The 144,179-nt window shown below is 44.2% G+C and overlaps 2 protein-coding genes and 1 long non-coding RNA gene across 3 annotated transcripts in view; 2 read left to right on the forward strand and 1 right to left on the reverse strand.

The window, feature by feature from the left end:
• Positions 1-7,412: 7,412 nt before the first annotated feature.
• LOC311101016 (semaphorin-4G-like) lies at positions 7,413-66,170 on the forward strand (the record flags this gene model as incomplete). Its single annotated transcript, XM_084142023.1, has 14 exons — positions 7,413-7,539; positions 21,059-21,207; positions 21,652-21,714; positions 27,627-27,725; positions 33,472-33,565; positions 33,696-33,809; positions 35,260-35,414; positions 50,531-50,706; positions 62,934-63,072; positions 63,461-63,683; positions 63,941-64,056; positions 64,157-64,311; positions 64,622-64,683; positions 65,167-66,170. The coding sequence occupies 14 exons, from the start codon at positions 7,413-7,415 to the stop codon at positions 66,168-66,170; spliced, it is 2,676 nt and encodes an 891-aa protein (XP_083998149.1).
• A 15,609-nt stretch (positions 66,171-81,779) lies between these two features.
• LOC311101119 lies at positions 81,780-82,804 on the reverse strand. The gene is made up of 3 exons (XR_014609881.1): positions 82,590-82,804; positions 82,312-82,418; positions 81,780-81,956 (listed from the first exon to the last, which is right to left on the reverse strand). It is a non-coding gene; the product is annotated as an uncharacterized lncRNA (long non-coding RNA).
• A 49,646-nt stretch (positions 82,805-132,450) lies between these two features.
• The window catches only part of LOC311100631 (leucine zipper putative tumor suppressor 2 homolog), a 12,596-nt gene continuing 867 nt past the window's right edge, over positions 132,451-144,179 (forward strand). Inside the window, exons 1-5 of the mRNA XM_084141556.1 lie at positions 132,451-132,576; positions 139,847-140,434; positions 140,605-141,192; positions 141,468-141,737; positions 142,762-144,179. The exon at positions 142,762-144,179 is cut by the window's right edge and continues 867 nt beyond it. Coding sequence (XP_083997682.1) covers positions 139,880-140,434; positions 140,605-141,192; positions 141,468-141,737; positions 142,762-143,499 — 2,151 coding nt within the window. The 5' untranslated portion in view covers positions 132,451-132,576; positions 139,847-139,879 and the 3' untranslated portion in view covers positions 143,500-144,179. The remainder of the gene's footprint in view (positions 132,577-139,846; positions 140,435-140,604; positions 141,193-141,467; positions 141,738-142,761) is intronic.

Below are 144,179 nucleotides of genomic sequence, written 5' to 3' on the forward strand. Positions count from 1 at the left end.
AGGTTCAGCTTGAGGTGGTGATCCGTCATCCACACTGATATGTCTGCCAGACACGCAGAGATGCGATTCGCCACCTGGTTATCAGAAGGGGGAAAGGAGAAGATTAGTTGTGTGTCGTCTGCGTAGCAATGATAGGAGAGGCCATGTGAGGATATGACAGAGCCAAGTGACTTGGTGTATAGCGAGAATAGGAGAGGGCCTAGAACTGAACCCTGGGGGACACCAGTGGTGAGAGCACGTGGTGCGGAGACAGATTCTCGCCACGCCACTTGGTAGGAGCGACCTGTCAGGTAGGACGCAATCCAAGAGTGAGCCGCGCCGGAGATGCCCAACTCGGAGAGGGTGGAGAGGAGGATCTGATGGTTCACAGTATCAAAGGCAGCAGACAGGTCTAGAAGGACAAGAGCAGAGGAGAGATAGTTAGCTTTAGCAGTGCGGAGAGCCTCCGTGACACAGAGAAGAGCAGTCTCAGTTGAATGACCAGTCTTGAAACCTGACTGATCATTATGATCGATAATGTCAAAAGCTGCACTGAAGTCTAACAAAACAGCTCTCACAAGCTTCTTATTAGCATCATATATGCTGCTGCTACTCTGCCTAGTCACCTTACCCCTATACATATCTACCTCTATCACTCCTGTATCCCTGCACATTGTAAATATGGAATTGGAAAGGAAGCTGCATATAGCTTACTTACTTTCTTGTGTTCTTCTTATTTCGTATTTTTATTTCTCTTGTTTTTATTTATTCTACCCTACATGATTACAGCATTGTTGGGTTTGGAGCTTGTAAGAAAGGCATTTCACTTTACGTGTGCATGTGACATTAAAACTAGAATGTCAGATTATTTTAGACACAATCCCAATTTCATGCTACTTTGCCTTGGTCCATTTGAAGTTTGCTTTCTCCGGATGGATATGGCCTCTATGTTTAGAACAGGGTGATTTCATTCATCCGTTCTCATTCATTGGATAAATATCTTCTGTTACGGTTATTTCATACTTGATAAACAAGTGTCCAACAGCAGCAATAGCAGAACTCTTTTCCCTCTGCTATGTGGGTCACAAAATGTAGGTCTTAACCCAATCACTTGAGAGAATAGATTAATAAAAACTATCGTAAAACTAAACAGCTCAAGTGGGAACAAGACTAGAGACACAGATATAACTGTGCCTTTGATCAAGTCTAATCACAATCCCTTGTGTCAGTCGGCCACAATTACAGAGCAGCCAATCGGGAGACAGGAACACTTAACAGAACAATTAACAAAAGTGCATACAACTGACAGATGTGGCAATTAGTGCTGGTATGATAGTATAGCCAGAGATTGTGGATATAATGAAGAGATTTTTGTGTCTCCGCCCTAACAATGGGAGTCGTTGTTCACAAAGGCGGAAGGCAGGCGGGGGGAGGCGAGATCAGGTGGGAACATTCTAGCCAATGAGAGGGCAGATACGTGTGTGAACAACAGACACAACTATTTTTCTAAAAGTTGCCCGGATGACACTTGCATCCACTTATGTCAGTACACTTATAACAATCTAAGCGTTACAAAACTTCAATGCGATCAAATAAGCCTCACGTAGCAATTTAGAAGTTACATTTTCTGTTGACCAAATTTGACACTCGTTGACCTCTTTTCTTGGACAGGTTTGGGGCGGAGTAAACCCTCTCGCTTCAACTCTTCCTCTCTGGTATAGCTATCTACAAGGTTCATACACGTTTTGACAGATGTTTTCTCATTACTTTTCCATGACTTCTCCCTGACATCTAAGCTGACATATGGAATTGTTTTAAAATGGTCATACCATGGATCATTTACATATTTGATTTTAGGACTCCTTTAGGTATAATTTCTTTCATAAAAAATGTATTTGATAAAATATTGAATTTTGCATATAATAACTACTATAGCCCATAGAAACGCATTGAATAACACATTAATAAATGGCAAAAAAGACAGTAAAAAAATGTATCATAAGGAATAAGGTTTTGAAGTGTTGGTCCTTTATGAGATATAAGAAAGCTCAGGAAAAAAAAAAAAAATATATATATATATATATATACATATATATATATAGTACCAGTCAAAAGTTTGGACCCACCTACTCATTCAAGGGTTTTTCTTTATTTTTACTATTTTCTACATTGTAGAATAATAGTGAAGACATCAAAACTATGAAACAACACATATGGAATCATGTAGTAACCAAAAAAGTGTTAAACAAATCAAAATATATTTTATATTTGAGATTCTTCAAATAGCCACCCTTTGCCTTGATGACAGCTTTGTACACTCTTGGCATTCTCTCAACCAGCTTCACCTGGAATGCTTTTCCAACAGTCTTGAAGGAGTTCCCACATATGCTGAGCACTTGTTGGCTGCTTTTCCTTCACTCTGCGATCCGACTCATCCCAAACTATCTCAATTGGGTTGAGGTCGGAGGATTCTGGAGCCCAGGTCATCTGATGCAGCACTCCATCACTCTCCTTCTTGGTAAAATAGCCCTTACACAGCCTGGAGGTGTGTTGGGTCATTGTCCTGTTGAAAAACAAATGATAGTCCCGCTAAGCCCAAACCAGATGCGATGGCGTATCGCTGCAGAATGCTGTGGTAGCCATGCTGGATACGTGTGCCTTGAATTCTAAATAAATCACAGACTGTGTCACCAGCAAAGCACCCCCACACCATAATACCTCCTCCTCCATGCTTTACGGTGGGAAATACACATGCAGAGATCATCCGTTCACCCACAAAGACACGGCAGTTGGAACCAAAAATCTCCAATTTGGACTCCAGACCAAAGGACAAATTTCCACCAGTCTGATGTCCATTGCTCGTGTTTCTTGGACCAAGCAGGTCTCTTCTTCTTATTGGTGTCCTTCAGTAGTGGTTTCTTTGCAGCAATTCGACCATGAAAGTTCTTGAAATGTTCCGTATTGACTGACCTTCATGTCTTAAATGAATGATGGACTGTTGTTTCTCTTTGCTTATTTGAGCTGTTCCTGCTATAATATGGACTTGGTCTTTTACCAGAAAGGGATATCTTCTGTATACCCCCCTACCTTGTCACAACACAACTGATTGGCTCAAACGCATTAAGAAGGAAAGAAATTCCACAAATTAACTTTTAAGAAGGCACACCTGTTAATTGAAATGCATTCCAGGTGACTACCTCATGAAGCTGGTTGAGAGAATGCCAAGAGTGTGTAAAGCTGTCATCAAGGCGAAGGGTGGCTATTTGAAGAATCTCAAATATAAAATATATTTGGATTTGTTTAACACTTTTTTGGTTACTAAATGATTCCATATGTGTTATTTCATAGTTTTGATGTCTTCACTATTATTTTACAATGTAAAAAATAGTAAAAGTAAAGAAGAACCTTGAATAAGAAGGTGTGTCCAAACTTTTGTCTTGTAGTGTATATATATTTTTAAATAATAATATGCCATTTAGCAGATGCTTTTATCCAAAGCGACTTACAGTCATGTGTGCATACATTTTTACGTATGGGTGGTCCCGGGGATCGAACCCACTACCCTGGCGTTACAAGCGCCATGCTCTACCAATTGAGCTACAGAGGACCACCCATACACATATTTAACCCCTTTTTTTGGGTAGGCACAAACCTACCTCCATACTTCCATAAAATGTTTTAGCCGGTACCGGTTACTTTCAGATGAGTCCCATGACACTTGTAGGGGTCGTAGAGCAAAATGGAGTACATCCACAGTTGGGTCACATTAGTTTGTAGCCCAAATGGTTTGGATGCTACAAACAGAAGTTGGCACATCGACAGTACCGATTTCACACGAGTCCTTTGGAGCTTGTGGGGGTCGTAGAGCAAAACGTGTTCGTGAGAGTCTCATCTTTCCATAGAGTGGTCAAACCGTTTGGACGCTACAGATGTTTTCATGAGAATACCTATTTTCAGGATGTCTGATAAACACCACTGTAGCTCGCTATGTGCGTCAATAGACTCTAGGGGGTTAATATTTCAGTTTGAAGAAACTCTAGGGCTATATTAGGGCTATAGTAGAGAAAATGCTTATTTGCTGGGTTTGTTAAGCTTTTAGTATTATGGTGATATTATCTTCTCAAATCAAATCAAATCAAATTTTATTGGCCACATGCGCCGAATACAACAGGTGCAGACATTACAGTGAAATGCTTACTTACAGCCCTTAACCAACAGTGCATTTATTTTTTAACAAAAAAGTAAAAATAAAACAACAACAAAAAAAGTGTTGAGAAAAAAAGAGCAGAAGTAAAATAAAAATAACAGTAGGGAGCCTATATATACAGGGGGGTACCGGTGCATAGTTAATGTGCGGGGGCACCGGCTAGTTGAGGTAGTTGAAGTAATATGTACATGTGGGCAGAGTTAAAGTGACTATGCATAAATAATTAACAGAGTAGCAGCAGCGTAAAAGGATGGGGTGGGGGGGGCAGTGCAAATAGTCCGGGTAGCCATGATTAGCTGTTCAGGAGTCTTATGGCTTGGGGGTAGAAGCTGTTGAGAAGTCTTTTGGACCTAGACTTGGCACTCTGGTACCGCTTGCCGTGCGGTAGCAGAGAGAACAGTCTATGACTAGGGTGGCTGGAGTCTTTGACAATTTTGAGGTCTTTCCTCTGACACCGCCTGGTATAGAGGTCCTGGATGGCAGGAAGCTTGGCCCCAGTGATGTACTGGGCCGTACGCACTACCCTCTGTAGTGCCTTGCGGTCGGAGGCCAAGCAGTTGCCATACCAGGCGGTGATGCAACCAGTCAGGATGCTCTCGATGGTGCAGCTGTAGAATATTTTGAGGATCTGAGGACCCATGCCAAATCTTTTCAGTCTCCTGAGGGGGAATAGGCTTTGTCGTGCCCTCTTCACGACTGTCTTGGTGTGTTTGGACCATGATAGTTCGTTGGTGATGTGGACACCAAGGAACTTGAAGCTCTCAACCTGTTCCACTACAGCCCCGTCAATGAGAATGGGGGCGTGCTCAGTCCTCTTTTTTTTCCTGTAGTCCACAATCATCTCCTTTGTCTTGGTCACGTTGATGGAGAGGTTGTTGTCCTGGCACCACACGGCCAGGTCTCTGACCTCCTCCCTATAGGCTGTCTCATCGTTGTCGGTGATCAGGCCTACCACTGTTGTGTCGTCGGCAAACTTAATGATGGTGTTGGAGTCGTGCCTGGCCATGCAGTCATGGGTGAACAGGGAGTACAGGAGGGGACTGAGCACGCACCCCTGAGGGGCCCCCGTGTTGAGGATCAGTGTGGCAGATGTGTTGTTACCTACCCTTACCACTTGGGGGCGGCCCGTCAGGAAGTCCAGGATCCAGTTGCAGAGGGAGGTGTTTAGTCCTAGGATCCTTAGCTTAGTGATGAGCTTTGAGGGCACTATGGTGTTGAATGCTGAGCTGTAGTCAATGAATAGCATTCTCACGTAGGTGTTCCTCTTGTCCAGGTGGGAAAGGGCAGTGTGGAGTGCAATAGAGATTGCATCATCTGTGGATCTGTTGGGGCGGTATGCAAATTGGAGTGGGTCTAGGGTTTCTGGGATAATGGTGTTGATGTGAGCCATGACCAGCCTTTCAAAGCACTTCATGGCTACAGACGTCAGTGCTACGGGTCGGTAGTCATTTAGGCAGGTTATCTTAGAGTCCTTGGGCACAGGTACTATGGTGGTCTGCTTGAAACATGTTGGTATTACAGACTCAGTCAGGGACATGTTGAAAATGTCAGTGAAGACACTTGCCAGTTGGTCAGCACATGCTCGGAGTACACGTCCTGGTAATCCGTCTGGCCCTGCGGCCTTGTGAATGTTGACCTGCTTAAAAGTCTTACTCACATCGGCTACGGAGAGCGTGATCACATAGTCATCCGGAACAGCTGGTGCTCTCATGCATGCTTCAGTGTTGCTTGCCTCGAAGCGAGCATAGAAGTGGTTTAGCTCGTCTGGAAGTCTTGTGTCACTGGGCAGCTCGCGGCTGTGCTTCCCTTTGTAGTCTGTAATAGTTATCAAGCCCTGCCACATCCGATGAGCGTCAGAGCCAGTAAAGCTATAGCTCAGTTGGTAGAGCATGGTGCTTGCAGCGCCAGGGTTGTGGGTTCGATTCCCATGGGGGCCCAGTATGAAAAATGTATGCACTCACTAACTGTAAGTTGCTCTGGATAAGAGGGTCTGCTAAATGACTAAAATGTAAAGCAAGGAAAAGATGAGACACTTGGGTAATTGGAGTGTATTCCTTGGCCATCTGTAGAAATGTCAGGCTGGATAATATCTTTCATATCATTATGTCTTGCCTGACAGATGGCCATATCCAGAGAGACTATAACTCCATTTTATATCTTTGCACATTCTGTAGGGCCATCAATCAATATAACTGCGCTTTCTGAACAGGGAAGCAACTGAGGTAAATTTGTCAGAAACTGGTCAGTGCAGTGCAGTGCTGAAAAAGTAATATCCAACCGAGTAGATAAAACCCTTAAAAAATATTTTCAGTTCATGTCAACAGTTATTCAACAATATATTGAATATGTTTGAGCAAACAATTAATGTGAAAATATGTTTTGGTCAGATTTGAGCGATTTTCCAAAGCGTTTCAGAGGACATCCTGCTCATGCTGTTTTGTTTCGACCCTTTCTAATTGTTCATGCGTCTTACGATCCAGGCGTGACACGGCTCAGGCAGATGGGTTTACCTTTCCATGTGCAGTATCCATGTTGTCGTCACGGTGATGACAGATAAGCGGTCATCGCCCAGGCCACGTTCCACAGGCGACACCATCAACGCAATATAGTGGCAGATGGGTGAGATGCTGGTGTGTTTACACTGTAGGTTGTGGAGGAGAACAGGATTCACGGCAGAGGCCTTTGATCAGTGACAGAGCGCAAGAGTGTGGCCAACCAGGCGGAGACTGATCTGATGGCATCGGGCCTAATCACTAGATAGCCTACCCTGCCTAGCCTCCCAACACACACTGCTAATTAGTAAGTGGAGAAGTGGAGCATGTTCCAGAATAATAGAGAAAACAACAATACTTTTTCATCATCAACTTTTGTATGTACTTATTGGGACTAAGTTAATGTGGGTGACGTATGCTGGAAGCAGTGTGATTATGCACAAATTCAACCAGGCCCAGGAAATCAGTACACACACACGCACGCACACGTGTGCACGCACGCACTCACACACACACTCTCATCTAAACAATGGCATCTATAGTTAACAGTGTGGGATAATATCTGTTTTTCTTCTTTGTCTTCTGTGCAGAGTGAGCCTACATACAGACAGAGGATGACCTAGAAGCCACCACTGCTGAGCCCAACAGAGGATAATATCACTCTTGTGTGTGTAAGCAACAAGGTGTGTGACAGCAAACAGGGCTCCACCTGCACCCGGGTCAGCCTGGCAAACATGGGGGGCCACGTCACACTGCTGCTCCCCTTCCTACAGCTGCTCCTCTGTAGCTTGTCAGGGGTGTGGGGGTTCCCCTTCGGCCCCGTCCTTGACGTCACCCCCAGGACCACAGTGCTCTACCAAGGTAAGGCCAGACCAAGGCTCCAGGTTGCTGTATACTAGGAGGTTGTCCTGGCAACATGACTACACCTGACCTAAGGAAAACTCTGGGACAGAGTAATAGGCTGTGGCCTAGGAGTTTTTTCTGGTCAGTTCACATGGCCTGGAAAAACTCCTGGCTGTACTTAGGATATAGGATATCTACGGGATACTAATGTCACACTCGGTGTGTGGATTCAATACGGCTGCTCCAACTCCCTCCTGTTCACTTTAAACAAGTGGCACAGTTTTGTAAGTTGGCCCCGAAGACAGCCAGCCCCTACTTCCAGGGAGTTATTAATCGTCTCTCTCAAGTCCTGTCCTAGTTCACTTAGTTCACCATGCAGCCCTAATGAAACAATAGAGAATAGACAGAAGCTCTCATCGCCCATAAAAGAGGACCCCTCTACAGTGCATCCCTGACCAGTGCCTGTGTAGAAAATGAAATAGTGCTGAATAGGTGATTTTACGAAGAAGGGTTAAGGTACATAATTTACACACATCAGCATCCCCCCCCCCGCCCCCCTCCCCCAACCCCCCATAACAGCTCAGCCTCTCTTTCTCTATCTACTGCAGCAGAAGCTACTGCAGAGGGATCACCCAGCCCTGGCAGGCTCTTCAGACGACTATACTGTCCCTGGCTGCTGTCAGCTCTCCACACCTCTCCACTCCTGTCTTGAGAGGAGGAATATTATGAACAGATTATTAACAGAGTGAAGAGAGCCGGGTGCATCGCCTGCCTGCACTATGGTGCAGTCACAAAACCAGACTATTGCAGTGGAAAGAGACGGTTAGAGATAAGCGATAGACAGGACTTTTAGTGGGTTTAAATGGGAATTTCACTCAAAAATCTTTGTTAGCTATGTTGCTCCTCACCTGAGGTAGTATTAATAATATTATGTGTATTTCACATGCAATGCTTGAGCGTGCACAACAGAAAAAGGATATAAATCCACCCAAAAGAATGATGTCACTGGGTTTCCCATTCAGGGAAATGGATTCCAGATAATGTGATGCATAAGTATTAGTGAGTTCCTATCAGAATCATGTTAATGTCATGATCATTTTTGTTCAAAAAGCCTCTACTGCTAATTTGGTACACTCTTTTATTGTAGACGTGTGTGGTACAGTCGGTCTTATTTTTCTCCTTGTCCTTGTAGAAGGAAGTCATTGACCTACATTCAGACTCCCATGGGTTGTGTGTGTGTGTGTGTGTGTGTGTGTGTGTGTGTGTGTGTGTGTGTGTGTGTGTGCATGCGGGCGTGCACATGCATGCATGTATGATCTCTACTTACATCTAAAATCTGCACATGCATGCACCCCCTGTCACTTTCCCTTAGGAGAAACATGCCCAAGTGCAGAAATGGAGAGTGCAGAAAGTAGCACCTCCTAGAGGAAAATGGGCGCCGGGCACTTGACTGTACTGTGTATGGAAATAAGGGCTATGTGGGTGGTGATGGTGGTGGTACTATATTAGGAGCATAAATGTATGTATCTCTCTGGGTGGATTTATAATATGTTTCACAGTTAGTGTGAGAGGACGATCATTAATTTGCATTATGTTTTACAGTTGGTCTGTAGGAGTGGGTGTACAGTAACTCGCAATAAAACAGAGAAAGGATTTATAACCACGCTAAAAAGGGCATATCTGACATACTGTAATTTTAAAAATAATTGTGTTCTTGTGTGTGTGTGTGCACGTGCTCATCTATGTGTTTGTGCGTGCATTTGTTTGTGTGTGTGTGTGTGTGTGTGTGTCCCTCTCTGTCGTTAGATGAATACCTGACTCTGGTCTGAACTAGGGCTGTAGGCTTGTTCAATTAGCAGACAAGATACAGTATGCTTAAAAGGACTGTACCATTATTTTATATCAAAAATAATATAATTGAACTTAGCTGAAGAAAACAGAAAGGATATTTTTCCCATTCTGAAGCAGGTGCGCATAAGAAGTAGCTATGTTGAGTGTAAAAGTGATCGTTTGAAACAGGTCCTATACGCTAGATTTAGAGTTATTTGGCAACTTTAGTTGTGAATGATCCAAACCTTAGAACGTCTTAGAAATCAAAACATATGGGCTGCATGATGCGAATATAGGCTATTGATGATTTGAGAAAGTCGCAAAAAAAGCTTGCTTGTTCCTTGTTCTCTCATCAAGTGATCATATTTTCACCCATCAGACTATTCTCAATTTAAACTTGTCTTTACTAATACAGTATGTAAAATTAGTTTTGATTTAGAATGGCCCTTTATCAAATGGGCAGGAACAGGGGCAGGGGAAAACTACTTCGATTTTATAGCGGAGCATGTGCTTAATATGAGCAGCTGAGAATTAAATATAAGAACACTTATTTCACTCCTCGCATCAATCATTGTTTGAGGAGCATGCTCTCGCTGCGCGACAGGTGATATTCTGCCCAAACTCTGTATGCCATGGGCTCTCCAACCTGTTCCAGTGCTTAATTTGGGAAACCAAGTGAAATCTGTTCGGGAACATCGATAGTAACATGTTTTCGCAACAAAACATATTTCACTAAACTGTTGACAGCCCCTCTGCGCGCTCTAGAAAGGAATAAAGGAGAGAAAGGAGGAGATGGAAGAGCATTGTTGGGGAGATATTCTGTATAGCTAAAGGTAATGTGTCACACAATTAAATATAAAAAATGCCCTATTACTAGGCTATTCAAAATCAAATACAAATTCACTATAATTGTAGGCTAACTCTGTAAGCCGCCCTGCACAATCAATGAACCAACAGCATCGCCAAGGCCTATACGTTCTCTCCCAGCCTCATGGATAGACATTTTGGACCATAGCATAAAGTAACCAGTCCATCCTGTATGAATAATAATACAGTCCACACTCAAAGGCGATTACTTGAATTTGTTTAATTTTGGAGTATAGGCTAGACCAATTATTTACCAAAGACATCTTAAATCAGTTTTGCGTAATATGCGTTAGGCTATGGATTGTATAATGGCACAATCATAATTTTAATTGAGGTTTTCTTTTTTTATTGGGCTCATAACTCTATGCGTATGCATAAGCTCTAATATGCATATAGTGTTTTGAATTAATCATCGCCTTAGAAAGCGCTGTCCATTTCGTTTTGTTAGGCTTTGAAACAACATCCACAACGACCATGTTTTCCACTCAGTTTCAACCTGTTGTTGAACGTCTTTCTTCAAACTGATCATCACAGTGAGGTGAGTTTTAAAAGCAAGATACTGTTTTGATGATAAGTGTTTGATGTGATTTTCAATCGCATTTGCTTTGATATCAGAGTGGTTAGAGGGACAATAGAGCCCTGAGTACCAGGCCATTAGGACCTGATGGTCATTAGCAAGTTGGGTACTACCAAAGCATGTTCAGAGTGCATAAGAGGAGATTACTGTGACTCATCAGTCACATGGAATTTTACTGCGGTCATGACTCATGACTGCCGGTGTGGCGGTAATACAGTCACCGCAACAGCCCTAGTCTGAACTCAAGGATGTACTTAGGGGGTTGTCTCCCATGTCCTGCTCTCTCTGCTGGTACCAACCAGACTTGAAGTAATGGAACCATGCAATATTGATGCATGTGTAAGATCTGTCTACTGTTGCTACGAGGAGAGGGCAGCGGAGGGCTTGATAGTAGTGGATTTCTGTGTATTATTTAGACATGGTGTAGAATAGTTTTTTCATCTCTAAGAAATATCAGTTGAAAAGGGGAGATTTTATGTAGTCTATGGAGATTTTATGTAGACTAGCATACCCATCCTGAGGCATGAACCTATGCGATAGTATGGTTAATAAATGGCAAAGTTGGCCTGTAATTCACATGTATTTAGTCAAGTCAGTTGTTGTGTCTAGGTGAACAGACAAAACATCTCAAAATTTGTACAGAATAAAGGACAAGTTACTCACTAAAATAATAATGAGTTGACATAGGCTCAATTTGAAAACAAAATGTTTTGTCTCTCTCTGCCTTTCGTTCTTGTTGTTGTATACAGCATCTCACAATTTGTTCTCACCAGTCAGTGTTTGCAGAAAATGGCTTCTTTTAATGTGAAATTCCTCTGGTGACAATAGAGAGGAATTGGAGTTATCCTGGGATGCTTTGATCTATCTCTTTCTCTGATGTTCCCTGGGCTTGGTTTTGACAGGATCTGAGCAGCGACAGACTCTGCGTAGATACAGTACCTGAAATAGCACCAGGATAGGAGTAGTATACTGTATGCACTAACTGTGGGAGGTTTTGCCTGATCTACCACTATGAGATAAAGATCTCTGCTTTCTGTTATTGCTGTGCGTGCACTGATTTCATTGTAATATCATAATTCGAAACAGTAATGGTAAAAGTTTTCATTCGAAATGCACAGTCACGCTGATACAGGCAACCACGAGCACTGCATGAGGTGAAAACCACAGTACTGCCAAAGATCACAAGCATGATGGTAAATACTACAGACTTCACTCGTGATAGGGGCTACAGGCCCTGTGTAGCTCAGTTGGTAGAGCATGGCGCTTGCAACGCCAGGGTTGTGGGTTCGTTTCCCACGGGGGTCCAGTATGAAAAAATGTATGCACTCACTAACTGTAAGTCGCTCTGGATAAGAGCGTCTGCTAAAATGACTAAAATGTAAAAATAGAGAGAACAGTTTTGTTTATGCTGACTGTGTGTGAACTGTTCCCAAAGGGATGATTCATTTAAGGAATTGAAGCCACTGCGGATGAGGCAGCTATGCCAATCCTTTGGTCCAAATAATCTATTTTGAGAAATCTTCAGACATTTTGGAGGTTTTTGAAAATAGGAAACAGGAAATGTTGGTCCTCTGTAGCTCATTTGGTAGAGCATGGTGCTTGCAACACCAGGATATAGGCTTATATAACATTGATCAACTGAGCAACAGCTGACAGTATTCACCAGTGTCTACAGTGGTTAAGTCATGTGACAATAAAACTTGAAAATGACTGAAACTGTTGTCCCCCCAGCACATGTAGGGGAGAGTGGGGTAAGTTGAGACATTTTTTATATTCAGCATCACTCCATCAAGGGAAATATAGTATTCTTTCTAACAAAGATGTCTACATATGGGGGATACAACCATCCCAGCTCTGCAGATTTTGCTGCGAAGAGACAGAATCATTAGATAATTTGTTTTGGTACTGTCCGTATATAGCTTGTTTTTGGTCCAGGTTCAGGAATGGCTTAAGAATTGCAACATTTACCTGGAGCTAACTCTGCAAATAGCACTGCTGGGTGATTTAAAAAGTCATAGTCAATCAATCAATAATATAATAATACTCATAGCAAAAATGTTTATCTTTAATTTACAATATGTAGAATCTATGAGAATAGTAAAAAAATATATGGCAAATAGAAATCAAAACTGGATGGTGTTCAGAGATAGATGGGAGGGGTTGAGTGGAGCTGAATGATGGAACTAAAAACAAACAAAAGATAACTATTGTAAAATATACTGTGTCTGTAAAATGTGTGTATAAGCTGGAAGTAGAAGCCTAAGTGTTGTTGTCCATTAGTTTACTGTAATTAGGGGAGAGATGGTAGGGTTAGGTGAAAATAATATAGGAAAATATAGGAAAATATATAGTATACATTTAAAAAATATATATACTGTATATGGGGGATTGGAAATGATGCAGACAATTACGTTGATGGAAGCCACAATCTATCTGCAATATTAAAGCTGATCTACCCCCCAAAAAAATATATATATAATAAAAAAGGATATTGTGTATCCCTGGAAATAATCAGAATTCATGTAAACATTACATTTTTCAAAACATAGTTTGTCCAAAAAAAAGTGGTCTGTTGGCACAAGGGACAGGGCAAGTTAAGCCGCCTACAAATGTCTGTACTGAATGAAATATTACCACTACCTTTTTAAAACCATGTCTATCTTTATTTCCTAAACACACTTCAACACAATCACAATCACTTTTTGTCTTTTAATAATTTTAAGCATCTTCTAACACAGGTTTAACACCTAATAAACATTTTGTACTTAAAAAAAAAACACTTTTAGCATGAGCTAGGCCCTGTTGTTACCTCATATCCCAGTGATAATGCCTTGCATTACACCTAGGAAGAAAACACTTACATTTGCTCAATTTACCATTGGCTCAACCACTGGCTCAACTTACCCCATGGCCATTGGCTCAATTTACCCCAAGGCGCGCACACACACACACACACACACACACACACACACACACACACACACACACACACAGACAGCCTGATGCTGAAAGAGCTGTGAATCAGATGAAATGGCATAGGTGCAAAGCGTGTATGTTCAGTATACACACTGGGTGCATTCGACAATGGTAAAAAGAAACCGCCCTGTCGGCTCAGATTCAGCTGGCATGCTCCGTCACTTTGTGGACTCTCCTCATCGATTAACAGAGCACAAGGTGCAGCTTGTGCTACGGGTTTAGAACAGGAACTGCAAGCCATTCTCTCTCTCTCTCTCTCTCTCTCTCTCTCTCTCTCTCTCTCTCTCTCTCTCTCTCTCTCTCTCTCTCTCTCTCTCTCTCTCTCTCTCTCTCTCTCTCTCTCTCTCTCTCTCTCTCTCTTCCCGTCTCTCTTTCTTGGTCTCTGTCTATCCTGTACTCTCTGTCTCCGTCTGTCTCTCTCTCCCTTTCTCTCTCTATCTCTCTCCTTCTCCAACCCTCTCTCTCTCCCTGTCACTCTCTCTTGGTCTCTGCCTATCATGTACTCTCCCTCTCTCTCTCTCTCTCTCTCTCTCTCTCTCTCTCTCTCTCTCTCTCTCTCTCTCTCTCTCTCTCTCTCTCTCTCTCTCTCTCTCTCTCTCTCTCTCTTCTCTCTCTCTCTCTCTCTCTCTCTCTCTCTCTCTCTCTCTCTCTCCTTATTTCTCTCCTTCTCTCTCTCTCTACATCAGAAGTAAACAACTCAGGTCCTCAAGCTTCCCAGTCCTGCTGGTTTGTCCCTGGTACGGGTACATGATGTTTGGAAAGTGCACATATTGTAGCTGTTTCCCATGTGTAAGTCAGTTGCTAGTTAATGTAAAAGTCATAGATGAAATCAGCAGGACTGTGGCCCTCGAGGACTGGAGCAATGCTTACAGTTTTCTCGATTGCTAAGACACATTTCTTGAAAGCTGCTCTCCTTTTCTCTTAACTGTGAACACAAAACCCAATTTTCAAGCTACATTCACAAAACCTCAGACTCTTCTTGCAAAACCAAACTTTCACCTCAAAACAGTTCAATCTGTGCTCAAAACTGAACTATGTTGTCAAATCGTGCCCCGAGTCAATCAAAATAAAAAACACTACTGAACAGTCACTAAACACTACGTAGAAAAATAGAAAACACAATGCTCAGGACATGAAGCTGGAGAAATAAATGTTTATTGTTCACTGTAGGCTAAATGCATGTTGCAAAACAAAAAAAAACTGTGCATTTAGCACTTGTACAAAAACACAAAACAGAAATCTTGTGCATTTACATGTAGCACTTGTAAAAACAAACAGAAATCTTATGCGTTTGCCACTTGTGTACAGTAAGCCCATGTAAAAATAAAGTACAGAAATATACAAATAAGTGCATTACTCAGCCACAGCATCATGTCTCCGTACTGGGCCAGGCCACAGGACTTCATCCACATCACAGGCCACATTTTGTCTGGCCAGGCAACGGGGGAAAAAAACCCTGGCATGCCGTATCCAGGCTTGGCATGCCTCCACACCTATGTCACCACAGGCAAGTCCCATGGCTTGCAGGAGATTTACCCTGGTGTAAGGTTGGCGTTCATATACCTTCCACCGCCATGAGGAGAAGAATTCCTCCATGGGGTTTAGGTAAGGGGAGTACGGTGGAAGGCAAAGATTGATAAAACCTTGGTTCATATTGTACCACTCTCTAACCTGGAGGGCTCTGTGAAAACTCACATTGTCCCAAACAACAACATAGATGGGATGCTCATCCTGCTGCCCTAACAAAGCATCTCGCATGTGATTGAGGAAAATGAGGAGCTGGTGAGTGTTGTAGGGCCCCAGGTTGGCATGATGGTGGACAACCCCATGATTGCTGATGGCAGCACATAATGTGACATTGCCACCACGCTGCCCAGGAACACCAACAATGGCCCGATGGCCAATCACATTACGGCCTCTCCTTCTCCTTTTGGTGAGATTAAACCCAGCTTCATCCATGTAGATGTATTGATGGGGTCTTTCCATTGCATCCAGTTGAAAAACCCTCTGTAGAAATAGATATAGTTTTGTAAGTGATACGGAAAAAGTGATTTAGGCCACTACAGTAAATCACTACTTAGAGTAATCAACATTGAATGTGGGAATCTTTGCTCTTTGACTCTGTCTGAGTTGCGATCAAAGGGCACTCTGTATAGCTGTTTCATGCGCAGTCTGTTGCGCTTGAGGACACGATCAACAGTAGAGAGGCTGACACTGTTGATACCCTCAAAATGTAAATGGTCCTCAATGATCTTCTGCTGAATTTCGCTCAGTTTAATGGCATTTTTCTTACGGACCATATCAACAATTAGGGTCTCTTGGTGTGGGGAGAACATACCTGTCCTCCCACCCCCATGTGGCAGTCTTTCAATTCTACAAAAAGAGAACATGGAGTTACAAAAAATATACATGGAATACTAGGCCTACAAACAGTTAGACCAACCCTCCATTACAATACTACAGTACATTGGTACAGTGATGTACTGAAACATATATTCACTTACAGTATACTGTGGTACAGTATATAGTATGTCATACAGTAATTGCTGTCAACATTTACATACTGTACTATAATGTCAAAAAAAGGTAATTACCTGTTCTCTTCTCTAAATCTTCGGATTATGGTGGACACAGTGAATCTACTGATGTTTGGTTGTACCCTTTGTCCAGCCTCCCTCATGCTCATACCATGGACAAGAACATGGTCAATCACAGTAGCTCTGATTTCATCAGATATTACTGTTCTTTGTCTTCGCTGACCACCTCGACCACCTCGACCTCCTCTCACACGAACTCTTCCTCTCAGATTTCTATCCATTGTAGGGCCTCACAAACCAGTGCTCTCTAAACTGGCTTACTGTATATGTTCCCTCACATCATTAGCCACAAGTGTGATCAATTTTGAGTTGTTGTGTTCAAGTGGTGATACCTGTGCTCTAATTGTGTTTGACTTTTGTCACATGTGCTCACCATTATGCAGCACGGGTGCATCACAATGAAAATGTGTTGGCAAGTTGTGTCTAAACAGGTGAAAAGTGCTTATGGTTTTGCCAAAAGAGTGATTGATTCAATCAGTGGGTTCAGGCAACTGAGCATTTGGTTCAGACAATAGGGTTTAGTGTTTTAGCAATTGTCCTAATACGTGTGTGTAGGGCTGGCACAATTAATGTATAATCGTGTAACCGACCATAACCGTGAACAAATGTTTTTTCTTGTCATAATCATTTTAATACATTCATTGTAGGAGGGGGGATTCAACTTTATTTTCAAGTAGATTTAACCAATAAACGTTTGTAATTTTTTACGCGCAGAAAGGCAGAGGAGGAACTTCAATTCCAAAAGTTCCAAGCTGTCAAAACCATTTGTTTTTGAGACGCCAATTACGGCAATTACCATGGTCATTTGTATGACAACTAATTCTTACCCAAAATCCATAATTGTCACAGCTTGTTGTTGTGCTTGTTTGGCCTTAGAACGTTGCCTTCGGAGTAGCTCATAGGTCAGGCTTCTGACAGACATCAAGGAATCTTGATGTCTTGGGTGGCGGCCACTCCACAAATGTCTTGTTTACAAACTATAGTTTTGGCAAGCCGGTTAGGACATCTACTTTGTACATGACACAAGTAATTTTTCCAACAATTGTTTACAGACAGATTATTTCACGTATAATTCACTGTATCACAATTCCAGTGGGTCAGAAGTTTACATACACTAAGTTGACTGCGCATTTAAACAGCTTGGAAAATTCCAGAAAATGATGTCATGGCTTTAGAAGCTTCTGATAGGCTAATTGACATAATTTGAGTCAATTGGAGGTGTACCTGTGATGTATTTCAAGGTCTACCTTCAAACTCAGTGCCTCTTTGCTTGACATCATGGGAAAATCAAAAGAAATCAGCCAAGACCTCAGAAAAAAAATGCAGACCTCCACAAGTCTGGTTCATCCTTGGGATATTACGCAAGTATAAACACCATGGGACCACGCAGCTGTCATATCGATCAGGAAGGAGACGCGTTCTGTCTCTTAGAGATGAACGTACTTTGGTGCGAAAAGTGCAAATCAATCCCAGAACAACAGCAAAGGAGCCTGTGAAGATGCTGGAGGAAACAGGTACAAAAGTATCTATATCCACAGTAAAACGAGTCCTATATCGACATAACCTGAAAGGCCGTTCAGCAAGGAAGAAGCCACTGCTCCAAAATCGCCATAAAAAAGACAGACTATCGTTATGTTTGGAGGAAAAAGGTGGTGCTTGCAAGCCGAAGATCACCATCCCAACCGTGAAGCACGGGGGTGGCAGCATCATGCTAAGGGGGTGCTTTGCTGCAGGAGGGACTGGTGCACTTCACAAAATAGATGGCATCATGAGGAAGGAATATTATATGGATATATTGAAGCAACATCTCAAGACATCAGTCAGGAAGTTAAAGCTTGGTCACAAATGGACAATGACCCCAAGCATACTTCCAAAGTTGTGGCAAAATGGCTTAAGGACAACAAAGTCAAGGTATTGGAGTGGCCATCACAAAGCCCTGACCTCAATCCTTTAGAAAATGTATAGGGCAGAACTGAAAAAGCGTGTTCGAGCAAGGAGGCCTACAAACCGGACTTAGTTACACCAGCTCTGTCAGGAGGAATAGGCCAAAATTCACCCAACTTATTGTGGGAAGCTTGTGGAAGGCTACCCGAAACGTTTGACCCAAGTTAAACAATTTAAAGGCAACGCTACCAAATACTAATTGAGTGTATGTAAACTTCTGACCCACTGGGAATGTGATGAAATCATTCTCTCTACTATTATTCTGACATTTCACATTCTTGAAATAAAGTGGTGATCCTAACTGACCTAAGACAGGGAAGTTTTACTAGGATTAAATGTCAGGAATTGTGCAAAACTGAGTTTAAATGTATTTGGCTAAGGTGTATGTAAACTTCCGACTTCAACTGTATGTGTCTGTCTGTCTGTCTGTCTTCCTGTGCCTGTGTGTGTGTGTGTGTCTGTGTGCACGCATGTCTGTTGTTCTGTTTGTGTTTGTGTGTCCTGCTGTGTATGGAGGGTTACTGGCTGATAATCATGGGTGCTACTCATAGTATCACCATTGTATCCCTGAGAGACTATTTAGACTGTTTGTGTGGGGAGGGGTCTTCAAACAGGTTTGACAGCAAATCGAAGTGACTTTACCAGTGACAACAACATGTAGTATTTGTTGTAGTAACTGGCACTCCCAAATTCATTTTAGCCATTGCAGTATGCGAGGGTGGATGAGTTATTTGTAATTGTGTACCTGTCCACAGAGATATTTTGACTTTTTTTCCCCAAAACTTCAGTAAAGCATTTAATGACATTATTAAAGGGATTCTCCGAGACATTTGTGTACTTTTTAGCCAGTAGTTCTGAAAGTAGCATTCACGAGCCAAAAGTGGTTCACGAAAATGGCGTACTATGTCACATATGTGCAGATATGTGCACCACGTCATTGCTCTCTCTCTCTTGCTCTGCTGTGGGTGCATCATGTGTATCTTGCTATCTGTCACTCATATGGCGAGGGGCTGAAGCTCATAGGTTGAACTGGAATTGCTAAGGGGCTGACCCACATGGGGGAAAATGTAAGGAAAATAGTGCAGCACAGCTTCCAGAAAAACAGTTGCTTTCAAACTAGGGATTTCGTGGCTAATTGAGGTAAGACAATAATTCTGCATAAGAATTCTGCATGTATGAACTACACATTGACACATCCAGCCCAAAGCGGGAGGTTTAAAAAATACTTTGTAGTCGCCAAAGTACCAAAGCATGTCTTTAACCCTATTAAAATAACCTAATCAATCTGACTTGTGTTACTGTGTGTATAATAAGCCTTGGCCTTCAGTCTATCTTTCCAAGTGTCTGGATGTGCTATTGTAACACTATTTTGACCCTTAGAAAGACTCAAAACATTGTTTCAATTAACCACATGGGAGCATCAATCGATGAGTCTTTTCTTTTTGCTGAATATGCACTTTGATTTTCAGCACCTGCTCAAAACCATTGCATGTTTCTATGGGTTGTGTTTGAGATGGGGTATTGGGGGGAGGGAATTTTAAGAGCATTCAGTGGGAGATGTGCCCCAGTACTGCCAAATCATATCAGTGTGTGTGTGTGTTATTAGGGGAGGGGGTTCACAAGTAAGGTTGATTAGGACATATTGTACAGCATCTGAGCTTCATATCCCTTGAACAAATACAGCAGACAAACAACACAGTGTTACACATTCATTCCTTTGTGTTTTGCCCTTAATTCATGGAAACGGATCAAACAAAGTATTTTATCAGCAGTCTAGAACCTCTAAAATGGGGGCAAGCTGCCCTGCTGCTATGAGATGTGAAAAGAGGTCACTGTTTTCTTCTAGGTTGCTGTAATAATAAGATGTGGTCTTATTTAGTGATAAGATAGACGATAGTCATTTGATATAGGAGCGCTGAAAGTTCATTGATGGAGTTTGAAGATCAAGATTTAAAAGTGAGGGATAGGGGACAGAAAGAGAGATTAAGAAGGTGATGGAGGCTGACAGAGATAGCGTGAATAAGTGAGAGATGGAGAGGGATGGACAGAAGGAGGGAGGAACAATGAATATGAGTCAGCATGGTGCAGATGGGTATAATAATACATCCTACCCTCCTCTCTTTTATCCTCTCCTCCTCCCCTTGTCCTCCTCTTCTTCCTTCCTCTATCCTCTTTCTCCTCCTTTGTTCCTCTCCTGGGAGTGTGTCCCAGGCTGCTCGCAGTAATAAGGGAAGTTATGTTCATCTCATCCCGCCCATTGATTTACTGGGGATGGATGAACGCTTGTTTCAGTCAATCTGTTACACTCCTTCACTTCTGATAGAGAGACTATACTGCAGCTGTGTGTGGAGCATAGGGCCAGAGTTCAGCTATCGGAAAAGAGGAATAATTGGTAGAAAACACAACACGCTATAGGGTCAGAGAGACCATTGGAAAGAGAAAGCATGTGCATAGTATTCCAACTATATTACTTCAAGTAAAACTTTAAGTACAGCCAGTTTCATTCTATGAGGCAAGACGTATACCCTAACACAGGAATAACACCAGACCCAACATAGTGTTTTCTTATTCTGAAAAGTGGAAGCATGTACCTGTGCTTGGCAGTAGTAATAGTAATTATAGGGTTTTTCAGTGCCAAAACCATTCTGTGACTTTATTTGACCATTGGAAAACGGTGCAAATACAACAATGCAGGTTCAGTTAAATTGACCCCAAAGTCTCAGTAAGTTTGTGTGTTTGTTTTCAGGCCTGTTGGGTTGCCAGCGGTTCAGCAGCCCATCTCAGAACTACAGCACACTTCTACTGGAGGAGGACAATGGGGTGCTGTATGTAGGGGCCAGGGGGGCTCTCTACGCACTGGACACCACCAACATCTCTACACCTGGCAACCTCACGGTGAGTATTTTTACTGTACCAGCCAGGATGCTAACTTTCCGTTTCAAAAAAGTTGTATTGTATTGTAACTGGTTAACTGGTACAGCACAACATATCACATAACCGTTATGTTGCAATTGCAAAACGAACCGTCTTTCACAAATATTTTTCTCCTTCACAAATCTTTTTCTCTTTCACAAATTTTAAACAGGACAGGCTAATAATAGCCTTAAGGAGATTCAGTAAATCCTATTGTACGTTCATTTTTTGCAGTGTGAGTATTGGATTAACTGTATGGGGCAAGTTTACTCACAGGCCAACAGAATATATTAAAACTCAATGATGTAGTTGATGGGAGTAACTGGAGTATTAAAATTGAGTATTCACTGGAGTATTGAAATGTTGGCATGGTACACTGTCCCATTCTCCCACTGAGTGGTCATTATTGTCCCCCTATGTTTGCAGATTGATTGGGAAGCTTCGGCAGAGCAGAAGAAGCAGTGTCTCAACAAAGGAAAAGACAATCAGGTACAACCAATGGCGTGTAGCACCCACCGCTCAATGCACAAACTCTCTCTCTCTCTCTCTCTCTCTCTCTCTCTCTCTCTCTCTCTCTCTCTCTCTCTCTCTCTCTCTCTCTCTCTCTCTCTCTCTCTCTCTCTCTCTCTCTCTCTCTCTCTCTCTCTCTCTCTCTCTCTCTCTCTCTCTCTCTCTCTCTCAGTTTCTCTCTCTCCTTATTAGACGGCCCAATCTAGTATAACAATGATGTGGTGTTGTTATTATAATGTAATAATGTAGTCAAATCAAATCGAATTTAATTTGTCACATGCGCTGAATACAACAGGTGTAGTAGACCTTACCGTGAAATGCTTACTTACAAGCCCCTTAACTCACAATGTAGTTTTAAGAAAATAGAGTTAAGAAAATATTTGCTAAATAAACTAAAGTAATACATTTAAATAATGTAAAAATTAACACAATAAAATAACAATAATGAGGCTATATATAAGGTGTACCGGTACCAAGTCAATGTACGAGGGTACAGGTTAGTCAAGGTAATTTGTACATGTAGGTAGGGGTAAAGTGACTATGCATAGATAATAAACAGCAAGTAGGAGCAGTGTAAAAACAAAGGGGGGGGGGGTCAATGCAAATAGTATGGGAGGCCATTTGATTAATTGTTCAGTAGTCTTATGGCTTGGGGGTAGAAGCGGTTAAGGAGCCTTTTGGACTAGACTTGGCGCTCCGATACCGCTTGCCATGCGGTAGCAGAGAGAACAGTCTATGAGTTGGGTGACTGGAGTCTTTGAAAACAATTTGGCCCTTCCTCTGACACTGCCTAGTACAGTGGGGAAAAAAAGTATTTAGTCAGCCACCAATTGTGCAAGTTCTCCCACTTAAAAAGATGAGAGAGGCCTGTAATTTTCATCATAGGTACACGTCAACTATGACAGACAAATTGAGAAAAAAAAATCCAGAAAATCACATTATAGGATTTTTTATGAATTTATTTGCAAATTATGGTGGAAAATAAGTATTTGGTCACCTACAAACAAGCAAGATTTCTGGCTCTCACAGACCTGTAACTTCTTCTTTAAGAGGCTCCTCTGTCCTCCACTCGTTACCTGTATTAATGGCACCTGTTTGAACTTGTTATCAGTATAAAAGACACCTGTCCACAACCTCAAACAGTCACTCTCCAAACTCCACTATGGCCAAGACCAAACAGCTGTCAAAGGACACCAGAAACAAAATTGTAGACCTGCACCAGGCTGGGAAGACTGAATCTGCAATAGGTAAGCAGCTTGGTTTGAAGAAATCAACTGTGGGAGCAATTATTAGGAAATGGAAGACATACAAGACCACTGATAATCTCCCTCGATCTGGGGCTCCACGCAAGATCTCACCCCTTGGGGTCAAAATGATCACAAGAATGGTGAGCAAAAATCCCAGAACCACACGGGGGGACCTAGTGAATGACCTGCAGAGAGCTGGGACCAAAGTGACAAAGCCTACCATCAGTAACACACTACGCCGCCAGGGACACAAATCCTGCAGTGCCAGACGTGTCCCCCTGCTTAAGCCAGTACATGTCCAGGCCCGTCTGAAGTTTGCTAGAGTGCATTTGGATGATCCAGAAGAGGATTGGGAGAATGTCAGATGGTCAGATGAAACCAAAATATAACTTTTTGGTAAAAACTCAACTCGTCGTGTTTGGAGGACAAAGAATGCTGAGTTGCATCCAAAGAACACCATACCTACTGTGAAGCATGGGGGTGGAAACATCATGCTTTGGGGCTGTTTTTCTGCAAAGGGACCAGGACGACTGATCCGTGTAAAGGAAAGAATGAATGGGGCCATGTATCGTGAGATTTTGAGTGAAAACCTCCTTCCATCAGCAAGGGCATTGAAGATGAAACGTGGCTGGGTCTTTCAGCATGACAATGATCCCAAACACACCGCCCGGGCAACGAAGGAGTGACTTCGTAAGAAGCATTTCAAGGTCCTGGAGTGGCCTAGCCAGTCTCCAGATCTCAACCCCATAGAAAATCTTTGGAGGGAGTTGAAAGTCCATGTTGCCCAGCGACAGCCCCAAAACATCACTGCTCTAGAGGAGATCTGCATGGAGGAATGGGCCAAAATACCAGCAACAGTGTGTGAAAACCTTGTGAAGACTTACAGAAAACGTTTGACATGTGTCATTGCCAACAAAGGGTATATAACAAAGTATTGACAAAACTTTTTTTATTGACCAAATACTTATTTTCCACCATAATTTGCAAATAAATTCATTAAAAATCCTATAATGTGATTTTCTGGATTTTTTTTTCTCATTTTGTCTTTCATAGTTGACGTGTACCTATGATGAAAATTACAGGCCTCTCTCATCTTTTTAAGTGGGAGAACTTGCACAATTGGTGGCTGACTAAATACTTTTTTGCCCCACTGTATATAGGTCCTGGATGCCAGGAAGCTTGGCCCCAGGGATGTACTGGGCTGTACGCACTACCCTCTGTAGCGCCTTACGGTCGGATGCCGAGCAGTTGCCATACCAGTCGGTGATGCAACCGGTCAGGATGCTCTTGATAGTGCAGCTGTATAACTTTTTGAGGATCTGGGTACCCATGCCAAATCTTTTCAGTCTCCTGAGGGGGAAAAGGCATTGTCATGCCCTCTTCACGACTTTCTTGGTGTGTTTGGACCATGATAGTTCGTTGGTGACGACCCGCTCCACTACAGCCCAATTGTTGTGAATGGGGGCGTGTTTGGCCCTCCTTTTCCTGTAGTCCACGATCATCTCCTTTGTCTTGCTCACGTTGAGGGAGAGGTTGTTGTCCTGACACCAAACTGCCAGGTCTCTGACCTCCTCCCTATAGGCTGTCTCATCGTTGTCGGTGATCAGGCCTACCACTGTTGTGTCGTCAGCAAACTTAATGATGGTGTTGGAGTCGTGCTTGGCCACGCAGTCGTGGGTGAACAGGGAGTACAGGAGGGGACTGAGCACGCACCCCTGATGGGCCCCCGTGTTGAGGATCAGCGTGGCAGATGTGTTGTTGCCTACCCTTACCACCTGGAGGCGGCCCGTCAGGAAGTCCAGGATCCAGTTGCAGAGGGAGGTGTTTAGTCCCAGGGTCCTTAGCTTAGTGATGAGCTTTGTGGGAACTATGGTGTTGAATGCTGAGCTGTAGTCAATGAACAGCATTCTCACATAGGTGTTCCTTTTGTCCCGGTGGGAAAGGGCAGTGTGGAGTGCGATTGAGATTGCGTCATCTGTGGATCTGTTGGGCCGTTATGTGAACTGGAGTGGGTCTAGGGTTTCCGGGATGATGGTGTTGATGTGAGCCTTTCAAAGCACTTCATGGCTACCGGCGTGAGGGCTACGGGATGGTAGTCATTTAGGCAGGTTACCTTCGCTTTCTTGGGCATAGGGACTATGGTGGTCTGCTTGAAACTTGTACACCACCGTTCAAAGGTTTGGGGTCACTTAGAAATGTCCTTGTTTTCGAAAGAAAAGCAATTTTATTTTACGCCTCACAGGTCCTCAACTGGCAGCTTCATTAAATAGTACCCGCAAAATACCAGTCTCAACGTCAACAGTGAAGAGGTGGCTCCGGGATGCTGACCTTCTAGGCAGAGTTGCAAAGAAAAAGCCATATCTCAGACTGCCCATCTTAATCTTAAATTTGTATTGCCCAGTCTGAGATATGGCTTTTTCTTTGCAACTCTGCCTAGAAAGTCAGCATCCCGGAGTCGCCTCTTCACTGTTGACGTTGAGACTGGTGTTTTGCGGATATTATTTAATGAAGCTGCCAGTTGAGGACCTGTGAGGCGTCTGTTTCTCAAACTAAACACTCTAATGTATTTATCCTCTTGCTCAGTTGTGCAACGGGGCCTCCCACTCCTCTTTCTATTCTGGTTAGAGCCAGTTTGCGCTGTTCTGTGAAGGGAGTAGTACACAGCGTTGTATGAGATCTTCAGTTTCTTGGTAATTTCTCGCATGGAATAGCTGATCATTTCTCAGAACAAGAATAGGCTGACGAGTTTCAGAAGAAAGTTATTTGTTTCTGGTCATTTTGAGCCTGTAATCGAACCCACAATTGCTGATGCTCCAGATACTCAACTAGTCTCAAGAAGGCCAGTTTTATTGCTTCTTTAATCAGCACAACAGTTTTCAGCTGTGCTAACATAATTGCAAAAGGGTTTTCACATTTTTTAAAATGATAAACTTGGATTAGCAAACACAATGTGCCATTGGAACACAGGACTGATGGTTGCTGATAATGGGCCTCTGTACGCCTATGTAGATATTCCATAAAAAATCAGCCGTTTCCAGCTACAATAGCCATTTACAACATTACCAATGTCTACACTGTATTTCTGATCAATTTGATGTTATTTTAATGGACAAAAAAAATGCTTTTCTTTTGAAAAGAAGGAAGTTTCTCAGTGACCCCAAACTTTTGAACGGTAGTGTAGGTATTACAGACTCGGTCAGGGAGAGGTTGAAAATGTCAGTGAAGACACTTGCCAGGTAGTCCGCGCATGCTCTGAGTAAACGTCCCGGTAATCCGTCTGTCCCCGCGGCCTTGTGAATGCTGACCTGTTTAAAGGTCTTGGTCACATCGGCTACGGAGAGCGTGATCACACAGTCGTCCGGAACAGTTGGTGCTCTCATGCATGCTTCAGTGTTGCTTGCCTCGAAGCGAGCATAAAAGGCATTTAGCCCGTCTGGTAGGCTCGTGTCACTGGGCAGCTCACGGCTGGGTTTCCTTATGTAGTCCATAATAGTTTGCAAGCCCTGCCACATCTGACGAGCGTCAGAGCCGGTGTAGTAGGATTCAATCTTAGTCCTGTATTGACGCTTTGCCTGTTTGATAGTCCTTCCATATTGAGCGAGTCACTGGTACTTGCTTTTAAGCAGGAATCAGGAGCTTTTTTATGTGTCTCTGTGTGTGGAGTGAAGGTGGTCTAGAGTTTTTTTTCCTCTGGTTGCACATGTAAAACGGATTTAAGTTTTCCTGCATTAAAGTCCCCAGCCACTAGGAGCGCCGCTTCTGGATGAGCATTTTTTTGTTTGCTTATGGCCTTATACAGCTCGTTGAGTGCGATCTTAGTGCCAGCATCGGTTTGTGGTGGTAAATAAACGGCTACAAAAAATATAGATGAAAACTGTCTTGGTAGATATTGTGGTCTACAGCTTATCGTGAGGTACTCCATTTCAGGCGAGCAATACCTCGAGACTACCTTAATATTAGACATCGCGCACCAGCTGTTATTGATAAATAGACACACACCCCCACCCCTCGTCTTACCGGACGTAGCTGTTCTGTCCTGCCGATGCACGGAAAATCCAGCCAACTGTATATTATCTGTGTCGTCGTTCAGTCACAACTTGTGAAACATAAGATATTACAGTTTTTTATATTTATTGTCCCGTTGGTAGGATAGTCTCGAACAGAGCGCATCCAGTGTATTCTCCTGTGATTGCACGTTGGGTAATAGAACGGATGGTAGAGGCGGGTTACCCACTCACCAACAAATTCTCACAAGGCACCCTGATCTCCGCCCCCTGTATTTCCTTATTTTCTTCATGCGAATGACGGGGATTTGGGCCTTGTCTAGGAGCAACATTATATCCTACATGTCAGACTCATTAAAGAAAAAATCTTTGTCCAGTTTGAGGTGAGTAATCGCTGTTCTGATATCCAGAAGTTATTTTCGGTCATAAGAGACAGTAGCATCAACATTATGTACAAAATATGTTACAAACAATGCGAAAAAACACACAAAATAGCACAATTGGTTAGGAGCCCGTAAAACGGCAGCCATCCCCTCCGGCACCATGCGTGAAGGAGTCAAGTGAATGTGTTAGCCTATGTCTTCAAGATTAGGTTGATGCTATATAGATGTATAACCATCCTGTTGTGTCTCTCCTACAGACAGATTGTTACAATCACATCCGCTTCCTACAGAGGTACAATGAGACTCACCTGTACGTCTGTGGCACACACGCCTTCAGGCCCCTCTGTGCTTACATAGTAAGAGCTGTCCTTCCTGTTGCTGGGGATTTCCTGGTTTACATGCCGGCTCCCAACAAACTGCCCATAGAGCCCCACAGTGGACACGTCATATTACCCATAAAACCTAGTGGTCAAACACGGAAATGGTTCCAAAAATGTTTTCACCGTCCATTTTTCCCATAGGGGATCTTAGAACCACTTCAAACAAGGTCTGTGTCATGTAGGCTTTCCCTGGCGGGACGTTTTGCTAACCGTGTAAATCTCTCTTTGACAAGGTGTCTTTTATCAATATATTCAGCTCTATTTACTCTCAGATTCAAAAATGCTAATTAGCATCGAAGTAGACATCATGCAACACTACAAATCCCTGCAAGCTCCTGCACGTCATCTCCAGCTGACACCTTTGCTGTCAGCTAGCTGGTTACTAGCTACTTTGATCCAAAATGAAAGATATATTGAACATTTTCATTTACTGTTCCATATTTTAACTAATATTTGTCTTATTTATGCATTTGGTCTTGTGTATTGTACAGAATACTAACCTAGTAGCAGTCAGATATTTACAATGTGCCATGAATACTAGGCTAGAATTTTGAAAATAAGCTAGATAGCTAGCTACCTACCTAGATTAAATTAGCAACATACCCTTATTTTACCAGATCCTCTTCTCCTTCAGCCTGTGGCAGTCTATATTTAATCCCTTATAATGTCTGCCAACTATATGAACGAGGTTAAATCTATTTCAATTAATGATGTCAGAATGCACTGCTGTATTAAAGCAATTCAGAACTAACTTGTTGACATGTTCAGTTGCAGATTCAAAGCCAGATTAACTCATTGCAGAATGTATCCATAATCATGAATAAGCATATTTATTTGACAAGAATGCACCTAGTCACCCATCAATCACGTCAAACACCTGAACTCCAACAATTACATCAATTAAATAAATCAAAATAGTATACAATGCATACATATGCCTTTCATACATAATATAAACATTTGACTTGAAGTAAAAATGTCATTATTTATTCATCAATGCCACAAACCTGGGACATCGAAGAGCACCATATTAACTATTATTACTATCCGAGAGCACACAGATTCTTCTCCTTTCCATTTTAGGAATTAGACCACCACAAATAACACAAAATGTAAAACAGCATATTGTGATTTTTGGTGGGTGAGTTACAAATGGAGAACAACTGGGTGTGTAAGGTATGTTTAATATAAAATACTAGGTCAACTCCAGCAGAATGAGAAACACACTTAACAGACTCAAAACAAGGAAGCCATGCCTAAACGTAGCTATATCAACACCCTTATTGTCATTTTAACAGGTCCATATTGCTGCTGTCAATTGTGAGCAGCACATTTAACACTGCATTCAGTCTGAACCCTAGAATAAGCAGGAGAACAGCATTACACAGGTGAAAAAAAGGTAGCAAAAACAGTACACCACAATACTTTTTAAAATGTTACTGAGTCCAGATGTATTCAAATCAAGAGAAAAAGTGAAGGAAGCAGCATAGGGAAATTGGATGAAGGTAGGGTGGGTTTATAGAGATAAGATGGAGAGTTCCATAGTGTCCGAAGTTGAGGGACCATGGGGCATAAAAGGCATAGTCTGGAATAAGGGGTAGCTAGAGGGATGGTTGGCCATGGAAAAACATAAAATGGGGTGCTGGTGTGCTTCTGCACCCCTTTTAGGTCGTTGTCACAAAAATCCGGCCCATGTCCAGTCATACTCAGGGTCTCAGCTTGTGTCCCTCGTTGTCATTCCGTCTCAGTTGCAGCATTCATATCGTTGTCATCGTGTGTATGTGAATCACAACATTAAAGACGATGAGTGATCACAGCATTTCCACAAATTGAGCCATACACAATACAACTTAAGGCCAGTCACCACATAATGAAATGACATTTTTGCATGTATCTTTCAATTTTGAGATTTGTTGGTATTTTGGTCCATTAATATTAGTATTTTCAAAAAGTAAACATAAAAATGACAAAAACTTCATGAAAATGTATATTTTCTTTAGTTAATCATACTACCGTCATCAAAATTGTATAGAATTTGAACCACTTTAGAAATTGACATATATCAATAATTTCAAATCTCACTAAATTAAATTACACATAATTTAAAAGCCCATTTCATAGAGAGTGTTACAAACTGGACTATATTTAGTAACTTACTTTGAAGAGATGATTATTGGGTCTAAATAGGCGTTTGGCGTTTGGTAATCTAAATTCAGTACTTGTCTTTAACTGCCATTTCCCGAAAGGTAGACTCATCCCACATGCCATCTCATTTTTCTCAGCTTCAGAAGCATCTGAATAGATATATTCTCCAGACCTGCCCAGAGGGAATTGTTGATATGTAGATTTTTTAAAACATTCTAGATAACATTTTCTTTGGAGAAATACATCAAAAATGCATTTTACAAATATGTCCTCAGTATTTTACAGATTGAAAGATGAAAAAGTATTTATCCACAATCTGCTCTGCACAAGTTCGGTCCTGGAGTGTCTTAAAAAAATTAAAACAAAATATTTAGGCTTACTTCATCCAGTGTCCTGAAAAATTGATTTGCACAATATGCAAAAATGTGCATATTTAATGAGTTATCTACATTTAACTGGTAAAAGTTGATTGTGATATGATTAAGGGGAAAAAAGTAGCCTGGCCTTAAGCATTGAGGACAGCATTTTGTTGACAACATGGTGGTTTACACTATGTCTACTGTGTGTGAATGATTGAGGAATCTTACCCCAGCTGTAGGTCCATTTGAGTGTGTGTGGTCACTTAGGCCTGCACATCAACCAGGACTGGGACCATTGGAGACTTGGGATGCTTGCTCTCAAAGTGCTGCTTGAATGTCTTCTGGTCTGCATCTGTAAAGGTCAAGTAAAAATGAAGGAAGTTAACAATCTGTGGCTTAGATTGAATTCAAAGTTGACACAAATGATAAACTAAGTAATACGATGCAACAAACTACTTCACATATGAAAGACTGCACCACAAAGGCCAGTACATTAGCCTACACATGGAGAGGACAGGGCAAGTGTGGACCAGTGATGCCTTGGCTGCAGTCTTCTGGTCTGCAGCTGCTCCCGTCTTCTTAGCAACCGCCGCCTTGGTATCAGTCAACAAGTTCAACTTGAGAGAGGAGCATGCGTTATATATCAATACCCTCTAAATGAATCCGCCCCTGATTACAAAGCATACCTGATTACAAATCATAGCCTATCGCCGTGATTTGTTATGTTGATTATCAGGTGTTAGAGCTGGGTTGGGACAAAACCATTCACACACTCCTGCTCTTCCGGACTTCCTGCAATGACTGAAACATTGCAGGAAGTTGAAACAGCTTACCTAGTTGAGGTGATAAGACTCAGGCTCACCAATTGGTTCTGGAATAATGTTTGCAATTTGGCAACAATAACATGACAGTAATTCTACCTCAAAAACAAATGTGTGAATACCAAATAATTTAAAACCCACCTTAGCAAGTAGGACTAAATAAGGTTACATAACCTTGCCTAGTAGCTATACTAATAATCTGCTGTCCAGAGGGTAACAGCAAACAGATCAATGTCTTCCTGCAGTAAAGTAAGCACACTGTTGACTCAAGACTAGCTAGATTACAGGTATTGTGTAAATTCAAAACTTGCCCGAGACAGTTCACAGAATTGTCAATTGAAACAAATTTAGCCAATTTACTCTTTACTAAATTTAGCTAACATTAGATAGTTAATCCAGAGATTCTTACATTTGCCTCGATTTGGCAATCTCGTCTAGATCATGGTGAGTGACGTGAAGCTTGAGACAGGTGTTTGTAGTTCTGTATGATAGCCACATTAGCAGCTAACTAGCGTTTGATTTTTGGGGGATAAATGCAGGGTTTATATATTGATAAAAGTCACTTTGTCCTATAGAGATTTACACGGTTGTCAAAACGTCACGCCAGGCAGTGGTGCAAAGTACTTACAGTGCCTTGCAAAAGTATTCACCCCCCTTGGTGTTTCAAAAAATTCACGCCAGGCAGTGGTGCACCATTAAATCCATTCTTAAAAAATTGAAAGAATATGGCACCACAACAAACCTGCCAAGAGAGGGCCGCCCACCAAAACTCACGGACCAGGCAAGGAGGGCATTAATCAGAGAGGCAACAAAGAGACCAAAGATAACACTGAAGGAGCTGAAAAGCTCCACAGCGGAGATTGGAGTATCTGTCCATAGGACCACTTTAAGCCGTACACTCCACAGAGCTGGGCTTTGCGGAAGAGTGAACAGAAAAAAGCCATTGCTTAAAGAAAAAAATAAGCAAACACGTTTGGTGTTCGCCAAAAGTCATGTGGGAGACTCCCCAAATATATGGAAGAAGGTACTCTGGTCAGATGAGACTAAAATTGAGCTTTTTGCAAGGAAAACGCTGTCTGGCGCAAACCCAACACCTCTCATCACCCTGAGAACACCATCCCCACAGTGAAGGATGGTGGTGGCAGCATCATGCTGTGGGGATGTTTTTCATCAGCAGGGACTGGTCAGAAATGAAGGAATGATGGATGGTGCTAAATACAGGGAAATTCTTGAGGGATACCTGTTTCAGTCTTCCAGAGATTTGAGACTGGGACGGAAGTTCACCTTCCAGCAGGACAATGACCCTAAGCATACTGCTAAAGTAACACTTGAGTGGTTTAAGGGGAAACATTTAAATGTCTTGGAATGGCCAAGTCAAAGCCCAGACCTCAATCCAATTAAGAATCTGTGGTATGACTTAAAGATTGCTGTACACCAGCGGAACCCATCCAACTTGAAGGAGCTGGAGGAGTTTTGCCTTGAAGAATGGGCAAAAATCCCAGTGGCTAGACATACCCCAAGATACTTGCAGCTGTAATTGCTGCAAAAGGTGGCTCTACAAAGTATTGACTTTTGGGGGGGGGGGGGGGGGGGGGAGTGAATAGTTATGCACGCTCAAGTTTTCTGTGTCTTATTTCTTGTTTGTTTCACAATAAAACATATTTTGCATCTTCAAAGTGGTAGGCATGTTGTGTAAATCAAATGATACAAACCCCCAAAAAATCAATTTTAATTCTAGGTTGTAAGGCAACAAATAGGAAAAATGCCAAGGGGGTGAATACTTTCGCAAGCCACTGTAAGTAGGGGTATCTGTACTTTACTTTACTATTTATACTTTTGACTACTTTTACTTTTACTTCACTACATTCCTAAAGAAAAGTATGTACTTTTTACTCCATACATTTTCCCTACACCCAAAACTACTCATTACATTTTGAATGCTTAGCAGGACAGGAAAATGGTCACACACTTATCAAGAGAACATCCCTGGTCATCCCTACTACCTTGGATCTGGTGGACTCACTAAACACAAATGTTTAGTGTGTAAATGATGTCTAAGTGTTGGAGTGTGCCCCTGGCTATCTGTAAATGAAAAAAAACAAGAAAATTATGCGGTCTGGTTTGCTTTAATCATTTTCTATTAATGGTATCTTCTTTTACTCAAGTATGACTATTGAGTATTTTTTTACCACTAAAGCCAGGGTAAATCTACACAAAACACAGCCGTTATTTAAAGTGTTTGGAACCATTTCCATGTTTGACCGCTATGTTTTATGGGTATTATGACTCATACAGTAGTACTCTATTAGCATGCTGTGTTACCTGCTTTGGTGATGGTTTGATTTATATTCCCATACTGTAGTTATTGATCCTCTCTCTTCTTCTCTTTTCTGTCAGGATGTGGAGCGCTTCAGTTTCTCCTCTGGCTTCGAAGAGGGCAGGGACAGGTGTCCCTACGACCCAGCCAAGGGCTACACCGGCCTCCTTGTGGGTAAGAACCCTAATCTACCCCCTGGGCTGCACTATTTTGCCCTAACCCACTGCTAAGAATGGACTGAGAGACACTCTTCTATCCCCTGTTCTGTGTTCTATCTCTCTGATCCCTCCGGTCCTGATTGCAGACGGTGAGATGTTCTCAGCCTCCCAGTATGAGTTCCGCAGCTCTCCGGATGTCCGTCGGAACTTCCCCTTCCCCAATCTGAGGACAGAGGAGGCCCCCACCAGGTGGCTGCTGGGTAAAGACAGGCTCACCCATCCGTTATCTTATAGACATTGGTTTCATTTTGTGGCTTGATCCCATAGACATTAAAACCAGTAGATAGTGATAGCACTGACGTCATCCGCGTATTCCTATGGAAAACTCCCGATGGCGCATGAAGCCGGAAGCATTTTAATTTGAAACGCGCCATATTGCTGAATGGGGCTGAATGGCACCAAAAAACTCACTAAGGATCATGGTGAAAGTGGCCGTAACTAGCAAAGGATCATGGTCGATATAGTCCTGCCTGATAGAGTTAACCTTAACGTCTATGGAGCCTTCTAGTAGCCTGCTGGCCCGTGATTGGTCTGTGTCAAATGTAGTAGTCAGAATCACTATTTAATTAAATATCTCGATTTGTAGCGAACTTAATTCACCTTGGGGATCGAATTTGATCATAATAAACTCATTTTAGAGGCCAAAACGGGCATCTACATTTTTTTTTCTTCTGCCAATCGGAATTTATATAGGCTTTCTAGGGCAGACTAGGGCTTTTGGCACCAATAGGTTGCTTTGCAGTAGCTGACCAACAGAGCTCTTGACTTGACTTCAGCCAGAAATTCGTTGGTGGGTGGAGAAGTATTTTTGTAATAATAATGTATAATTTTTTTAAATGTTGCTCAATCTGATTGGGTGGGCCTGGCAGGGCCTGGCTCCCCAGTGGGTGGGCATGCCTACGCCCCTGAACCGAACACTGAGGGCCTGCTTGATCCCTACAGCTATGCAATTTTAGAATACCAATGTAAACTGTAATTTTGATGAATTATACTACAACTATATGGTACTAAGCAGACCTGGGTTCAAATACATGCATATTTAAATATTTGTATATGAAATACTTATTTTCTGTGTATTTGAGTATTTTCAAATTTACTGGCAAAATCAACTACTTTTGGGGTCCCCTTGGAATGTCCTATACTCATCTTAATTTTCATGCAAGGCAAACTGGGTGGGGGCTTCTATGGGTACAGTATTAGTATTTGAAAATACACTACTTCAAATAGAGTTAGTTGTAAATACATGACAATACATTCCAATTTCCAAATACATTCCTTTAATATTCAACTACTTGTATTTTCAAATAAACTTTGTCTAAATAATTGTTTTGAAATGTATTTGAAACTAATTAAAATGCAGTAAATATTATCAAATCTAATTATTTGAACCCATGTCTGGTGCTAAGTACTGGCTGAAACATAGGGCTTTTAGTATTCATTCCTTCATAATACAAGATCTGCCTTCACCTTAGCATTCTCAAATGTATATGCTGTGGCCATCCTTGCTTTCAACCTACATTATCTCTGTACCAGTAGGTGGCATGGTAGGAGGGTTACAATAACATTAATCTCTCCATAGTATGTGCTTTTCCAGGAGTTGGACAGAATGTACACAGTGTGATGATCTGTGTTTTGTTATTGTGTGAGCAGAGGCGGACTTTGTGGGCTCGGCGCTGCTGAAGGAGAGCGTCAACAGCTCGGTGGGCGATGACGACAAGATCTACTTCTTCTTCACGGAGAGGAGCCAGGAGCAGATGGCCTACCCCAGCCAGACCAGGGTGGCACGTGTGGCCCGAATCTGCAAGGTAGGCCTGAAGGGGGACATGTGTTATGGCATTAGCGGTTGCCCAACTCAATGGAGAGAGAAAGCGGAGAAAGGGCTCAATGGCTGCAATGGAATGAATGGAACGGTATCAGACACAAGGAAACTCAAGGTTACTTGCGTAACCCAGGTTCTCTGATATTATGAGTGAGATATCTCACATGTGGGATTCACCTCGAAGAACCAATTACACACGTCTGTCGGAGACAAACAGGTCGGTGTGGCAAATGAGGTGAGCCCCTCCCCTCATTATAAGGAGCCACTTGCCCGCCCTCTGGTCATTCCCGAGCATGCCGAACTTCCTCACACTCTTGCGAGTAGGGTGAGATATCTCACTCATAATATCAGAGAACTTGGGTTACGCAAGTAACCTTGAGTTCTCTTTCAATTTTTTGTTTTGATATCTCATGTGGGATATGGCCAACTCCCATATCGCAAACGCTCTCCGAAGCCAGGTAGTCTCAACGAATCAACCCTCAAAGACCCCAACACTGAGGACAGTGTGTGCGCAGTGACGTCAAGCTGGTAGAACCTGATAAAATAGGTTGCCCAACAAGCCGCAACACACATTTCCTGTAAGCAGATGCCCTTGAACAGTGCCCAAGTGTTAACCATACCTCTGGTGAATTGAGCCCACAGGCCCTCCGGAGGCTGTAACCCCTTGCTATTATAGGCCAATAAAATACCTTCCACAATCCAATGTCATAACCATTGGTGAGAAAGGGGCCTCCACTTGCAGGTAGGTGCCCAGGACACAAAGAGTTGGTCGCTCTTGCGCAAAGCTCTCGTTCTTTCCAAGTATATGCGCAAAGCCCGTACTGGACACAAAGGATGCTCTTCTTCCGTAGAAGGGAAGGGTGGCGGGTGGAAAGCTACAAGCTCTAAGGCAAGACAATTGTAATCGCCGCTGACCTTAGGCATAAAGGCAGGGTTGGGTAACAAGGAAACCTTGGAAAAAACCCGGGCAAACGGTAGGCACGAATGGTGAACTGAAAGTGCATGCACCTCATTCACTCACTTTGCGGACGTAAGGGCGAACAGCGGCTCATCGAGGGGCTACCTTCTTCCCTCATTCTGACTAGTGTGGGGAGTATGAGACTTAGAGGAGGAAAAGCGTAAAGCAACACCCTCAGCCATGGGTTTGCCCGCTCCTCCACTTTGGTCGAATGCTCCTATCTATCCACGGATATGGTTTGGGTATGTTCACTGTAGGAACAACATCCTCTATGCACTTCCTGATGAATATACCCACTATGTCTAAAGGTCCTAGCCAGCGATTTCACAATACTGTGATGTCATCAGAGCACAACGCATGCTGAACATGGAATGAGAGAGAGCTCGGTTTGTTGTTTTTGAACGTTTCAGAAAAAGTGTTTTCTTGAATAATTCTATTTTTACTAGCCTACCTGTTTAATTTGGATCCCGCGATGCGGTTATCCTCAGTTGCCGGGTTCACTACAATCTGTCCCGGAATACTGCCAAACCCTAAGGTATGAAGAACTGTCATTGCTTGTCCATATATGTACAGTGGCTAGCGAAAGTATTCAACCCCCTTGGCATTTTTCCTATTTTGTTGCCTTACAACCTGGAATTAAAATGGATTTTTGGGGGGTTTATATCATTTGATTTACACAACATGCCTACCACTTTGAAGATGCAAAAAAAATTTTTGGGTCATACAAACAAGAAATAAGACAGAAAAACTGATAACTTGAGCGTGCATAACTATTCACCCCCCCAAAGTCAATACTTTGTAGAGCCACCTTTTGCAGCAATTCCAGCTGCAAGTCTCTTGGGGTATGTCTATATAAGCTTGGCACATCTAGCCACTGGGATTTTTGCCCATTCTTCAAGGCAAAACTGCTCCAGCTCCTTCAAGTTGGATGGGTTCCGCTGGTGTACAGCAATCTTTAAGTCATACCACAGATTCTCAATTGGATTGAGGTCTGGGCTTTGACTAGGCCATTCCAAGACATTTAAATGTTTCTCCTTAAACCACTTTAGTGTTGCTTTAGCAGCATGCTTAGGGTCATTGTCCTGCTGGAAGGTGAACCTCTGTCCCAGTCTCAAATCTCTGGAAGACTGAAACAGGTTTCCCTCAAGAATTTCCATGTATTTAGCGCCATCCATCATTCCATTAATTCTGACCAGTTTCCCAGTCCCTGCCGATGAAAAACATCCCCACAGCATGATGCTGCCACCACCATGCTTCACTGTGGGGATGGTGTTCTCGGGGTGATGAGAGGTGTTGGGTTTGCGCCAGACATAGCGTTTTCCTTGATGGCCAAAAAGCTCAATTTTAGTCTCATCTGACCAGAGTACCTTCTTCCATATATTTGGGGAGTCCCACATGTGTTTGCTTATTTTTTTCTTTAAGCAATGGCTTTTTTCTGGCCACTCTTCCGTAAAGCCCAGCTTTGTGGAGTGTACGGCTTAAAGTGGTCCTATGGACAGATACTCCAATCTCCGCTGTGGAGCTTTGCAGCTCCTTCAGGGTTATCTTTGGCAGGTTTGTTGTGGTGCCATATTATTTCAAATTGGATATAATGGATTTTAAATGGTGCTCCGTGGGATGTTCAAAGTTTCTGATATTTTTTTATAACCCAACCCTGATCTGTACTTCTCCACAACTTTGTCTCTGACCTGTTTGGAGAGCTCCTTGGTCTTCATGGTGCCGCTTGCTTGGTGGTGCCCCTTGCTTAGTAGTGTTGCAGACTCTGGGGCATTTCAGAACAGGTTGCATATATACTGAGATCATGTGACAGATCATGTGACACTTAGATTGCACAAAGGTGGACTTTATTTAACTAATTATGTGACTTCTGAAGGTAATTGGTTGCACCAGATCTTATTTAAGGGCTTCATAGTAAGGGGGTGAATACATATGCACGCACCACTTTTCCATTATTTATTGTTTAGAACTTTTTGAAACAAGTTATTTTTTTCATTTCACTTTACCAATTTGGACTATTTTGTGTATGTCCATTACATGAAATCCAAATAGAAATCGATTTAAATTACAGGTTGTAATGCAACAAAGTGCCAGGACCATCTCCTAAAGTTGATTCAGCTGCGGGATCGGAGCACCACCAGTAAAGAGCTTGCTCAGGAATGGCAGCAGGCAGGTGTGAGTGCATCTGCACGCACAGTGAGGTGAAGACTTTTGGAGGATGGCCTGGTGTCAAGAAGGGCAGCAAAGAAGCCACTTCTCTCCAGGAAAAACATCAGGGATAGACTGATTCTGCAAAAGGTACAGGGATTGGACTGCTGAGGACTGGGGTAAAGTCATTTTCTCTGATGAATCCTCTTTCCGATTGTTTGGGGCATCCGGAAAACACCTTGTCCTGAGAAGACAAGGTGAGCGTTACCATCAGTCCTGTGTCATGCCAACAGTAAAGCATCCTGAGACCATTCATGTGTGGGGTTGCTTCTCAGCCAAGGGAGTGGGCTCACTCACAATTTTGCCTAAGAACACAGCCATGAATAAAGAATGGTACCAACACTGCAAATATTGACTCTTTGCATAAACTTCATGTAATTGTCAATAAAAGCCTTTGACACTTATGGAATGCTTGTAATTATACTTAAGTATAGCATAGTAACATCTGACAAAAATATATCATAACACTGAAGCAGCGAACTCTGTGAAGACCAATACTACTCATTCTCTAAACTTTTGACCACGACTGTACTTACATTCAGTAATCTTGCTCTGATTTCTCATCCTAAGGGTCCCAGAGATAAAATGTAGCATAGTTTTGTTTGATACAATCCATCTTTATATTCAAATGTAGAAACTGGGTTCTACAGTTTGAACTCCTGCTGTGTCTGGCTCCACACCCACCCCGCCTGGCCATCTAGATGTGTGAAAGTTAGTGTATAAGCTAATGATCCATCATGTATGACATTCCTGAGAGTGTGTAAACTTATATTTTGTATTACCATATCATTTTTGTGTGTTCTCTATATGTACTTGAACATGTACCATTTGACCAATTCGTCACATTTGGGCAAACTTGATACAAAATAGTCCAGTATTGCAATGCTTCACTGGATCAATCTGAAACGTTGCACATACACTGCTGCCATCTAGTGGCCAAAATCTAAATTGTGCCTAAACTGAAATATTATTTTGTAGAACAAAATAATTAATAAAAAACACGTTTTTTTGTTTGTATTATCTTTTACCAGATCTAATGTGTTATATTCTCCTACATTAATTTCATATTTCCACAAACTTCAAAGTGTTTCCTTTCAAATGGTATCAAGAATATGCATATCCTTGCTTCAGGTTCTGAGCTACAGGCAGTTATATTTGGATATGTCATTTTAGGGTCCAAACCTTAAGAGGTTAATATATGTAGCCTTAGAAATAATGTTAATGAAATCAATAATTTACTAACATCAGATAACATTCATATATTAGCCATTTCTGAGACTCACTTAGATAATTATTTGGATGATACAGCAGTAGCAATACAAGGATATAACATCTACAGAAGATACAGGAATGCCTATGGGGGAGGTGTTGCTGGATATATTCAGAACGATATCCCTGTAATGCTTAAAGAAGATATCATGTCAAGTGTTATTGAAGTGTTGTGGTTGCAGGTTCACCTGCCTCATCTAAAGCCTATTCTTTTAGGGTGTTGCTATAGGCCACCAAGTTTTTCAATTGTTTTATTAATCAGTTACCCAATTAAGACAGGGGCCCCCAGTTACCAACGTGTGCCCCAACCTCCTCTCCTCTTCCCATCTGAAATATAGTCCTTTATTTTTATTACAATATTTTTATTTTTTCTTTGCCCCCCACGTGCCTGGGCCCAGGGGCTTCAGCCCCGGTAAGCCCCTGCATTAATCCGGCCCTGAATATGACCCAGGTTATCACTCAACCAACTAGAGTGCATACCAATAGTGTTGGGTCTGGTGACATCCACATGTATTGATCATATCTTCACTAATGCTGCAGAGCTTTGCTACAAAGCAATATCAGTTCCCATTGGCTGTAGTAACCATAACATTGTGGCAATGACAAGGAAAGCCAAAGTGCCAAAGATTGGGCCTAAAGTAATTTATACGAGATCATACAAAATGTTTTCTCAGGACTCTTTTGTTGAAGATGTAAAAAGGAGGAAATGAGGAAGTGAATCCAGATGCAGCACTGGATGTATTTGTAAAATTATGAGCTGTTAAGAAACTGTTAGAGCCCTCTGGATTGATGATTAATTGAAAAATTGTATGGTTCAAATAAATTATGCAAAAGAGGTGGCAAACAAGTCAGGCTGCTCAGCTGATTGGTTGACATACTGTAAATTGAGAAATGTTGTGACTAAACTTAACAAAAATAAGAATTCATGACATTACTAAACCAAGATAAATGACATAAAACACAATGGAAAAATACTTTGGAGTACCTTAAATTATATCATGGGCAGAAAACCCAATTCTCCATTGTTCATTGAAGTTGATGGGCCATTTATAGCAATACCTTTCGATATTGCCAATCAATTCAATTACTATTTCACAAGTGGAAAAACTCAGAAGTGAAATGACAACATTGAACAGTGAACCATCATATTTTGTATAAAATATCTAGTAATTAAAGAGAAGATGGAAAAAGAGATGGAAAAACGATTGTTATGATAAGAGATGGAAAAACGATTGTTATGATAAGCCACCAGGTATAGACAACCTTGATGGGAAACTACTGAGAATGGTAGCAGACTGTATTGCCACCCCTATTTTGGTATATCTTTAACCAAAGCCTGAAGGAATGTATGTGTCCACAGCCGTGGAAGGAAGCTAAAGTAATTCCCCATTGCCTAAAAATAGTAAAGCACCCTTTGCTGGCTCTAACAGCTGCCAAATCAGTTTGATGCCTGTTCTTAGTAAACTGATGGAGAGAATTGTGTTTGACCAAAGTAAATGCTATTTTTCAGCGAACAAGTTACTGCTGACTTTCAGCATGCATATACACTGAGTGTACAAAACATTAGGAACACCTGCTCTTTCCATGACATAGACTGACCAGGTGAATCCAGGTGACAGCTATGATCCCTTATTAATGTCACTTGTTAAATCCACTTCAATCAGTGTAGATGAAGGGGAGGAGACAGGTTTAAGAAGGATTTTTAAGCCTTGATACAATTGAGACATGGATTGTGAATGTGTGCCATTCAGAGGGAGCCAGGCACACCGGTTTGAGTGTGTCAAGAACTGCAACATTGCTGGGTTTTTCACGCTCAACAGTTTCCCATTTCAAGAATGGTCCACCACCCAAAGAACATCCAGCCAACTTGACACAACTGTGGGAAGCATTGGAGTCAACATGGGCTAGCATCCCTATGCAACACTTTCGACACCTTGTAGAGTCCATTCTCCGATGAATTGAGGCTGTTTTGAGGGCAAAAGGAGGTGCAACTCAATAGTAGGAAGGTGTTTCTAATGTTTTGTACACTCAGTGTAGAGAAGGGCACTTCACTTGTACTGCACTGACCCAGATGACAAATTATTGGTAAAAAAAAATGGATAATAAGATGATAGTTGGAGCTATATTGTTAGATTTTAGTGAAGCCTTTGATGTTATTGATCATACACTGTTATTGAAGAAACTCACTTGCTATGATTTTACACCACCTGCCATCACATGGTTGGAGAGTTATTTATCCAATGGAACCCAGAGAGTGTTCTTCAATAAAAGCTTCTGTAACATCAGATATGTACAGTGCGGTGTCCCTCTGGGAAGTTACCTTGGGCCGTTTCTCTTCTCTATTTTTACAAATGATTTGCCACTGGTCATACACAAAGCTAGAATGGCTATGTATATGGATGATTCTAAACTCTACATGTCAGCACCCAAAGCCAGTGAGCTCACTGAAATTCTAAATAAGGAGTTACAGTCAGTATCAGAATGGGTGAATAATAATAAACTGTTCTTAAATACATCTAAAACATTCTCTAAGACCTACTGTAAACCTTGTGTATAAACGGTGTGACCATTGAGCAAGTTGAGGACGCTAAACTCCTAGGTATAACATCGGATGGTCAATTATCATGGTCAAGTCATATTGATAAAGTTGTTGTAAAATGGGGATGGGAATGTCTGTTATAAAAATATGTTCTGCGTTTTTGACACAAAAATCAATTGTAGTAGTTGTTCAGGCTCTGGTTTTGTCCCATACTGTTCGGTAATATGGTCAAGCGCAGCAAAGAAAGACCTAGCAAAGCTGCAGCTGGCTCAAAACAGAGTGCATGCCTTGCCCAGAACTAACATCAACAACATGCTTGCCAGTCTTTCCTGGTTGAGGGTTAACGAGAGATGAACTGCTTCTCTTCTAGTTTTTATTATCATTACTAGTTTTTATGAGTATTACTGTAATGTAAATTCCAGTTTGTCTGCATAATCAAATAACATTCAGCTCAGACACCCATACATACCCCAAAAGACATGCCACCAGGGGTCTCTTCACAGTCCCCAAGTCCAAAAGGTATTCACGGCAACGCACAGTATTATACAGAGCCATGATGGCATGGAACTCCCTTCCATCCCCAATTACTCAAACAAACAGTAAAAGTACCTTAAAAATATATATATTAAACAACATTTCATGGAATGGCAGGAACTGTGAGGGGGGACACAGACACACAGACACACTTTAACACACACATAATTGTTTTAGTTGTACTGTTTGTACTATTTTTATTACTATTTTTAGTTGTATTGTTTGTATATCATTGTATTTTTAATTTCTGACACTCTTCCTGTCTTTCAGTGTGTCAGTGTTTTGTTGCTTGTAATGTTTTGTGTTTTTGTGTGGACCCCAGGAAGAGTAGCTGCTGCTTTGGCCAAAGCTAATGGGGATCCCAATAAACCAAAAAACCCAGAGACAGAGTTAGTGTATTCGTCGATGTTATTCTCAGAGGCGGCCCGGAACATATCCCAGTCCGCGTGATCAAAACAGTCCTGTAGCATGGATTCCGATTGGTCAGACCAGCGTTGAACAGACCTTACCACGGGGTGCTTCCTGATTTAATTTCTGCCTATAGGTGGGGAGGAGCAGAATGGAGCCGTGGTCTGATTTGCAGAAGGAGGGCTTTGTATCCATCTCGGAATGGAGAATAACAATGGTCTAATGTATTTTTCCCGTGAATGGGGCAAAATATGTGTTGGTGGAACGAATGCGGCCTTGGGATATGCTGTTTCCAATTTGTTCAAAGTCCCTTGTTTGCTCAAAGTCCAGAGACTGTACATTAGCAAGTAATATACTAGGAAGCGGAGGATGGTTTTCCCTTTTCCTTAATCGGACTAGAACCCCAGCACACCTTCCCCTTCTTCGGCGGCGTCTTTTTGGAAAAAGGGCTCCCGTGATGAATGGAACTGCTTTGGATCCAGCTCCGTAAAGTCAAATTTGTGGTGAGTAATCTCAGATCTGATGTCCAGAAGTGCCTGCCGGTCATAGGAAATAATACTATAAACTTTCTGAGCAAATAAAGTAAAAAAGAACACTAAAATAAACAAAAGACTGCAAAGTTGGCTGGGAGCTAGCAACAGGGCGACCATCGTCGGTGCCATCTTGTTTACAATTCAGGTGAATCCCAAATGTGAGATATCACAACACATAATTGAAAGAGAACCAGCGTCCTCCGATTTCTCCCTCCACTAGACTTTGCTTGTACAAGGGCTTTCTCCCGGAATAGCTTCCCTTCTCACCAAGACTCCAGGCCAAACCTGGAGGGTTGGCAACCTTATTTTGGATACCTATATTGAGTACTTGTTGTTTTCATTTCTGAGGAGAGGAGTACTGTGCATGTTCTTGGAGTTGGCTGTGTTTTTCATTCAAGTTGTGTTCTCACCCACTGAGTGAACTTCAGGTTGATTATTGTCCTCCTTGCGTCTTGGCTGCTTTCTGAGGGGCTTCTTGGTGTGCCACTGTTGCCAGGCAGAGTAGAAGCACACCCAAGCCTGCTCCAATGGTAGACTCCTTCTTTCTCTTCCCCCTTTCTCTCTCTCTCTTTCTCTCGCTCTCCATCCCACCCCCTTTCTCTATTTTTTTCTCTCTCTCCCTCTCTCTCCTCTCGCTCTCTCCCTCCCCCACTCTCTCCCTCCCCCTCCCCCCTCTCTCACCTAATTTCATTGGAGATCAGTGTCTCTCTATCAGAAACCACTCCTGGAGATACACTAGACAGTTTTTTCACTCCTCCTCCTCTCTCTTTGGCTTAGACATGTCCCCATTATTTCATGCTTGCAGTCCCCCTCTATCACAAATGCAGCTTTCTGGGAATGGGGACATGTCTGCTGCATGTGCCCACTCTGTGGTGATGGTGATGGTGGGGGGAGTAGAATGTGATGGATCCAGCCCTAACTGGGCCACAACAGCGTTCACATTAGTGCAAGCCAGACCAGTGGCACGCCACAACTGGAGGCTTGCCAAAGGTCAGTCTGTTTCTCAGAAAATCCCCAACCTCCTTTCCATTGTCAACCCACATCTACGGTGTACGGTCTACCGCACAGCCATCCAGTTGCCAGATGTGGCGTCCATGCTTCAGGCAGGCCTACTTGGCTAGCAGCCTATAAAGCTATCAGCCCTAGCCCCTGCATGGCTCCCATCATTTTTTTTTTAGACCAGTGCCAAGGGATGCACATTGTTCTCTAGTCCAGCACTAACATTTACATTTACATTTACGTCATTTAGCAGACGCTCTTATCCAGAGCGACTTACAAATTGGTGCATTCACCTTATAGCCAGTGGGATAACCACTTTACAATGTTATTTTTTTTTGGGGGGGGGGGTGGGTTGGGGTAAGGGGGGGGGTAGAAGGATTACTTTATCCTATCCCAGGTATTCCTTAAAGAGGTGGGGTTTCAAATGTCTCCGGAAGGTGGTGAGTGACTCCGCTGTCCTGGTGTCGTGAGGGAGCTTGTTCCACCATTGGGGTGCCAGAGCAGCGAACAGTTTTGACTGGGCTGAGCGGGAACTATGCTTCTGCAGAGGTAGGGGAGCCAGCAGGCCAGAGATGGATGAACGCAATGCCCTCGTTTGGGTGTAGGGACTGATCAGAGCCTGAAGGTACGGAGGTGCCGTTCCCCTCACAGCTCCGTAGGCAAGCACCATGGTCTTGTAGCAGATGCGAGCTTCAACTGGAAGCCAGTGGAGTGTGCGGAGGAGCGGGGTGACGTGAGAGAACTTGGGAAGGTTGAACACCAGACGGGCTGCAGCATTCTGGATGAGTTGTAGGGGTTTAATGGCACAGGCAGGGAGCCCAGCCAACAGCGAGTTGCAGTAATCCAGACGGGAGATGACAAGTGCCTGGATTAGGACCTGTGCCGCTTCCTGTGTAAGGCAGGGTCGTACTCTCCGAATGTTGTAGAGCATGAACCTACAGGATCGGGTCACCGCCTTGATGTTAGCGGAGAACGACAGGGTGTTGTCCAGGGACACACCTGATTCAACTAATCAAGGGCTTAGTTAGTTGGTAAGTTGGGTCAGATGTGCTACTGCTGGGCTAGAACATAAATGTGCATCCCTTGGCACTGGTCTACTTCCTCCAGTTTCCTCCAGTTAATTTTCGCACAGGCAGATCGTTAGGGTGCTATGCTGTGTCAGGATCCTTGTGTCTGTTGATATACAGTGGGGGAAAAAAGTATTTAGTCATCCACCAATTGTGCAAGTTCTCCCACTTAAAAAGATGAGAGAGGCCTGTAATTTTCATCATAGGTACACATCAACTATGACAGACAAAATGAGGAAAAAAAATCCAGAAAATCACATTGTAGGATTTTTAATGATTTTGTTTGCAATTATGGTGGAAAATAAGTATTTGGTCAATAACAAAAGTTTCTCAATACTTTGTTATATACCCTTTGTTGGCAATGACACAGGTCAAACGTTTTCTGTAAGTCTTCACAAGGTTTTCACACACTGTTGCTGGTATTTTGGCCCATTCCTCCATGCAGATCTCCTCTAGAGCAGTGATGTTTTGGGGCTGTCGCTGGGCAACACAGACTTTCAACTCCCTCCAAAGATTTTCTATGGGGTTGAGATCTGGAGACTGGCTAGGCCACTCCAGGACCTTGAAATGCTTCTTACGAAGCCACTCCTTCGTTGCCCGGGCGGTGTGTTTGGGATCATTGTCATGCTGAAAGACCCAGCCACGTTTCATCTTCAATGCCCTTGCTGATGGAAGGAGGTTTTCACTCAAAATCTCACGATACATGGCCCCATTCATTCTTTCCTTTACACGGATCAGTCGTCCTGGTCCCTTTGCAGAAAAACAGCCCCAAAGCATGATGTTTCCACCCCCATGCTTCACAGTTGGTATGGTGTTCTTTGGATGCAACTCAGCATTCTTTGTCCTCCAAACACGACGAGTTGAGTTTTTACCAAAACATTTTATTTTGGTATCATCTGACCATATGACATTCTCCCAATCCTCTTCTGGATCATCCAAATGCACTCTAGCAAACTTCAGACGGGCCTGGACATATATTGGCTTAAGCAGGGGGACACGTCTGGCACTGCAGGATTTGAGTCCCTGGCGGCGTAGTGTGTTACTGATGGTAGGCTTTGTTACTTTGGTCCCAGCTCTCTGCAGGTCATTCACTAGGTCCCCCCGTTTGGTTCTGGGATTTGTGCTCACCGTTCTTGTGATCATTTTGACCCCATGGGGTGAGATCTTGCGTGGAGCCCCAGATCGAGGGAGATTATCAGTGGTCTTGTATGTCTTCCATTTCCTAATAATTGCTCCCACAGTTGATTTCTTCAATCCAAGCTGCTTACCTATTGCAGATTCAGTCTTCCCAGCCTGGTGCAGGTCTACAATTTTGTTTCTAGTGTCCTTTGACAGCTCTTTGGTCTTGGCCATAGTGGAGTTTGGAGTGTGACTGTTTGAGGTTGTGGACAGGTGTCTTTTATACTGACAACAAGTTCAAACAGGTGCCATTAATACAGGTAACGAGTGGAGGACAGAGGAGCCTATTAAAGAAGAAGTTACAGGTCTGTGAGAGCCAGAAATCTTGCTTGTTTGTAGGTGACCAAATACTTATTTTCCACCATAATTTGCAAATAAATTCATAAAAAATCTTACAATGTGATTTTCTGGAAAATATTTTCTCAATTTGTCTGTCATAGTTGACGTGTACATATGATGAAAATTACAGGCCTCTCTCATCTTTTTAAGTGGGAGAACATGCACAATTGGTGGCTGACTAAATACTTTTTTTCCCCACTGTAAATGATTAGCCACAGAGCATGTGTATTACAATCAACCAGAGGGGCTGTTCACAACATCACCACAACCAAAATCTCTTCAGTCTTAGACTGCCATGCTTTTCTATACCGGCTGCTTGTACCTTGTTTTGTCTTCTCTCTTTGTATACTGAACAAAGCTATTGTTTCTTGATGGAACATCACTTTTTATGTACAGTACCTGTCAAAGGTTTGGACACACCTACTCATTCCAGGGTTTTTCTTTATTTGTACTATTTTCTACATTGTAGAATAATAGTGAATACATCAAAACTATGAAATAACACATAAGGAATCATGTAGTAACCAAATAATTGTCACCCTTTGCCTTGATGACAGCTTTGCACACTCTTGGTATTCTCTCAACCAGCTTCATGAGGTAGTCACCTGGAATGCATTTCAATTAACAGGTGTGCCTTCTTAAAAGTTAATTTGTGGAATTTCTTTCCTTCTTAATGCGTTTGAGCCAATCAGTTGTGTTGCGGCAAGGTGGGGTTGGTATACAGAAGATAGCCCTATTTGGGCTCAATTATTTCAAGAACAGCTCAAATAAGCAAAGACAAACGACAGTCCATCATTACTTTAAGACATGAAGGTCAGTCAATCCGGAAAATGTCAAGAACTTTGAAAGTTTCTTCAAGTGCAGTCGCAAAAAACATCAAGCGCTATGATGAAACTGGCTCGCATGAGGACCGCCACAGGAATGGAAGACCCAGAGTTATCTCTGCTGCAGAGGATAAGTTAGAGTTACCAGCCTCAGAAATCGGCAATTAACTGCACCTCAGATTGCAGCCCAAATAAATGCTTCACAGAGTTCAAGTAACAGACACATCTCAACATCAACTGTTCAGAGGAGACTGCGTGAATCAGGCCAACATGGTCGAATTGCTGCAAAGAAACCACTACTAAAGGACACCAATAATAAGAAGAGACTTGCTTGGGCCAAAAACACGAGCAATGGACATTAGACCAGTGGAAATCTGTCCTTTGGTCTGATGAGTCCAAATTTGAGATTTTTGGTTCCAACCGCCATGTCTTTGTGAGATGCAGAGTAGGTGAACGGATGATCTACGCATGTGTGGTTCCCACCGTGAAGCATGGAGGAGGAGGAGGTGTGATGGTGCTTTGCTGGTGACACTGTTGGTGATTTATTTAGAATTCAAGGCACACTTAACCAGCATGGCTACCACAGCATTCTGCAGCGATACACCATCCCATCCAGTTTGCGCTTAGTGGGACTATAATTTGTTTTTCAACAGGACAATGACGCAAAACACACCTCCAGGCTGTGTAAGGGCTATTTGACCAAGAAGGAGAGTGATGGAGTGCTGCATCAGATGACCTGGCCAATTGAGATGGTTTGGGATGAGTTGGAAAAGCAGCCAACAAGTGCTCAGCATATGTGGGAACTCCTTCAAGACTTTTGGAAAAGCATTCCAGGTGACTACCTCATGAAGCTGGTTGAGAGAATGCCAAGAGTGTGCAAAGCTGTCATCAAGGCAAAGGGTGGCTACTTTGAAGAATCTAAAATATAACGTATATTTGATTTGTTTAACACTTTTTTGGTTACTACATATTCCATATGTGTTATTTCACAGTTTTGATGTCTTAACTATTATTCTACAACGTAGAAAATATTTTAAAAATAAAGAAAAACCGTTGAATGAGTAGGTGTGTCCAAACTTTTGACTGGTACTGTATGAGTAATGTGTGCTGTTTTGTGTTTGTTTCGTTTGATTTGTTTACTGTGACTACTATATTTTCTGAAGGATAATGTACTGAGGCTGGGTATAAAGATATTTTTTTAATTAAAGATAGAAATGAAGAGCAACCCACTGGGCACAGACGTCAATTCAATGTCTATTCCACGTTGGTTCAGACAGTATGTGCCCAGTGGTGATGTATTAAAACCCCGCCAAACAAAGAGAGGAGAAGTCTCTGCTCTAAATGAGGTGCACAATCACTCTATTTAGGCTTCTTCTCAATACCATCGCCTGCGAGCGCTTCCTCTGCTGCTGCCCGAAATGCAATTAGAGTAAATATGCACACTGTGAGCCAGAACCGAACACTCTCATTCAGTGGTACTTGGTACTGCTTCTAGTGTATAGTGGGGGTTGTGTGAGTGAGTGTGTGTGTGGGGGAGGGGGGGGGGGGTATACAGTATGAGTGTGTGGTACGCGTATGTACAGTTGAAGTCGGAAGTTTACATACACCTTAGCCAAATACATTTAAACTCCGTTTTTTCACAATTCCTGACATTTAATACTAGTAAAAATTCCCTGTATTAGGTCAGTTAGGAGCACCACTTTATTTTAAGAATGTGAAATGTCAGAATAATAGTAGAGAGAATGATTTATTTAAGCTTTTATTTATTTCATCACATTCCCAGTGGGTCAGAAGTTTACATACACTCAATTAGTATTTGGTAGCATTGCCTTTAAATTGTTTAACTTGGGTCAAACATGTCGGGTAGACTTCCACAAGCTTCCCACAATAAGTTGGGTGAATTTTGGCCCATTCCTCCTGACAGAGCTGGTGTAACTGAGTAAGGTTTGTAGGCCTCCTTGCTCACACAAGCCTTTTCAGTTCTGCCCACACATTTTCTATAGGATTGAGGTCAGGGCTTTGTGATGGCCACTCCAATACCTTGACTGATGTCCTAACCGACTTGCCAAAACTATAGCTTGTTAACAAGAAATGTGTGGAGTGGTTGAAAAACAAGTTTTAATGACTCCAACCTAAGTGTATGTAAACTTCCGACTTCAACTGTATGACCATGAGTAAACCTGTGTTGATGTGCTTGTGTGTGACTCTGATGACCTGTTTATCTCTAACCTCGCTCTCCTCCCTCCAGGGTGACTGGGGGGGCCAGAGGACCTTGCAGAGGAAGTGGACGTCCTTCCTGAAGGCCAGACTGGTGTGCTCCGTCCCTGACTACGAGCTCCACCTCAATGTGCTGCGTAGCGTCTTCGTACTGGAGGGCCCAGACGTACACAGCACCGTCTTCTACGGAGTCTTTGGCCTGGAATGGTAAGACGATGGAGCAATGGGAGTTGTTGTTTACCATCCTGATACTGGCTAATTGTCTACTGCCTTGATACTGTTGTATGGTCATGCACAACTTAGTATGCGGAGATTTGTGGTCTGTTGACTAGTGTAAGTAGATAGTAGTTTGTTGAGAGGCTGCGGTAGGGGCATATGAATGGCAATGTCAAGCGAAGGTATAGAATAGCTGGCAGCAGGGGTGTGTGTGTTTGTGTTTTGTGCTGATATGCAGAGTCATGCTGCATCCAACTGTCCTAAGGGGACTGAGAATCAGATGGAGGGTAAAAACAGCAAAATTTAGCATTCTCTCTCTCACGCTCACTGGCTCTCTTCTCCTCTGTATTAGGACTCTCTCTCTCCCCCTCACTCGTTCTCACACTGTCTCACTCTCTCCCCCTCCCCCATTTATATCAAGCTAAAGTGCGCCTTTGTGAGATAAGCCCTTGGGCAACACTGTATTACTCTGGGCAGATACCAGAAGTCCTATGTCATTTTCTTCACTGGGTTGGTTGTGAGGGGCTAACAATACAATAGGCTTTACAGTGACTCAGACAGGCTTATCATACCTGAAGGCGAGATATTTCACCTGATTCCCACCTACTAGCACAATTTGTTTCCATATACAGGACAAAACAACTCTTTCTTTCCTAGGTACTCCCCAACAGAACTTTATTAATGTCATGTGGCTTAGAGTTTGTGTCCCAAATTACACCCTATTTTGACCAGACTCTATTTGGTTCTAGTGAAAAATAGTGTGTCATTTAGATACAGTCATCCAGTATCAGTCTTTCACCCAAGCATGTTGTCAGAGGTAGTTAGAATTATACCAATACGATTGTGAGCACATGCAGGGCCAGCATTATATATATTGAAATATTGATCATTTATTTGACCGAGGAGCACACTGACTGAAAGACGCATCAATCTCAGATAAAGCATCCGAGCGAGTGAGACAGCGCCCCTCTGTCTCAGTATTTGTAGACCATGTCCCGTGTAGCTCAGTTGGTAGAGCATGGCGTTTGCAACGCCAGGGTTGTGGGTTCGATTCCCACGGGGGGCCAATATGAAAATGTATGCACTCACTAAGTCGCTCTGGATAAGAGCGTCTGCTAAATGACTAAAAAAATGTCATACTATTTCTGGCCAGACAGCATCAGATATATGGGCTACATCTAGTAAAACAGAGGGGTGCTGTTTTGCTTTCTCCGGTGAGAGAGTTTCAGCAGAGAGGAAGAGAGGAAGAGAGTGGGCTCACTCTCACCAAAATCTGTCCAGAATAAGCCCAATGCGTTTCTATGGGCATAATATGCAGATCTAAGCCTTCCCGCCTATGGGACAGCGACTCCCATTGTTAGGGCGGAGACATAAGCCTCTCGTGATTATATACAGATCTCTGGTTTCAGCCTCTTGCGAATTGGAAAGAAAAGTTGGCGGGTGCACTGTTACGATGCTGGTTTCCCCTTTCGGAGTGCTCCGAAAGCAATGAGTATGTATGTGTCTGGTTTCTCTGTCCTGATAACGAAGGTTACGTATGTAACCACGGTTATGTGAGCTATATGGCTCACTACAATATATTGGTATCACTCCGCGGCGGAGGGATACATCCGGGGTGAGGATTTACAGATTTACTCCCGTGTACACCTGTGTCACGGCTGGCGTCCGGCCCTATACAGTTGAAGTCGGAAGTTTACATACACTTAGGTTGGAGTCATTAAAACTCGTTTTTCAACCACTCCACAAATTTCTTGTTAACAAACTATAGTTTTGGCAAGTCGGTTAGGACATCTACTTTGTGCATGACAAGTAATTTTTCCAACAATTGTTTACAGACAGATTATTTCACTTATAATTCACTGTATCATAATTCCAGTGGGTCAGAAGTTTACGTACACTAAGGTGACTGTGCCTTTAAACAGCTTGGAAAATTCCTGAAAATTATGGTTTTAGAAGCTTCTGCTAGGCTAATTGACATCATTTGAGTCAATTGGAGGTGTACCTGTGGATGTATTTCAAGGCCTACCTTCAAACTCAGTGCCTCTTTGCTTGACATCATGGGAAAATCAAAAGAAATCAGCCAAGGTTCATCCTTGGGAGCAATTTCCAAACGCCTGAAGGTACCACGTTCATCTGAGATGTCTCCTAGAGATGAACGTACTTTGGTGCAAATCAATCCCAGAACAACAGCAAAGGACCTTGTGAAGATGCTGGAGGAAACAGGTACAAAAGTATCTATATCCACAGTAAAACGAGTCCTATATCGACATAACCTGAAAGGCCACTCAGCAAGGAAGAAGCCACTGCTCCAAAACCGCCATAAAAAAGCCAGACTACGGTTTGCAACTGCACATGGGTCAAAGATCGTACTTTTTGGAGAAATGTCTACTGGTCTGATGAAACAAAAATAGAACTGTTTGGCCGTAATGACAATCGCTATGTTTGGAGGAAAAAGGGGTGTAGCTTGCAAGCTGAAGAACACCATCCCAACCGTGAAGCACGGTGGTGGCAGTGTCATGCTGTGGGGGTGCTTTGCTGCAGGAGGGACTGGTGCACTTCACAAAATAGATGGCATCATGAGGAAGGAAAATTATGTGGATATATTGAAGCAACATCTCAAGACATCAGTCAGGAAGTTAAAGCTTGGTCTCAAATGGGTCTTCCAAATGGACAATGACCCCAAGCATACTTCCAAAGTTGAGGCAAAATGGCTTTAGGACAACAAAGTCAAGGTATTGGAGTGGCCATCACAAAGCCCTGACCTCTATCCTATAGAACATTTGTGGGCAGAACTGAAAAAGTGTGTGCGAGCAAGGAGGCCTACAAACCTGACTGTCAGGAGGAATGGGCCAAAATTCACCCAACTTATTGTGGGAAGCTTGTGGAAGGCTACCCAAAACGTTTCACCCAAGTTAAACAATTTAAAGGCAACGCTACCTAATATTAATTGAGTGTATGTAAACTTCTGACCCACTGGTAATGTGATGAAATAAATAAAAGCTGAAATAAATCATTCTCTCTACTATTATTCTGACATTTCACATTCTTAAAATAAAATGGTGGTCCTAACTGACCTAAGACAGGGAATTTTTACTAGGATTAAATGTCAGGAATTGTGAAAAACAGAGTTTAAATGTATTTGGCTAATGTGTATGTAAACTTGTGTACAACTGTATATAGACCCCATGGCCGCGAGACACGTTGTCTACATCATTTTTGAGGCGCCTCTAGCACCGTAGAGGATTGGAGTGATCCATATATCTCACATAACCATGTTTACATACGTAACCTTTGTTATGTTTCACTATATTGGATCACTCCAATATATTGGTATACCCGTACCAGATTTAGTCGGTGCTAGAGGGACCTGGCCAGCCAGCTGTGAAGTCCAAGTGCGGAACCGAGACACAGGGGCCGTCAATGTGGATGGGGGGTCCCGGCACAGTCCCCGGAAGGTGAGGCGACGCCCAGGACCGCTGAACCAACCGCAGAGGGAGGTGCCACATTTACCCGATAGTACCTTGCCAAGGTGCAAGAGGAAGCCAAGTCTAGGTCCAAAAGGCTTCTCAACAGCTTCTACCCCAAAGCCATAAGACTCCTGAACAGCTTATCATGGCTACCCGGACTATTTGCACCCCCACCCCATCACACCCAAGGGTGTGTCAGGGGTCCTGCCGGGGCCCGCCTCTCCTCTGGAGCCCCGAGCGCCTAGGTCCCCCAGGCACATCCCTATGGCGGTGACAGTTAACAGGTTGTTGCTTCACCGCACGCTTTGCCCCTCTCCACTGTCGTCCCTCAGCACGAGGTGATGGGGCAGGAGAGGGACCGCCCCCCATCATTCAGGTGCAGGTGGGTGGTGACGGTCCTTCTGCCTTGGACCCGGGGCCCGAGGAGGCGGCATGAACCGTCTCAGGGTCTCCCGGTCCCTATGAACCGTATCGGTCTGCTCTGGAGAGCAGCTGGCAGACGGGATTGGGACAGCCAGAGATGGTGCCAGGAGGTAGCCACCTGTGCCATGGCCCGTCTGTTGGCGCGGGCCACATCCCTCTGGAGCAAGGAAAGCAGGCGAGACACCTCCATCGCTTCCTGGAGAAGCTCATCTGTGCTCTCCTGCAGCTGGGGCAACAGAGTCTGCAGGTAGGCCTGCAGCAGCATGGTCGCATTGGTAAGGCGGCCAAGAGAGCAGAGGGACCCATATGTGGCTTTCAAGTCCACATCAAAGACTCTGGGGGGTCCCGGCTTCAGTCACGGGTTCCGCCCTATAATCTCCCGGTCCAGGAGGACCAAGGCAGCTATCATGGTGTCCATGGTCAGGTACTCCCGGAGGCCGAGTGACTCCGCGCCCGCAACATAACTCCATGGTCAAGTCTCAGCTGTGAGTTGGAAGCGCCCCCTGGCAGAGGCCCAGCTCTCCTCCAAGGCCTCGCAGAACTCAGCAGAGATGGGGACAGATGGAGAGTCATCACTGTCCACCAGTTTAATGTCCAGTACAGTGGCTTCCCAAGTGAGTAGGCTCCTCATAGCCTCTCGAGCCACTGGGGGGCGATTATGCCCCGCTGCCTGCTTCTGATTGCCTGTCAGCCTGGTACAGCCTATCACTGGCCAACAGGGAACAGCTGTCGTCGCCACCGAAGCTATCAACCTCCTGACGCAGGGCATGCGCCCTCCGCTCAAGGTGGTCCCAGCGGTCCGACTCCTGCCCCCGTCCAGACCTGGCAGCAGATGGGCTCTGCCTGCGGTGGCTCCGGCCATGCTTCCTGGGAGGGGTACTGGGCCCAGTAGAGGGACTAACAGCTCGCTGGCGCACCACTCCTGAGGGAAGGAGCTCGTCCCCACCCTGAGCCCGGCCGACCAATTTGTGCATGGCCTCCAATCGCGCCAGGCGCAGGCGTTCTGAGAACACCACACAAAACAGGCATCCAGTAGGGTGCTCCACCACCCTCTCCGCGTGGCTCAAAGCCAGGCAGTGCATACACAAGGAATGTGGATCACCAGGGGGGATGCCACCATCACACCTGTCACAAAGGGAAACCACAAGCTCAGCCAAGCCAACAAGGCCATGGAGCAGGGGTCCGGCGCCCTGGGAGAGCTTATGTCATGACCCGCTTGGAGGAATAGGAACCCGGTGAGGGATATATTACCCAGTACCTCTGCAAAAACCGGGGAAGACCTGTGTGGGAAAAACAGGCAGACAAAAAAACTGCAACCAGGTAATGGATTTGATTTATTTGTTTTTGTTTTAAGCCAACTACAATATTACCTAGCCGGTTTAATATCCAAGCAGCAAATACAGCACCATATGATGGAGTAACTCCGTTAAGGAACTCCAAAGTTAATGTCTCAAAGTAGTGGAAAGCCCACCACGATACTCTTACACTCTGCAGGGGAAGGAACAAGAAAAAACCCTGCAGGGTAATTAGCAGAGAAGGAGCAGCATGTTAAAGCAATTCACAACACACACATAGACCAGTCGGCAAGTTGTGTAAGGTAAATTACAGTTTGTGCAGCAAGAACCACCATACTAATGGATGCACACGCTAACCAAACACAAGTACGACAAACAACTGCCGGAAGATGCAGAGCGCAGTGAGTGGAGCACTCAAGAGGAGGGGCTGGCCATGTGGCCAGCTGCTCCAGGCTGCAAACAGCCAGTGAGTATACTTCCATGCAAGATATTACACTTAACAGTGACTTACCAAGCGAACTTCAGAAAGTTTGTACCTCAAACCATGAAAATGAAGGAGAACGTGTGTCGCGGCCATGGGGTCTATATATAGGGGCGCACCCCAGCCGTGACACAGGTGTACACGGGAGTAAATCTGTAAATCCTCACCTCGGATGTATCCCTCCACCACGAAGTGATACCAATATATTGGAGTGATCAAATATAGTGAAACATCAAATCAAATCACATTTTATTTGCCACATGCGCCGAATACAACAGGTGTAGACCTTAGAGTGAAATGCTTACTTACAAGCCTTAACCAACAATGCAGTTTTAAGAAAGACAAAAAAAGTGTTAAGTAAAAAATAGATAAGTAAAAAATAAAAATAGCAAATAATTAAAGAGCAGCAGTAAAATAAAATAACATTAGGGAGGCTACATACAGGGGGTACCGGTACAGAGTCAATGTGCGGGGGCACAGGTTTACACCTCCTGCGCCTGACTCCGTCCAAATCACCCGCCACAGAATCACACACCCGAACAGCATGGAGTCAGCAGGAGCGGGGAATATGCCTGGAGTCGTTGAGCGGGTCCGGGAGCATTCCAACATGTAAGCCAGCTTGGGCGAAGCGATGGATCGGGTTCTCCAGGCCGTCCAGCGCCTGGAGAGGAGAGTACCAGACCCTGCGGAACCAGCTGAGCGACCGGATCCAGCCACCCACACACCAGCACCCAGAGGTATTCAACTGTCCCGACCGAGGGAATACGATGGGACAGCGGCCCGCTGCCAGGGTTTCCTCCTGCAGCTGGACCTCTATTTCAACACCATCAGCCCTGCTCCTTCGGATCGGGAGAAGGTGTCCGCCCTCGTCTCCTGCCTCTCGGGGTAAGCCCTGGAGTGGGCCAACACGGTCTGGAGTGAAGGAGGAGACGCGTTGGACAACTACAGAGAGTTTGCTCACCTCTTCCGGGCAGTCTTCGATCATCCCCCCGAAGGAAGAGAGGCGGGCGAGCGTCTGGTCCATCTGAGGCAGGGGACGAGGACCACTCAAGACAGCTCCAGTGTCACTCTTGTGGCAAGAGAGGACATTCTGCTGCACGATGTCGTCAGAGTTCTTCTGGTTCTGGAGGCGGCAGGTAGGGCACTCTCGCGTCACCCCAGGTAGCGCAAACCCACACTCGTTCAGAGCCCTCTGCTGTGCATTTCACCATCCACGTCAACTTCCCTGATTACACAGTAGTTCCCCAATGTAAGGCGCTGGTAGATTCAGGCGCAGCTGGGAACTTTATGGACAGGTCTTTAGCTCTTAGTCTATGTATTCCATTGGTTCGCCTGTCTGTTCCATTACCCATCAAAGCACTTGACAATTGACCATTAGGGTCAGGTTTTGTTAGGGAGGTTGTAGCACCAGTCACTATGATTACGCAGGAGACCCATAATGAGCAAATCACGTTTCACATTATTCAGTCCCCTGATTTCCCTGTTGTGATGGGGCTTCCCTGGCTAGCACTACACGACCCCACCTTTTCATGGCCACAGAGGGCTCTCACGGGGTGATCGTGATTGTCAGGGTAGGTGTCTAGCTCTTTCTGTTGGTGCGACCACGGTGGAAAGTCCAGACAATACCTCCACCGTGCGCATTTCCCCCGAATACCTTGATTTGGCGCACGCGTTTTCCAAAACTCAGGCGACCAAATTACCACCCCATCGGGCGGGGGATTGCGCGATAAACCTCCGGTTAGACGCTGTGCCGCCCAGGAGTCATGTATATGCCGTCGCAGGCGGAAACGGAGGCTATGGAAACATATGTCTCCGAGTCCCTGCGTCAGGGGTTCATACGTCCTTCCACTTCACCCGCCTCCTCAAGTTTATTTTTCGTGAAGAAGAAAGACGGGGGTCTGCGCCCTTGCATTGATTACCGTGCACTTAATAAAACGACCATTCGCTATAGTTATCCTCTACCCCTCATTTCCTCTGTGATCGAATCAATGCATGGGGCGCGCTTCTTCACGAAATTAGATCTCGGGAGTGCGTACAACCTGGTGTCCGGGAAGGGGACGAGTGGAAGACAGCATTTAGCACAACCACGGAGCATTATGAATACCTGGTGATGCCGTACAGGTTGATGAATGCTCCAGTCCTTTGTGAACGAGGTGTTTCAGGACATGCTTGGTCGCGGTGTGGTGGTCTACATCGATGACATCCTGGTGTATTCCGCTACTCGCGCCGAGCATGTGTCCCTGGTTCGCAGAATGCTGGGCTGACTGATGGAGCATGACCTGTATGCCAAGGCAGAAAAGTGTCTGTTCTTCCAACAATCCGTCTCATTCCTCGAATACCACATCACCAACTCAGGTGTAGAGATGGTGGGATACCGCATTTCAGCCGTGTGTAATTGGCAGACTTCAACCACGGTAAAGGAGGTGCAGCGCTTCCTTGGCTTTGCCAATTACTATCGGAGGTATATCCGGGGCTTTGGCAAGGTTGCAGCTCCCATCACCTCTCTGTTGAAGGGTGGGCCATCCCGGCTCCGCTGGTCTGCTAAGGCTGACAGGGCTTTCAGTAACCTGAGGGCTCTGTTCACCTTAGCCCCGGTACCTGCCCATCCCGATCCATCATTGCCCTTCATGGTGGAGGTGGATGCGTCCAAGGTAGGGGTAGGCACTGTCCTATCCCAATGCTCGGGCACGCCACCCAAGCCCCGCCCCTGTGCCTTCTTCTCTAAGAAGCTCAGCCCGGCGGAGCAGAACTATGACGTTGGTGATCGGGAGCTGTTGGCTGTTGTCAGAGCCCTGACAGCGTGGAGGCACTGGGTTGAGGGGGCGAAACACCCTTTCCTCGTCTGGACTGACCACCGTAACCTGGAGTACATCCAGGCAGCGAGGAGGCTGAACCCTCGCCAGGCCAGTTGGGCCTTGTTCTTCAGCCGGTTTGATTTCACGCTGTCCTATATACCAGGCACTAAGAAAGTGAAGGCAGACACACTGTCATGGCTGTACGACACAGAGGAGAGGCCCATAGACAACACCCCCATACTCCCGGCCTCCTGCATTGTGGTGCCGGTGGTGTGGGCGGTGGACGCGGACATAGAGCGGGCATTACGCACAGAGCCATCTCCACCTCAGTGCCCAGCTGGGCTGCGGTACATGCCGTCTAGTGTCCGTGATTGTCTTATCTATTGGGCACACACTTCCCCCTCCTCTGGTCACCCAGGCATCGGCCGTACAGTGCGCTGCCTGACCGGGAAGTACTGGTGTCCTACCTTGGCTAAGGACATGAGGGTGTATGTCTCCTCCTGCTCGGTGTGCGCCCAGAGTAAGGCATCTAGGCACCTTCCAGTGGGTAAGTTACATCCCTTACCAGTTCCACAATGGCCATGGTCCCACTTATCGATTGACTTTCTAACTGATCTTCCCCTCTCTCAGGTAACACCACCATCCTGGTCGTTGTGGACCCCTTCTCTAAAGCCTGCCGCCTCCTTACTCTGCCCGGTCTCCCCACGGCCCTGAAAACTGCGGAAGCCCTGTTTACTCACGTCTTCCGGCACTACGGGGTGCCAAAGGACATAGTGTCTGACCAGGGTCCCCAGTTTACGCCTAGGGTCTGGAAGGCGTTCATGCAATGTCTGGGTGTCTCGGTCAGCCTGGGTTTCACCCCGAATCTAATGGGCAGGTGGAACGGGTGAATCAGGATGTGGGTAGGTTCCTGCGGTCCTACTGCCAGGACCGGCCGGGGGAGTGGTCGGTGTTCTTGCCATGGGCCGAATATGCCTAGAACTCTCTCCGCCACTCCTCCACCAACCTATCACCATTTCAATGTGTTTTAGGGTATCATCCGGTCCTGGCACCGTGGCATCAGAGCCAGACTGAAGCTCCTGTGATGGACGACTGGTTTCGGCGCATGGAGGAGACGTGGAACGCCGCCCACGTCCACCTCCAGTGCGCCGTGCGTTGCCAGAAAGCCAACGCTGACTGCCACCACAGTGAGGCCCCGGTCTTTGTACCGGGTGATCAGATCTGGCTCTCGACCCGGAACCTGCCCCTCCGCCTGCCCTACCGGAAGCTGAGCCCGCGGTTTGTGGGGCCGTTCAAAGTCCTGAGGAGAATTAACGAGGTTACGTATTGGTTGCTGCTCCCTCCTGATTATCGTATTAACCCCTCGTTTCACGTATCTCTCCTTAGGCTGGTGGTGGCTGGTCCGCTCCAGGAATCTGAGGTGAGGGAGGTCCCTCCGCACATTCTGGACATCGAGGGGGCCCCGGCGTCCGTTCCACCCTGGATTCGAGGCGTCGGGTGGGGAGCCTTCAGTACCTCGTGGAGTGGGAGGGGTATGGTCCGGAGGAGCGGTGCTGGGTCCCGGTGAAGGATTTCCTCGATCCCTCACTGTTGCGGGATTTCCACCGTCGCCATCCGGCTCGCCCTGCTCCGCGTCCTCCTGGCCGTCCCCGTGGTCGGTGTCGGCACGCTGCTGGTGCTGCGCGTTAAGGGGGGGGGGGGTACTGTCACGACTTCCTCCAAAGCTGCCTCCTTGTTCCGGCAGGCTTCAGCGTTCGTCGTCACCGGCCTTCCAGCCACTGCCGCTCCTCTTCTCATCATTCCATTTGTTTTGTTTTGTTTTTTTACACACACCTGGTTCATATCCCCTCATCAGTCCCTGTATAAGTATTCCCTCTGCCCCCCATGTCTTTGTGTGTGATTGTTTCCATGTGGAGGTGTCGATAGCTCGGTGGAGCATTATGTACTTTGTTTCCGGGATATTCAACCATGTGTTTTGTTTTCCCCGGTGCGCCATTAAGTCGCACTGTAGTTGTTTTACGCATTGCTGCGAACCGCTGAATAAACCATTATTCTGTGATTTACACCTCCTGTGCCTGACTCCGTCCAAAGCACCCGCCACACTCTGTCTCTTTCTCATGTGAATGACGGGGATTTGGGCCTTGTCAGGTGTCTGTAGAATATCCTTCGGTCCGACTCGTTTAAGAACAAATCTTTGTCCAAATGAGGTGAGTAATCGCTGTCCTGATATCCAGAAGCTCTTTTTGGTCATAAGAGACGGTGGCAGAAACATTATGTACAGAATACATTTCAAATAACGCGAAAAAACACACATAATACTACAAATGGTTAGAGGGCTGTAAAACAGCAGCCATCTTCTCTGGCGCCATAACGTTGAGGGAGAGCGCACACCTGAGCACGCATAGAAGTAGGCCTACCTGGCCTGAGCACGCATAGAAGTAGGCCTACCTGGTCTGCTGCATGCGAATGTAGGAAAGTGCCCATTTGGCAATGTCTGATTTCTGATTGTCTTAACTCACCACGTCCACCACTAATAAGCTGAGCTTCTCAGTAATTTTTTCTTCACCTCACACATTGTAAACAAAGTATTTTATTTTTATTTTTATTTTTCATCCATTGCAAATGATAGTTCCTCAGTATTTGAAAAATCATTCCAACACTCCCGGCCTCGATAATCACCAAGCCTCGGTGTGAAAGAGCAAAATATAATGATCTGATGATCACATACTGTATATCCGGTGGAAACGGGACGGATCCAGTTGATGATTTCATACAATGTTGCACTTCACTAGCAATAGCTCAAGTCAAGACAGATAGAAAGGGAGTAGAGAGATGAATGTGATTGAAAGAACCAGAATTTTCATCAGGATATTTTCTACTGTTTTTATTTGTCGGCTTTTGGCCTATGTATTTTACTTAGTTGACAAAGTTATAGACCTACTCCTGCATTGGCTTATAGGCTATCTCTGAGTTCTATGCGCTAATTTCTTTAGCCGCCAATGTACCACAGTGTATCAAGGATGGTGCTCTCGCCTTATTTGAATTTTAACTTTTAGATTTTTATCATTTTACTTCAGATTTTTATGATTAACCATGTGACAATGATTGAGAAACGAAAACATTTTTATTGAAATGAAACTGTTCCACAAAAATGTGCATATAAAAACAATCATAACTTTCACGCAGATCGGTAGAAATGATAGGATAAATTGTAAGCTTCCCCAAACTTGAAACTCACGAGCTGCCCATGGGCTTTACTCTAACAACCTAGTGCGTGCACACATAGGAGGTCCCGTGAAAAAAACGTGCCTGGCTATAGATATCAGAGGCCTGTCGAACTGATTCGTTCTGGCGCCGGCCCTGAGCACATGACTAAAGTGTACATTGAATGCAAATAAAGCATAAGCTTACTACTGAGATAAAACGATCTTACCCCCCCGTCAGTGACGTGCTCCCAACTCCCCATATCTCTCTTGAAGACAAAGGGAAAGACAGAAACAAGAAAATATTACTGTTGCTCAAAACAAACTACCATTCCCCTTCCCACCCACCACAGCTTTCAGTGAATTATCTACTAAAACCTAACCAAAGTCTATTAAAACTTTCCCTTTGGTGAGCGCTTGTGGATTTAGAAATTTGATCTGGGTGGCAGGTGGCAGTTAATTTCCAAGAGAAGAAACGCTTCAATGTTGATATAACATTGAATTATTCATCTCTGACTTGTCTTCTGTGTCTTGGTGCATTTTTTCTGTCTCAGGAAAAATATCAAGGCGTCTGCGGTGTGCCAGTACTCCTTCACAGATATACAGAGGGCCTTCGAGGGGCCTTACATGGAGGTGCAGGATTCCAAATGGAGGGAATATACAGGGAAGGTTCCAGTACCAAGGCCTGGCTCAGTAAGTCTCTAGTAATACCCCTCTATTTCCCTGCTACAGAAAACCCTATTCCCCCTTCTCTCCCTCCCCTTGCCCCCATTTCTTACTATCTTTGGATCAATCTCAATACTCTCTACACAGTGTCCTCCTTTCCTTGTCTTCTTTCCTGCATCTAGAAAGACTGAGTTGGTGAAAGCAGTATTTAGACTGCTTCCACCAATTCAGTCTTTCTATAGTTATTGTATATGCTGATGTAGGGAAGGAGAGGAGAAGAGGAAGGCCCTTAATGCTATTGAGGTGCAGCCTTGTCTCCATTTCTGTCTCAATCACTATTTTCTGATCTGTATTGACTTCTCTCTCTCTTTCCCTCTCCGACCTTTCTTTCTCTCACCGCCCTTCCTCGCTCCAGTGTATTACAGACATACACAGGTCCCAGGGCATCAACTCGTCCCGTGACCTCCCAGACAACGTGTTGGCCTTTGCGAGGCAGCACCCATTGATGTCCACCCAGGTCCACCCCATAGGAGGGCACCCCCTACTGTTCAAGAGAAGTGTCAATTACGGAAAGATGGCCGTGCACAGGGTGGCAGCCCTGGACGGACACGTCTACACCGTGCTCTTCTTGGGAACTGGTGAGTCTGGCAAGATTTATAATGCATAATACATAGAACATAAGGAATAGTTGAATACTTATTTAACTTAGTTTTTTCTTCTTTTAATGTTGTATGAGAGTTATCAATGTTATATGAATGTTATGAACGTTATATTAATGTTATATCATATGAATGTTATATGAAGGTTATATGAACGTTGTATGAAGGTTATATGAATGTTTTATGAAGGTTATATGAATGTTGTATGAACATTAAATGTCTGTTTTTCCCTGCAGATGAGGGCTGGCTGCACAGGGCTGTGGAGATAGGAGGTCAAATGCACATCATAGAGGAGCTGCAGCTGTTTGTGAACCCTCAGCCTATAGACAGCATGGTCATCTCCCAGACACAGGTACTACACATGGCACATGCATGCTTATAAAGCATTATACCTGTTGGCTTTGAGTACAGTGTTATCAAAATGGTATTAAACATAAATTATCCATCAACAGGGAAGTATCTTTGTGGGCTCAAACTCTGCAGTGCTCCAGGTCCCCTTGTCCTCCTGCCAGCGCTACACGTCCTGTTTCGACTGTGTGTTCGCCCGGGACCCCTTCTGTGGCTGGGACGGGGCGCTGTGTGTGGAAATTTCCTCACGCACAAACAGGTGAGAGCACACACACACACACACATTTTATTAGAATTAGAAGAAGCTATCATTATTTTATATCAATGCTCTCACCATAATATTTTTTATGTTGATTTAGAATAGTTGACAAACATTCTATGAAGTACAAGTATTATGTTCTATTTTCTGTGTTATTCCATATACTGTAATTTATAATACAAATCAAGTTACTCCTGTTTAACTTTGTACTGTTTCTGTATGCCTGCTCTGCCTGTACATACAGTATGTGTGGGTGCCCACTGCCCAGAAAGAATAAATGAGAACTGACATTCTTCTGGCTCCTATTCAGGTCCAATTTAACCCAGGATATACAGAGAGGGAAAAGAGGCTGTGACAACAGCACAGGAGCAGGTATGAACTAAACACACACACCGCTGGCGTAGCACACACCCCCGCAGCCCCCGCAAGGCGGGGGGGGGGGGGGGGGGGCACAAATGTAGCATATGAACATGTCATAAGCTATGATTCTTTGTGGGGCGGAATTACAGGAAATTAGCTTTAAAACTGCTAAATTTTCTCTCAGCATCATGGCAAAATGTGTAAAATAACATGAGATTAGCTATAAAACTATTTAAAAAATGGGTTGGGGGGGGCCCCCGCAAAACTGCGCTACGCCACTGACACACACATTGCACATGCTCGTGACCTGATGTCCGTTTCTGTATTAATCTCTCTCTCCTGCTCTCTCTCTCTGTATATCCTGCTTTCTCTCTCTCTCTTGTTCTCCGTCTATCCTGCACTCTCTCCTTCTATCTATCTCTCTTTCGCTCTCTCGCTCTCTCGCTCTCCCTCTCTCTCTCGTTCTCTTTCTCACCCTCTCTCTCCCTCTCTCAGTAGTCCACCGCAGGCGTACGGTGATGTCTGGGGACGATGTCCTCCTCCATTGCGATCTGCACTCCAACCTAGCCACTCCATGCTGGACCCTGGATGGCCGCAAGCTCCAGGGCTACGGCCTCGACTCGGGCCATCGTGTGGGCACCGACGGCCTGCTCCTCATCGGCGCCCGGCCCGACCAGAGCGGAGACTATTGCTGCTACGCCGTGGAGAACAACGTGTGGGTGCCAGTGAGGATGTACACCGTGAGGGTGCACCCTGACCTGCCTTTCTCTGTGGGGCCAACAGCCGTGACGGACACCACTACCACCCCACCAAGCCCTTCTCTTTCCCCCAGCAGCCCCACTGAGCAGCCCCTGCCCTCCCCGCCTGCTCCCCTCCTCCCTGTGCCTGAGTTCCAGACCTACAGGCACATGGAGGCCATGTATATCTCCCTGGTGGCTGTGCTTGGCGGGATGTGCCTGGTGCTGACCGTAGTGCTGCTCTACGTCAGCTTCTGCACCTGGGGGCCCTACCAGGGCTGCAAGTACTCCCAGCAGGGGCTGCCTGAGTCGGGGGCCGCAGCCAAGAGGAAGAGGAGCTCCCACCTGGAGCTCAAGACCATCTCCAGCCACTGTAACGGCAGGCAGGAAATCAAGCGCGGACGCCGCTCCCTGTCGGTATCCAACATGGACGACATGGGTGATGGCTTCCTCCAGATCGTGCCCGGGGAAGGGTCTCCGGGGAAGTCGCTGCCCCCTCCCGCTCCGCCGCTCCCAATGCCGCCACCCCTGCCCTCCTCGGAGTACGCATCGTCAGAGTACACCAACGGGATGTCGGCGACGTTACCCAACGTCCTTCGCAAGATGAACGGCAACAGCTACGTGCTGCTGAGGCAGATGGCGGACCCCGAGGGGAGCACGTCTCCCCTCTACCACTCGTTCACTGAAGAGCTCAACCGCATCCTGGAGAAGAGGAAGCACACGCAACTGGACCCCCAGCCGACAGACGAGAGCTCTGTCTAGCCCCCCATCTCTTTCCCATTGATCTGTGTATTGGTTTAACCCAACTACAAAAGAGTGCCCCCAAAAGGCAGGGAGGCCTAACTTGTATTATACTTCTGCTATTTAACCAGTGCCAAAGCAACCTGTGGGAGTATTCATACCCAAAACCCAATGTGCAGCTTCCCGTGACTTGAGACAAGTGGCCCGCCCACATAATTTCACAATTGAACATTGGCGTAAAGAGGACTTTTTAACTTTTCCCTAACTGAAGCAGTCATGGATATAGTCATGGTATCCATTTTGGACACACACTGTACTAGTGCATGGACCCTTTGATGGACTTTCAAGCAAATACATGATACATACACAAGTTAGTTACAATCCTACCTCAGATCCTAACCCTATTGTGGAAGCTGGTCAATTACGTTAAAGGTCAGTGCTGGTCTGGTCAGCTGACACACTGACAGAGAGCGCTGTGGTGCATCGTGGGACAAGGGACACAGACTTTCAATGAGAGCCCAGGTCATATGACCAATGACCATGAAGTAAGATGATGAGTTAGACTGAGGAACTATCAAAGCCTGTATGAACATTATAGACCATCTTCGGAACTATTGAATTTAGACAACGATGGCTACTGTAGTTTAGTGCCATACAGTGTACGTCAATGAAGGCTCTTAAAGACCTACAGAACCTCACAAGAGAGCACAGATGGTTGGACAAATAATACATTTCAGTCATAACTTAACACACACTTATCTTTGTTTTCATGTAAATAGAAATAATATCGCTGTGGCAGCCATCAGTAGCAACTGTTGAAATAATTCCAATTGAAATGGTTGTAGCGAAACCAAATTGAAATGAAACTTTTTAGCATCTTTGTGTTGTTAGCATCTGACTGTGTCAAAGGGGGAAAATAGCAGGATTATAGATAGACGGCAGGCTTCATCAAAGCTTGGCCGGATGAACACTATCATTGAAGAATGAAGACTATCATGAAGGACTGATCTCTGGTCAGATTGATCAGAGAAACTGAGTGATGATGATGGTGATGATGATGACGAAGATGGTGGGACCTGACTGCCAGAAATGTGTGAGCCCAACAGGAGACCAGAAAGCAAAGGTAAGACTGAACCTATTTTCAAATTCAAAGTCCACCACCACCACCAAATAGCTTATGTTAACAAAGTGAAAACATCAGCTTTCATTTTCCTCTCCGTGAAAGATGAAGGGCAGAGAGGCAGACATTAATTCCAGCCCAGGTTGATGTTTGTGCTGTGTGTCCTTTGCTGTCACAAGCTGGTGGCCACAAGCCAGACGAGCTATAGGGCCATCACACTGTTATCTAACCCGCAACGCTCTCTCAATGTTTAGGTGACATCAGTGTCAATGCAATAACAACATACGCTAGCAACAACCGGGGACATACTCCATTGCCTTGAGAGAGGGTCCACTCTGACCAAAGCAAATATTGGCAGAGACTGAAATGGCATCCGTCTCTATAAAGTGCACTACTTTTGTAGTGCACTATAGGGACTATATAGGGCTCTGGACAAAAGTAGTGCACTACAGTGCCTTGCAAAAGTATTCATCCCCCTTGGCATTTTTCATATTTTGTTGCATTACAACCTGTAATTTAAATTGATTTTTATTTGGATTTCATGTAATGGACATACACAAAATAGTCCAAATTGGTGAAGTGAAATGAAAGAAATTACTTGTTTAAAAAAATTCTAAAGAATAAATAACGGAAAAGTGGTGCGTGCATATGTATTCACCCACTTTGCTATGATGCCCCTAAATAAGATCTGGTGCAACCAATTACCTTCAGAAGTCACATAATTAGTTAAATAAAGTCCACCTGTGTGCAATCTAAGTGTCACATGATCTGACACATGATCTCAGTATATACAGTTGAAGTCGGAAGTTTACATACACTTAGGTTGGAGTCATTAAAACTTGTTTTTCAACCACTCCACACATTTCTTGTTAACAAACTATAGTTTTGGCAAGTCGGTTAGGACATCTACTTTGTGCATGACACAAGTAATTTTTCCAACAATTGTTTACAGACAGATTATTTCACTTATAATTCACTGTATCACAATTCCAGTGGGTCAGAAGTTTACATACACTAAGTTGACTGTGCCTTTAAACAACTTGGAAAATTCCAGAAAATGATATCATGGCTTTAGAAGCTTCTGATAGGCTAATTGACATAATTTGAGTCAATTGGAGGTGTAGCTGTGGATGTATTTCAAGGCCTACCTTCAAACTCAGTGCCTCTTTGCTTGACATCATGGGAAAATCAAAATAAATCAGTCAAGACCTCAGAAAGTCTGGTTCATCCTTGGGAGCAATTTCCAAACGCCTGAAGGTACCACGTTCATCTGTACAAACAATTGTACGCAAGTATAAACACCATGGGACCACGCAGCCGTTATACCGCTCAGGAAGGAGACGCGTTCTGTCTCCTAGAGATGAACGTACTTTGGTGCGAAAAGTGCAAATCAATCCCAGCAAAGGACCTTGTGAAGATGCTGGAGGAAACAGGTACAAAAGTAGCTATATCCACAGTAAAACAAGTCCTATATCGACATAACCTGAAAGGCTGCTCAGCAAGGAAGTAGCTCAACCGAGCTACTCACTCTCACAATGAACAATCACTCACAAAGGACAAGGGGGCAGAGGGAACACTTATACACAGACTAATGAGGGAATGAGTCCAAGGTACACAAAGTCCAAGGTAGACAAAATAACATACCTCACACGGAACAAGATCCCACAACTGACTGGTGCCAAAAGGCTGCCTAAGTATGGTCCCCAATCAGAGACAACGAGCTACAGCTGCCTCTGATTGGGAACCACCCTGGCCAACATAGATCTAAACGATCTAGAAACTAAACATAGAAATAAACACAACACGAAATATACACACCCTGACTCAACAAATAACCGTCCCCTGAGTCAGGGCGTGACAATGAGTACCAGGTGTGTGTGATTGACAAGACAAGACAAGACAAATGGAGTGATGATAAATGGAGCGGTAATGGCTAGTAAGCCGGTGGCAATGAATGCCGAAACCTGTCCGAGCAAGGAGGAGGGGCAGCCTCGGCTGAATTCGTGACACATAAAAAAGCCAGACTACGGTTTGCAACTGCACATCGGGACAAAGATCCTACTTTTTGGAGAAATGTCCTCTGGTCTGATGAAACAAAAATAGAACTGTTTGGCCATAATGGCCATTGTTATGTTTGGAGGAAAAAGGGGAATGCTTGCAAGCCGAAGAACACCATCCCAACTGTGAAGCACGGGGGTGGCAGCATCATGCTGTGGGGGTGCTTTGCTGCAGGAGGGTCTGGTACACTTCACAAAATAGATGGCATCATGAGGAAGGAAAATTATGTGGATATATTGAAGCAACATCTCAAGACATCAGTCAGGAAGTTAAAGCTTGGTCTCAAATGGGTCTTCCAAATGGACAATGACCCCAAGCATACTTCCAAATATGTGGCAAAATGGCTTAAGGACAACAAAGTCAAGGTATTGGAGTGGCCATCACGAAGCCCTGACCTCAATCCAATAGTAAATTTGTGGGCAGAACTGAAAAAGCGTGTGCGAGCAAGGAGGCCTACAAACCTTATTCAGTTACACCAGCTCTGTCAGGAGGAATGGGCCAAAATTCACCCAACTTATTTTGGGAAGTTTGTGGAAGGCTTGTGCAAGTTAAACAATTTAAAGGCAATGCTACCAAATACTAATTGAGTATATGTAAACTTCTGACCCACTGGGAATGTGATTAAATTAATAAAAGCTGAAATAAATCATTCTCTCTACTATTATTCTGACATTTCACATTCTTAAAATAAAGTGGTGCTCCTAACTGACTTATACAGGGAATTTTTACTAGGATTAAATGTCAGGAATGATGAAAAACTGAGTTTAAATGTACTTGGCTAAGGTATGTAAACTTCTGACTTCAACTGTATACACCTGTTCTGAAAGGCCCAAGTGTCTGCAACACCACTAAGCAAGGGGCACCACCAAGCAAGCGGCACCATGAAGACCAAGGAGCTCTCCAAACAGGTCAGGGATAAAGTTGTGGAGAAGTACAGATCAGGGTTGGGTTATAAAAAAATATCAGAAACTTTGAACATCCCACGGAGCACCATTAAATCCATTATTAAAAAATGGAAAGAATATGGCACCACAACAAACCTGCCAAGAGAGGGCCGCCCACCAAAACTCACGGACCAGGCAAGGAGGGCATTAATCAGAGAGGCAACAAAGAGACCAAAGATAAGCCTGAAGGAGCTGCAAAGCTCTACAGCGGAGATTGGAGTATCTGTCCATAGGACCACTTTAAGCTGTACACTCCACAGAGCTGGGGTTTACGGAAGAGTGGCCAGAAAAAAGCCATTGCTTAAAGAAAAAAATAAGTAAACACATTTGGTGTTCACCAAAAGGCATGTGGGAGACTCCCCAAACAAATGGAAGAATGTACTCTGGTCAGATGTGACTAAAATTGAGCTTTTTGGCCATCAAGGAAAACGTTATGTCTGGCGCAAACCCAACACCTCTCATCACCCCGAGAACACCATCCCCACAGTGAAGCATGGTGGTGGCAGAATCATGCTGTGGTGATGTTTTTCCATCGGCAGGGACTTGGAAACTGGTCAGAATTGAAGGAATGATGGATGGCACTAAATACAGGGAAATTCTTGAGGGAAACCTGTTTCAGTCTTCCAGAGATTTGAGACTGGGACAGAGGTTCCCTTCCAGCAGGACAATGACCCTAAGCATACTGCTAAAGCAACACTCGAATGTCTTGGAATGGCCTAGTCAAAGCCCAGACCTCAATCCAATTGAGAATCTGTGGTATGACTTAAAGATTGCTGTACACCAGCGGATCCCATCCAACTTGAAGGAGCTGGAGCAGTTTTGCCTTGAAGAATAGGTAAAAATCCCAGTGGCTAGATGTGCCAAGCTTATAGAGACATACCCCAAGAGACTTGCAGCTGTAATTGCTGCAAAAGCTGGCTCTACAAAGTATTGACTTTGGGGGGCAGAATAGTTATGCACGCTCATGTTTTCAGTTTTTTTGTCTTATTTCTTGTTTGTTTCACACAAAACATTTTTTTGCATCTTCAAAGTGGTAGGCATGTTGTATAAATCAAATCCATTTTAATTCCAGGTTGTAAGGCAACAAAATAGGAAAAATGCCAAGTGGGGTGAATACTTTTCAGGCGGATCCTGGGCTGGACTGCATAGAGACACCAAGTTAAGGCTTGTTGTGTTTTTTTGCGGACTCTATCGAATGCGGCAGAGCGGCACAGGAAACATTTGACCTGTGTGTCCTGGTCAGTGATGCAGTGAGCTGATAGAGTAGGAGAGGGAGGGATGGAGTGTGTATTTGTGTGTGTGTGAGAGGGGGGCTGACAGGAGCTGCTTTGCACCATCAGCAGGTTTCCTCCTCCTCCTCTCTCCCCCTCCCTTTATTCCCACCCTCTCTATCCGTATATGCTCCCTTTTCTATTACCTGTCCGCTCTACCCCTTCACCTCCACGCTAGAGTATCATCATTCCATCCATTATTACCCTTCCCCTCCCTCCCTCTTCCTCTCTTACTTCCCCTCTCCCCTAGAGGAGCCTGCTGAGTTCACAAACCACCATGATAGCCCCCCAATCAATTAAGCCTGGCCTTCAAACAGTGCCCGTGACCTTCTCTTTGCAAAGGGGCTACTGCAGTGTTCCTCAATCCTGTTCCCTGGGCCTGGAGGACCCACAGGGTGTGCACGTTTTTGTTCTCGCCCAGCACCGTATTCAACTAATCAAGGGCTTGGTGATGAGTTATGTTGAATCAGGTGTTTCAGTGCTGGGCTATAACAAAGATGTGCCCCATTTCCCCATTGGTCATTATAGTAGCTGAGCAGAATCTTCTTATTGGTTGATTAGAATATTGATGCACTATGACAGGTGTTTCATTGGTCATACAGTTTCACAGGACCATTATATTAATGTTGTACAAAAGCTTGTCTACGGCAGGGGTCAAGCAAGCCTGATGAATGTGTTTTCCTTATCTTATCTTTTCATGTAACATAAATAATGATGTATCAAAAGTGCAATCACAATGAGGGTAGTTGAGGATGAACATTCAAAGTTGAAAGAACAAACTGGACATTTAAACTTTAGGGTATGTCATTTCTCATTACATGTGATTCACTGATGCTGTCATGTTATGTTTAAAGTTTTAACAGAGAGAAGCTCATTTTAAAGTAGAAAAACACAGTCATCATAGTATGACATACTGTATGTAGAGTGTATTAAGTCTCTGCTTTTCAATCTTTTTTCTGTCTTTAGTTATACAAGGAGATGGAGAAGCTGGTGAATGGAAGAAGGAGTGTGTGAGGAACCCCGATGATCTGAGCCAGTGACTGCTCAAAATACACCAAAGGGTAATCAGTGTGTACAATCGCCATGGGCAGTGAACATGGATACGGTTATGGATATTGTACTGTACTTACTACTTATGGTCAAATGGCAAACATGCTGGCTACTACAGTACACTCAATACACACCTCCAGTATACTGTAGGTCCCCATAAACACTGTGGAACACTAATTTCAACAAACATACTCACATCCTACAGACATGACAACATTCAAGTCGAGGTTTAGATATTAACTCTACATCACCTACAGAATACATTTGAGTGAACAATGACTAAAAGACGCATTTGCACTATACCTCGTGAGGACTTTTTTGCTATGTACATAAGAAGATTCAGTATACCCTTGTAAAGTGTTACATCCATGTGCTACATCCGTGTTATGTGTTTTTGTTGTTTTCTGGCTCGATGTAGATATGACTACTACTTTACAATCGTCTGAGACCAGACAACCCGACAGCTGATTAAACTGAGGAGTATTTCTGTCTGTAATAAAGCCCTTTTGTGGGGAAAAACATATTCTGAGTGGGTGGGCCTATGACTGTGCACGGGCCCACCCATGGCTGCGCCCGTGCACAGTCATGTGAAATTCATAGATTTGGGCCTAATGAATTTATTTAAATTGACTGATTCCTTTAAGTGAACTGTAACTCAGTAAAATTGTTGAAATTGTTGCATGTTGTGTTCATATTTTTGTTCAGTATATAATCATTTCTCCAAGTGCTCTGATGCCGAAATAATTACGTGACATGGCCAACACTACACGGCTGATTAAATAATAAGTACAATATTTATAACAAAAGTGATATTGTGTATTTATTTTTCTCATACGTCATTGTCACTGTTTTGTGCAACCACCGGTAAAGGATTTCTTAAAAACTATTTTGCATCAAATTCAGATCGACTGGGAATAATCCTGTGTCAATGCCCAAGGGGGATGTCAGTACAGTACAGCATTATGCAAAACATGTTCAAACTGAGTCCTTTTGTCTCGACAACACAATACCCAATAGTATTGCTGTTGGGTGATAATGATGACAATCTAGGCCTTGGTCATGTTCATTAGGGCTCGCAATGGGAACTGTTTTAAAATGTTTTAGAATGCAAAAAACGATAGTCCCTCCGTATTTCAGTCAGTTCTTTCTTGTTGGGTACCTAATGAACACGACCCTGCATTCTCAACAGACTGCTCAACATGTCATAGTAAATAATTCACACTGTTGGGTGATATTGCTGGATGCTGAGATTGTGACGGTCCGGGGGTACAGCACAGGCTGAAAGACTGGTGGGAAAAAAGGCAAGTTTGAGTGCTGAGGCTAGGGCCGTAACTAAGCAACAACAATCTTTATTTAGAGCTTTTACACCCATAGTGTAGGTCAAGCCCTGACAGTTCTAATTGGGGTAAGAAACTGTGATGTGAGATTAGAACTCTGGTCAGGCTCTGCTGCCTGTAATCGTTGTGATACATAATTAGCTATGTAAAAACTAGTTGCAACCCTGCTCCAATCAATATAAAAACAAGCAGTGTTCTTAGAATAACACTGTTGATTATATATATTACTTTTCCCCAACATAAATAACATGACTAGTATGAAATTAAGTGGATTCTATTAAGGTTAACAGTATCTCCTGTTTTAAGTCCACCCTACATTCTGACAGATAACCGTCAAAAAAATTACCAATATGACAGTATTAATGTTGAGATACATTTTATGAGAACTTTAAACTAACACTGAATACACTGCCGGAAAACATAATGCCATCCTCTTTAGTCACCAAACACATTGCTAACACATGACTACATGACTGTAGTACTAATCGCTCTGCAGTCAAAGATGCACTTCCTCTTCCCGACCACACTCATCTCTGCAGTCATCTGACGACTCACACACCCTTCCCATTTTACACAATCAGCCTTCAGATTATACTATTGCCTTTCCTGTGACCAGTCATGCACCACCCATCTGTAACCCAACCATCAAGAAATCCTGTCTGACCACATCTTTTACAGCACCACCCACCCTGCAGCTATGTTGTTATCTGCAGACAATCAACACAGAGTTCATACAAGACATGCTTGCAGTCAAATTGGTGAAATTATTATTGATGGGCAGCTGATAGAGGAACGTTCAAGAGCCATATATGGTACTGGGTCGTTCCACACTTAAGATGGTTTGTGTGATTGGCAGACATTTGCTGTGAGAGTTGAGGCTCTGTCTGGACTGTGGTGTAAGAAATGGCAACTTGAAACGCTGCTGTTGATGTAAATGAGTACATTGCTATATGCCAAGGAAAATAAAAACACCATATCTAATTAATTTTTTTATTGTCCTATCATGATGGAACGGTCACCAACCCTATATCCTAGACACCCACCTGAGCGACCCATACACCAAAGAGAAGTCCCCATCTGTTTTATGGCCCTGCTGTATGTTGCCTATATGCAGCCAAAACAGAAAGATACTAGAGCAGCACCGCCCCCTCAAGATTCTGAGCCTGCCTGGCAGGGTTGGTTCTACAAAGCCAGAGCCCCCTGATGGGAGAGCATAATATACAAGTAAATTCTCAAAGCTGCTAATGAGAACCTTGACGGCCTTGTACCTAGCCGGTGGGGATTCCGGTGGGGTACCCCCACCCAGGTAGTGAGATATACATTATGTCATTCTCGTTGGCACCAAAAGTTTAAAAAGTGTTGATAGGGGACAGAATGTGGTCGGACCATCATATAAATTGGCATATAAATTACTCTTACTGAAATTCTTTTTTAATCTTCAACATAGAAATGCTACCAAAAATAATTTACTGAAACTGGTTACAAATAACGGAGTCACCCATGATTCACCAAATTATATTTTGAAGGAGGAAGTAAAGTACTTTAAGCATATGTTTTCGTTTCAGTCGCCTCCATCTCCTCTAACTGAAGCGAATTGTAGGGATTTTTTTTCTATTGATAATGTAAAATTAACAGCCATACAGAAAGATTCATGTGAAGGTGAAATTACAGAGGGTGAACTTCTGGATGAAATGAAAGACTTTAAGTCCAGGAAAACTCCAGGGTTGGATGGCATACCAGTCAAGGTATACCAAACCTTTTTTGATATACTCAGAGGACCTTTATTAGCATGTTCTAACCACTCCTATGTAAATGGTAGATTATCAGACACTCAAGAAGAAGGTCTGATTTCATTATTACTGAAACAGGACACAAGTGGGAAATATAAAGATCCAGTCCATAAAAAAAATTGGAAGCCCCTCACACTGCAGTGTCTAGCAAAATGTATAGCGCATAGAATTAAAAAAGGTATTGTCGGACATGATTCATTCTAATCAGACAGGTTTTTTACATGGAAGATACATTGGAGATAATGTAAGGCAAGTACTGGAAACAATAGAACACTATGAAAAATCTGGGAAACCAGGCCTGCTATTCATAGCAGACTTTGAAATGGCATTTGATGAAGTACACCTGGAGTTTATATATAAATGCCTGGAGCATTTCAATTTTGGAGAATCTCTTATAAAATGGGTTAAAATCATGTATAGTAACCCTAGGTGTAAAATAGTAAATAATGGCTATTTCTCAGAAAGTTTTAAACTGTCAAGAGGAGTAAAACAAGCTTGTCCACTATCAGCATATCTATTTATTATGGCCATCAAAATGTTAGGTATTAAAACAAGATCCAACAATAATATCAAGGGATTAGAAATCCAGGGTTTAAAAACAAAGTTGTCATTGTACGCTGATGATTCATGTTTTCTTTTAAATCCACAGCTTGAATCACTCCACAGCCTCATAGAGGATCTAGATACATTTTCTAACTTCTCTGGATTACAACCAAATTATGATAGATGTACTATATTACGTATTGGATCACTAAAAAATACAATTTTTACATTACCATGTAGTTTACCAATAAAATGGTCTGATGGTGGTGTGGATATACTCAGAATACATATCCCAAATGAAATAAATGATCTCACTCCAATACATTTTAATAGAAAGTTAGCAGAAAAAGATAAGATCTTGCTACCATGGAAAGGTAAATACCTGTCTATTTGTGGAAAAGTCACCCTGATTAACTCTTTAGTATTATCCCAGTTTACCTATTTGCTTATGGTCTTGCCTACACCTAGCGACCAGTTTTTTAAATTATATGACAAAAAAATATGCCATTTTATTTGGAACGGCAAGCCAGACAAAATTAAACGGCCCTATTTATATAATGAATATGAATTCGTAGGACAGAAATTATTAAATATTAAAGCATTAGACCTATCAATAAAAGCTTCAGTTATACAAAAGTTGTACTTAAATCCAAACTGGTTCTCTAGCAAATTAGTAAGATTGTCTCACCCCATGTTCAAGAATGGCCTTTTTCCCTTTATTCAGATTACAACCTTTCACTTTCAGTCATTTAAAAAGGAAATCATCTCCCAAATATCATTATTTCTAAAACAAGCCATAGAAAGTTGGTTGCAATTTCAATTTAATCCTCCAGAAACAACAGAACAAATAATGCAACAAATATTGTGGTTAAACTAAAATATACTAATTGATAAAAAAAAACATTATCTTTTGAATAAATGTTTAAAAAAGGTATAATCGTCGTAAATTATATCATAGGTAGGAATGGTGGAGTTATGTCGCACATGCAGCTAACAAAAACATATGGAAATGTCTGCTCTACACAAAATTACAACCAAATAATTGCAGCATTACCGCAAAAATGGAAGAGAAAAGTGGAAGGGGGAAAAAGTAAGGAACTTGTCTGTCGGCCCTGCATTAAAGAACATAATTGGTTAAAGAAAATTATGATAAATAAAAAAGTATACCAGTTTCATTTCAGGACCAAAGGATTGACAGCCGTCCCATATAGATTGCTAAATAGTTGGGAAGAGATTTTTGACGTCCCGATTCCATGGCATAGTGTTTATGAACTGATACGCAAAATGATGCCGGATTCAAAACATCAAATCTTTCAATTTAAATTATTATACAAAATTCTTGCTACCAATAGAATGTTATTTATATGGGGGATACAATCCCCAATATAATGGCTAAAGGATTGCAATATTTACCTGGAGCTAACCCTGCAGATAGCACTACTGGGTGATCTGAAAAGTCATAGTCAATTGATCAAAAATATAATAATACTTTTAGCAGAAATGTTTATTTTCAATTTACAATCTGTAGAAACAATGAGAATAGAAGGGTTCAGAACTTTTGTGAAACATCACAGTACAGTTGAAAAATATATGGCAAATAGAAATCCAATATGGATGGTGTTAAGAGATAGATGGGTGGTGTTGAATGGAGTTGAAGGATGGGACTAATAACAACTAACAACAACTAACAACAACAAGATAACTAATGTAAAGCATAATGTGTCCATAATAAGAATATAGGTTATAGGTTGAGAGCTTTTGTGAAAGAGCACAGTTGGAAATATATGGCATATAGAAGCAAACCGGATGGACATCATGAAAATGATCGGAGAGGCTGAGGGTAGAGGTTCAGGAGTAGAAACAAAAAAATATATAATTATTGTGGGATTGACTGTGTCCGTGGAATGTGTGTAGTATGTATAGGCTGGAAGTGGAGGCCTGGGTCTTGTTGTTCACTGGTTTGCTCCAATTAGGGAAGGGGTGGTGGGGATGGAAAGTAATAAAGGATATGTATATATATATATATATATATATATGTATGTATTTATATGTATACAGTGAGGGAAAAAATAATTTGATTTCCTGCTGATTTTGTACGTTTGCCCACTGACAATGAAATGATCAGTCTATAATATCAATGGTAGGTTTATTTGAACAGTGAGAGACAGAATAACAACAAAAAAATCCAGAAAAACGCATGTCAAAAATGTTATAAATTGATTTGCATTTGAATGAGGGAAATAAGTATTTGACCCCCTCTCAATAAGAAAGATTTCTGGCTCCCAGGTGTCTTTTATACAGGTAACGAGCTGGAATTAGGAGCACACTCTTAAAGGGAGTGCTCCTAACCTCAGCGTGTTACCTGTATAAAAGACACCTGTCCACAGAAGCAATCAATCAATCAGATTCCAAACTCTCCACCATGGCCAAGACCAAAGAGCTCTCCAAGGATGTCAGGGACAAGATTGTAGACCTACACAAGGCTGGAATGGGCTACAAGACCATCGCCAAGCAGCTTGGTGAGAAGGTGACAACAGTTGGTGAGATTATTCGCAAATGGAAGATCTCACCTCGTGGAGTTGCAATGATCATGAGAACAGTGAGGAATCAGCCCAGAACTACACAGGAGGATCTTGTCAATGATCTCAAGGCAGCTGGGACCATAGTCACCAAGAAAACAACTGGTAACACACTACGCCGTGAAGGACTGAAATCCTGCAGCGCCCGCAAGGTCCCCCTGCTCAAGAAAGCACATATACAGGGCCGTCTGAAGTTTGCCAATGAACATCTGAATGATTCAGAGGAAAACTGGGTGAAAGTGTTGTGGTCAGATGAGACCAAAATCGAGCTCTTTGGCATCAACTCAACTCGCCATGTTTGGAGGAGGAGGAATGCTGCCTATGTCCCCAAGAACACCATCCCCACCGTCAAACATGGAGGTAGAAACATTATGCTTTGGGGGTGTTTTTCTGCTAAGGGGACAGGACAACTTCACCGCATCAAAGGTACGATGGACGGGGCCATGTACCGTCAAATCTTGGGTGAGAACCTCCTTCCCTCAGCCAGGACATTGAAAATGGGTCGTGGATGGGTATTCCAGCATGACAATGACCCAAAACACACGGTAAAGGCAACAAAGCAGTGGCTCAAGAAGAAGCACATTAAGGTCCTGGAGTGGCCTAGCCAGTCTCCAGACCTTAATCCCATAGAAAATCTGTGGAGGGAGCTGAAGGTTCGAGTTGCCAAACGTCAGCCTCGAAACCTTAATGACTTGGAGAAGATCTGCTAAGAGGAGTGGGACAAAATCCCTCCTGAGATGTGTGCAAACCTGGTGGCCAACTACAAGAAACGTCTGACCTCTGTGATTGCCAACAAGGGTTTTGCCACCAAGTACTAAGTCATGTTTGCAGATGGGTCAAATACTTATTACATTTACATTTTAGTCATTTAGCAGACGCTCTTATCCAGAGCGACTTACATGAGCAATTAGGGTTAAGTGCCTTACTCAAGGGCACATCAACAGATTTTTGACCTAGTCGGCTCGGGGATTAGAACCAGCGACCTTTCGGTTACTGGCACAACGCTCTTAACCACTAAGCTACCTGCCGCCCCACTTATTTCCCCTCATTAAACTGCAAATCAATTTATAACATTCCTGACATGCGTTTTTCTGGATTTTTTTGTTGTTATTCTGTCTCTCACTGTTCAAATAAACCTACCATTAAAATTATAGACTGATCATTTCTTTGTCAGTGGGCAAACATACAAAATCAGCAGGGGATCAAATACTTTCTTCCCTCACTGTATGTATGTACAGTTGAATTCGGAAGTTTACATACACCTTGGCCAAATACAGTTTTTCACAATTCCTGACATTTAATCCTAGTAAAAATACCCTGTCTTAGGTCAGTTAGGATCACCACTTTATTTTAAAAATGTGAAATGTCAGAATAATAGTAGAGAGAATTATTTATTTCAGCTTTTATTTCTTTCATCACATTCCCAGGGGGTCAGAAGTTTACATACACTCAATTAGTATTTGTTAGCTTTGCATTTAAATCGTTTAACTTGGGTCAAATGTTTCAGGTAGCCTTCCACAAGCTTCCCACAATAAGTTGGGTGAATTTTGGCCCATTCCTCCTGACAGAGCTGGTGTAACTGAGTCAGGTTTGTAGGCCTCCTTGCTCGCACACGCTTTTTCAGTTCTGCCCACACATTTTCTATAGGATTGAGGAGGTCAGGGCTTTGTGATGGCCACTCCAATACCTTGACTTTGTTGTCCTTAAGCCATTTTGCCACAACTTTGGAAGTATGCTTGGGGTCATTGTCCATTTGGAAGACCCATTTGAGACCAAGCTTTAACTTCCTGACTGATGTCTTGAGATGTTGCTTCAATATATCCACATAATTTTCCTTCCTCATGATGCCATCCATTTTTTGAAGTGCACCAGTCTCTCCTGCAGCAAAGCACCCCCACAGCATGATGCTGCTACCCCCGTGCTTCACGGTTGGGATGTATGTTCTTCGGCTTGCAAGCATCCCCCTTTTTCCTCCAAACATAACGATGGTCATTACGGCCAAACAGTTCTATTTTTGTTTCATCAGACCAGAGGACATTTCTTCAAAAAGTAAGATCTTTGTCCCCATGTGCAGTTGCAAACTGTAGTCTGGCTTTTTTATGGCGGTTTTGGAGCAGCGGCTTCTTCCTTGCTGAGTGGCATTTCAGGTTATGTCGATATAGGACTCGTTTTACTGTGGATATAGATACTTTTGTACCCGTTTCCTCCAGCATCTTCACAAGGTCCTTTGCTGTTGTTCTGGGATTTATTTGCACTTTTCGCACCAAAGTACGTTGATCTCTAGGAGACAGAATGTGTCTCCTTCCTGAGCGGTATGACGGCTGCGTGGTCCCATGGTGTTTATACTTGTATACTATTGTTTGTACAGATGAACGTGGTACCTTCAGGTGTTTGGAAATTGCTCCCAAGGATGAACCAGACTTGTGGAGGTCTACAATTTTGTTTCTGAGGTCTTGGCTGATTTCTTTTGATTTTCCCATTATGTCAAGCAAAGAGGCACTGCGTTTGAAGGTAGGCCTTGAAATACATCCACAGGTACACCTCCAATTGACTCAAATTATATCAATTTGCCCATCAGAAGCTTCTAAAGCCATGACATCATTTTCTGGAATTTTCCAAGCTGTTTAAAGGCACAGCCAACTTAGTGTATGTAAACATCTGACCCACTGGAATTGTGATACAGTGTATTATAAGTGAAATAATCTGTCTGTAAACAATTGTTGGAAAAATTACTTGTATCATGCACAAAGTAGATGTCCTAACCGACTTGCCAAAACTATAGTTTGTTAACAAGAAATGTGTGGAGTGGTTGAAAAACAAGTTTTAATGACTCCAACCTAAGTGTATGTAAACTTCCGACTTCAACTGTATGTATATATATATATATATATATATATATATGCGAGAAAATATGGGGGATTGGAAGTGATGTAGACAATTATATTGATGTAAGTTACAATCTATCTGCACTATTAAGGGAGTAGGGTGTCTGTGTGGATGGGCTTGCGGATACGGATGATATCCAGGCCAGGCTGGTTGGTCAGTTTGGTTATCAGCTCTACGATCTGTTGAGACGTCTTGCTTATGATGGCCTCTTCCTTCACATTGCCGTTTACTGCAGGAAAACACAAGGCACGATTCCTCAAGATGTGGGATGTTTCGATAAAACATGATCTGCATAACATGAATATCCAAAGTGCAAGAACCACAAAGGATGTAAATGAATCACAAATTCTACACTATGGGATTGGTCTGCACTCCTGAATCACAATCACTGACAGAGTACCTGTTGAGCAACATCTTGGTTCTAACACCAGCTAACGGAATGTTTGTTTAACGCATCAACACAAATATGATGAGCTCATTACTGTAGCAGTGCATTCTGATATGGGTAGAACCAGATTTAATACAGTGACCTGAACTTGAGCAACACATTTCTCCATTCAAAATATCATGCAATCCACACTTACAATATTCTGCAACTATCGTAGGAATCCTGCAGAACTGAGAAGACACGTAGACTACGGTTCCAGGATTATTTTTGGCAAAATCCACCACTCCTTCTTCGATGAACTCCCTAAGAAAGTATTTGTTGATGAATCATCAGTTGCTGCGTTGCAGGGGGTGTCATAGTCTGTCTATTCACCATTAGTAAGTTATTTAACGTTATTTTAATGAATCAAACACATTACAGTGGCTACTACCTAGATAATAACCACATTGGCTTTGCTAGCTTTATGAGACTTACCTGGCCCCCAGAGAGCTCTATCCATTCTTGGAGAAGATGAGGGAGATGCGCTTCAGTTGACAGACATACCGACCCACCCCGTTTTGCAGAACACTTTGTAGGAAGCGACTCGGGGTGCATCTAGTTGTAATTTTGCAATATAGATAAATACTTTAAGTGGACATCTATAGACATTTCCATTTTTACTGTTTAATTTCAATGGACTGGCTGGCTAAAGGACGATTTGACGGGCATGTGAAGAATACGCAGTCCGTCAATAAAAAATTCCGGGCAGAAACACGTATACAGGAATCAATATATTTAGAGTTGATTTATACATTCAATCATGTTATGATGAATTTGAGATGGATTTTTGATGAAAATATTATCAAATATGTATATAAATAGATTAATCGTTCTAAAAATTACAACAAAAGTGCTATCTTTATATATATTGTGTACGCGATAAGGTACTTGTTTGATAGCTATGTTTCACACGGACGTATTTTTATAACGCACCAAAAGTCTGCATGCAAGAAAAAATGCCGAAGAAATGTAAGAAAAGGTTGGTTAGTTATCATAAAACTTGTGCGATTTTTGTTTAGTTTGAATGCATGTATGCGGGAATGCATATCACTTTGAGGTTATAGCTATCTCATCCTAGCTAGCTAGTTAACGTTATAGGTGGTGGGACGTGGTTGGATCTGCTTTAGTTTTTCGAGATGATCGAGCTCTGTCGAGGGAGTTTTTTTTAAACATATTGTGTATATTTATTTATTCTTAACACATTTTAATTTTTGGCTATTTCAATTTTTGCACATTTGTCCAAAATACATACTTTTATATTCGCTAGCTGGACAGGCAAATGCCACCTAGTACTAATCTGTAAACCAATCAAAATCTGTGTGCTATCATGCTACCAGCCCTGCTGATCACGCCTGCCAATCACGTATTTAAGGTAGTCAAGTGTTCAACTGCAGCCCGCAATTCGGACGTTCCTGCATGTGGGACACCCCCTCTCGAGCATCCCATTGGTTCCTGCATGAACGCCCCCCCTCGAGCACCCAATTCCTGCACGAACGCGCCCATGTTGCTAAATGCATAATAGCAAAGTGAAGCAGCATATTGGTGTTGAGAACAATGCCTGAGGCAGCAGCAGAATGAGGAGATGAGAAAGCCCTTGCCTTATTGTCTTAAGAAAAGTGTGGAGAGGAAACCCCAACTTAATTAGGTCTATAATCAATAGCCTAACTGTTAAATGTGCCTGGCTTTATAAATCATCAATATATATATATATATATATATATCTACAGAAATAAGACAGATCCTGCTTCTGTTGCCTGTTTGAATGTTTGTTCAATAGCCTACTGATTCCGTGAGCACGAAGCCTCACGCAAACACAACAAGTCGGATAAACAATTTCACAAATTCAGCTGTTTTTAATATTTGCTATGCTGTAATAAAGGCTTTACACTTTTTTTTTCGTTAGAACAGTCTCTCTGGTATTATTTATAATTAATTTAGTGTTGTTTACACTGTTCCGAATTGTCTGAAAATTTTAATTTATAGTAATAATAAACCTCCTTTTTCTTGATAACCTTTATTGTTATTATTACTATTATTATTATGATTATCATTAGTAGACTTAGTATAGCAGCCTTGTATAACCACAATCGATCGAGCTGTAGGCCTAAGAGCGCATCCTGCTTAGTCTTAATACGTAACTATACTTACCTATATTTCAATACTTATATAGGCTACTGTATCAATCATTCATTCAAACATGTCACACAGCATACGAGTCATTAATGATTTGAAATGCAATAAAGCATTTTAGTTTCAAAATAAAATAACAAAGCGACTCTTGAATAATTAGCGTAAACAAGAAATAAACCGTTCCATTTCGGAAATTAATTAATGAATGCGACTGTTTTTAGTCTTTGCCGTAATAAAGGCTTAACAAAAGAAACGTTAGAACGGACTCTCTGGTAGTCTTAGAATTTATTTAGTGTTGTTTACATTGTTCCAAACGGTCAATATTTTTGTATTGTAATCTAACATCAGCTGTTTGGCACACATAATATTCACTCAGCGCTTAATCTTTACCTTATTTTTCTTGATCTCTAGTATTTTCCACAACTAGTCAAATGTATCTATCTGACTTCCCCTTTACCTCCTGAGCAACCAGTAAACATTCTCCCGTTTTGAGTTTATTTGTCACGTGCTCTGCATCCATTTTGTTGTTACGGTGTTCAGAGTTTGTTATAACCAATTTATTGATGCAATTATGATTTGCTATAGGTCAGGCCCTATTGGTCACGTGCATCCGATTTCGGTAACAGAACCTTTCGGTCAGAAAAGGCTGTAATTATGTTGCAGCTTCAGCAACACAGACAGCGCGATAAACACTGATGATGTTCTGTGGTGGTCGCTGCAGCAGGGAGGAGAGAGAGACAACGGGTGCAAGTCACACAGTCATAGCAAGTCTGAGCCGGCCCAGCACAATCAAATCACTTGCGATCAGACTCCCTCTAGTCATTTGTGTGTCTTAATTATCAGACTTGCTCAGTGCATGTGGTTAATTTGATTAAAACACATAGGATGTGTCTATATATGGAAAAATACAAGTTAAAATCAAAATAACAGACAACTCTTGGTCGACCGATATTTTTTTTTTGTCGGGGACAGCCCTAGCATTACTTTACTGGAGCGCCCCCTTGTCCTGCCTGTCCTAGCTTAAAAATGGACCAATAGAAGTATAAAGAGAGGTTCCTGCAGATGCAGGAATGCCCACATGCAGGAAAGCCCTGAATTGCAGGCCACAATTGCACCCTTTTCAAGGTAGTAGACAGCTGGTGACATCTCGAGAGAGAGATCTCCTTCTGCTATCAGGTAAAGTATTTTTTATGTACACTACATTACCAAAAGTATGTGGACACCAGTTCGTCAAACATCTCATTCCAAAATCACGGGCATTAATATGGTGTTGGTCCACCCCTTTCCTGCTATAACAGCCTCCACTCTTCTAGGAAGGCTTTCCACTAGATGTTGGAACATTGCTGTGGGGACTTGCTTCCATTCAGCCACGAGTATTAGTGAGGTCAGGCACTGATGTTGGGCGATTAGGCCTGGCTCGCAGTCGGCATTCCAATTCATCCCAAAGGTGTTGGATGCGGTTGAGGTCAGGGCTCTGTTCAGGACAGTCAAGTTCTTCCACACCGATCTCGACAAACCATTTCTGTATAGACCTTGCTTTGTGCACGGGGGCATTGTCATGTTGAAACAGGAAAGGGCCTTCCCCAAACGGTTGCCACAAAGTTGGAAGCACAGAATCGTCTGGAATGTCATTGTATGCTGTAGCGTTAAGATTTCCCTTCACTGGAACTAAAGGGGCCTAGCTCGAACCATGAAAAACAGCCCCAGACCATTATTCCTCCTACACCAAACTGTACAGGTGGCACTATGCATTGGGGCAGGTAGCGTTCTCCTGGCATCCGTCAAACACTGATTCGTCCGTAGGACTGCCAGAGAACGCGTTTCCACTGCTCCAGAGTCCAATGGCGGCAAGCTTTACAACACTCCAGCCGACGCTTGGCGTTGCGCATTGTGATCTTAGGTTTGTGTGCGGCTGGTCGGCCATGGAATCCCATTTTATTAAGCTCTCGACAAACAGTTATTGTGCTGACGTTGCTTCCAGAGGCAGTTTGGAAGTCGGTAGTGAGTTTTGCAACCGAGGACAGACAATTTTTATGCGCTTCAGCACTCGGCAGTCCCGTTCTGTGAGCTTGTGTGGCCTACCACTTCGCGGCTGAGCCGTTGTTGCTCCTAAACGTTTCCACTTCACAATAACAGCACTTACAGTTGACCGGGGCAGCTCTAGCAGGGAGAAATCTTACGAAGTGACTTATTGGAAAGGTGCATCCTATGACAGTGCCACGTTGAAAGTCACTGAGCTCTTTAGTAAGGCCATTCTACTGCCAATGTTTGTCTATGGAGATTGCATGTCTGTGTGCTTGATTTGATACACCTGACATGCACATTGACATTTGGTCATGTTGTTCTACACTGAAGTATATAGGTAGCTATGGAAGAATATGCTTCAAATGGGGGGTTGATTTTTTACCTGAGACTAGACTGAGTGAGAATATTGCTTCGCTGTGGAAGTCAAAACAGAAGTAAAACTAAGCAAATGATCCGCCTGCTCCCAGGCTATGTTGATTGTGCCTCTAACTAACTTTACCATACCTCTCATATTTTCTTTCCCCTCCAGGAACCATGGGCAGTGGCAAGACCACACACACTGTCACCAATGTATTTTTAACCATTGTGTGTTGGTACTAGTAACCTTTGAACCCTTGTCTACCACCAGCCAGGAGGTGGACAACGAGAAGACGCTGGTGACGTGCCCCGGCCGGAGGTCCCTCCAGGTGGGCAAGAACCGCTTCGACGGAGATGTGGGCATCTTTCCCCTGGAGTTTAGCAAGGCCTCGCTTACCTTCTGCACCCCCGGTAAAGGGCAAGCACAAGTTGAGAAAGGTCAAAGGTGACAAGGGGGAGGGGTCGGAGAACAAGGAGACTTTAGGAGAGACTCTAAAGAAGGAGGAGACAACGGTAAAGAAGGAGAAACTAGTGAAGTTGGAGAGGCCACCCAAAGCTACCAAAACGCTCAGAGCTGTTAAGAGTCCTGCAACAGGGAAGGGCACAACAGAGGGAGGGGAAGGAATAGCCATAGAGGGAAGACTTCACTCATTGATCTAAGCAAAGAACAGGATCTCGGTGTATGGTATTATATAATATAATGCATTATGTTATGATTTGATATGACAGAAAAAGGTATTTGGGTCTCTGTTTATTGTACATTTAGTATGATATAATATCATGAAAAAAATGTATTGCTTAATATTGATGATTTGTCACCTGATTGGAGAACGTGTTTGCTTTTGTGACTGAAAGGTGGGATGAAAGCTGTTATCTAAAGGAGAAAAGAGCTATGTAAAATAAGGTTAGTATGAAATGGATGTTGGCAATGAATGACCATTGAAATGTGGTATTGGCACTTAAAGTAATAGTTGAAAGACAATTGACTCACCGAAATGAACACAAATATAGTGCTGCTGCTTGTTTGCCTCATTTAAACATGAAGCGCTTTTGTCAAACATGTCTGCATCTCCAATACTGATCACAAAGGTGTTTGTAATTCATCAAAATAGTTTATTCTCTGAGTTTCCATACATAATCATGCGTGACTTGTGTACAGGAGGCCTATGTAGCTAACCTACAGCTGAGTATTAAGGTATATTGTATGTATGGATGGGCCATTTCTGTGCTTTTCTTATAGCTTTCAGTGTGGACAATGTTTAGCGTCTTTATCCTGGGGTCCTTTAAGGAGTGAATGTTTTATTTGTTAATACTTTTTTGTATTCCTGTAGTGAGTCAGTATGGCTTTAATCATTGACAAGGGAGGTGCTCAAATTACCCTCTTTACCTGGGTGTCCTGAGGTGGTAAATGATGTTGAGGCTTCAGACTGGTGCTCATACTTGACTCTGATTGGCCAATGAAACGTCACAGGTGTCAGATGACCTTGTTTATATATTATTTCGTAGAGAAACTCAACTACTGTATGCATTACATAACAAGCATTGTGCAACTACAATAGCTCCACTGGAGGAATATGTAAAACCAGTGTCAGCTCCAAGTGTCAGGATGAAAATAAGCAGGTGGGTGCCCCCTACTGGAACATTGTTTGACACCTCTGATATACTGTGTTCCAATGTAATAACTTCATGACATTTTCAACAGACCTCTACACAGACCATATGTTTCTACGTTAGATACTATCACAAGGACACTACATTTTTTATTTTAACGTGCATACCCTGTCAGGGATTTTCATGATATTCAGATTTATGTGGGATATCGGGGTTCGTCTCTGTGTTGCATATTGTTCTAACCTCCTCTTCCCTCAGGACTGAATAGATAAGACTGTGGAGTCTGTCAGATCCACTATGGTTTTTCCCTACACAGACCAGTCCTGGGAAACTCCTGGCAAGACACTGGCCTGGTAGTCCTAGCCTGTAGTCCCCCTAAGCTCTCTGGGTAGCTGCTGGAACTAAAATATTGTTCTAAGCACAGCGAACCAACCATCCCCCTAAAATGTTATTGTATTCTTGTATTCTAGCCAGGGAGTTGTATGCAGTACTTGGCTTAAGAAGGAGGGGAAACGAACAGGATATCATCCACTCAATGCAAAACACAAGGCATGGAGATGGGAGCGATTTTAGTGTGTGAAACACAGCTTTGCTGAGACTGCAGGGGAGACAGTTTCCGGGCAGATGCGGTGCTAGGTTTTTCATTCGATAATTTCCCCCCTGAGGATTTTCATGTGAATGCTTAACTGCTGTGGACGTAGGCTACAGTATCAGAACATTCCATAATGATTCCAGGCTGTGGGGTTCTGGTTCCGTAAGTCTGGGTGTCTTCCTGACGGTGTGGGCGTGGGACATTGGCATTATAAGTTGTCACGCTCTGGCTCCGGGACTTTGTATGTTGAGCCAGGGTGTGTTCGTTTCGTGGTGTTCTGTTTGGTTGGGTTGTTCTATGTGGTTGTATTTCTTTGTTTGAATGAGTGACTCCCAATCAGAGGTAACGAGTGTCAGCTGTTGGCTCGTTGTCTCTGATTGGGAGCCATATTTAAACTGTCTGTTTTCACCTTGGGGTTGTGGGTTTTTGTTCCGTGTTCAGTCAGTGTTACTGTGGACTTCACGATCGTGTTTTGTTTTGTACCTGTGCTTTAACTAATTAAAGTCATGTTCGTTTCACACGCTGCGCCTTGGTCTACTCCTTACCCAGACGATCGTGACAGAAAAACCCACCATACAAAGACCAAGCAGCGTGTCCAGGAACACACGCAGGAGGTGACGCTGGTGGATGTCCTCCTCTCTTGGGGGCAGATTACCGAGGAGGAGGCCGTCCGGTACCGGAAGGCGATGAAGGGGGAGACCCAGGCAGGAGTGGAGAAGCGGCGTCAACCGGGCCGTGGTCGGAGAGGCGAGAGGCACCCCCAATAATTTTTTAGGGGGGGCACACGGCATGGGCGACTGGGCAGCAGGAGGCTGCCACAGGGCGGATTGGGAGATTAAGAGAGGAGGCCACCGGCTTTTGGGGGCCAGAAGGCAGGTTGGCGGAGCCTGGATGGAGAGCAGAGCCAACTCCCCGTACTCAGGCATGGCAGCATGAGACTGGGCAGGTTCCGCGGTATGCGGAGATGCGCACTGTGCCGCGAGTGGTCCGGCATAGTCCGGTACGTCCTGTGCGAGCACCCCGCACGTGTTGTGCGAAGGTGGGCATGCAGCCAGGACGGAGTGTGCCGGCTCAGCGCTCGCGGCCTCCAGTGCCTCTCCTCGGTCCCGGATATCCTGCGCCAGTGTCACGTGCTGTTATGCCAGTACGGGTACACAGCCCTGTACGTCCTGTGCTGATGCCTCACACAGAGTGTGTGAAGGTAGGCATTCAGCCAGGACGGGTTGTGGCAGCTCTTCACTCCAGGTCTCCTATCCGTCTCCATAGCCCAGTCCGGCCTGTTCCTGCTCCACGCACGAAGCCTACGGTGTGCGTCGCCAGCCCTACCCGGCCTGTTCCTGCTCCACGCACCAAGCCTACGGGATGCGTCGTCAGCCCGGCCCGGCCTGTCCCTGCTCCACGCACCAAACCTACGGTGTGCGTCGTCAGCCCGGCCCGGCCTGTCCCTGCTCCACGCACCAAACCTACGGTGTGCGTCGCCAGCCCTGCCCGGCCTGTTCCTGCTCCACGCACCAAACCTACGGTGTGCGTCGCCAGCCCAGCCCGGCCTGTTCCTGCTCCATGCACGAAGCCTACGGTGTGCGTCGCCAGCCCAGCCCGGCCTGTTCCTGCTCCACGCACCAAGCCTACGGGGTGCGTCGTCAGCCCGGCCCGGCCTGTCCCTGCTCCTCGCACCAAACCTACGGTGTGCGTCGCCAGCCCTGCCCGGCCTATTCCTGCTCCACGCACTAAGCCTACGGTGTGCGTCGCCAGCCCAGCCCGGCCTGTTCCTGCTCCACGCACCAAGCCTACGGGGTGCGTCGTCGGCCTGGTCCAGCTCGTTCCTGCTACTCGCACCAAGCCAAGGGTGCGAGTCGTCAGCCTGATCCAGCCCATTCCTGCTACTTGCACCAAGCCAAGGATGCGAGTCGTCAGCCTGGTGAGGTCCGTTCCGGCTCCACGCACCAAGCCAAGGATGCGTATCGTCAGCCAGGTCCGGTCCGTTCCTGCCTCACGCGCCAAGCCAGGGGTGCGCGTCGTCAGTCCGGTGCCTGGTCAGGTCAGCTACTCCACTACGGAGTTTGAGCAATCCGCTCCGTCTATGTCCGGTCCAGATCCAGCCAGCGGGGTCAGACCGGACCGGGGGCGCTACGGGGGGATTATGGAGGGGTGGTGGTCAAAGCCGGAGCCGGAGCCGCCTCCGAGGAGGAATGCCCACCCAGCCCTCCCCTGTTTGAGGTGTTTAGACGCGGTCGCAGTCCGCGCCTTTAGGGGGGGGTACTGTCACGCTCTGGCTCCGGGACTTTGTATGTTGAGCCAGGGTGTGTTCGTTTCGTGGTGTTCTGTTTGGTTGGGTTGTTCTATGTGGTTGTATTTCTTTGTTTGAATGAGTGACTCCCAATCAGAGGTAACGAGTGTCAGCTGTTGGCTCGTTGTCTCTGATTGGGAGCCATATTTAAACTGTCTGTTTTCACCTTGGGGTTGTGGGTTTTTGTTCCGTGTTCAGTCAGTGTTACTGTGGACTTCACGATCGTGTTTTGTTTTGTACCTGTGCTTTAACTAATTAAAGTCATGTTTGTTTCACACGCTGTGCCTTGGTCTACTCCTTACCCAGACGATCGTGACATAAGTGTTGGTTGAAAGAGGCCCTTTGTTCTCTCTGGGCGTTCCTGGATGGGGATGGCGGCTCCATCACTTGCTCCAAGGGGTAGGAAACATACACAAACTCAACTGAATGCATATGACGTCACCTACACATGCTTGTACGCACGCATGCAAGCACATCGCATGCTCGCAAACACACACTGAGGCATTGCGAAAGACAACATTTGTGATAATCATACATTCATGAAACCCTGAATGGTGTTGGCAGCTGTTTACATCATATTTTATTTCAGGTAACAGTGACATAGCGTTTCAACAACTATGTTTACCCACACAAGATCACATGGAATAAAAACCTGCTGTTGAATGGATTGAGTACATAGGAAACAATAAGCAGTGAATAAGAGGACTGTCTTGAAAGAGGCAGATTGATCAAATATTGACATCCCCAGTTCCTAGAAGTCCTGAAGCTTATTCTTTTGTTTTATGGTTTGTTTGCTCTGATCTGAGTTCTGTGCCCATTCAAATGGCTGACATCTGGAGAAGGAGAGGAGGATGGAACAACTTCAGATCAGCAACTTAATTATGGAGGAGGCAAAGCATGATATCTGTGAAACCAAAGGAATTTCACCTAATCAAACTCAAGTGTCTGACGGTTTCAGAATATAAGGGAAATTGGCTATAGCTCAATCTAATCACGCAGATTTAAAGGGTTATCTTCAGAGAGCTTATACTCAGAAGTTATGTAAATGTACTATACACTTAGTCTTACACAAGCATGGAGCCATACAGATATGGCAGGAATCTCAACAATCTCGTTTCCCCTATGGAAGCCTCTGCTGCTCTTTTCTGATACTAAGGTTGGTGGGGATGGATATGCATAGTTCTTCGGTCCATTAACTTCCCTTCATTTTGACATCAAGGCAACTATGTCGACAAAGCTGGAGGTAATTTCAGGAGCCTAAATCACAGTCAATCAGCAACAAGGCTTTGGCATCAGAGAGCTCTTGTACTTTGTGAGGAGGCCAACTATTGGACAACCCCAGACCTTTTCTTCCTGATACAAGGACATATCAAGAAGACACTATTGCAAAATATGTGCTTCCTGTTCAGCATTGATCGTGAAATAATCTTCTGGAAGCAATATTTTATTGGAGGAAAACTCTCCAAAAACATACAAGGATTTCTTCTGAAGCAGACACTGTAGCTGTTCTTGCTCTTTATAGTTTTTTTGTGGAGGAGCCTTTTGGAAGTTGGCCTTTGGGGGAATTAAGTGTTTTCTGTCTTAGTCTTTGATGCCTTTCTTTGAGTTCCTTCCTTCATTACATCTGGAGCTTCTCTCTCTCTCATGCTCCTTTCTTCTTCATATTGACATGAATATTTAAATTACATAACCTGGTTTCTGCTTAACACTTCAGTGAACTCAAATGGCTTTGTTTTTGTTCTGTGCTTCCTTCTTTACAATATAAACATTTTTTTTGTATAATTGCAATGATCTATTTCTCTGTGTACTTCATGCTTAGTATATCATGCAGGACATGTCTATGACTAAACTCCCTCATAGCCACACTACAGGTGCTCCAGATGAGGATATGTGTGCTCTATGTATTAATAACCATATGCAGATCCTCCCTCTGTGCTCCCTGTCAGTTCCTGACCATAGGAAGGCTCAAGTTTCTGCTCATTATGTCAACTTGACATTCCTACATGTTCACTGGCTGTGTGTGTGAGATGTAGATAAAATTGCAAATTGTTGCTTTTGCAGAAAAATTATACTGATTGAGGTGTATTCCACACAGGTCTTACAGGCTCACAATATAGGTTGATCAAACATCAACAGCCAACGACTTTAAAAGCTTGATTTCCAAATTCCTATGTGTCTTTGACAAGATTCAAACACAGTAAACTTGCAGGTCTAAGCTGTAAGGACCTTGATGTGTTACACAGGACTGGACCTGAGTGAAAGCAGTGTGACATGAGCTGGATCCCTCTGAGGATGCCTGTCCTGGTGTGTTATCTCTGTCTCTAGCTGTTGTTGGAGACAGAAAGGTAATCTGACGCATGATGCTTACGTCTGCCTGCACCAACCCTTCCTTCGGTCATCTTCAATTGCAGTTAAACTTCACATCATGGTAAAGACAGCCTCCCTTCCAAAAGCTAATTGCCCATGTAGATCCCAGACCTTGACCTACAGTTTCTTAAACTCTGTAAAGTGTGCACGCAGTTCGCCAAGGCCTCACATGCTTTGCTATCACATGTTATCAGGGCTGCAGCTTCGCTCTGATATTCACTGACACCACTGCTGTCTCACTCTTACACACTGTGCTCGACCACCTGCATTTCGCCTTTGAACGCGACAGGAGGCCTTTTTGGAGAGCGCAAGTCAAGCGAGCCCAGGCCCGGTCTTAAGTAATGTGCTTTGAGACCCAGAGAGACCGGAAGGCTTAATGTGTGCACCATCAGGGTGGATGTGGATGCAATATAATCCAGAGCCCTGTAGGAGAGTGAGAGGAAAAGGGGGATTTCATGGTAAAGGTGCTGGCGGTGGGCTGATAATAGATGGATAATTAAATGCAGCGGTCGGACCATTAGAGGCTTAGGTGTTGGGGGGTGGAAAGATTGAGGGTAAAATAATCAGAGAGGGGAAATAAGGAGTCTGAAAGCTGTGGAGTGGCGCTTTTAGAAGGGGCCATCTAACTCTGTGCGGAAGACACGTAAAAAAAAACCTGCTGGAGTGAGGGCCTCGTACTACTAATGAGGGGGTGTTCAAGATTTGAATCCCACTACATGCTGAATGAGTTGCCAGGCCTCTGACACCTCACACCAGACGGCTTCACAGACAGAGGGAGAGTGCTGTGCTCAGCCAAGCAGGAGTAGCTAATACTCCAGGGCCTCCAACCGAGAGAAAAAAGCCAATCGAATTCACTCTCAAATTAGGCACCTTCAGGCACCTTCAAAGTGGGCCCCAGTAAGACTAATCCACTTTTACTAAAATGCATGCACTGTCTGTCTACACCACCATGAAAGTCGATGTGCAGCATACTGTACCAGAACCAATGATCTCTCGGCACAGCAGTTAATTGCAGCATTATAGGCATAAGCCATGTCCCATAAGCAGATTAACTAACTGTGCAGTGTTCCCCAATGGTCCCCATAAATATACCCACGAAATATGCCAACCCGTATATTATGTATGCGTGATGGTAATTTTTCAATATTTTAGTCCATGCTTCATGAAGTGATGACTTTGTAGAATGACTTGGTAAGGTAGAGCGATGTACTGTAGATAGTGGTATGCATGGTGTTTACTGTGAATCAAAGGTGGTGATTTATCTTTTTGGTTTGAAGTATTTTGTCATTCTGTATTGGATATCATCAAGTCATTTTATCTGAAATAGAGTACAAAACTGAAACATTACATTAGAAAGTAAGTGCACCATTCACTAGATAACAACGCAATTCCTCTGGCCCTCTGATTGGCTACACAGGATAGTTTGCTTGGTCGGAGCACCTTTGGCTCCAAGCCGGTCAAGTCTCCAGCTCCAGGCAGTAATCACAAGACTGATGCCTGTAGAATTACAACAGATAACAACCAGGGAGACGGAATGGAACCAGACAAAAAAAGTATGCTCATATTGAATGGCACATTCTGACCGCCCAATGACTTTGAAAATTTCACTTGCTATCCCCATTTCCCAGTTGTTGTCCCAATTGTACATTAGCAAATACCGAATGAAACATTTGAGTTCTTCTACACTTTATTGATTAAAACGCAGGATAATGGGTAATGACATAACTGATAGCTTGTTATTACTCCATGGAAAACAGTTGGAAAAGTAATTTATAATGAACTTATTCGTATTAGGAACAAGATCCATGCCATATGCCCTTCTTACCTCTAAAATTAATTCTAGACTATAACCACCATAATGACAACAATTTATCAAAAGTGTTGCTAAGGTTACTCACAGTTTACGAAACAGCTTTCCTTCAAATTTCTCTTTTCATAACATGATGGCAAAAATAAACAGACATGCCAATTTCTGTAATGTCACAGTCACATACTGATTAACATTTGTATTATTTTGGTACAGGGCATTCACAAATTAAAATGTACATTATTTTCTTTAGGAATGTAGTGAAGTAAAAGTTTTCAAAAATATCTATAGTAAAGTAAAGTACAGATACACCAAAAAACGACTTAAGTAGCACTGAATGGAACCCACAACACATGCTCTAACCAACTACGCCATTGGAACCACATGAGCGTTACACACTAGGATGGATCACTAGGGCTGTGACCTACATGGCCAGACAAAAGAGGGTGTTAAGCTGGTAGAAGAGTAGATCACATGATAGGTGATTTTGTTCTGTCCTGAGTTCCTAGCATTGTGTCAGAGTGGCTGAGCAAGGTAGAAAAGGCAGGTAGGCGTTGGGTTCAGGTGTCAGGAGGTCAGCAGAGAAACGATTGAATGCATTGAGGGGAAAGGAAAGGTCACGATGGAACCTTGTCCCAGATCTGTTTGTGCTGTATAGCCAATTCCTATGGTCGTTGTCATGGCATGTTAGGTTTTATAAATTATTATAAAAAATTCTTACCACCAACAGAATGTTATGTATATGGGGTATACAACCATCTCATATATGGCACATGGAAATAATAAGAGGGTGGTTTACGGAGATAGGTGGGATGGTTATGTGGTCCTCTGTAGCTCAGCTGGTAGAGCACGGCGCTTGTAACGCCAAGGTAGTGGGTTCGATCCCCGGGACCACCCATACACAAAAATGTATGCACGCATGACTGTAAGTTGCTTTGGATAAAAGCGTCTGCTAAATGGCATATTATATTATTATTATTATGGGATGGAATAGTTATGACTGAAAATACTATGTATAATGTATACCGGATGTGTTTAAGTGCTATCTATCCAGATGTAATGTATATAAAATAACTGATCAAAAATATAAATGCAACATGTAAAGTGTTGGTCCCATGTTTCATGAGCTGAAATAAAAGATCCCAGAAATGTTCCATACGGACAAAAAGCTAATTTGTTGTGCAGAAATGTGTTTACATCCCTGTTAGTTAGCCTTTCTCCTTTGTCAAGATAATCCATCCACCTGACAGGTGTGGCATATCAATAAGCTGATTAAACAGCATGATCATTACACAGGTGCACCTTGTGCTGGGGACAATAAAATGGCACTCTAAAAAATACAGTTTTGTCACACAGCACAATGCCACAGATGTCTCAAGTTGAGGGAGCGTGCAATTGGTATGCTGACTGCAGGAATGTCCACCAGAGCTGTTCCCAGATAATTGAATGTTCATTTCTCTACCATAAGTCGCCTCCAACGTTGTTTTAGAGAATTTGTCAGTACGTCCAACCTGCCTCACAACCACAGACCACGTGTATGGCGTTGTGTGGGCGAGCGGTTTGCTGATGTCAACGTTGTGAACAGGGTGCCCCATGGTGGCGGTGGGGTTATGGTATGGAGAGGCATAAGCTACAGACAACGAACACAATTGCATTTTATCTATGGCAATTTGAATGCACAGAGATACCGTGACGAGATCCTGAGGCCCATTGTCATGCCATTCATTCACTGCCATCACCTCATGTTTCAGCATGACAATGCATGGCCCCATGTCGCAAAGATCTGTACACAACTCCTGGAAGCTGAAAATATCCCAGTTCCTTCATGGCCTGCCTACTCACCAGACATGTCACCCATTGAGAATTGGGATGCTCTGCCTTGATGTGTATGACAGCGTTATCCAGTTCCCTCCAATATCCAGCAACTTCGCACAGCCATTGAAGAGGAGTGCGACAACATTCCACAGGCCACAATCAACAGCCTGATCAACTCTATGCGAAGGAGATCTGTCGCGTTGCATGAGACAAATGGTGGTCACACCAGATACTGACTGGTTTTCTGATCCACGCCCCTAACTTTTCTTTAAAGGTATCTGTGACCAACAGATGCATATCTATATACCCAGTCATGTGAAATCCATAGATTAGGGCCTAATTGATTTATTTCAGTTGACTGATTTCCTTATATGAACTGTAACTCAGTACAATCTTTGAAATTGTTGCATGTTGCATTTATATTTGTGTTCATTATATATTTAGCTATGTAACTACTTTTTAAAAAAAAAGTGTGATGTATGTCAAATGTGTGTAGAATGTACATGTAACAAAAAATAAAAAATAAATGTTTTAATAAAGATCTGGTTGGGTGAAGCAAGTGGCCTCCTAAGTGTTCTACACATGTCGTGTCATGTGATAAACAAGAGCAGGAGGAGAAGGCTGGAAGAGGGTGTATGGTTAAAGCCTGTATCAACATTACAGAACATCTCCGGTATGGTGTATTTACCTTATTCAACTGATCATATCCATGTGTAAAAATGTGCAAAGATCTGTGTGAGTTATTATTGCAGAAGCTTCAGTTTACAATAGGCAAATTATAACTTGTGAATGTCTCTTTGTTTAAGTTCCTTGGCATACGATGCCATGGTGATTTATTGTCATTGCATGCCTTGTGCTATGTGCTCATAATGGAAACTTGGACAGGTTTCAAATTAAGGAAATAGATTCTCAAATTACCTAGTCTGTGTGCATTGCAGGGCCACAGAGTGACCATTTTGAGTTAAATGAGGTATGTTCATTGGCCAATTACTTTTGGATGATTATTTCCATTCTGCAAGTTTTTGAGCTAAAAAAACACAAAAAACACTGGATACAGTGGAAACCACTATCACTCAAATTACAGCTAAGCAAGCTGTCTTGCATTGATAAACATATTGAGCATGCACCCCTGGCTAAAGTAAAGTGAGAGCAGTGGAAAGACAAAAACACAAAAAGTCCCATTGCTCATACTGCGAGAGAGAGAGAGAACATTCAGTGGTTTGCTGGGCCTCGTTGTTAATACACTTGCATCCAATTTACACAATTATCAATTACTGTAACAAAGGGGCTCCTCAAATTGTCCTGTGGTCCAATAAGTAAGCCTATGGTTGAATTTCCCCTTATTCCTTGTATGGTTGATTTATTTAGAAGTATCTGTATTGCTGCCTGGAACCCTACCCCAGGGCACAAAGCAGCCTATTGGTAAATCCAATTACTGTGAGAATGGTTTTCAACTCTGTTAAAATAAAAGCAAGCTTGAAAGAAACCGTGTGTACACAGTTGTGTGTGTGTGTGTGTGTGTAGGGGGTTTGGTCAATAGGCAGTGTCTCAGGATAACGTAATTTGGACCCGGTAAGGGGTCATGCTTAGTTCAACAAAAACTTTAGTCTGTGGAAGAAAAATAGCATTTTACTACCGTATATTACAGTATATATGTGGACTTGATTCATTTCAGTGAATAAAGGCTTGTCTATGAGGATGGAGGCGAGTCAGGTACGACATATTTAGAATAGCGGGGAAGAGGTTGCGCTTAAACAGGTAGGGAAACTGGGTCACTTATCTTGAGGACAAAACAAACGTACTATTTTGATTTGATAATGAAGTCACCTGTTCACTTACTTGTGACTTATAGTAGCCTATGACAGTCAGAGTGACATGCTATATGTGGAAAATCTTACGTTGGTCACTATTGATGGTTGTGAGGAGCTGTTATTGTCAGGAAATCATCATTTCCACTTCTCTGTGTTTCACTGCACATTCAGCATCTCAAAAACAGCGGTCATAGACGAGACAAGAGACCCATTCTTCAACTCATTTGTCATCACATTACTTGAGCCAGTGGTGGTGAAGCTATTGGGGGCTGGGCTCAGTAAGACGAATACTCAACGGGCATTTTTCTACAAACATTCAGCACATCAGCAGTCGGAACAGTGTGCTCGAGCGCCCACATCAACAACACGCGCCATCGCGTTCAGAGACGGAAATGGTACACGCGAAAAAAACGTTTCAGCTACAAATGATAATTAAAAGAACAGTACAAGAGGACAGAACGCCCACGTCATACAGTTATTTTATTAAGAATTTACCAAACGGTCAACCTCATCCTGAGTTTAGGCAGCGAGGCTTTTAATGGTAAGTTTTTTTAAAAAGCTGCAATATGTAACTTTTTGGGCGACCTGACAAAATTCACATAAACATAATTTATAGTTCTGTCATTATCATTGAAAGCAAGTAGATTGAAGCGGTAGATCTCTTCTATGTGCGCTATTTCTATCCTTCCCGTTTTTAAGTTTTTTTTTTGTTTTTGTTCGGTTTCGTACACCAGCTTCAAACATCTGCAAATACAAGATTTTTGGTTATGGACAATATATTTCACAGCGATTTAGATGGTGCCATGATTCTCTGCGCTGTAATTGCTTGTTTTGTTACATAAACTGAAATTAGGCGAACTATTAAAAAAAAATCTACCAGGAAATGGAGAGATTTCTGCATAGGGCATCTTTAATTTATACAATATTGCAGCCTGTGTTATTATAATATGTTGTGTAAATGTACTTTTATAATAGTTTTTGTTCACAAAAGACAGAGTCCCCATATGGGAATAGTAGAATAATTGAAAGAAGGCAGCGTAGCCTTTCTCTATTTATTTTGACACAGGTGTAGGCTGTCATACTTTCTGTGAAAACTGTCAATTTCTACATTACTTCTTTAAAAAAATAACTAAGCTTCTCGCCTTTATACTTTCAGGCATGTAACATGCCTGCCATTGTCATGGCATGTTCAACTGACCTATGTCTTTATCCTTGTGCTGATAGGTCAATAATGCAGAGTAAGTTGTCAATGTCCACAGTCAATAACTGGCTCAGGACAGGAATGCATAATGTTGTCAGTAAAATTGTGTGGGATGCCTTGAACCAGAATCTGGGTTTACAGTAGCCCAAAGGCCGGCTGATAGCGATATTGAGTTGTTTTCATGTTACCGTCCAAACGAATTGTATGCAGCCGGCAATACATTTGTATCCCTCGTGGACCGGTTCGTACCTAAACATTCTCCATTCAGGCTGCAAAGGCTTTGATTTCCTCCTTAACTTTATTTAATGGCAAGAAAGCGGGAAAATGTGCATACTTTCCTTATGAAACACAATTTTCCACCACCATGCTAGATGCTAATCCCGAATGGTGTGTATGGCGTTCAGCCAATCAGGTTGAAACTATCAGACCAGGGGGTTCTGTTTCTTTTACGCCTGCTGTGTTGTGGTAGGTTAGGGGTGAAAAAACAGACTGCTGCAACACACCATTCGGTATTAGCATTTATAAAGTTAAGGAGATAATCAAAGCCTATGCAGCCTGAATGGAGAATGTTTTAAGTACGAATCGGTCCAAGAGGGATACGAATGTATTGTAATGACCTGACTAGATCATAAAAGAACAACTGTCCAGACAGAGGATTGAGTTTACGAATGGACGGTTTATTAAACCAACTTTACACAGGCTACTGTTTGGCCGTAGCCCACGCCAAATAAATGAAAGATAACCCACAAGCCAATCGTGACCTTCTCTTGTGAAGCCCAGACGTAAAGAGAGAGAACAAAGGCTAAACCTGGTCTTAACTTCCAATGCTCCATCCCCCTGCCCAACCCCCCTCCACGCCACTCCGCCAACCGCCAGGATGCCCGGCATCAGAACATTCCAGGCATTCCCGTGATTGGCAGATAGCAGGTTGATTGACATGTCGGACCCCGCGAACACTGGGTACTGGTAGGTACAACACAACCATCTACTAGCCTAACACATAACACACAGCTGTCTGTGCGGGTCGCTACACAGCCCCCCCACCACAAAGTCCCTCGTCCCCGAGGGAACAAACAAAGTCTCTGAAGCGACCCGGAGGTCTCCTTTGCCTGCGTGGCTGTGATGGCCGCAGAGTGCCCCTCTGGGAACCAGGGGATGAAGGCAAGGACATGGGGGACAAGGAAGCGGGAACGGGTAATACAGTCCGTGGCTCTGGGGAACCACGCGGTGACACAGGGGGAGTGGGCTGTCTGGAGCCCTGTCTGCGGCACCTGGGGGTGGGTGCCTGGAGAATGTCATTGCCAGAGAGGGGAATTGTGGGGGTTCCTGGGGTTTGGGGAGAAGAGGCCCCTCCATATGGGGCTAACCTGTCCCGGTGCAGTGTCACCTTTCTCCCCCTGGGAGGAAGCTGCACCCGTTAAACAACCTCCCCTACCCTCTCCAGGACACTGCAGGGTCCCACCCAGTGACTGTCCAACTTGGGGCATCTGCCCTTTTTCCTTAGCGGGCTGTAGACCCAGACCAGCTCCCCAGCCACAAAGTGCCTTCCCCGGGTGTGCACGTCATAGTTCCTCTTCTGCCTCACACCTGCATTCAGCAGCTGCTCTCTGGCGAAGGTGTGGGCTGTCTCCAGGCGGTCCTGGAGTCTCCGGGCATACTCCGGCCCCGGGGAAACATGAGGGCTATCCAGGGGCCGACCAAACGCCATCTCCGCAGGGGTACGGATCTCTCTCCCCAGCATGAGGAGGGCAGGCGTGCAGGAGGTGGAGTCTTGGACAGCGGAGCGGCATGCCATGAGGACCATAGGCAGGTGCTTGTCCCAGTCCCGCTGGTGTTTGGAAGAGACGATGGCCAGCTGCTGTCCAAGCGTTTTGTTGAAGCGCTCCACAAGGCCATCACTTTGAGGATGGAGAGGAGTAGTGCGGGTCTTGTGCATACCCAGCCTCTCACACATGGTGGCGAACACACGGGACTCAAAGTTTCTGCCTTGGTCGCTGTGGATGGACTCTGCAGCTCCAAACCTGCTGAACATCCCCGCTGTCAGGGCGTCGACGATGGTCTCTGCCTCCTGGTCAGGCAGAGCATAGGCCTCGGGCCATTTTGTGAAATAGTCCATGGCCGTGAGCACCCAGCGGTTTCCACTGTCTGTGGTGGGGAACGGCCCAACTACATCCACTCCCACCCTCTCCATGGGAGCCCCCACTGGGAACTGTTGGAGCTGAGCATGAGAGCGGCCTGGGGGGCCCTTTCTCGCTGTGCAGTTGTCACAGCGGCGGCAAAAGTCTTCCACATCCCTCTTGTGCTGCCCCCAGTAAAAGCCCTGACGGAGGCGGCGCAGTGTTTTTGTGACCCCAAAGTGTCCAGTCCCCACCCCCCCATGAGTACTCTGGAGCACAGCCTCCCGCAATGCTTTTGGGACCACCACCTGCCACCTTTCCTCCCCCGTAGCTGACTCCTTCCATGCCCGCTGTAACACGCCATCAGCCAGCCGCAGTCGCTCAAACTTTGACCACAACCCTTTGGTCGCGAGTGAGAGCGCTGTCACCTCTTCCCATGGTGGCCTCACCTGCGCCTCTACCCACTGTAGCACTGGCTGTAGGTCTGTGTCCCGTCCCTGCTGCTGCCCCCATTCAGCCACGTCGACAGTCTGCAGCTCACAGCAGACAGGCCCGCTCGCCCGACACACTGTGGCACAGACCCCCTCCTCTGCACACAGCTCTCTCTCCCGTCCCTCTCTCCGTTCACAGTGGCGGCAGCCGTCTGCAGTACAGGGCCGACGGGACATGGCGTCGGCGTTGGAGTGGCGTGCCCCTGCCCTGTGCACCACCGTGAAGTCATACGGCTGAAGCTCCTCCAACCAGCGTGCCACCTGCCCCTCTGGCTCTCTGAAAGACATGAGCCACTGGAGAGCAGAGTGGTCAGTCCTTACAGTAAAGGGCAGACCACCCAGGTAGTACTTTAAGTGTTTGACGGAAGCCACAACAGCCAAGAGCTCCCGCCGGGTGACACAGTAGCGGCGCTCATGTTTGTCAAATGTTTTGCTGAAGTACGCCACCGCTCTCTCCCCCTCTGGCCCCACCTGGGCCAGCACCCCACCCATGCCCACATTGCTCGCGTCTGTGTCCAGGATAAAGGGCAATGTGAGGTCAGGGGGGGCGAGCACGGGGGCCTCGATCAGTGCACGTTTGAGGGTGTTGAACGCCTCCTCACACTCCACTGTCCAAGTGAAAGCCTTGTCCTTCGGCAGCAGGCGGTTCAGTGGAGCAGCAACGCTTGAGAAGCCCCGTACAAACCTCCTGTAGTACGAGGCCAGGCCCAGGAAGCTCTTCAGCTGACGCTGGTCGGTGGGGGTGGGCCAGTCTCTGACAGCCGCTACCTTGTCCTCCATGGTGCTGATCCCCTCCTTCCCCACTCGGTGGCCCAAGAAGGACACCTCTCTCCTCATGAAGTGGCACTTCTCGGGGTGGAGCTTCAGACCTGCGGCAGCCACCCTCTCCAGCACACACCGTAGCGCCCCCAGGGCTGACTGGAAGGAGCTGCCATGGGCCAGGATGTCATCGAGGTATACCAGACACTGCTGTCGGGGGATGCCATCCAGCACCCTGTCCATCAAACGCTCAAAAGTAGCTGGAGCGTTGCACAGGCCAAAGCACAGGACCTTGAACTGCCAGTGTCCTCTGTTAGTGGAGAACGCAGTTTTGGCTCTGGCCTCTGGGGAGAGGGGCACCTGCCAGTAGCCACTGCGGAGGTCTAGTGAGGAGAACCAGGAGGACCCCCTAACCAGGTCCAGCGACTCATCGATATGGGGTATGAGTCCTTCCTGGTTACCTCATTAAGCCGCCTGTAGTCCGCACAGAACCTCAGCTTGCCCCCCTTCTTCGGAACCATGACGACTGGCGCCGCCCAGGGGCTGTCTGAGGGCTCAATGAAGTCTGCCCGCTGCATCTCCAACACAGCCTTGTCTGCCGCCTCCTGGCGTGCCAGCGGGATACGGCGGGGACGCATCTTGATAGGTCGAGCATCACCTGTGTCGATCTCATGCTGCACCAGATGAGTCTGACCCACCTCTTCCTCACTCAGCGCAAAGCTGTCTCTGAATTCAAACAGCAACTGCCTCAACCGTTCCTGCTGCTCGGGGTCAAGACCAACACAGTTCCTCCCCCATATCTCCCTCACTGCAGACAGTGTCCTCTCCCCTCCCATCTGGGGTAGCTGGGCTGGGGGGGCGCGGCCCGGGCTCACAGAGGGCTGTGTCGTGGAGGTAGCTGGGGGAATGTAACACAACGCCGTAGGTGACAGGGGAGCTGGGGAAAAGTCACACCCAGATGTGGGGGCAGCCATGAGTCTCTGCTGCTTTAACTGTTGGAGTAAAGGGTTTGTTGGGTTGAGTGAATGTGACATTAGGGGCCATGGTGACCTCCGGCCCTCCCTGGAAGCTCAGTGTGCCCCTATTTAGGTCTAACTGGCAGCCTGTGCTCCTAAGAAAGTCCAACCCCAGGATACAAGGGTCCTGCACAGCCGCCACTCACACAGGATGACGCACAGTCCTGCCCCCTACTGTCAGAGTCATTATTCCCTTCCCTTTCATGGGTGCCAGCTCACCTGTGACTGTGCGGAGCTGCACAGTTGTAGGCTCACACTGAGTCCAACCTGGCACAATATCTGGCCTCACCAGGGTTACTGTGGACCCAGTGTCCACCAGGGCGGAGCAGGGCACCCCCTCCACAGTGACAGGGACGTGACAAAAGTCCCCAACACAGGTCCGGCCCACCACAACAACAGGCTCCATCTGCTTGCCCTCGTCTGCTTCTGGGGGAAGTGGAGCCTTGCTTCCCCGTCTGTGCCGGTGGGCTCCTCCTGAAGAAGATGGTGGTTGGGATAGAAAGCCAGGGGTCCGCACTACCCGGTCTATGCGGACCCCGAGCCGTTTCCCTGAGCTCTGGGGGACATGGGGCAATCTCGGCGCAGATGGCCTGGCTGGCCACAACCCCAGCAGACCCTGGGACCAGGGCGTGTGTTTCGTGCCGCCTATAGCGACACAGCACGAATGAGTTCTGTCATTTCAGCCACCCATGCAGGCTTTTCCGGCTCCGGGCTGCTCTGCCCCCCAGCTCGCACAGAGGGTCTGTCTCCCTGCACCCCCACCAAAGCCCCAGCTGAAGCCCCAGCCCACACCAGCTCCCTCTCCAAAGCCATCTCCAAGGCTACCTGCAATGACTCAGGATGAGCCAGCTGGGTCTGTATGCGCAGCTCCGTAGGAGAGGGCGCCTGTATGAACTGGTCCCGTGCTAGCTCGCATTGCACGGAGGGGGGCATGTGAGCATATGCCCGCCGAGAGAGGCTCTCAATGTCATTAGCTAGCACCCGTAGAGGCTCTCCAGGCTGCCTGCGTCTATTACTCAGTTCGGAGCGCAGTAGCCCGGGCTGTACACACTGTCCATAGCGCCTCCTCAGTGCTCCCACTAAAGCACCATAATCACGTCTGTCCTCGGGGCTAATCAATATCAAACAGGCCAGAGCTTCATCCGTGAGGCATAAAGCCAACTGCAGTGCCCTATCTTCATCCGACCACCCCCTAAAATGAGCTAACAGTTCAAACTGAGCATGAAAAGCTTCCCAATCCGCCTTACCGGAATACTTCGGGGTCTTAACGGATACGGACGCAGCCGGGAACTGGGCGCCGCCATGTTTGTTTACATCCTGAGCCCCAGATTCTTCGTCCCGCCGCGTCAACGTCACCCCTTCGGTCCGCCCACCAGAATCCGCGCGAAACACAGTCGACGAAGCACTCATGCCCACTTCAGCCGCCATCACTCTAACGTCCTCCCTCAAGCGGCCTCTGGGCTCCGATGCCCTGGCGATCTCCTCAGCCAGAACCCCCGACGTCCATGCACACGCACCTCCTTGGCCATAATCGTCCCCTACCTCCACCTTCACTTTCGGATTCCCTCGAAGCATCTTCAACCCCCGTTCTCACCTACGGTAGCTAGCCACAGAAGTCAGCTAGCTAGCTGGCTAACTTTTATCAACGTTTTTACTTCTGACACCAATGTAATGACCTGACTAGATCATAAAAGAACAACTGTCCAGACAGAGGATTGAGTTTACGAATGGACGGTTTATTAAACCAACTTTACACAGGCTACTGTTTGGCCGTAGCCCACGCCAAATAAATGAAAGATAACCCACAAGCCAATCGTGACCTTCTCTTGTGAAGCCCAGACGTAAAGAGAGAGAACAAAGGCTAAACCTGGTCTTAACTTCCAATGCTCCATCCCCCTGCCCAACCCCCCTCCACGCCACTCAGAACATCAGAACATTCCAGGCATTCCCGTGATTGGCAGATAGCAGGTTGATTGACATGTCGGACCCCGCGAACACTGGGTACTGGTAGGTACAACACAACCATCTACTAGCCTAACACATAACACACAGCTGTCTGTGCGGGTCGCTACAGTATTGCCGGCTGCATACAGTGCGTTTGAATGGTAAAATGAAAACAACTTAATATCGGCCGGCCTTTGGGTTTACAGGAGACGTTGAATATAGCGATTCTCCTTTAAGCCCAGGAAACAGCCATTCAACTTGCCATTCACCAGCTTTTTAATATTGTCAAAATACTGTACAGTGCATTCGGAAAGTATTCAGACCCATTTACTTTTTCCACATTTTGTTACGTTACAGCCTTTATTCTAAAATTGATTTAAAAAATATATATCCTCATCAATCTTCACACAATACCCCATAATGACAAAGCAAAAACAGGTTTTTAGAAGTGTTTGTAAATGTATAAAAAAAAAAAAAACTGAAATATCACATGGTTATGATAAATATACGTTTGGTCCAGTGGGAGTGAGATTTTTGAAGAGGGTGGAACCAGGCCTTTTGGCTGATCCATGGGTGGTTTCAGGTTAGGTGGAAAAGATGGTGGGTTCTGTTGAGTTGGTGACAGTAACCCGAACTGGACTTGTGATGTTTGTTTGTGTTTCTTCAGATCAGAGGGAGCAGGCGCTCTGTGCGACACAACTTGGGTCAAGATCTGTTTCTTGCTTTGCTCTTAGGAACAGGGCACCATTGAAAGGAGTGGTTTATGGGGTAGAGTTATGTGTGGAGGTGGAGCAATTGAAGTTGAAGATTCCTGGTGTTTGTGACGCCCGCCGTTTGGTGCGACGCAGACCCGGTGGTGAGCGTGGTGAAACAGGAGTCACTGTCAGTCCTTTTGAGTTTTGAATCAGTCTTTACCCGACAAGGTCATGTTAGGATATATCAGTTATCCTGTTAGAGCGTTAGTGGTGAATGCACTGCGCTGTTTCAGGTGCAACATTAATGGTCATGTCGTAGGAGGGAGATTCCAAGATGTGGGAAGTGTGCAGGAGAGCATGGGATAGAGGATTGGGTCGTTTTGGTTGATATAAAGTTGTGTGTGTGTCAACTGTAGGGGTGCACATGTTGCTGCGGATCGGAAGTGTCCGGTGCAAGAGAGGCAGGTTGAAGTGGCCGGAGTCAGAGTAGTGCAGAAGGTGTCGTATGCTGAGGCAGTGAAGAAAGTAGAGGAGGATTGGTCAAGGGCGAGGGATCCCTGTGAATAGTAGATCTGTGCCAGCACAGCGGGATTGGCCAATGAGTGATATGCTTCAGTAAGGTTGGCTTCTTAGCGTTCATAGCAGTGGTTATCAACTGTACTGCAGAAATGGAATGTAAATAACAGAAAATACATGTTGTGGTCTCAGCTGCAGAGAAGTACTAGGGGGTACGAGTTTTGACTTCCAGAAGAGTTACAGCGTGTGTTGAGTGGTAGTGTTCTGTCCTCTCAGGCCGTTAGCCTAGGGTAGGATCAGATAGGGTTAAAGTAGTGGAATAAGGTGATGGGTTTTAATGAGTATAGGGTTATTTGGTAGGGTAATTAAAATATATGTAGATATAAAAAAAAATCCCGGGTCCACTTTCCCATTTTGTATCACAAAGTGTAATGGATCTATACTATCGTTCAGTTGGGGGTGGTAATGCACCATATTGGATGCCAACCGTTAAACCTCACAGAAGAAGAAGGCATTTTTTCAGTTGCATGTCATTTTCTATTTGCACAGTTTTTGGAAGTACATACCGGCCGTAACGGCAGTAATGACGAAAGTTGCTCAGCGAAAGTCCATTCTTTGGTAAGTATGGAATGTATTTTGACATTTATTAAGCTTGAAAAGCTAGTGAATGGCAAGTTAAATGGCTGCTTCCTGGGCTTAAAGGAGAATTGCCAAATTCAACGTCTCCTGTAAGCCTAGATTCTGGTTCAGGGATGCCTGTTTGGCACTGGGGTGGTCTTGACGGGTAGGATATAACCTACAGTAGTCCTACCTTAAAGGTAGATGTGTAGCCTATTTATTTTGGTCCTTTTGTTTTTCACTATTCAAGAGTTCCTTTTTATCAGTGTGTTTATCAGACTTTACTGGTTGGGTGAGTTTTAGACAAAGCAACATCCTGATTCCATGTTGCCTGTGAAGGGACTTCCTGTGGAAAAAGGACTATGTTTTTAATCCAAGGCATCACCCATTTCCTTACTGTACCCAGAGAACCCACAATAATATGTATTTTAACCATCTTTGTCTTATACTGAACTAAATACAGTTCCTTTTGTAATTCATACATACAGGGGTTTTAGATACTCTATTGTTGTGTGTCAGACCTCACTCTCCGTTAAACAAGACAACTGTTCTATCTGTGTGTGTGGATACAATTGTTCTATCTCTCTCTCTGTGAGTGTGTGTGTGTGTGTGTTGGAATGATGTTGCGATGTTGACTGAATCCCAAACTCGCAAGATTGACAGCTCTGCTACATCTCCATAATGTCTAGTCATATCTTCACACTCCCCAATAGTTTTCAAACTAAAGTTTTATGTTGGTACACTCTAAAGTGTTCTTGTCAAACCACCACTATTAGGAATTTATGTCCAAAATATTGTTGGTTAGAGCAACAGGAGGAATGTCTTTTTTTAGGTCTGTGTTCGCTGAGTGCTTGTATGTGTCATTTGTTAAAAAAGCATATCCTCCTGTCTGTTTTTGTGTGTGACTGCTGCCTGTCCTCTGACATTAATCCTCTGTAAACAAAGACGGAGCACTTTGCTAGCTAGGGAAATAGAGTGCCTTCAGAAAGTATTCACACCTCTTGACTTTTTCCACATTTGTTGTTACAGCCTGAATTTAAAATGGATTACATTTAGATTTGTTCACTAATCTACACACACAATACCCCATAATGTCAAAGTGGAATTATGTTTATATATATATATATATATATATATATATATATATATACACACAGTTAAAGTGGGAAGTTTACATACACCTTAGCCAAATACATTTTAACTCAGTTTTTCACAAATCCTGACATTTAATCCTAGTAAAAATTCCCTGTTTTAGGTCAGTTAGGATCAACACTTTATTTTAAGAATGTGAAATGTCAAAATAATGGTAGAGAGAATTATTTATTTCAGCTTTTATTTCTTTCATCACATTCCCAGTGGGTTAGAAGTTTACATACACTTAATTAGTATTTGGTAGCATTGCCTTTAAATTGTTTAACTTGGGTCAAACGTTTCGGGTAGCCTTCCACAAGCTTCCCACAATAAGTTGGGTGAATTTTGGCCCATTCCTCCTGACAGAGCTGGTGTAACTGAGTCAGGTTTGTAGGCCTCCTTGCTAGCACACACTTTTTCAGTTCTGCCCACAAATATTCTATAGGCTTGATGTCAGGGCTTTGTGATGGCCACTCCAATACCTTGACTTTGTTGTCCTTAAGCCATTTTGCCTCAACTTTGGAAGTATGCTTGGGGTCATTGTCCATTTGGAAGACCCATTTGCGACCAAGTTCTAACTTCCAGACTGATGTCTTGAGATGTTGCTTCAATATATGCACATCATTTTCCTTCGTTATGATGCCATCTATTTTGTGAAGTGCACCAGTCCCTCCTGCAGCAAAGCACCCCCACAGCATGATGCTGCCACCCCCGTGCTTCACGGTTGGGATGGTGTTCTTTGTCTTGCAAGCACCACCTTTTTCCTCCAAACATAACGATGGTCATTATGGGCAAACAGTTCTATTTTTGTTTAATCAGACCAGATGACATTTCTCCAAAAAGTACGATCTTTGTCCCCATGTGCAGTTGCAAACTGTAGTCTGGCTTTTTTATGGCGGTTTTGGAGCAGTGGCTTCTTCCTTGCTGAGCGGCCTTTCAGGTTATGTCGATATAGGACTTGTTTTGCTGTGGATATAGATACTTTTGTACCTGTTTCCTCCAGCATCTTCACAAGGTCCTTTGCTGTTGTTCTGGGATTGATTTGCACTTTTCGCACCGAAGTACGTTCATTTCTAGGAGACAGAACACGTCTCCTTCCTGAGCGGTATGACGGCTGCGTGGTCTCATGGTGTTTATACTTGCGTACTATTGTTTGTATAGATGAAGTGGTACCTTCAGGTGTTTGGAAATTGCTCCCAAGGATGAACCAGACTTGTGGAGGTCTACAATTTGTTTTCTGAGGTCTTGGCTGATTTATTTTGATTTTCCCATGATGTCAAGCAAAGAGGCACTGCGGCGGCAGGTAGCTTAGTGGTTAAGAGCGTTGTGCCAGTAACCGAAAGGTCGCTGGTTCTAATCCCCGAGCCGACTAGGTGAAAAATCTGTCGATGTGCCCTTGAGCAAGGCACTTAACCCTAATTGCTCCTGTAAGTCGCTCTGGATAAGAGCGTCTGCTAAATGTAAAAAAAAATATAAAAAAAAAATATATATACATCCACAGCTACACCTCCAATTGACTCAAGTTATGTCAATTAGCCTATCAGAAGCTTCTAAAGCCATGACATCCTTTTCTGGAATTTTCCAAGCTGTTTAAAGGCACAGTCAACTTAGTGTATGTAAACTTCTGACCCACTGGAATTGTGATACGGTGAATTATAAGTGAAAGCATGTGTGTAAAAAATTGTTGGAAAAATTACTTGTGTCACGCACAAACCGACTTGCCAAAACTATAGTTTGTTAACAAGAAATTTGTGGAGTGGTTGAAAACTAGTTTTAATGACTCCAACCTAAGTGTATGTAAACTTCTGACTTCAACTGTATATATGTGTGTGTGTATATACACACACAGTGGGGAGAACAAGTATTTGATACACTGCCGATTTTGCAGGTTTTCCTACTTACAAAGCATGTAGAGGTCTGTAATCATAGGTACACTTCAACTGTGAGAGACTGAATCTAAAACAAAAATCCAGAAAATCACATTGTATGATTTTTAAGTAATTAATTTGCATTTTATTGCATGACATAAGTATTTGATACATCAGAAAAGCAGAACTTAATATTTGGTACAGAAACCTTTGTTTGCAACTACAGAGATCATACGTTTCCTGTAGGTCTTGACCAGGTTTGCACACACTGCAGCAGGGATTTTGGCCCACTCCTCCATACAGACCTTCTCCAGATCCTTCAGGTTTCGGGGCTGTCGCTGGGCAATACGGACTTTCAGCTCCCTCCAAAGATTTTCTATTAGGTTCAGATCTGGAGACTGGCTAGGTCACTCCAGGACCTTAAGATGCTTCTTACGGAGCCACTCCTTAGTTGCCCTGGCTGTGTGTTTCGGGTCGTTGTCATGCTGGAAGACCCAGCCACGACCCATCTTCAATGCTCTTACTGAGGGAAGGAGGTTGTTGGCCAAGATCTCGCGATACATGGCCCCATCCATCCTCCCCTCAATACGGTGCAGTCGTCCTGTCCCCTTTGCAGAAAAGCATCCCCAAAGAATGATGTTTCCACCTCCATGCTTCACGGTTGGGATGGTGTTCTTGGGGTTGTACTCATCCTTCTTCTTCCACCAAACACGGCAAGTGGAGTTTAGACCAAAAAGCTATATTTTTGTCTCATCAGACCACATGACCTTCTCCCAATCCTCCTCTGGATCAACCAGGTGGTCATTGGCAAACTTCAGACGGGCCTGGACATGCGCTGGCTTGAGCAGGGGGACCTTGCATGCGCTGCAGGATTTTAATCCATGACGGCGTAGTGTGTTACTAATGGTTTTCTTTGAGACTGTGGTCCCAGCTCTCTTCAGGTCATTGACCAGGTCCTGCCGTGTAGTTCTGGGCTGATCCCTCACCTTCCTCATGATCATTGATGCCCCACGAGGTGAGATCTTGCATGGAGCCCCAGACCGAGGGTGATTGACCGTCATCTTGAACTTCCATTTTCTAATAATTGCGCCAACAGTTGTTGCCTTCTCACCAAGCTGCTTGCCTATTGTCCTGTAGCCCATCCCAGCCTTGTGCAGGTCTACAATTTTATCCCTGATGTCCTTACACAGCTCTCTGGTCTTGGCCATTGTGGAGAGGTTGGAGTCTGTTTGATTGAGTGTGTGGACAGGTGTCTTTTATACAGGTAACAAATTCAAACAGGTGCAGGTAATGAGTGGAGAACAGGAGGGCTTCTTAAAGAAAAACTAACAGGTCTGTGAGAGCCGTAATTCTTACTGGTTGGTAGGTGATCAAAAACGTATGTCATGCAATAAAATGCAAATGTATTACTTAAAAATCATACAATGTGATTTTCTGGATTTTTGTTTTAGATTCCATCTCTCACAGTTGAAGTGTAACTATGATAAAAATTACAGACCTCTACATGCTTCGTAAGTAGAAAAACCTGCAAAATTGGCAGTGTATCAAATACTTGTTCTCCCCACTGTGTGTGTGTGTGTGTATATATATATTTTTTTTACAAATGTCTTGAGTCAATAAGTATTCAACCCCTTTATGGCAAGCCTAAATAACTTCAGGAGTAAACATTTGCTTAACTTTTCAGATAATAGGTTGCATGGACTAACTCTGTGTGCAATAATGGTGTTTTAACATTATTTTTTAAATGACTACCCCATCTCTGTACCCCGCACATACAATTATCTGTAAAGTCCCTCAGTTGAGCAGTGAATTTCAAGCACAGATTCAACGACAAAAACCAGGGAGGTTTTTCCAATGCCTCGCAAAGAAGGGCACCAATTGGTAAATGGGTAAATAAAAAAGCACACATTGAATATCCCTTTGAGCATGTTGAAGTTATTATTTAGACTTTGGATGGTATATCAATACACCCAGTCACTACAAAGATACAGGCATCTTTCCTAACTCAGTTGACAGAGAGGAAGGAAACCGCTCAGGGATTTCACCATGAGGCCAATGGGGATTTTAAACCAGTTACAGAGTTATTAAATGGCTGTGATAGGAGAACTGAGGATGGATCAACAATATTGTAGTTACTCCACAATGCTAACCTAAATTAGAGTGAAAAGAAGAATACAAATATTCCAAAACATGCATCCTGTTTGCAATAAGGCACTAAAGTAATTTTTGCAAAGAAAATATTTTTTTTTCCTGAATACAAAGCATTATGTTTGGGGAAAATCCGACACAACACATCACTTAGTACCACTCTTCATATTTTCAAGCATGGTGGTGGCTGCATCATGTTATGGGTATGCTTGTCATTGGCAAGGACTTGGGAGTGTTTTAGGATAAGAAGAAAAGGAATAGAGCTAAGCACAGGCTAAGTCTTAGAGGAAAACCTGGTTCAGTCTGCTTTCCATTAGACTTTCCAACAGAAAATAACCTAAAACTCAAGGCCAAATATGCAGTAGAGATACTTACAAGACGACAATGAATGTTCCTGAGAGGCCTAGTTACAGTTTTGACTTACATTGGCTTGAAAATCTATGGCAAGACTTGAAAATGTCTGTCTAGCAATGATCAACAACCAACTTGACAGAGCTTGAAGAATATTAAAAATAATAATGGGCAAATATTGTACAATACGAATGGATTGCCGGCTGCATACTATGTGTTTGGACGGTAAGATGAAGGTTTGCAAAGACCTACCCAGAAAGACTCATAGCTGTAATCGTTGCCAAAGGTGATTCTAACGTGTATTGACTCAGAGGGTTTAATACTTATCTAATCAAAATATATTAGTGTTTTATTTTCCAATAAAAATAAATCCACTTTGCATTAGAGTATTTTGTGTAGATCATTTTAGATAATTGACAATTAGATAAATGACAATTAATCCCACTTTGTAATACAACAATGTGGAGAAAGTCAAGGGGTGTGAATACATTCTGAAGGCACTGTATGTTGTTAAAGTTTGAATTGAAGTCAAGTGCCTACTTTAGTAAACAGACAGTTGGAGAGCCATGGGTTATTTGCATAGAAGACTTCTTTAGACATTGTAGGTAGAAACAGTGCCTCCTCCAGGTCTTTACCAAGACTGCAATCTCTAGCTTTGGGACGCTTTAAGTGTTGGCAAATTCATATCAGCAGATACATACAACCTTTGGGAAATGATTAATCTGAAATCTTTCCCACGGTGAGGGACACTGGCCTTGTTTCAAATATTTTACAAAGTAAGTTGACTGAACACATTCTCATTTACAGCAACGACATGGGGAATAGTTACAGGGGATGAATGAGCCAATTGGAAGCTGGGGATGATCATGATGGTCAGATTGGGAATTTAGCCACGACACTGGGGTTAACGCCCCTACTCTTACGATAAGTGTCATGGGATTGTTAGTGACCACAGAGAGTCAGGACACCCGTTTAACGTCCCATCCATAAGACGGCATCCTCGACAGGGCAATGTCCCCAATCACTTTTTTGGGGGGATCAGAGGAAAGAGTGCTTCCTACTGACTCTCCAACACCACTTCCGGCAGCATCTGGTCTTCCATCCAGGGACTGACCAGGACCAACCCTGCTTAGCTTCAGAGGCAAGCCAGCAGTGGGATGTAGGGCGGTATGCTGCTGATTGTTTGTTTGTGTTGTTTTTCAAAAAGTGTCCTTCCAGTACCTCCCTTCCCACTCCCCTCTTATGTTTTATTGCTCAGCACAATACTTTACTGCTGTTGGTGCATTTTCATGGAGGTGCAGTATCAGTATTTGTTATGTATGAGGCAGCAGATAGCAGGCTTTAGATGTTTTCACTGAGGGAATCATCATGCAAAAGAGGCTGCATGTCTTTAATGATGCTTAAAAGGTAATACCTAATCTGGGCTCGAGGTCCAAAGGGAATTTAAGACCGGATCTGAGAGAAATACTGTCATTTTACTTCTGTATAATGATCAAGTAATTTGGGTAACCTGTTTATACTGTATTTTATGTAGCATTTGTTTGAGCATTTGACTTGTTTGGAATAGGGACCAGCACTTCAAGTAGTGAAACAGGGTGAGGTAGAGGGCATTGTCAATAATTAAAGGTAGCGTTTATCTGTGAGCATTTTGCTGTGTCATGGAAGAATTCCCCTTGTGGGACAGGAAGATGCTTGGGGAATATGAGGAAGAGGGTTTGTGTTGTTTATTTTAACTAGGGCCTTGTCCACTTCCCTGTTCAGTGGATTAACTGCTTGTGTAAGGGATACATTGTTTTTGCCCTTGAAAGACATTGAAACTGAAGATCAAGTCCCTCTAGATAAGAATACCAGTAGTATAGGGTATGTTTGTTTGCATAACAGGGAAGGTAAAGTGCCATTTGTATTTCTATGTTTACTGCAGTTCATTTCAAATGGCGCATCTTGAAAAGTGCTTAGACAGGTACTTTTTCCCCATGTCTATTTCTCTCCCGCTGCAGAATCCACCTCCTGTTTCTCATTGTAATTAGTGATGTTGCATAGTTTCCTTCCCACTCACTTCACCACAGTATTTTAAACCGTTTTAAACAACAATGCCATGGGAGGAAAAGTTTGTATATTTGTGTTGGGAGAAGTCTATGAAATGACTCAATCGTTTACGAGTAAAGGGAGGGCTGAGCTAAGCACTGAGGACTTTATCAGATTGATGAGATCAGCACTTCAGGGAGGCTCGGCCCCTAACCTGAAGGCTAATAAAAGGTTATGCTAGTGGCTCACTTCTATGTCACAACATACTGTGTAGGTAGGCTCATCTGCTGAGCCCACAGAACAGAGGTTAGTGAGATCTTCACCTCTATTGTGTGTGTGTGTATGTGCGAGTGCGTGCCTGCCACCTATTGGTGTGTGTTTGTAAAATATCTGTCAACAGTACCACCTCCTTTACAATGGTTCCTTTCCAACGCCCGATGATAGACCACAGATCAGGGCCTTTCTTTCTTTCGTTCTTTCGTTCTTTCGTTCTTTCTTTCTTTCGTTCTTTCGTTCTTTCGTTCTTTCGTTCTTTCGTTCTTTCGTTCGTTCTTTCTTTCTCGCTCGCTCTTTCTTTCGCTTCTTTTTAAATAGTGAGCCAACATGTTTTTAGCACTTTTATTTCCATAACTGATCAAAGCTAATTTTTGTCATGTTCTTTCTTGTCTCTTTGCAGCAGACACTGAGTGTACAAAACATTAAGGACACCTGCTCTTTCCATGACAAAGACTGACCAGGTGAATCCAGGTAAAAGCTTTCTTCCCTTATTGATGTAACTTGTTAAATCCACTTCAATCAGTGTAGATGAAGGGGAGAAGACCGGTTAAAGAAGGATTTTTAAGCCTTGAGTCAATTGAGACATGGATTGTGTATGTGTGCCATTCAGAGGCTGAATGGACAAGACAAAATATTGAAGTGCCTTTGAACGGGGTATGGTAGTAGGTGCCAGGTGCACCAGTTTGTGTCAAGAACTGCAACGCTGCTGGGTTTTTCACACTCAACAGTTTCCCGTGTGTATCAAGAATGTTCCACCACCCAAAGAACATCCAGCTAACTTGAGACAGCTGTGGGAATCATTGGAGTCAACATGGACCAGCATCCCTGTGGAATGCTTTTGACACCTTGTAGAGTCCATGCCCCGACGAATTGAGGCTGTTCTGATGGCAAAAGGGGGGGGTGCAACTCAATATTAAGTTCTTAATGTTTTGTACACTCAGTGTATAGTGAGCAATATGTATGGCACATCAAATCACAATAAAATCACAGTACCAAATCGCAATAGCCTACATATAGAATCGCAATACATATCGTATCGCCACCTAAGTATCATGATAAAATCGTATCGTGAGGTCCCTGGAAATTCCCAGCGCTAATTGTTACACAGTCTGTCTGTCACCAGTCTAATGATCTGTGGTGATTGAATGGACAAAAATCCATATTGCGATAAATTGCCTGAATTGATGTGATAATGATAAATAGAACGATAAGTTTAACACCACTTTTTTATTTTTTATTACCCTTTAAACTACTACTACTAGTTTGATGGTTATAGCCATCAATTGTCCCATTAACAATTACCCATATTAGCAAACTTATTTCATTTCAAACTTCACATTTCTATAGTATAGGATACTTATCGTAATGAACGATATCTGCTAAATGCCTGCGATAAGTGGTCGGTGTCGATCATTTTCAGTTTATCATCCCAGCTCTAGGCTAGCACCCAGGGCTGTTTGTTGGGGACAGTTATTTTCTTTCTTTGGACTAGCACCCTGTCTTTGGATCCGGGCCTTTCTTCTTATATTTTCAAAATCAAAGGAATGAGGTCTGCAGATTTCAATCAAGGAATGTTTATAGGATAGCCTTCTGTCTGTTCTGGTTACTGTCAATTCAGACTAATAAAATACTCTGGATACAAACTGTAGAGGTTGAAAAAACGACATGGTTAAAATGCCATGTCCTTCCTGAGTGCTTTGTGATTGGCCACGGTAGTTTGTGTGATGATTACATTCACAGCTGGTGTGGGACGGCCCTCATGTACTGTACTGTACTCTAATACTCTCGCTGCTTTTCACTGTCCCCTTCCTAAAGTTTCCTGCAGTGCCGTCAAGGTATTAGCCAGGCTTATGTAACTGGGATGACCCTTCCCTGAGGTTGTTTTGGTTATTTTTAAATACACTTTCTCATTGCTCTTGCCTGATTAGCCTCCCGCTAAGATAGAAAGGCAGATACACACACACACACACACACACACACACACACAATGAAAAACAGACACTGGTCAGGTGTAGGCGACCCTTTGATAAGCAGAACATAATAGTAGTTGTCCTATAGGAAGAAGCTGTTTGAGTGATTGGGTGTGATAGGTGAATTGAAGCAGGACGTGTTGTAGGTGGGAGGCAGAGGGTGATGTACGGGGGGCCTGTTGGAGCAGAGCGGAGGACTACGTGGGGGGCATACGTGTCATATCGTTGCATAACGGCTTATGCTGAGGGGAACTGGGTCTGAAGTAATTAGTCTGGAGAGGTGGTCTGCCTCCACTACTGCTGCCACACGCACACACACACACACACACACACATACACATACACACAGCTTCCATAGCCCACTGTATCGGTGTGGGGTGGCGACCTACAGGGGCCTTGAGTTACTGACTACCTCCCTCTAATCTCTGTTCTTTTCATTCACCAAGGAGGGGAGTCGTACACTTGACTCCACATGATCCTTGATTCATAATGTGCAGTGGTCTCATATTCCATTTATGGGTAATGTAGTGGACATCCTAGTTATTCAAGTATACTAAAAGGAGCATATGCTATGTCTATGGAAGTATCTATGCAATTCCGAACACAGTCCTTGTGTCTGACGATATTCCCTCCGTACCCTCCAGCCACTTTACTGTACATTGGAATTTGGAATGGAATTTTCCTCTTACCTCTGTGTGTTTTCAGGACAGGGGAAATGACTGAGATTTTGGTTGCAATGAGGAACGATCTCATAGAAAAATAAGCTAAGATTTGGACATCTTGGTGCAAAATATGTTTCTTCTCGTATAGATTTCCCACTTTTCCCTCATGGATAAGCATGCCAGTGTTCTCCTGGGCAGATGCCCGTATAGTCTGTATGCCATTCCTTCCATAAACAAATGCTGTCTCTTGGACAGAATGACACATTTACACATTCTTACAGTTCAGCCTTGCTCACACAACCTTGACAGTGGCACCTGGTGGTATTGGAGCTGGTAGAAATGGCCCCTAACTGCTAGTCCAGGGTCAGATTTGTTAAAATCCTCCTAATGGTTAAGGGTAGAATTTTGGATGAGGTAACCTGATCCTAGATCGGTGGTTAGCAAGAACTTCTACCACGAATGTTTACATTACAATCATAGACCAACTGTTGTTTCATCACTTCCTCCGTGGCCTATGGTCAGGGTGTGGTCCCATCACTGCTTGTCTGAAGCCTTTAGCCTGATCCCAGATCTGTTTGTGCTGTACAGCCAACCAACTCCTTGGCACGCGGCTGTACAATAACAAACCCTTGTGGGGAGTCTGAATCAAACTTTGAATCAGACTTAATTGAAATAACATTTTATTTAAACACCGGAGGATGCATAACAGTAAAATAGACACAATTAGATATTAAAACACACAAACAATTTCATTCAACTGGACATTCATAGCCCACTTTGTCTCTCTAGAATTTTAAGGGTGTTTTGAATGATGACCTTGATCTAAAAAGGGTTTGTAGCCTATGTCTTAATGTTTAGCCTAGTATGGAACACAGAACATGGGGTACTGAGATGCAATGTATAATCTGACTCTGAAAGTTCAGTCCAGGGGTGATATTTTGTCAAATATGGATGATAGATTGCTGGCTGTCCTGCCTACAGATTATAGGGCTTAATCTGTGTCCTTATTTTTTCTCTCTCTCTAACCCCAAGCTGTCAATCAACGCAGTCTGTTTTTTAGAAGATCTTGACATCTGTTTTTGAAGGGCCCTTTATCTTGTCACGCATATCCTCACACCCACTATGTTCATCCAATCTTTTATTAACTGAGCAGCGTAAACCCTTGACCTAGAACGGAATGATTACGTATTTAGATGTGTCCTTTCCATGCCCTCCGGCCATCCAAATACACCCTGAGCCCCAGCACTGAACAGCAGGCTTTTGGGCAGGGTGCTCTTGGCCAGGCTTTTATCATGGAAGTGTGTGGTAGCTTCAATCAGGGTTCAACTACCCTCTAATGACCAGTATCCAACAGCTCACCATGGGCGTTTGACCTGACCTGACCTGGGCCCGGGAAGGATGGAACACTATGGCTGCATCCCACATCCTGGCTTTTTAGTCATACTCAAAATCAGATAGGCCAGATTTAGCATGAAAACGTTTTCAAAAAGTATATTAAATAGGTCATAGTAATGTATGAGAATCAGGACATTATGGACTTGTTTGTGGCAAGAACAGCTAAACCCCCTGCCTTTATAGAAATTGTAAGGTAGTAAAGTTGTACACTTCTCTTTTTTCTTTCACTGTACATCACATCCTCAATATCTTATCAGCTACTGGTTGTAAATACTATAACCAGGTGCCTGTAGATTTATGGCTCAGCCAAGGTTCTGTCCTACTCCCTGTACTCTCCCCTCTGGGATTTCCTTCCCTAATGAGTGACTCAAATCCTCTTTTCATTTCTGTCTGAAACTGAAGCTGCAAGTCATGTTTTATGCATGCTTTGTACCAAGGCAGCCGACAGGGGTTGGGAAAAGAGCGATATTCAGAGAGAATGAGATAAACAGAGAGAGAAAGGGGGAGAAGGAAAACAGAGATTATTTGTGGAAACAAAGACATTTATTCACACTAAAGGCACAATTTGGTGCCATATGCACAGCCAATGACTTTGCAAAGCAGAGCATTAGCCTAATATTTCCCCTTTTAGGGTAGGTTTATAAGTCCTTGCAAACAACCTTAGTATGTCACTAAATCAATCAATATACAGGTTAGGTATCCAAGCACACCCTTGGATATGAACATGTTAACCTCTCCCCTCAATAAGAGATTTTAACAGATAAGAGATAATAAATAGTGAAGTGATTATAGAGATCTCCAGCTATCCTACACTACTGTCAGATCTGGGATTCGAACTGGTAACCCTCTGTTCACTAGCCCGCCTCTTCAACGTCAAGGTTACTTGCCGCCTCAAGGTAGCCTGCTATAAAGGCCTGTTGATAGTAATGGCTCAGAGGTTAGATGTATCGATGGCTGTCTATGAGGGGTCTTGTTCAGCAGATGAATAATGAAATGATAATCAGAGAATTATCTCGCTCTCACTTTCGCTCTCCTCTGCATGGCATTTCTTTGGCAGCTGGTGGGGCAATAACGTGGATTACTGCTGCCAATCGATCCAGAGTAGGAGGCGAGAGAGGGCTGTCGCAGCTAGTGGGCCGTGTGTGGGACAACTATCAACCTCCAGGAGTTACTATGATGTTGTCATATCATCTGATATGTCTTGGAAGCACCTCTCTCGCAAACACTGCATAGCCAATGGTGTTATCCAACACTGGCATTATATCGCCACAGTGTGATGTTTATGAAGCCAGTTTAAAGCCTGGATTGGATTGAGCTGCATTATGTGTGGGAAGCCACAGTCCTCTTAGCACTTCCATCCGTTACCAACAAATGTACTCTGCCTGGCTTAAGGAAAACATCTAAATAGGCCTCAGAACGTATTCCAATATTCCTCTGCTTGTAATAGAAGAATCGAGAGCTTAGCGAACATCGCTGATCCTGCATATATCCAGGATATATATTAAAGGCCCAGTGCAGTCAAAATTCAGTTTTTCCTGTGTTTTGTATCATATTGCACAACAGGTGAAACTAGCTAACACTGTAAAAGTGTGAATACATTTGATCAGTGTTATTTCCTGATAGTTGCTAGTTGAAAATGCAATCTACACCTTCTAATCAGCAGGTTTTGCATTTGCAGGCGGTATTTAAGCAATAAGGCATGAGGGGTGTGTGGTATATGGCCAATATATCACGGCTACGGGCTGGTCTTACGCACGACGCAACGCATAGTGCCTGGATACAGCCCTTAGCCGTGGTATATTGGCCATATACCACAAACCTCTGAGGTGCCTTATTGCTATTATAAACTGGTTACCAACATAATTAGAGCAGTAACAAGAAATGTTTTGTCATTCCCGTGGTATACGGTCTGATATACCACAGCTGTCAGCCAATCAGCATTCAGGGTTCGAACCACCCAGTTTATAAAAGTTAATATAGACCAATAACGAAGAGAGTTCCAAACCTCTCTGCCAATGATATATTTTTTTTCAAATGACATATCCCTCCCCACCCATACCATTCCCAGATTCCTAGCACAATTCTTGCTTGAGAAACAGTTGTTGGCTAAAAACCTATTTTTCTTTTTACCATTGTAATTTAAAACTATTACAGTAAGGTAATTAATTGTTACCCACAAATGGTTTGATATTGAGATCAAGACGGCTGCAGTGCATTGGGCCTTTAACCTCTTAAATGTAAAGTCCCCATATTTGGGGACCCTATTTGATTTAAAAAAAACTCCATTCAGTCTGGTATGAGAACGGTAGCCCCTATCTGCAAAAGCAGAAAGCTGAGTACCTCTCAGTGCCTTCAAATCTTTGGTATGACTTACTACCATAGATGGGCATATGAATTTATAAGGGCAGGCAGAGCCGATGACCTAATTTCAAGATGGCTGCTACCTACATTCCGGTTAGCGTTGTGAAGCATAAACGAAATAAACATGGAATACATTGATACACACCGAAAGCCGGGACTCCACAGATCATGAGGATACCTTATTTGTCTGCCTGTGACCTACCGTTATTGATCACCAGCCCCGAGAGTCAAAATGTTTATTTTACACAACATTTTCACCAAACAGCAAACATCTTACAAGGTAAGCTTTGATTTGGTCTGTGTTTGAACTATAGCTACATGGGGGGGGTATCAAAATAATCCTTAGGTTGGTAGGAACATCTAGCCAATTGCCAATGTTATCTGATGATGTATGACTTAATGGCAACATTGAATGTCCACCGAGTGACTATCTTTGCGCATAAAAAATATGATGTTGCCTGCTTACGCGCTGTAGGCATCCATATCCCCTGTATGTCCCACGACACCACCACAGTGTTTGAGAGAGGTTGGTGTTGTATACATTCTTACTTTTAGGCACATCCAGTGTGCAAAAACAGTGTAATTACCACATTCAGACACTTTGGAGAGGTTGAAAGGACACTTGACTTTACCCTGGATACACCACCACAATGTTTGAGTGAGGTTGATATGGTAGAAATTGTGTTTTTATACTGAATGGCCCAGTCCAAGAGGCTGCTAGGAGGAATTCCTGTGATCTGCTGGTAGTCTGATCCGCTTCACAACCAGACTGGCATGGCTACCAGAGGGCTTTATTTCCCCTTGGAAGCTCTGTTTGCCAGACTTGAGTCTTGAGTTTCACCCATACTCTGGCTCTAAGAGGAAGACAAAAGAGGAGGGTACAGATGCGCTTTAGAGAGGACTAATGAACATAGTGGAGAGGTCAAAGGTGAAGTATTCACTCAGCGTTGTCGTAAATGAGGGAAATTCACCGTTAAGTGTTCTCTTATGTTTGCATGGAATTCCACTCTGTGTTCCACCTTTAAGTATTGACATGATGACTCAGATTTTCCTTGGAAAGGCTACTTCCTCCTTACAGTAATAGGGTAGTATTACTACACACTCATTACTACACACTCATGACCCTTCAGGTTTTCCAGCTCAGTGTTGGTACTGTAGTAGTTGTAGCTTAGGTCCTGTGTTCGTTGGTTGTGCTTAGGGCTGTTACTGTGACCATATTACCGCCACACCGGCGGTCACCAGTCATGATGGCAGTCAAATTCCACGTGACCATTTAGTCACAGTAATTAGGCTTCTCCAAGCTCTGATGCTGCTGATGGTCATTAGTAGCCTACCAAACTTGCTAACTGCCTGGTACTCAGCACTCTATTGTCCCTCTAATCACTCTGATATCAAATCAAATCAAATCAAATTGTATTGGTCACATGCGCCGAATACAACAGGTGCAGACATTACAGTGAAATGCTTACTTACAGCCCTTAACCAACAGTGCATTTATTTTAAACAAAAAAAGTAAGAATAAAACAACAACAACAAAAAGTGTTGAGAAAAAAAGAGCAGAAGTAAAATAAAGTGACAGTAGGGAGGCTATATATACAGGGGGGTACCATTGCAGAGTCAATGTGCGGGGGCACCGGCTAGTTGAGGTAGTTGAGGTAATATGTACATGTGGGTATCAATGCAAATGTTAGCGAAAATCTAATCAAACTCGTCATGAGAGCCCATGAGCTCATGGTGCACAACATTTCTATAGGCTATGCAATTGTGTGAGAAAACAGAGTGATGGCCTCTATTAAAAAGAGGAGGATCCCATCAGCTTTCTATAGGCTTACTAGATTTATTTCTCAACTTTCCTAATATTAAGCACATTGATGGCATGAAAATGTACCACAGGAATAGTGTCCTTCATTCACTATTTAAGTGCATAGATGACATGTATTTTTTTCCCCTGCCCCTGTTTCAAGACAGGTGCATGAAAATGGTCCATACTAAATCAAAACAAATGTCACACATATATTATTTAGTATATGTAAAGACTGGATTAAATCAAGAATAGTCTGATGGGTGACAATACTAGCCTATCACTTGTGAATTATATATTTGCCACTGGGAAAAAATCGAGGCTTTATCAAGTGCTTTATCAAATTGTGAATGAGAGACTGATGAAGTGTGTACAGCCTGCACAAAAAACTAAGCAGAGATCATGCCTTTCATGCAACTTTTTTCAAATCATCATCAGTCGCATCATGGAGCCTTATAATGTATTAAAAATCAAAGCATATAGCCCAACGTTTGTATCACAACTAAAGTGACCAAATAACTTCTTAAAATTAAGCACATTAATCCGCTTTACAACGGGTGTACAGCATGTGATAGCATTATCACAACAGAACTACTAGTAGCCTAACTGGCATACAGTGCCTTTGGAAAGTATTCAGACCCCTTGACTTTTCCACATTTTGTTACGTTACAGCCTTATTCTAAAATGGATTCAATAAATGAAAATCCTCAGCAATCTACACACACTACCCCATAAGGACAAAGCGAAAACAGGTTTGTAGAAAACAGAAATACCTCATTTACATAAGTATTCAGACCCTTTGCTATGAGACTTGAAATTGAGCTCAGGTGCATCCTGTTTCCATTCATCATCCTTGAGATGTTTCTACAACTTGATTGGAGTCCAGCTGTGGTAAATTCAATTGATTGGATATGATTTGGAAAGGCACACACCTGTCTATATAAGGTCCCACAGTTGACAGTACATGTCAGAGCAAAAACCAAGCCATGAGGTCAAAGGAATTGTCCGTAGAGTTCCAAGACAGGATTGTGTCGAGGCACAGATCTGGGGAAGGGTACCAAAAAATGTCTGCAGCATTGAAAGTCCCCAAGAACACAGTGTGTACAGCCTGCGCAAAAAACAAAGCAGAGCTAATGCCTTTCATGCAACTTTTTTCAAATCATCATTAGCGTCTCATCATGCAGCCTTAAAAATCAAAACATATAGCCCAACATTTCTATCACAACTAAAGTTACATAAATACATCTAAATTAAGCATATAGGAGTAGGCTACCTGTTTCTTTGTTAACCGCTCAACACAGAATAGCCGCATGTGCGCACTCCCTCAAATCCTTTGGCGAAAATATCCTTTGATTTTATTCTGTTATGTTCAATTGTATTCTTCATACTATATAGTAATATAAAATAATGCCACGGAATTCTAAGCAAATCTTGTCTGCTAAATGAACTAGTGTAGCCCACAGCCATATGGCATAGCCAGATCAGGGCCTAACATCAGGACAACTCAGAGTATGCTGTTCTGTTCTTCTGAAACATTTTCTTCTAATTATGTTTCTTTAGACTTGTCCAAAATAAATAATGGATTTATTGTGATGGATTTATTAGACTTTTTTTAAATGTAGATGTTCCAAAGGTCTGCATCAGTGGCTTGTAGGCTATGCATGGAAGCCAGGAGATGCTAAATGTGTTTTATGTTAATTAACGGTCAATTACCGTGAGACTGGCAGTTATTTGCTTGACAATCACCGGCTGACAATTTCATGACTGCCACAGCCCTAGTTGTGCTAATATCATTTTTCTTTCTGATTGTTTGTGTAGTCCAGGAGCAGAGAGGCTGTAGAGTGTCAGCAATGGGATGCACGGCCGACCCGTTCCACCTACTTCTCTCAGGCCTCCAGAAGCAAAACACAGGGTGCCATTGAGAGGTGAGCGAGCTGGAGAACCCAATGTGCTTCTGATTATAGTGGAAACGTACCATTCCACCTAGAAATAGATGGCTTTCTAGCTTTCGCATACCTTTATTTTGTCCTTTATTTTGTCCTTTACATATGGAATCATGTAGTAACCAAGAAAGTGTTAAACAAATCAAAATATATTTTATATTTGAGTTTCTTCAAATAGCCACCCTTTGCCTTGATGACAGCTTTGCACACTCTTGGCATTTTCTCAATCAGCTTCACCTGGAATGCTTTTCCAACAGTCTTGAAGAAGTTCCCACACATGCTGAGCACTTGTTGGCTGCTTTTCCTTCAGTCTGTGGTCTGACTCATCCTAAACCATCTCAATTGGGTTGAGGTCGGGGGATTGTGGAGGCCAGGTCATCTGATGCAGAACTCCATCACTCTCCTTCTTGGTAAAATAGCCCTTACACAGCCTGGAGGTGTGTTGAGTCATTGTCCTGTTGAAAAACAAATGATAGTCACACTAAGCCCAAACCAGATGGGATGGTGTATCGCTGCAGAATGCTGTGGCAGCCATGCTGGTTAAGTGTGCCTTGAATTCTAAATAATTCACAGACAGTGTCACCAGCAAAGCACCCCCACACCATAACACCACCTCATCCATGCTTTACGGTGGGAAATACACATGCAGAGATCATCCGTTCACCCACACCACGTCTCAGAAAGACACAGCGGTTGGAACCAAAAATCTCCAATTTGGACTCCAGACCAAAGGACAGATTTCCACCAGTCTAATGTCCATTGCTCGTGTTTCTTGGCCCAAGCAAGTCTCTTCTTCTTATTGGTGTCCTTTAGTAGTGGTTTCTTTGCAGCAATTTGACCATGAAGGCCTGATTCACACAGTTTATAATATGATTATAACCCAAAAGTAATTAAGCTATGACAGCAGTATATTTAAACTACGTCGTCTTTGTCTGGGCTTGCTGGCAGTCACCACTAGCCAGCCAGCAGGCCTGGGTCATGGCTAGAAGTGATCCAGCTTTTGTCAAATTAACGTCAAAAGTAGAATTTCTTTGCATTTTAGCTAACCCTATTATTAACCTTAACCTAATTATCCTAACCAGCTACATTCATTTTCCTAACCTGCTACGAATAGTCAAATCTGACATTAATTTGACAAAAGCTGGATCTTCTCGCCATGGCCACAGCCCTGGGCAGAGCATTGCAACCTGGGAGTTGAAATGCACTCTGTGAAAAGTGGTATGCTCTGTAAAATCCATTGTATTTCTATGGCGTGTAGACTATTGCAATATAGAAGCTTCAGAAATTAACTTAAGTGTAAACGATTAATTTAATACATTAAATAATTTAGCTGTAATGAATAATGAATCATAGAATCATTGCCCAAGAACACCAAGGTAACCTGCCTAAATGACTACCGCCCCATAGCACTCACGTCGGTAGCCATGAAGTGCTTTGAAAGGCTGGTCATGGCTCACATCAACACCATCATCCCAGAAACCCTAGACCCACTACAATTCGCATACCGCCCCAACAGATCCACAGATGACGCAATCTCCATTGCACTCCACACTGCCCTTTCCCACCTGGACAAAAGGAACACCTACGTGAGAATGCTGTTAGTTGACTACAGCTCACCGTTCAACACCATAGTGCCCTCAAAGCTCATCACTAAGTTAAGGACCCTGGGACGGGCCGCCCCCAAGTGGTAAGGGTAGGCAACAACACATCTGCCACGCTGATCCTCAACACAGGGGCCCCTCAGGGGTGCGTGCTTAGTCCCCTCCTGTATTCCTTGTTTACCCATGACTGCGTGGCCACGCACGACTCCAGCTCCTAAACAGCTTCTACCCCCAAGCCATTAGACTGCTTAACAGTTAATCAAAAGGCTACCCGGACTGTTTGCATTGACCCCCTTTTTTTACGCTGCTGCTACTCGCTGTTTATTATATATGCATAGTCACTTTACCGCTACCTACATGTACATATTACCTCAATTACCTCGACTAACCTGTACCACCGCTCATTGACCGCTCATTGACTCATTTCACGATAAGGTCTACACCTGTTGTTTTCGGTGCATGTGACAAATAACATTTGATTTGATTTTGATTTAGGTCTAATGAATGTCATTTGACCCAATATTATGGTCATAGATTTAATTAACCCTGATATGTATCAAATTACATTTGAAAACAATTTAGATTTAATTGAACAATTATTTTGTATGCTCCGAGTCTCAGATATGGTTTTGCATAAGGAACATTTATTTGTCTGTTATTTAATATGGTATTTTAATTTTTGAAAGAAATCGAAGCTATTTTAGTTGTTCTACCAGTTATCAAGATATTGTTCAATGTAAAAAATTAATAAATAATCCCAGTGGTTATTCTGTGACTTTAGCTAATACGCTTTATTTTTGTATTGTTTCGGTATTGAGTATCGTTTCGTAATTGAGTTTCGTGATACTAAACCTGGTATTGGTATTGAAGTAAAAATGATGGTATCGTGACAACACTACTACAGATGTATTAGTTTCAAGTTGTGTTATTTGTATGTACAGGATACACATGGTATACACCATCCAACGAAGTGCTTACTTGCAGGTTCCTTCTCGACAATACAATAAGAAATAATAAAATATAAGAATACGAACATAAAATAAATGGCTCAGTAGAATAGAATAAACATTTTAGCATAAGTATAATACAGGAAGGAACCATTTATAGTCCAATATTTACACATGTATCAGAGAAAGGGGGGGGGGGGGGGGATTGTTTAAATTGTACAGTATTAGTAATAGTAAATAAGAGTCTGGTAGCAGCAATTGATGTGTGTATGTCTGTGTGGGTGTGTGCATGTGTGCTAAGGTCCGGAGAGTCATTGCAGGTGGTCATTCCAGTTCAAGTGTTCAGCTTTCTGATAGCTTGTAGATACCAACAGGCTCAGAGACAGTTTCTATCAGACCTCATGCTCACATGTACCTACCCGACGGTAAGTAAGAGAACAGCTCGTGGCTGGGTTGTGTGGGGTCCTTGATGGTGCTGCGGGACTTCCTCAGGCACCGTTTCAAGTAGGTGTCCTGGAGAGTGGGAACACGGCCCCAGTGATGTACTGGGCCGTCTGATGTACTGGGCCGTCTGATGTACTGGGCCGTCTGATGTACTGGGTCGTCTGATGTACTGGGCCGTCTGATGTACTGGGCCGGATATAGCAATTCCTGAACGTAGCAATTCCCATACCAGGCCAGGATGCAACCGGTCAGTACACTCTCGATGGTGCAGCGGTAGTATTTGGAGAGGACCCGGGGTGGAATGCTGCATTTCTTCAGCCGCCTTAGGAAGTAGAGATGCTGTTGCGCCCTCTTGACAAAAGTGGCGGTGTTGTTAGTCCATGTCAAGTCCTCGGTGATGTGGATGCCGAGGAACTTGAAACTGCGGACTCTCTCTACTGCAGTCCTGTTGATGTGGATCGCGGCCTGTTCCCTCCTCTGCTTCCTGATGTCAAAAATCAACTCCTTTTGTTTTGCTGACGTTGAGGGAAAGGTTGTTGTCCTGGCACAACAATGCCAGTTCACTTACCTCCTCTCTATAGGCTGACTCGACTTTGTTGGTTATCAGGCCTACAACCGTGGTGTCGTCAGCAAACTTGATGGAGTTGGTGTCGTGCAAAGCCATGCAGTCGTGGGTAAACAGGGTGGACACACCCCCTGTGCTATTAAAGCTCTTACTAGGAATAGTGATTTACTGATTTTATATCCACAAAGGCAACTCTGTGGTCCTCTGTAGCGCAGCTGGTAGAGCACGGCGCTTGTAACGCCAAGGTAGTGGGTTCGATCCCCGGGACCACCCATACACAAAAATGTATGCACGCATGACTGTAAGTCGCTTTGGATAAAAGCGTCTGCTAAATGGCATATTATATTATTATTATTATTATAACTCCAGTTAATGCCAATGGCTTTTTCTTGTCAACTTCAGTGGAAACCGAATAATGGAAGTGCCATGCGGTAAACATCTGGGTGGGTTTATTTGTTGAAGCATTTGGGCTTATTGTATTTCGATGGTACAAACCTTGGAATCACAACTGAATCATGCTACGTTTACTTTCACTAGTTTGAATTTCGAGGCTAAGTAATTGGTGCCATAGTGAGGGATTTTTGGGAGAGGGTTGGGTGAGAGGTTGCATGAAGCAGTTTTAGCTCCAGCTCCCCGTGCAGTGAAAGCAGACCAGACACTGATGGATGGCCTAGCTTTCTGTTGGCCACAGACATGAGCCCTTTTTATGAAAATATAATAGGGGAACAGCCAGACGGGTACACTGAGATGGCGGGTCTCTCATTGATGGATGAGCACTACCTGCATCAACTTTAAATATAGATCAGCAAGGGATTTGGGGATGACTAAATGTTTGGTTTGTCCTAGATCATACCCTAAGTACAGACCAGGGGATTTGAACTGTGAAGGGAAGTGATGCTGGAGGTGTTTGTTTAACCGGTTTGATCCCTCCATGCCTCCTTAGCTAGGCTATATCCTGGGGTGTATCGCAATAGTGTAAAGTGGCTTCCTCTCCCCGACTACTTTCCTTCATCCAAAGGAGAACAAATGAACTGGTGAAAACAATTGATTGTTTGTCACCCGGTCTGGACACTCAGGGGGGGGGGTTCTCGTTGTCCACTCTCCTGCAGACCACTTTAGAGCTCTTTTATAGTACCGGATTGGACGAATCACAGGGATCATTTTTAGTGGCGTAGGATGGATCAACAACATTGTAGTTACTCCACAATACTAACCTAAATGGCAGAGTGAATAGAAGGAAGCCTGTACAGAATACAAATATTCCAAAACATGCATCCTGTTTGCAATAAGGCACCAAAGTAAAACTGTAAAAATAAATTAACTTTATGACCTGAATACAAAGCATTATGTTTGGGGCAAACGCTACACATCACTGAGTACCACCCTTCATATTTTCAAGCATGGTGGTGGCTGCATCATGTTATGGGTATGCTTGTCATCGGCAAGGGAGTTTTTTTTGGATAAAAACAAACTGAATAGAGCTAAACCCAGGCAAAATCCTAGAGGAAAACCTGGTTCAGTCTGCTTTCCAACAGACACTGGGAGACAACCCCAACCCCAATATTTTTTTGGGGGGGCCCAAAGCTCGAGGGCCACCACGCCTTGCGAGGGCTGCGGGGGTGTGTGCTACGCCATTGGTCACTTTGCTGCACACCCCTCTCTCACCCTCACTTTGGTGTCCCTCAAAGTGAGTGGAGAGCTCTACCTTTTCAACCCCTCGCTGTATGATGGACACAAGCAGAACACTGGGAAGTGTGACCCACTTGTAGGCCCTTAGAAAGTGTGTGTGCCTTAGCCTACTTCTCTAGTAACTACCCTACTTTAGTCTACTCTGTCACACAGCTTGAAACTGATTGGAACACAGTTTTTTCATTGATTGTGGCCAGATGGAGGATTTGCAGGCCAGAACTGAGGCTGGGTGGTGTGTATGTTTTGGAGTATAGTATAACTCCTCTGGAAACAGGCAGGCTGGAAACCGGGACTGCCTGTCTGGGAAGTCAGTGGGTGTTTGGACTCTTATCTAGGATCTCACTGTCTGTCGGTTTCATTAGGCAACTGTAACCACTCAGTGACTAATTGAAGTGGGACCCTGCTATGAACTGTAGGGGGTTCTGTTGCTTGTTTGTGGCATGTGCCCCTCCCCCTTAGCACTAGACACTTATTTCTCTTTTGAGTTGAACAGACCGTATATCTTTTACACATGCATGCATGGGCACAGATAGATACTGCCAGTTATCTGATTAGTTAGGAAGGTATGTCTGCAGCAACATCAAGGGAGCCATAAAAATGATCCAATATCAGCATGCTGGCCCAGTTTCTTTCTTTCTTTCCCTCTTTAGACAGACTGGAGGAGGGCAGAATTTTTTTTCCTGTTTTTACTGCTTGACAAAGGCAGCGAGGCACACTATGCTGTGTGGAGCCTATTTGGTCAAAGCCGCACAGGACAGAAAAGTGGAGAGAGAGCGCCAGCCAGGGAGAGAGAAAAGAGAGAGGGGAGGTGGTGTGTGGGAGTTTGTGTGAGAGAGAGGGAGAAGGAGGGGTAGAGGAGGAGGGACCAGAAAGTCCATTCACATTGGTGGCATTTGGCCTGAGCAATGAGCCGCGTTTGGACTCGGAGAGAAGTTTCCCTCAGGAGAAGAGAGTAGAGAGACAGACACAGAGCTACGGGAGGATCGGAACAAATTGTGTGGATGCAACTCTTCTGGGAGTTGAACGACTTTGAAGTGGACGAGAGGAGGCCCAGTGCAGAGGCAGCTATGCAGGGGTCAGCTTGGGGTACGTGAGTAGTAACTCCTGTGATGGGGAACTTTTGGGGCTTTGTGAATAGGGCACTGGGGAAAAGGAAGTTTGATGGAAAATAGAAACAGGCAAGATGGGGTTTCCACAACAAACTGTAGACGTAGAACATTTGTAGACAGTGTGAGCCATGAGGGTTAGCTGTTACCCTTGATGCCAGGTGGTGTAATTAAGCTCTCCTAGAGTTGAATGCTTTTTTATCTCTTTCTTAGATTTTTGTTTAGTCACACCTACATTAGTTGAATGCACTTATTTTAAGTCAGTTGCGATAAGCGAGTCTGCTAAATTATCAAAATATAATGGGAGTGATCAATCCAATGACCAGAGTCATCTAAAATGGGATAGTAGCCAAGGCAACATCCTATCTATACTATAGATGACTATAGCGTGGGAGAGCTCTCTCGCTCTGCTCACTCAAACAAAAACAAAGACTGTGACAGGCAGAGAAAAGTTATCCAGGAATGTGTGTGTTGTGTGTGCGCATGCATGGGAGAAGAGGCCTGTTTTCCTCACTGGTCTCATCATTGTCCATGCTCCCTTCATTTGTTAGGCCTCAAAGGGAGAGAATGGCATTCAGTATAAGTGTAGTCCGGACCTCATTGTCCATAGAAGCATTATGACCGTCAGTATCATGATGATAACCTAACAATGTGGGATTTAGCATACAGACAGGGGCTGAGAAAAACAGGTCAATTTTCATGGAAAGGTAGGTTGTCTGTTGGACCAAAGTAGCAATGTCACATTTTTCCTCCGTGGTCTACTTTCAATGTTGGACACAGAATGGAGAGGGAAAGGGGAGGGAGATGGAGAAGAGGAGGGAAAGGGGAGGGAGAGTGGATTAGATTAGGAGGGAGACGAAAAGTGGAGGAGGGGATTTCCAGGCTGTTTGTTCCCAGCTACTCATGCATACGCTCTCACTCTTTATTATCTCACTTTCTCTCATTTGCTAGAATTTTCTCTCTCTCTATTTTCCTCTTTCCCTACCTCTCCTCTCTTGTCCTAAATCAGAGGTGCTGCTCTCGGTACCTCTGCCTCCAAACCAGCCAGTAAAACAGAGCAGACTTTTTTTTACCAGCCCTCACACATCCCCTCTTGTGCACTGTATTGTTAGACCCAAACCCCTCTGGCTGGCTGTGTGTGTGTGTGTGTGTGTGTGTGTGTGTGTGTGTGTGTCCAACTGACTCACAAAGAGGGATTTACAGCATCCTCTTGGTTTGTATCAAAGCATGTTTGTGTGACGTTGCATACTAGCCAAGCAGGGTCTGCTGCGCCTAAATGTTTGTGTCCATGCGTTTCTGTGTGTAACACCCATAAATGTGAAGCTTTCATGTTTGGTCTTCTCTGTGCCTGCCCCTGTGCTTAGTGTGGACCATGCCTATATATTTCATGGCAGATTTGGCATTCAAACACATGACTTACATGAAGTGAATAAGCTAAATGAATATGCTGGGTTGCAGCCTGCATCTATCAGTCCAGTAGTCTACCGTATAACCCCCTGCATCTATCAGTCCAGTAGTCTACTGTATAACCCCCTGCATCTATCAGTCCAGTAGTCTACTGTATAACCCCCTGCATCTATCAGTCCAGTAGTCTACTGTATAACCCCCTGCATCTATCAGTCCAGTAGTCTACTGTATAACCCCCTGCATCTATCAGTCCAGTAGTCTACTGTATAACCCCCTGCATCTATCAGTCCAGTAGTCTACTGTATAACCCCCTGCATCTATCAGTCCAGTAGTCTACTGTATAACCCCCTGCATCTATCAGTCCAGTAGTCTACTGTATAACCCCCTGCATCTATCAGTCCAGTAGTCTACCGTATAACCCCCTGCATCTATCAGTCCAGTAGTCTACTGTATAACCCCCTGCATCTATCAGTCCAGTAGTCTACTGTATAACCCCCTGCATCTATCAGTCCAGTAGTCTACTGTATAACCCCCTGCATCTATCAGTACAGTAGTCTACTGTATAACCCCCTGCATCTATCAGTCCAGTAGTCTACTGTATAACCCCCTGCATCTATCAGTCCAGTAGTCTACTGTATAACCCCCTGCATCTATCAGTCCAGTAGTCTACTGTATAACCCCCTGCATCTATCAGTCCAGTAGTCTACTGTATAACCCCCTGCATCTATCAGTCCAGTAGTCTACCGTATAACCCCCTGCATCTATCAGTCCAGTAGTCTACTGTATAACCCCCTGCATCTGGAGAAGATAAAGATAGTGCAAACTTTGTTTTACCAAATCTGCCAAAGATTAGTTTTGATTAGTTAAAATGATGTCTAAAAAATACCTGAGGGGTAAGCTGCCATTGCTTCATTTCCCATTACGGAGCACCCCTATAGCCGTGTCATGTGAACGATGACACGCAGTGGTTGTTAAATCACAGTGAACTAGTCTGGAGCCCTTCCACCTACCAATGTTATTGAACTGGGAAACAAGTCGTTATAGCAGACGTGGCTGCAAATTCTCTGTCTGCCTGTCCAAATACCTCCTAGGCTTTTCCCAGACACACAAAAACAATCTGCTCAGAGAACATCTTCAAAGCTGCAGTCAGCTGAGTGGAATGAGAAACATAGCTTTATTTTGGTGCCAATTTCCTCCATGACAAAAAGCAGTGCTGACTTGAGGGTTATTGGTAAACTAGGCCTATGTGAGTCAGTGTGATCTGTCTATCTGGTCTCCTTCAGAGGCTTTGAGATGCTAAGGAAAGGGCCCTGCCCTCTACGAGTCCGCCCCCAATCATGTGAAACAAAAACGGGACATGTGGTATGGGGGCTATCAAAGCTGTATAGGAGACTAGTTGATTCTTTGAATCTGGTGTGTTTTCCTAGGAATGCGCTGAGAAACACTAATCTACTACTCTCTAGTCTGGACAGTCTCAGCCATAGTTCAGGGATTACAGCTTCAGAAGAAGACAACTGGGCCCCAAACTACTACGGGTGGAATGCATGGAAAAGGGCATAGCAGTCAACCTGCAAATCTGTCCTCCCAAAATAGTGTGTTAAAGGTTTAGTGTACTGCTGCAAGCACAAATTTGTAAGAGAGTGAATGTGTGTGTTTATGACAATGCACGTACAGATGTTCTACAGAATACTGTGTACTTTACTGTATGTAGGCCTATGTCTGTTTGTCATGCAACTGGCCTAACTTTCTTTATCCATCTGTTATGATCCAATACAATAAGTAGAGATCACATTTATTACCTCTCTGTGCTAATTATAATGTAGTAATCACAGTTAAACCTCAGCTGTAGGCTGTTTGTCTTGGCAGGGTGGCACAGTGCATGGGCAGAGCCAGCAGTGGCCGTCTGGTGCCAAACTGGCTGGCTGTTATTAATGAGGAACTGGCTGGTTGATAGACATGCCACAGTCCCATTTAATCATTGTCCTGATCTTAACACATGTGCGCTGATGCATGTCTATTAGGGGTGACTGTACACGTATTTGTACCGAACCACATAACCACACGCAGCCCTTCACAGCTGATTCTAACCGGGCCAAAATAAATGACAAGCGCGATAGGTGTTTATAGCCGCGGATATGCGCCCATTCTTGGTGGTTTAGAATAGGGGGTTTCAATACCTCGTAAAAGTGCTCCAGACACTTTACTAACTTCCCTCACACACATTTCCGCAAACCGGTAGTACCTGCCCTCTACGAGTCCTTCTACCCCCCCCCCCACCCCAAAAAAAATAATAATAATAATAAAAAATAGTATAATTGTAAAGTGGTTATCCCACTGGCTATAGGGTGAATGCACCAATTTGTAGTCGCTCTGGATAAGAGCGTCTGCTAAATGACGTAAATGTGCCCTTGAGCAAGGCACTTAACCCTAATTGCTCCTGTAAGTCGCTCTGGATAAGAGCGTCTGCTAAATGACTAAAATGTAAATGTAAATGTCTATACAGTGCATTCGGAAAGTATTCAGACCCCTTGGCTTTTCCACATTTTGTTACATTAGTCTTATTCTAAAATGGATTAAATTGTTTTTTTTCCCTTCATCAATCTACACACAATACCCAATAATGACAACGCAATTTTTGAAAATAAAATGTTAAATATTACATTTACATAAGTATTCAGACCCTTTACTCAGTACTTTGTTGAAGCACCTTTGGCAGTGATTACAGCCTCGAGTCTTCTTGGGTATGACGCTACAAGCTTGGCATTCCTGTATTTGGGAAGTTTCTGCCGTTCTTCTCTGCAGATCCTCTCAAGCTTTGTCAGGTTGGATGGGGAGTGTCGATGCACAGCTATTTTCAGGTCTCTTCAGAGATGTTAGATCGGGTTCAAGTCCGGACTCTGGCTGGGCCACTCAAGGACATTCAGAGACTTGTCCCGAAGCCACTCCTGTGTTGTCTTGGCTGTGTGCTTAGGGTCGGTGTCCTGTTGGAAGGTGAACCTTTGCCCCAGTCTGAGGTCCTGAGAGCTTTGGAGCAGGTTTCCATCAAGGATCTCTCTGTACTTTGCTCTGTTCATCTTTCCCTCAATCCTGACTAGTCTCCCAGTCCCTGCTGCTGAAAAACATCCCCACAGCATGAAGCTGCCACCACCATGCTTCACCGTAGGGATGGTGCCAGGTTTCCTCCAGACGTGACGCTTAGCATTCAGGCCAAAGAGTTCAATCTTGTTTCTCATGGTCTGAGTCCTTTAGATGCCTTTTAGCAAACTTCAAGCGGGCTGTCATGTGCCTTTTACTGAGGAGTGGCTTCGTCTGGCCACTCTACTATAAAGGCCTGATTGGTGGAGTGCTGCAGAGATGGTTGTCCTTCTAGAAGGTTCTCCCATCTCCACAGATAAACTCTAGAGCTCTGTCAGAGTGACCATCGGGTTCTTGGTCACCTCCCTGACCAAGGCCCTTCTTCCCTGATTGCTCAGTTTGGCCAGGCGGCCAGCTCTAGGAAGAGCTTGGTGGGTCCAAACTTCTTCCATTTAAGAATGATGGAGGCCACTGTGTTCTTGGGGACCTTCAATGCTGCAGAAATGTTTTGGTACCCTTCCCCAGATCTTTGCCTCGACACAATCCTGTCTCGGAGCTCTACGGACAATTCCTTCGACCTCATGGCTTGGTTTTTGCTCTGACCTGCACTGTCAACTGTGGGACCTTATATAGACAGGTGTGTGCCTTTCCAAATCATGTCCAATCAATTGAATTTACCACAGGTGGACTCCAGTCAAGTTGTAGAAACATGTCAAGGATGATCAATGGAAACAGGATGCACCTGAGCTCAATTTTGAGTCTCATAGCAAAGGGTCTGAATACTTATGTAAATAAGGTATTTCTGTTTTTTATTGTTAATACATTTGCAAACATTTCTAAAAACCTGTTTTCACTTTGTCATTATGGGGTATTGTGTTTAGATTGATGCAGAAAAACATTAATTTAATCAATTTTAGAATAAGGCTGTAACGTAACAAAATGTGGGGAAGGGGTCTGAATACTTTCTGAATGCACTGTATAAGCAAGCCAAAGCCGACGTTGTCAATGAATTGGCCAATGTAGTCAGTGTTGTGCTTACTACAGATGGATGGACCTCCAGGGCTACAGAGCGCTACTTGACAGTGACAGCCCATCAGCCATCACATTACCCCAGAGTGGGTACATTGCTATAGACACACCCCCTTTATGACAAAGCAGTGCACACAAGCGTGCATCTTTTTCTCTTTGTAAGAAAATCATAGTGTATGTATGTATGTATAGTATAGGCCATGTTTACATATTGATTTCACACACATATTGCACTTTATTTTTCTGTGTTGGTTTTCATGATTGTTTTCACAATCAGGAATACCAACAGCTTGTATTTTCTTAAATAAATACAACTTTGACAGTAACTGTTGGCATTTCATTTTCCCACTGTACCGATACCGAACCGTGACCCCAAAACCAAAATAAGCACCGAACCGTGAGTTTGGTGAACCGTTACAACCCTAATGTGTATACAGAAGGCATTCATACAACTATGTGTGACAGGGCTACAACTGACACAGTTTCACTAACACATTCTAGTCCCAAAGTACATGTGGAAAATGACTTTACATAGTTTAGGGCTAGCGCAGTATCTGAGTTTAGATCCTGACTTCGAAGAGCTCTGACACTCAACTTTCTCCAACAGGACACACCTGTCCCTGGGACATCCGCTCTGGATGACTCATACAGTAGTGATGATGTATTTAACATGCACAGCTGCGTGCCAGCAAACACAGTGCCTATCTCCTGTCTACTATTGTATTCCTGTCACCACCAAATGCTGTGCCTTGGGACTGATGATGTCACAGTCTGTGTACTGTGTAGTATCGCTGTTTGGATGAGTAGATCATCTGATTTAGATGAGATCACTGGTTGGTACCTCACTGGCATCAGCTAATGGGGGTCTTAATAAATCAAATCATATCACTAATAGTTGTTTACTTACCTGTTCATGTACAGCAGCTTTTGACTTTTGAATGAGATATCATTACCAATTGAGTACCCTACGATTGTAATTCTCTCCCCCTAGTTTGCATGTCATTGTTTTGAAAGGAGGTTGAAGGAATGTAGGGAGACAGACAGTTGCTTCCCGTCAGAGACCATTTCCGATATGAGGCCTGAAGCCCATGTTTGTGCTGCTCTGTCTGTGTGGCTGTATGTCTACTTGATGTTCATTTAACTGTAGTTTGTATCCATGCAGTTTTAATGGTTTTACCAGAGTCAAAGTTTTCTGTAATGTAGAATATTTTACTTCACAGCGAAGCATGTCTGTGAACATTCTTTAGGGAATCATGGAGTCCTGTCTCTATAGAACACATTTCTATCTGCAACGTTCAGAACGCTGAGCCCTCCTGAACACGACCCTGGATGGTTCGATAGTCCAAATATGCGCCCTCTGGTGTATATTCCTAATATTCCTACTTTAAAGCTTTATTGTTTTGCTGCTTTGAAAGTTCCCATTCAAATCCAATCAAAATCACATCACATTTTATTTGTCACATGCGCCGAATACAACAGGTGTAGACCTTACCGTGAAATGCTTACTTACAAGACCTTAACCAACAATGCAGTTAAGAAAAATATTTACTAAATAAACTAAAGTAAAAAATAAAAGAGCAACGATAAAATAACAATAATGAGGCTAAATAGAGGGGGTACCGGTACCGAGTCAATGTGCGGGGGTACAGGTTAGTTTGAGGTAATTAAGGTAATATGTGCATGTAGGTAGGGGTAATCATTTGACTGACTGTGTACCTGTTTCTCCCTCTGTCCCCCAGATCGTGTGGGTGTCCCACTGAGCAACAGCCACCATGGCCCTGGTTCAGGCTCTGTCCATCCCTGCTGAGCGCCACCACACCCCCAGCCTCAGCGGAACCCCCCACTGCCGCCCCTCTGCCCCCCACACGCCCCCCAACCTACCCTCCAACTCCAAGGAGGCCATGGGCTCAGTCAGCAGCCTCATCGCCCACCGCCCCGGCCCGGCCCACCTGGTTCGTCACTACCGGCCCATTGATGTTGGCCCCGAGCCGGGCGCCACCAGGCTCCACAGAACCACGTTGGGCGCCACTTCCTGCCTGGCCTCCGTTGACACATCCCAGGATCCACTGCTCAGTAACTTCACTCCGCCTGGCAACAGGAAGCCCTTGATGGTGATTGGCTCCAGTAAGGACAGCGGGACCATTGGAAATTACTCGTATCTGAACCAGGACTATGTGGGAGACTGGAATGAAAACACTGTGGTTCATGGAAGCCCTGGGGCCGGGATTGACACAGGGAAGGCCAAGGATGGGCAGCTGGGGAGCCTCAACAGGAATATGGAAGAACCCCCGCCCAAACTGGTCCCCGTGTCAGGGAAGCTGGAGAAGGTGAGTGTGGCCTTGTTCAGGCTATATGGAACAGTCATTGTCTCTTTGAATGTACAGTAGATCAATCCACTCTCACAATAACACGATTAGAAGAAATGAATCAAACATTCACTGAATATACATTATTTACAACCTCTTACCCAACAAACCATTTGGTCTTTCCCTCTCAGAACATGGAGAAAACAGTGATCCGGCCGACTGCCTTCAAACCCGTCGTCCCCAAGAGCCGCAACTCCATGCAGTTCCTTTCCCCTCGCCACGACAGGGCCAGTCTATCAGACTGCCAGAACAACCTCAACCTGTTGTCACCTGGTAGCCAGATGGACACCTTGTCGCCCTGCTCGGAGAATCGCAACTCCTACAGCGGCGGGCGCCACACGGGCGGGGGCAGCCAGACCTGCTCCATGTCTGACTCTGGACGGAACTCCCTGTCGAGCCTGCCCCCCTATGGTAGCATCCCCTACAGCCTGGCGCCCGCAGACACCCCGCCTGGTAGTGGCCACCTGGAGCCAATGAAGACTGCACACGGGCACTCCAACTCGGACAGCGGGCGCTCCTCGTCCAGTAAGAGCACAGGGTCGGTGAGCGGACGCAGCCAGCCCCTGTCAGACAGCGGGTCAAGCGGGCGCTCGCCAGCCCCTGTGGAGGGGGGGTACGAGGGGGTGGTGAGGGACCTGGAGGATAAGCTGAGGGAGAGAGACGTGGAGCTGCAGCAGCTCCGAGACAACCTGGACGAGAACGAAGTGGCTATCTGCCAGGTACGTGGGAAGATGGACCGAAGAGCATTGGAAACATTATCTTGTCTTATATTGTAAAATGCATGAAGACACCAAGCTCCTCTCCCTCTTGCGCCCTCTCTCACACCATGTACTATCACACACAAAATGACAAATGTCATGACTTATTGGGACACTCAATCCATTACAATCACCACACACACACACGCATGCATGCACACACACAATGAAACCCTCACACAATGCCACCCTCGCCTACCCACCCCTGGTCTCCCCTGTATCCCCTCTTTCCCCAGGTTTATGAGGAGAAGCAGAAGCGCTGTGAGCTGGAGCTGGAGGAGTTGCGTCAGAGCTGCGCCACACGGATGCAGACCCAGTCCCAGAAGGCCCAGCGTGCCCAGCAGGTGCTCCAACTGCAGGTCTTCCACCTGCAGCAGGAGAAGAAGAAGCTCCAGGAGGACTTCGGCCAGCTGCTGCAGGAGAGGGAGAAGCTGGAAGAGCGCTGTACCTCCTACGAGCACGAGAAGATCCAGCTAGGGCCCAGGCTGGAGGAGACCACGTGGGAGGTTAGATGGACCCTCATACTGTCTGTGGCCCCATTCCAAATCCACCCCTAGTCCCTACCTCCTAGGTCTTAGGCACTTCTGTAGATCTTGTAGATGAAGCGGCTGAGGGTCTGCCCCAATGCTAGCAGTATGTGTCTACTCAGGTACTCCAGTATAGACAATAAAGATAGTGAATTTTACACAATCTATAAATACCACTGTAATTCCTTTTGAGTCTTTTTTGTCACAGTCGGACAGGCAATTAAATTAAATGATTTAGTACAATGGGTCACCGATAGTGTAGTACAAATGGTACCCTCAGTAATGTGCTGCCCCAGGCATGTTTGACGTGCTAGAGCCTGGCACAGTGTCGCACCGGCATTAATCACATAACAAAGACACCAAGCTTCTCGCTCTCTCTCGAATGTATTCCCTCATACACTGAGTGTACAAACATTAGGAACATCTTCCTATTATTGAGTTGCACCCCCTTTTGCCCTCAGAACAGTCTCAATATGTAGGGGCATGGACTCTACAAGGTGGAGAAAGTGTTCCACAGGGATGCTGGCCCATGTTGACTCCAATGCTTCCTACAGTTGTGTCAAGTTGGTTGGATGTCTTTTGGGTGGTGAACCATTCTTGATACACACGGGAAACTGTTGAGTGTGAAAAACCCAGCAGTGTTGCAGTTCTTGACACAAACCGGTGCGTCTAGCGCCTACTACCATACCCTGTTCAAAAGCACTTAAATATTTTGTCTTGCCTATTCACCCTCTGAATGGCACACATACGCAATCCATGTCTCAAGGCTTTAAAATCCTTCTTTAACCCGTCTTCTCCCCTTTATCTACACTGATTTGAAGTGGATTTACAAGTGACATCAATAAGGGATCATAGCTTTCTGCTGGATTCACCTGGTCAGTCTAAGTCATGGAACGACTTCCTAATGTTTTGTACACTGTGTATATTGTCATATTCCCTCATATATTCATAGGACTTTGTGGTGTAAGTCCTCTATATATGACACTAGTTGTGTTTCCTCCAGGTGTGTCAGAAGTCTGGGGAGATCTCCCTGCTGAAGCAGCAGCTGAAGGATGTCCAGGGGGAGCTGGCTCAGCGCATGGGGGAGATCGTCTCTCTGCGTGGACAGCTTCGGGACTCCCGTGGCGAGCTCACCACCAGCCAGACCCTGCTGCAAGAGGCAACCACTGCCGGCCACACACGCACCATGGAGCTGGAGGTGTGCCAGAACGAGCTGCAGCGCCGCAAGAGTGAGACCCAGCTCCTCCGCCAGAAGGTGGGCCGACTGGAGGAGGAGATGGCCCGCCTCCATGCTGCCGCCAATCAGACAAGCCTCCAGAGCCCCACCCACAATGGTGGTGGAGGCAGACAGTGCCAGGCCTTCCCGGAGGGGGAGGAGCCACACTTGTTGACCTATAAAAGCGACGAGGCCAGGGCGTATGAGAGCGAGGCCCTCCAGAGCCTCCGGCTGCAGATGGACGGTCTGGGGGCGGAGTTAGCCACAGAACGCCAGCGGGGAGAGGAGCAGGCGTGCAGCTTTGAGAAGGAGCACAGGGTCTGGCAGGAGGAAAAGGACAAGGTGATCCAGTATCAGAAGCAGCTGCAGCAGAACTACGTGGGGATGTACCGGAGGAACCGGGCGCTGGAGCGCATGCTGCGCAAGCTCAGTCTAGAACTGGAGACCCGGGACGAGCTGGAGGAGCAGGATGAAGGCAGCGGCAACGAGATCAACTTTGACGAGATCACTGCTACTGAGATCTGACACCACCACCTCTCTGTGTCTCCTTCTCCGTCTCTATCAGCCATATGCATCTGATCCCCTAGGAGCGTCTATAGGAAGCCAGATAGCCTCTATAATTACTTAGTAGGTCAGGATCCTTCAGTATATGTCCTTCAGGGTCTCTACAGTATGTAGTAATCTGTCTATAGTTGGTCTACTCTCTGTATGTTCCTGCTCTTCCACGCCGTCTCACTGTCTCATTAGTATGGTTGACTCCCACTGGCTAATGTCGCTACACACACACCCTTCTGTCACTCACAGGCATAGGGATCTGATGTGACTGAATGAGAGTTCACCTACCGGGAGAGTGATTTTGAAGTCGGATGAGTCTCGTACAGCATGGAGGGAGTACGTCCTGCCTTTTTGAGCAATTCCTAGAATGACTCACTGAACATCATGTAAACACATGGGGAGGCTCGGCTCTCTTCCTACTCCCTAGGAATTTGTACTTCCTCCTTATTCACTGTGGGTGGTCTCGTGTTCTTGGTAGGCAGAGCTTGATAACACTAGTGTTCTTCGGCATGTTGTTTTCAGATACTACAGGTTCAATGGCAAAACATTTTACCATTACCAAAAGTCTCCTCATTCAATGTGACACATTTAAGTATCTAAATATGTACCTTAGTGGTCTTGAATTTCTCTATCTACACAGTATCTCTAGC

This window comes from Coregonus lavaretus (genome assembly GCF_964263955.1).
Source record: "Coregonus lavaretus genome assembly, chromosome: 25".
In the NCBI taxonomy this organism is placed as follows: domain Eukaryota; kingdom Metazoa; phylum Chordata; class Actinopteri; order Salmoniformes; family Salmonidae; genus Coregonus; species Coregonus lavaretus.